The 144,179-nt window shown below is 37.8% G+C and overlaps 9 protein-coding genes across 12 annotated transcripts; 6 read left to right on the plus strand and 3 right to left on the minus strand.

Annotated features, from left to right (window-relative positions):
* Positions 1-25,176: 25,176 nt before the first annotated feature.
* LOC128921959 (protein toll-like) lies at positions 25,177-27,750 on the plus strand. The gene has a single exon (XM_054231039.1). The coding sequence runs from the start codon at positions 25,177-25,179 to the stop codon at positions 27,748-27,750; it is 2,574 nt and encodes an 857-aa protein (XP_054087014.1).
* A 2,883-nt stretch (positions 27,751-30,633) lies between these two features.
* On the plus strand, positions 30,634-33,207 carry LOC114804271 (protein toll-like). The gene has a single exon (XM_054231040.1). It carries the CDS (start codon positions 30,634-30,636, stop codon positions 33,205-33,207), a length of 2,574 nt encoding a protein of 857 aa, XP_054087015.1.
* A 6,862-nt stretch (positions 33,208-40,069) lies between these two features.
* LOC128922045 (platelet glycoprotein V-like) lies at positions 40,070-41,414 on the plus strand. Its single transcript, XM_054231389.1, has one exon. It carries the CDS (start codon positions 40,714-40,716, stop codon positions 41,146-41,148), a length of 435 nt encoding a protein of 144 aa, XP_054087364.1. The 5' UTR covers positions 40,070-40,713; the 3' UTR covers positions 41,149-41,414.
* LOC128921960 (protein toll-like) lies at positions 41,355-42,622 on the plus strand. The gene is made up of 2 exons (XM_054231041.1): positions 41,355-41,454; positions 41,520-42,622. Exons 1-2 carry the CDS (start codon positions 41,355-41,357, stop codon positions 42,620-42,622), a joined length of 1,203 nt encoding a protein of 400 aa, XP_054087016.1.
* Positions 42,623-43,282: 660 nt separating this feature from the next.
* LOC128922043 (protein toll-like) lies at positions 43,283-52,541 on the minus strand. 2 transcript variants are annotated; one of them, XM_054231383.1, is made up of 2 exons: positions 52,401-52,541; positions 43,283-46,128 (listed from the first exon to the last, which is right to left on the minus strand). In XM_054231383.1, exon 2 carries the CDS (start codon positions 46,052-46,054, stop codon positions 43,298-43,300), a length of 2,757 nt encoding a protein of 918 aa, XP_054087358.1. In that variant the 5' UTR covers positions 46,055-46,128; positions 52,401-52,541; the 3' UTR covers positions 43,283-43,297. The 2 variants fall into 2 exon arrangements, with proteins under 2 accessions (XP_054087358.1, XP_054087359.1); XM_054231384.1 differs by having other exon boundaries at positions 52,490-52,507.
* Positions 46,142-52,361, minus strand: LOC128922044 (protein toll-like). Its single transcript, XM_054231385.1, has one exon. It carries the CDS (start codon positions 50,094-50,096, stop codon positions 47,409-47,411), a length of 2,688 nt encoding a protein of 895 aa, XP_054087360.1. The 5' UTR covers positions 50,097-52,361; the 3' UTR covers positions 46,142-47,408.
* Positions 52,542-53,519: 978 nt separating the features above from the next.
* LOC105214646 (protein toll-like) lies at positions 53,520-63,830 on the plus strand. Of its 3 annotated transcripts, XM_054231388.1 has the most exons (3): positions 53,520-53,659; positions 60,949-63,000; positions 63,040-63,815. In XM_054231388.1, exons 2-3 carry the CDS (start codon positions 60,973-60,975, stop codon positions 63,610-63,612), a joined length of 2,601 nt encoding a protein of 866 aa, XP_054087363.1. In that variant the 5' UTR covers positions 53,520-53,659; positions 60,949-60,972; the 3' UTR covers positions 63,613-63,815. The 3 variants fall into 3 exon arrangements, with proteins under 3 accessions (XP_054087363.1, XP_011186496.3, XP_054087362.1); XM_011188194.3 differs by having other exon boundaries at positions 60,949-63,825; XM_054231387.1 differs by having other exon boundaries at positions 53,572-53,659; positions 60,961-63,830.
* Positions 53,694-57,497, plus strand: LOC114804274 (protein toll-like). The gene has a single exon (XM_029041928.2). The coding sequence runs from the start codon at positions 54,723-54,725 to the stop codon at positions 57,495-57,497; it is 2,775 nt and encodes a 924-aa protein (XP_028897761.2). The 5' UTR covers positions 53,694-54,722.
* A 12,215-nt stretch (positions 63,831-76,045) lies between the features above and the next one.
* LOC128922040 (protein GVQW3-like) lies at positions 76,046-77,169 on the minus strand. The gene is made up of 2 exons (XM_054231368.1): positions 76,796-77,169; positions 76,046-76,687 (listed from the first exon to the last, which is right to left on the minus strand). The coding sequence occupies exon 2, from the start codon at positions 76,664-76,666 to the stop codon at positions 76,322-76,324; it is 345 nt and encodes a 114-aa protein (XP_054087343.1). The 5' UTR covers positions 76,667-76,687; positions 76,796-77,169; the 3' UTR covers positions 76,046-76,321.
* Positions 77,170-144,179: the final 67,010 nt, after the last annotated feature.

Below are 144,179 nucleotides of genomic sequence, written 5' to 3' on the forward strand. Positions count from 1 at the left end.
TAGAAGTTAGTGCAAGATCTCGAGATAATAGCCGTAGACTATACTATACTAATAGACATGGACTGAGACTAGTACATTTTGAAACAATAAATCTCCAAATACACTCTAAAAATATTCCTTTGGGATGACCTAATAAAATTAAAGTAATGAAGGTACTAGGTCTACAACTTTGCTTTCGCCGTTTTTTTTTTTTTTGTAAATTTAAGGTGTTTTTTGTATAAAAACGGTTACAAAAATGTTATTCAAAATATTGGCCGTCGCTACTACTTTTTACCATCTTTCTGGCAGCATGCGTATTCAGTGCAAATCTCAGGAATTCAGAATAAGTTTGGGATACAAACAGATCTCTACAAATATTTTGTTGGGTTAATGTTGACATAAATGTCCAAGATCGGTATAAAACGATTTAATTGATTTAATCGACCAGTGCTTGACTCTATAGATATATATTGGAAATCGGCGGAAGCAAAGTAGACCTAATACTTTATTTAATGAGCGCTCCCGCATTCATATAAGGAAATTGGTAATCTAGTACATTTTCTAAAAATACTATTTTGAAAGCTAAATGTTAAATATTTGCTGTAACAGAAATGGAAGAACCTCTATAGTATATGATCAGTGTTGACCGAAAACAAAGTCTATTAGAGTACCTGTAATATCCCCATTCTTTATAATGTATCGAAAACTTATTTGATTTTGTTCGCTGGGCAAAAAGATATAGTCTTTACCAACCGGCAGCCAATAGTTGTTCCCGTTGACACTCAATGATAACCAAGGGCAAGGACTTGACCACAGGTCAATTTCCAAAATACATTGCAAAATATTTTTCTAACTAGCGCAGCACTAGAAATACACCAAAGAAACAATAGAAGAACGAGTAAGCAGCACAGCAGGCGTAAAACTGCACGAAATGAGCAGTCACAGTCGACTAAGAGTAAGTGCGAGTATGTGTGTTGGGACTGCGTAGCTTTGTCTTCTGTTGACATTGTCTTTTGGCATTAAATGTTGCCAATGGTCAATGGTTTTTGTTGAAGAGCACTTCATAAGTATGTTTTTGAGTTGCAGGATTTCCTGTCGCGCAGCAGGAGTTAATTGTAAACAAAAATAAATCATTTATTACCAAATGAAAGGGCCTGAATAACAGTCAAACTTACTTGGCAACTACACTCTTTTCATTTATATATAAATAGTAAATATTTGTTTGAAAATAGTGCTTCTTTTGATAGCTTTTAGTTTTCGAACGCAAAAGTGTTTGACCAATCCCACCGATGCACTATGACCCAGGATCAAATATGTGGTAAGAATTGTACGTATTTCTTCACTGCTCTGTGTTGTTGTTGTTCGGAATTACGTATGCGTTTGGCAGTTGCTAAGTGGACAATTAAAAATTCCATTTGATGAAGATATATTGAAATTCGTTTGGACAAGCAGGACTCTTGCCACGCCTTCACTGTAGTAGAGTAGTACTTTACATTTGAGAAAGTTGAAATCATTAATTTTTACAAACAAAAATAGTTTCTTAATTACTTAGATTTATAAAAAGAAAACATACATAAGCAATTGTCTTCAGCTCGGAACTGACTACTATTTTCGACCACGAACTGCTACCTCGTGAATATTCCCTCATAAAATGTCATTTCTTTGGTGAGTTCAAACGATAACTCAAGAACGGCTCTTATACTTTTGGATTCTTTAAAAATATAATATTAAACATTTTCGTTATCTACATGTTTCGATGAATGAAAAATCTGGTGGATTCTACAAAGTAATAAATGACCCATGCAGTGATGTCTTTAGATGTCGAGACTGCAACAACGCCGTACCTGTGATCGATAAAAGGTAACAGATGTACCCCTCAGCCCGTAAGAAACGAGGGCTGAAAATTAAACATATTCAGGCGAACTCAAGCCTTACAACACGAGTAGGAAGAGACGAATGATCAAATACAGGTATTCTATCCTGAATTTTTTTCTTCGTTATGGTTGTAGCTTGATTTCGTTGTAGAGAACACTATTGTAGCTATTACAACTTAGTCAGTTTTCCGAAGAGCGCTATCTTAACCATTAACTCAGATATAGACATTTTCTATAAAGTTTAGTAAAAAACGCCTCCAGCTACTTTCTGAAATCATTTAGTATCATCAAATTCGGAAACGTAAGATCTTAGTAGTCAGCAGAGGCTAGTTGTAATTTCGTAGAATAAAGACAATTATGAAAGGTGTTAGATTCTGCATATGCAGGAAGATCTCACTTAAACAGTTTCGATCGCTGTCCCTTGTAATACCAATAACCTCTAATAAATCAAAAACCCTTAAGATTCAGTCAATCGCTTGGAATCTGTTACGATTTTCTTTAGACGGCTAATGTCGATTCTACAAAATTCCCTAGGTTCCACGAAGGTGAACCTTCCAAGGTGTTTAAGTCTTAGTCTGGCAAAAGCTGAACAATGGAGGAGGAAATACTTAGATGATCCCACCTCGCTTTCTTCCAAACAACTTATGCAACTTGCATCTGCCAGAATACCAAGTCTCAACGAATGCGTTCTTATGGGACAATGTCCAGTAAGCACACCAATGATCGCGTCGGGATGGACCTTGCTAAGAGAAATCAGTTCAAAGGACCTTTTACGCTCCACAGCGGGCCAAAAGGACCTCGGAACTGCACATGTGCTGGTTGTCTACCAGCGCTTGACAAGCTCATGCGATGTCTGTATGACCAGCGCTCTTATGCAAGTGGACCATGGACTGCCAACCCGCTCCCATTCCGACATCAATGTTGATATCATCGTCTAGTTTTGCTATTAAACGAAGGTACAGCGTTTTGTTTTTTGTTTGACCTTATTATATATTGTGCATATTGAAATACCGAATTTATAGCATTATTTGTATTGAATGGAATCACGGTATTCTGAACAGTGATTAAATTACGAAGCTTCTATTATAATCAGAAGGATTTGTATCTGATCTGAATGAGAAAATGAAACTCGGAACTGTCCGAGCACAGTGGGTGAAGCATGATCCTAATTACTGAGGCTCGGTATACGCTTAGGATTACTGAAATCGAAATTTCCTTCCACAGCATAATACGGGTTTCGTATGTATTAGATTGTTCTTATTTGCCGCTCAGAGTTTAAAGTTTGAAGTTGCAATTTGTATTTATAATAGATGTAGAATTCTTTCTTCATTTTTTCCTGTGAGCAAGCTACTTACAAACTGGTTCTCCCCATTCACTTATTTACAATTATTTGAAAAACTCATATACCCATCGACATATATGTATATGTATTCTGGTAGCTGACACTGATTACAACAGTTGTTACCTGTTGAAAGTATTTGCCGCACGAATCAATATTAAACCGGCGATCGACTAATCAGCCGATCGTTTTGTACTGATCAGCATAAGGCGATTGCAACAACTTACACACTTTATTGCAATCATGTCATCTACTCCACAACACGAATCTTTCTCTCGACAACATGAGTCTCACTTACTATGTTTTCAACTGCAAACTCATTTGATCACACTACCCACGTTGCGCTGATCGTTGATCGCAGATCGCTGCGTCCGCAGTCCGATGTGGAGCTTCGCCTGTCGCATGTCGTTCGCCTTTTGTGTCTTTGATGTTCGATAATTGCAAATTCCGTTTGAGTGCGCGTTCTTTCTCTTCCACACTTTCGCCCGCGCGCCTTGTGTATCCACGAGAGCGAACATTTTTGATTGTTGCACGATCGGATTTAAATCAGTGACGCATTGCAAGTAAATTGATCTTTTATCGCTAAAGTGAGCAGTGAGCTGTGTTCAGTGAGGCAGGCAGCCAGCCAGTCGCAGCTGTTAGCTGTGAGTGGAAGCAAATTTGCAAATCGCATGGCTTGGAAATCACCAGCGTCATTTGAGGTTTTCGCATGACACTTCTTTGACTTAACTGCTGGCGGATTAGTTGGCAAGTTATGCGTTTGTCAGTTACGATTTCAGTGCTCATCTGCGTACCAGCGTGATTTGCGGTTGTTTTTGTTGTAGTGAAATTGCACGCCCTTTAACAGCTCACAGCTTGCCACTGCTGTTTCTGCTTGAGTTGCCGTGGCTTGAATGAAAAGTGGTTCCAAGCGTCGTCGTACAGCTGATGTGTTGCGCACACCGTACTGATGATGTTGAATGGTGATGAAGTAAGAATGTTTAGCGTATCGAATGCGGATTAAAATCAACTCTCCGACAAATATACTAACCGCATAGGCAGGCGAGCCGACAGCCAGCAGTGGCATGAAATCAGCAGCGATCAGAAACGATCAGTGGATGCATTGGAAAAATTGAGAGGCGATAAAGCAGTCAAGTGGCAAAAGCATTAACAATGTAATCGCCTGTATGGAGAATTGTGTGAGAAAAGAGACGCTTTATGCAGCGCAAATACACTGGTGGTAATAAATTTGCACAGTGCGTAAGTCAATTAAGGAGACCTGCGCAGGCGGGTAGACTTGAGTTTGAGTATCCTCAGTAGACAAGATTACTATTTATGCTTAAAACCCTTAAGCTTAAGCCAACGTACTTCATCATAGCCTCAAACTCATGATTTTCTGTTTTCAAAACTTTATTTTAGTCACCTTAGGCTACGAAGCTTGCTCAGATATATTTATTTGAACCTACCGAGTTTAACAACTTCGGAGAATATAAATCTGAGTAGATCTAGTTGATTGGACTCAATTGTAATTAGAACGGAACCTACATTTATGTCAAGTTAATCGTTCGAATAGATTTAATTTTTCTCTCGATAAGCAGCATTTCTCTTCACTAATTCGAAAATATTCTAATTATGACAGCAAAAAATTTGATTCGCACAACAACATATGTTCCCATAACACTTTCTGACAGCAAAGCTCAAACGCGTCGATAAATTCCTGAGACATTACTCAGCTGTCTTTGCGATTCTCACTGCTGCAAGAAGATAAACACCAACCTTTCATACTCTTGTCTTCAGCTTCACACATACATATTTATTGGTTTTTCGCAAGCACTCACACACTCCGACATCAAAGGAGGCCGCTCAAACGATGGACACCAAATCAATTGGCATTCCGCTTCGTCGCTCGCGCGCTTCGTGCCGTTCAATTTCAGTCACCAGTCACATTCGATTGCCACCGTTTTGTTCAATCGATATGTTGCATTGGAATGCAACGCCGCTTGCTGGCAGGGCTACTTGCCCGTTTCCATCGGCGGCATTGCTGCACGTTGCACTTTTAAATTGATTGGAATTTAGTAGTTAATCAGGTGGCCAACACAAATTGAGCCATGAGCTTACACTCAAATGTTCGCTTTGTGAATAAGCGGTTGCGAGTGGGACGAAAGACATCGCTAGAGATTTTTGTGTGCATTTCAGTTGATTGGTTTAATTTGAAGTGATGTCAATTGATTGCTGAGAAAATTTGTAAAAATAATTTCAATATTGGTAAAGCTTAAACTGTTATTTAAAAATTTAGTGAGCCTTTGTATATAGAAAGAAGTCTAAAGTAGAAAGGAAACAATACGATACAATTTCACCAAAAAGTTAGATTTCAGAAGAAGAAGTTCTCTATGTGTGTTAATTCTAAAACTTGTCAGAACACCGCCATTCTTGCCACCTAAGAAGTATCTTGTGTTCTTCCAGGGAACTAGAGATCTAAATCAAAAGAATATTGTTTAAGATAAATGTGAAATGGTTTAGATGGAAATTTTTCTGTTCGAATTTAAACGATAGGGGATTGATTCCTGAATTTTTGAACTGTTAATAGTTTGACATCCAAAGCATCTGCAAACGAACTTATTTTTCTTAACTGGCGCGGACACCGCTTACGCGGTGATATCCGAGTCCACAACAGCGCGCCACGCATCTCTCCTTTTGGCAGGATGCCCCCCTCTTCCTTGGCTTCCACCAGAGGGTACTGCATCGAACACTTTCAGAGCTGGAGCACTTTCGTCCATTCGAACAACATGACCTAGCCAGCGTAGCCGCTGTCTTTCTATCCGCTGGTCAATGTCAATGTTGTCGAATAACACATACAGCTCATCATTTCATATTCTGCGGTATTCGCCATTGCCAATGTTTAGAGGACCATAAATCGTCCGCAAAACCTTTCTCTCGAAAACTACTTGTGCGGTCTCATCGGATGTTGACATCGTCCACGCTTCTGCGGCATAAAGTAGGACGGGAATGATGAGGGACTTGTGGAGTTTGGTTTTTGTTCGTCGAGAGAGGACTTTACTTTTCAATTGCCTACTCAGTCCATAATAGCACCTGTTGGCAAGAGTGATTCTGCGTTGGATTTCCAGGCTAACATTGTTATTGCTGTTAATGCTGATTCCCAGATAGACGAAATTATCTACAACTTCAAAGTTATGACTGCCACCACCAAACCCATACGCTTCGCTTTCTTATCCAGTCTGGAAAAAGCAGAACTGACGGCGCGGTTGTCGGCGGGGGTGATATCGATATCATCGGCGTACGCCAGCATCTGTACACTCTTATAGAAAATTGTATCTTCTCTATTTAGCTCCGCAGCTCGTATTATTTTCTACAGCAATAGGTTAAAGAAATCACACGATAGCGAGTCACCTTGCCTGAAGCCTCGTTTGGTATCGAACGGCTTGGAGAGGTCCTTCCCGATCGTGACGGAGCTTTTGGTGTTGCTCAACGTCAGCTTACACAGCCATATTAGTTTAACAGGGATACCAAATTCAGACATAGCGGCATAGAGACAACTCTCCTGTCGAAAGCAGCTTTAAAATCGACAAAGAGATGGTGTGTGTCGATCCTTTTTCGCGGCTCTTTTCCAATATTTGGCGCATTGTGAAGATCTGGTCAGATGTTGATTTTCCAGGTCCTGGGCTTTAGTCTTTCACACAGTGCGTTCGATAGAACCTTATAAGCGAGGATGGAGTCATATGTACAAGTTCACGTAAGTGAGGAAAGTTTCTGACTGCTATTCAGTTGGGAGTGACCAGGAACGATTCTTGTGCAAGTATCATCTGGGTAGCCAACAGACAACCGTTTGGAGGTGAACTAAAGGGAGAAGGCGAAACCCGCTTATGCGGTTGTGCGTAGGGCTTGGGATCCACCACATAAAAACACCCCCTTCCCCCTCCCCCCAAAGAAAATGAAGTAAAGGCATCGGATGAGAGACCCCAATTTTTTGATCTGCAAAAGAAGTAATCAATAAAAAATTCTGTTGATTTGACATTTTCTCCTCAACGTTTTCTCCCTAATCCAAGTATATACCCGTGCTAAATATAATATTAGCAATATGCTGAATAAACCGCTGAATATCGAAGTGACTGCAATTCGAATGTTAATAATACTTTAAGATACTGTCATATTCGCACATCTCTACAAAAAAGATCGGTTTGCATCGGTAAAAATATAGAGTTAATTGTCAATTTTTAACGATAGAGCACACAACTTCATAATGGTTTTCAACGAAAGTGAGCTTGTGAGACAGTGTTTACGACAAATTGCCCTTCGTTCTCACACCATGCCCACATCAAACCCTTTATAATATTGAACGAGTGGCTAATGAAGATATCTAAGATTTATTCCTTTTTTTTCAAAGAAAAAGAAAGGATATTAATAAAAAAGAAAATAGAAGAAACCGAGGAAGATTCTGTGAGTAGTGAAAATATCATTTGATTTTTAATTATGTTTATTTTCCGAACGATTCTACAAAATGAAAAAAGGACACACTTAGTAGCAATCAACGCCACTCATTTAGCTCATACTCCACACTTTCGCTGGACCCGCGGGGTATTCTTTAGCCTAAGCATTACCTCTTCTATCGCTACCCCTCTCTCACTTCGCTTTTATTTTCACACTAGTAGACTTGCTTGCCTACTTTAGCCACTTTAACAATCCCACCTCCGTGGTGTTTCGTCGATTTTGTGACATTTTTTGCGTACTTCGACTTATCCGTTGCCTCCACCCCCACAATTACTGGCAATCTTTGGTGATTTTTAACGCGAAAAAGGGTTTCAACTTAATTAAACAAGTTTTTTTGTAATTTTGTATTTTTATTTGCTTTCTTCTACTCCATTTTGTTTACTTTCCGCAACTGATAGCCGGGTTTTGTTGTTGACGGGCGCACTGTCAACAATTTTGACCAGCGCTCTCGTTGTAGAAAGGATTGGGTTGGTCTGTGGATAGAAGTAGAAAAGAAATTGACAGCTAAAGTGGCTGGAATTCGCTTTAATTAAGTGTGACGAAATGCTGGCAAATGCGCTGCAGTTAAGGGAATTCTGCAGGCTCAGCTCAGCCGTACGTTGATGGCGGGGTCGGGTGTTGCGGCACTTAAACGCACTTCTCTACTCATTTAAGCGTGTGGGTTGTGGCCATCTTTTTTTTTTGGCATCCAATTTGACATTTTTGATTAATTTGGGCGTAGAATCGTTAATGTTGGCAAATTAAAAGTTGCAATTGTTGCCGTCAAGTCCTCAAGCTACTCAAGTGTGCAACCCTTTTAGTATTGCAAGGCATTTGAATTGCTGGATTACTTGACAGTGACTTCTTATAAAAATTTAAGGGAAAAGTGGATTTCTGTCACATTTTAATTGAAATTCATTGCCAATTAGGCGAAGAATTATAAAAAGAAATATTAAAATTAAAATTAAAATTAAAATTAAAATTAAAATTAAAATTAAAATTAAAATTAAAATTAAAATTAAAATTAAAATTAAAATTAAAATTAAAATTAAAATTAAAATTAAAATTAAAATTAAAATTAAAATTAAAATTAAAATTAAAATTAAAATTAAAATTAAAATTAAAATTAAAATTAAAATTAAAATTAAAATTAAAATTAAAATTAAAATTAAAATTAAAATTAAAATTAAAATTAAAATTAAAATTAAAGTTGCTGATATAATTTAATCACTAAAATCAGATTTTATTACAACAAAACAACACATTTTCTATGTACATACTCAAAATTTCGCCTCTACAGCCCACAATTAACTTCAACAACAATCGCTCTTCACACTTATGTATTTCACGCGTCAATTTCCATAACAAACAGTACACATATACACTATTGCAATATAAACAATCAACACGTAGACCGCAACTAACCGTTCATTTGGTTTCAAGCCTTTGCTCTGCTTTCAATGCATTTCCACTCATCCGCACGTGTGAACGCCTAAAGTTATGCTACAAAATGCACATATGTTTAAATGCCGTGCACTTATATTTGAGTATTATCGAAAAACTTTTCCAATAGCAACTATTGCGAAAATTTCGTGATTGCTCTTGTTGTTGTTACACTTGATTTGAGTGCCACGATGAGTCAACACGTACGCGCTTTAGTTTGTGGCCCATTCGACGGGCGTGCTGATGGCTTATATGACATGAGTAGTCAGTAGATTCTAAATATTATTGAAGAGGTTAAAATGATACTTTGAAGAGCTTTTTCGTGTCATTGTTCTAGGGGTTGTTTAATAAATTGAACTTGATTATAACTGTACTTATATGGGGTGTATAACAGACCATATGATATTAATACTTTTCATACTATACCTAGGGAGGATGGGATCATGTGTAGAAGTTCACGCAAGTGAGGAAAGTTTTTGATTGTCATTCACTTGGGAGTGGCCAGAAACGATTCTTCTCCACATGGTTCAAGCAGCTCACGACTTCCGGTTTTAGATCAAGTATCCTCTGGGTAGCCAACAGACATCCAATGAAAAATCTACGAAAGCCTCGGATGAGACACCCCCCTTTTGATGACGACCCCTGCAAACGTTTTGAGGATAATGATATAAGGGCATGCACCTGGAATGTCCGGACCCTTAATTGGGAAGGTGCCTCTGCCCAGCTGGTTGATGTCCTCATACGACTCAAGGCTGACATCACCGCCATCCAAGAAGTGCGATGGACGGGACAAGGACGGAAGAAGGTGGGTCCTTGTGACATCTACTACAGCGGCCATATAAAGGAGCGCAAATTTGGTGTTGGATTTGTGGTGGGAGAGAGACTCCGTCGCAGAGTCCTGGCATTCACCCCGGTGGATGAACGTCTTGCCACAATCCGCATCAAAGCGAGGTTCTTCAACATATCGCTGATTTGCGCCCACGCCCCAACGGAAGAGAAGGACGATGTGACCAAAGATGCTTTCTATGAGCGCCTAGAACGCACCTATGAGCGCTGCCCCCCGCCACGATGTAAAAGTCGTGCTTGGCGATTTTAACGCCAGGGTGGGTAAAGAAGGTGTCTTTGGCACAACAGTCGGAAAATTCAGCCTCCATGACGAAACATCGCCAAACGGCCTGAGGCTGATCGACTTCGCTGGGGCCCGAAATATGGTCGTCTGTAGTACCAGATTCCAGCATAAGAAAATACATCAAGCTACCTGGCTGTCTCCTGATCGAAACACGCGGAACCAAATCGATCACGTTGTGATAGACGGAAGACATGTCTCCTGTGTTTTAGCCGTGCGTACGCTCCGAGGACCAAATATAGACTCGGACCATTATCTGGTCGCAGCGAAGATACGCACCCGCCTCTGTGCAGCAAAGAATGCACAAGGAAGGTTCGACGTCGAAAAGCTGCAATCGCAACAGACAGCCACGAAATACTCTACTCGACTTGCACTCCTGCTCTCTGAGAGCACTCATCAGCATCTCGGTATAAGGGAACTGTGGAACGGCATCTCAAACTCACTGCGTACCGCTGCAGCCGAAACAATTGGTTTTCGGCAACGACAAAAAAGACAAAAAACAACAAAAACATTGATATACCAAACTGTTTTGTATCCTTAACATACTATATAACGGTAAGAGATTTTCGATAATTTTTTGGGTATGTGTATGTGTGTATCTTCAGATCCACATCTTTGTCTCATTTCAGCATTTTTAGAAGGTCATTTGTTGTCCACTTACCAAGTGACAATGACTGATGTTAAGTTGGTGACGTATTGCTCTCTTCTTATATACTATTATTTTAATAAATGTAATGCCCGAAATTTGTCTTAGAATTTATAGATAGTTGTTTTAAAAAATATTTGAGAAAATGACTTCTATATATAGGAATCTGTTATTATAAAAACTAGTTTAGGAGTCACAGATATCGAATTTTTCGTTTCGCTCAAACACACATACCTGCGAGGTTTAGTATGGTTTGTTCTCATAGCTTAAATTTACTGCTTTAGACCACTTTATCACACAACTGGCATAACATAAATCAACTATGTTGAAAATTGGAACATTTGTCATTAAAATTAGGAAAATATCAAATTATTATTTAAATAATTTTTTCGTTGATTTAAGAAGTTGAAAAGCACTTCATCAAATATTTGTGCGCGTGAAAATGTAAAAATTATGTAAATAACGAATATTTAAAAAAAATTAATAACCGCAGGGGAGCTGCATTTATATATACAAAGTATGTATGTGTGTACATATCTGGATATGTTCAGCTCAAGGGCATATTTGCAATTAAAATGATAAGCAAGAAAGTGGGCCCACTATTGGACAGAGCACAGGTGCACGCTGACAAGCCGCGGAGGGATGGGGTAGTCATTTCGAAATTGATTGCCAACATGGCGAGGCGTTTTATAATTAACCGAAAGTGCACTTAGCGCGACTGACAAACACAATTTTATTCAGCGGCGAAAAGTGGAGGGAATTAACAAGCAGCAGAAAGAGAAAAAACAAAAACAAAAAAACGGTAAATAAAAATTACAAAAAATTTAAGGGAAAATCAGTCGAAAATATGTGTGTATAAAATGCTGAAAAATTCACAAAATCTTCAAAATCAATAGGCAGCAAAATTTAATGGAAATTGTATTTGTATTTGCATAGCGCAAACATGAAAAACAACAACAAAAAGTTTTAAAGTGGTGTGAGCATTATTGTTAAGTAGAAAACATGAAATGGATGAGCAAGAAGTTGTAATGCGTGAAACCACCGCGACCGCCAGCAACTACAATATGAAAAGTAACAGCAATAACAACAGCCTTAACAAGCGCAACGCCTCTACAATCGCGCGCACACCACCAACCTTACAGCGCGTAACGCCCAGCCGCCCACAAAAAATTAAAAAAAAAAAAAATAACAACAACAACATTTTAGAAACTCTCCAACTCAATCCACACTGACAGCCGTGTGACCTAAAGCGGTTTCATCGAAATTAACAACTAAAAAAGCGCAAAAGTGCGCCAAAAAAAGAATTTTAAAGAATTTCTCGCTGCTTAAAAATTCAAATGAAAAATTTAAAAAAAAAAATTTTATTTAGAAAAGGTATACACTTGCGGCTGCTACTTTTGTATATAGCATACCTAAATGCTGCATGAAAACTGAACGCTTTAAGAGGGTTGAAATTCGCTGTGCTTGTATACAGTTCAAGCCAGCTAATTTTACCGTTACAATACTATACGAAGCCAATTTTTATGCTAGCGATATGTAGGTTAAAGAAATGTAAATCAATTTTGCTAAATATTTGAGGAAAATCTTCCACTTAAAATCGGTTTCAAAAAAGTTTGAAGACAAAACACATTTTTTTCAATACATTTATTGAAAACTTCGTTCTAAAAACGGAAAAATAGTATAGACCGATGTATATATATATGTATATTTGCAGTCCATGAATTATGTTGCACTTTTTAAAGCAATAAATTTGAGGGGGAAATAATCAAAGCGCTTAAAGCGAGAAAAAACTATAAAACTTTCACATGGAAAAGCTTTCGCATAAAATAAAGTTCAAAAAAACATAATTTACATATTTCTCTCAAAGCTTGCATCTTACACGTGTAATATTTTGCTCCCCACAGGAAAAGGTCTAACGGTGTGATAGCACACGATCTTGGTGGCCAATCGACCGGCTCAAAACGTGAAAATATCTGCTCACCGCAGTATTCTGTCAATAAATCCGTTGATTGATGCGATGTGTAAGAAGTGGCGCCGTCTTATTGAAACCAAATGTCAAAGATATCACGAACTTTCATTACAGGCATCAAATAGTCGGCTATCCCGGTACGGTATGTTCTCATCGGTATCGTTTTTGAAGAAATGTGGACCAATGATTCCACCGGCCCACAAACTACACCAAACCGTTGTTTTTTCTGGATAAAATGGCAGCTCTTGAATATATTCAGGATGCTCTTCGTCCCAAATGCGATAGTTTTGCATGTTTATATACCTATTAAGCTCGAAATGTGCCTCATCGCAGAAAATAGTTTCGCTCTTCTTGGAACTTTCCAAGAGCCCATGGGTGAAGCTTGGAAAGGTCGAGCGCCTTCAGTTCTTGTACAAGCTGTATTTTGTACGCTTCAAATTTAAGATATTGGTGTAAAATGCGCCAAGTCGTTCCAGACGTCAGTCCGAGTTGTTGCGAACGACGTCGAATCGATTCTCTACGGTCTTCGTGGACACTCTCAGCTATGGCTATTATATTTTCTTCACTGCGAAGAAGCTAAGACCACCAAACTTTGTGGGATAGTTACTTCTTATGGGAGGAGTGCGAATTGTGAAAAGGATTCAAATCGTACCACCGATCGTTTGCATAGAAGATTTTGAACCCAAATTAATTCACAAAATTTGCTTACCATTGCATGAAGTTAGGCATTGGAAATCTACATTTTTATCGACTATAACTTTTGTCTACCCTACAACTAATTGTTCGAAACTCACATATTTTGTAAATGCTGAGGACAATATCCCAAATTTCAATGTATTTTTACGCATCTTCCTACCGTCCTCATTCCATATAAAGTTTTCGCCACCTAAATAGCTCAAAAGTATCTGCGAGTGTATTTTCAGCCAAGCACAACTCGTTTTTCACGCTTATCGTGCTGTCTTCAAAGCTTAAAGTGGCTGCCTACTCGTGCACTACTCACACATCCTTATCCAGCTGCCATAAATTCCTATATGTGCATGTTTATATGTATGTATGTAAAACTCACAGCAAAACATTTATTCAAATCACCACCCTCTGACTACTTTATCAACTACTATTCGATTGTCTTAAGCGGTGCAACCCCTAGCGCCAAATATGCTGCCGCTTTTATCAGAAAATACTGCCAATATGAGTATCATATAAAGACAATAAATTATGCAACAAATACATATATGTATATATACATTTAAACATATATATATACTTAAAAAAATACTTTGGCCTTACATGACTGCTGGGTGAGAGCGTGAGCTATGAAATATTCAAATGCCAAACTGTCGAAGCAATAAAGTGGCAAGCATGCTATGCGCACGGGATATGTAAGGATGCCGAAGGACAACAACAAGAATTGGCTGTTTAGATGACGTCACTACTTTGAATCTTTACTTGCGTCTGGATGTGGCTTTGTTGATGTCGAAAGAGTTTAACGCCTAAAAGCGCACTAACAATATGTATATGGCTTAAAAAAATAGATATAAATACACATACATATATGTATTGGTTTGTGTGGAAATAAAAAAACACTGATATGAATTCATAAGCGTGTCGAATGCCGCAAACGTTTTGGCATTGACGCCTCATCAATAAAATTGTCTGCTTGCTGTGCTAAAGCCACCCTCACACACACACACCAAGATAACATTTGCATATGTTACTTAGCGGCACACACAATTTTCGACTGTCAAATTTTATGACAGTTAGAGATTTCCTCGATTTTTACGCTATGCGCTGTTGTTATTTGTTTTCGTTTTTTTTTAGAAAATTTATTGCCTACTTTAGCGCAACCGGAAAGCCATAAAAATATACTTTATTGAAAGTCGAAGTTATGCTCCGCTGCTTGGCAGTAAAGTATATATATTTACATATATATATGTATATATATTTGTTGTTGTTGGCTGCCAATTCTTTTGTGTATGAACCAAGTCATTGACAGCTTTGAATTTTCACATCATATTTCACAGGAAAAAGGCTTTACGCGAAGCATTGCAAAGACAAGGCATACTCGCAGGCATTTTATCTCTTCTACGCAAGCAACATACATAGATGCATATGTCTGTTGTTGTTGTTGTTTTCTCATATTTTAAAATAACTTTTTCTTGCTGTATATTGAAAATGTTTTGCGACGTTATGAGCCGCAAATGATAAACGACTTCCCCACTTGAGGTTAAAGGAAACGCTATAGATGGGCACTTAAGTGTTTCTCACAGCATAGAAAAAGGGTAAGTTTGTTGTTATTTTATTGTTTCTCTGATTTGTTTACGGCAGACACAATTGTTTGTAAGATACTAAGCTTCGATGGTACACACTTTTCTTTGTTTATAATATTTATATGGGTGATTACACTTTTTTGTTGCCTAAATCTAGGCGCCGTCGTTATGAGTGTAAATATAATATTATTTCAATATTTTACGTAAGTAAGGCAACCTTAATGCACATCACTAAGCTTTAATTTCCCCGCATACGAAATGTCTATAGCTCTAACGTTAACTCTATAAGAAATAGTTTTCTCATCACTAGGTGTTGAACTGGAAATACCCAGAAAATTACTTTTTCTAATAATTCTATGTATACTAAAATATCTAGGAGGTAAAAGACAACATCTAAACATAACTTTTGGAGATTTTGTGCAATACTGGAATCTCCAATAATATACTAATTTTCAGTATTTTTTCAGCCGAGTTCCCAGCTTTTGACAAAAAATGTCATGTTATATTCCTTTCAACGATAGGTTTTAACAACCACCAGGAATTTGTTTCTCCTTAGCAAAAACTTGAAACTTAATACTCTTCTTATAAAGCTGTTGATCCTTTATTTTTTTCTAATATATAGTTTGAACGAATACTCATTCTAATGATAAAGAAAAAATATTGAAGTAGCCATAATTTCGCTAAGCTTTTATTTACTTTCCATGTAAATATTTTGTGTCAATAATAAGATTGGTATTGATTGCGCTCCACTTGTCCACACACGTAAAATCGGTTGCCCACCTCAACTCGGCGATGCGGCATAGCATAACCTAGCTTTTGCCAAAAACGTAGATCCTCCGATTCCAAATAGGTGTTCATACGCAAAAAAGACGACAACCTCGTTATATTTAATAATAATGATACGCGCACGTCGCTCGTTTACAGCAAACTGATGCGCCGTCTTGTATTTCATGCGCGCCCAAAGAGATGCGACAATGATTATTTAATTATTTGATCGTCTCCAAGTCACTTTAGATACAACAGTTGAAACATGCCAAAACGTACAAAATCGTACGATATGTACTATAATTAGAGACAACCCTTGAACATAAAAATCTAAAAAACCAATCCCAAATCATTATTCAAATTCATTTAGATCAATACTATTTTCTGTCCATCTGTATAGTGCTCCATTACAATTATAATATTTTGAAGGTTATCATTGTTGATTTGTTAAAATATTTTTGTTATTGTTCAATTGTATAAGGTTGTGTCGATAGCCCAAAACAATTTGTAACAAATAAGGAAAGGTTTAGTTCGGGTCTAACCGAACATTTTATACTACCGATTTTATTGATGTAATTTTATTAAGATAACATACAATATGACCAATATATTCGGCATAAAGTCCAATAGAAAATCACCATATATAGTTTATGAGGGCTGATGTAATTCCAGAACCAATTTCACTCATTTTCACCAAGGTTCGAAGGTTTCCAAGGTTAACGGGAATAGGCACCTGTTAGTAGGCAAACAAATGGCACATTCCTAAATTGCAATTTAATGAAACACCAGTCGGCAAAATCGCCAAAAATAGGACTATAACGAAAATTTTCCAAATATTCAAGAAGTCGCTGGAGGTACTGCACAGGACTTTAAAAGATCTTGATTGTCGATAATCGTTTTTGGTTTAGCCAGGATTCTGTTAACAGGTGATTTACGCCAGACTCTTCCAATTATTCTTGGATCAACTGTTACTGACGGGCTAATCGCATGCCTAAAGTCATTTAATTTGTGGCGACACATAAAGTATCGCCAATTAACAACTAACATATCAGTGTTTTTGCAACAATATCAAATTGCGATTGTAGAAGCAGTTGGAAATGGTAGGGTCGCAGTTGACACCTCGATGGATTAATAGCATTTCCAACATATTTCTGTCACTTCATTGACTTGAAAGAGAAGTTTTCATGTCAGGAAAGCTCAATATGATAACCATAAATGACTGATTGAATGACCTATATTGGTGGTAAAAAAAAGATATCGATAATCTTAATGCGACAATTTAGAATTTCGGTCCAAGAGAGTTTACAAAGCTACAAACCAGGATGACGTAGTGAATTATCCCAAACTATTTAAAATTGCCTGAACTATCAACACTCACTTTGCAATTAAAAGCTGCTGCGTAACATAAATCGACCTCGAGTAATCAATATCGTCGCCGAAGCCAAGATTGGACCAACTTAATTTAATGTATACCTTAGCCACAACAACGTGTGTCCGGGTCTGCTAGTTACCATATAAAATGTCAAAAAGGAAAATTCTGAGTTCTCCAATGTATTCAAAACTATTTTTATTGGTTCATGTGTAAAATACTCCTAAACTATAAATTTAATTGGAAATGGTATAAATTGGTAAATATATTTCTTTCCGGGTGAATTTAGATTTTAATTTTCTATTTAAATTGTATTCACTTATATTCTTTTAAGTTTAACATACTGTTTTACTAGTTTAACAACAAAAATATAACTGTACGTAATACTTTTGCAGACGTGCCATATTCTTTCTGCTAAGATCAGTGCCCGATTAACCACGTAGGCAGAGTAGCAAATGTTTCGCGACTGGACCAACAGGAAAAATTTCTATCGATCGTAAAAATGGAAGGCTACTCCTAATTCGATTCATTGTATTAATAAAGTTTTTAGTAGAACGAGGTTTTGAGTTTCGGGGTAGTAACGAAACCGTTGGTTACCCACATAATGCCAATTATTTAGGCTTATTAAAATTAATAGTACAATTAGACACTTTTATGGCTCACCATATTCAAAGACTAATAAAGGAAAATGACATACATCATATTTTTCAAAAACAACTTTTGAGGAATTCATTCATCTGATTGCATGAAGCATAATGGATCAAATCATTTCCAAAATTAATAGAAACAAATACTACACATTTTCATTGGGTTGGATTGGATCCAGATATATTGTAGGTAGACCAACTGAATCTGGTAGTGCGCTATGATCTACCATCTGGACCGGTGAAAAGATTCGTTAAGTTCTTAGACATGGAAGGTCGGAGGAAGGTGGTTAGCCCGAAGTAATACTATGAAGGCGCTTTTATATGGTTTTATCACTATTAAGCAAGTTTTAGAAGGCTTTCTCAATAACGTAGAATAAAAAACAGAATGTTATAACAAAGCTTTCGGACTAGTTTCAACCGTGAAAAGTTAGAAATAATGACAATTACATAGAACTGAATACTAAAACACCTGCAAGCAACTATTACTTTGCCGCAGTTATCTCATCAACACCTTAATAAAGGATACACCCTTTATGAAGCAGTACAAGATTATGTCCGAGATATTGAGGCAAAAGACAAAGATGTGACCGTCTGTGCAGATTAACAGCAGCAAACTTCAAGACGACGATTTTGCTAGAATCAAACACCTGGATAACGTTTTTTAAAGCATATCTACTGTCTGCTTTAATTAAACGTATGGAAGCATATCATAAACTTACTGGTACTTTTGGAATATTTCCTTCAAACAGCAGAGATTTTGGAAAACGTTTCAAGGCGACGAAATAGTGAAGTTCGCTGAACTGCTAAAAACAGATATGGCTACTGTTATTGACAACAGATACAAAAGCCTCTGGAATTCCATTTTTATAAACTTGTATGAAGTCATTTCACAAAATAGTGTTCCTCAAACGAAGGAATTGCGTTGCGTATATATGTACTTGTCTTTCATGATCACTAACTGCAGTGGTGAACGTGATTTTTCAACGTTAAAACGTATTGAAAATTAGTTGTAAAACACGACGGACCAAGAACGTCTAAATCATCTCACTTTAATTGACATAGATTATGATTTGCTTAATAACCTTTTTACACAGGAGCTAATTGATCAATTAACCGGCCTCTGCTCGATTAAAACGCTTATAGCCTTTTTACGCAGGAGTCAATTGATCTACTATATTAACCGACCGCTGCTCGATTAATAGCGATATTCTTCTTCTTGACTGGCGTAGACACAGCTTACGCGGTTATAGCCGAGTCCAAAACAGCGCGCCACTTATCCCTCCTTCTGGCAGTTTGGCGCCAGTTGGTTATACCAAGCGAAGCCAGGTCTCTCTCCACCTGGTCCTTCCATCGGAGTGGAGGTCTCCCTCTTCCTCGGCTTCCACCAGCGGGTACTGCATCGAACACTTTCAGAGCTGGATCACTTTCATCCATTCGTACAACATGACCTAGCCAGCGCAGCCGCTGTTTTTTTATTCGCTGGACTCTGTCTATGTCGTCGAATAACACATACAGCTCATCGTTCCATCGTCTGCGGTATTCGCCGTTGCCAATGTTTAAGGGACCATAAATCTTCCGCAAAACCTTTCTCTCGAAAACTCCTAGTGCCGTCTCATCGGATGTTGACACCGTCCACGCTTCTGCACTATAAAGTAGGACGGAAACGATGAGGGACTTGTAGAGTTTGGTTTTTGTTCGTCGAGAGAGGACTTTACTTTTCAATTGCTTACTTAGTGCATAGTAGCACCTGTGTTGGATTTCCAGGCTGACATTGTTATTGCTGTTAATGCTGGTTCCCAAGTAGACGAAATTATCTACAACTTCAAAGTTATGACTGTCAACAGTGACGTGGGAGCCAAGACGCGAATGCGCTGACTGTTTTTTTGATGACAGGAGATATTTCGTCTTGTCCTCGTTCACCACCAGACCCATACGCTTCGCTTCCTTATCCAGTCTGGAAAAAGTAGAACTAACGGCGCGGGTATCGTTTCCAATGATATGGATATCATCGGCGTACGTCAGTAGCTGTACACTCTTGTAGAAGATTGTACCTTCTCTATTTAGCTCTGCAGCTCTTATAATTTTTTCCAGCATCAAGTTAAAGAAGTCGCACGATAGTGAGTCACCTTGTCTGAAACCTCGTTTGGTATCGAACGGCTCGGAGAGGTCCTTCCCGATCCTGACGGAGCTTTTGGTGTTGCTCAACGTCAGCTTACACAGCCGTATTAGTTTTGCGGGGAAACCAAATTCAGACATCGCGGTATAAAGGCAGCTCCTTTTCGTGCTGTCGAAAACAGCTTTAAAATCGAAAAAAAAGTTGATGTGTGTCGATCCTATTTTCACGGGTCTTTTCCAAGATTTGGCGCATGGTGAATATCTGGGCGGTTGTTGATTTTCCAGGTCTAAAGCCACACTGATAAGGTCCAATCAGTTTGTTGACGGAAATTGTGGGGTCTCCCTTTTTGTGTATTGGGCAGAGTACACTGAGATTCCAATCGTCAGACATGCTTTCTTCCGACCATATTCTGCAAAGAAGCTGATACAAGCACCTTATCAGCTCTTCGCCGCCGTATTTGCATAGCTCGGCCGGTAATCCATCGGCCCCCGCCTTATTGTTCTTCAAGCGGGTAATTGCTATTCGAATCTCCACGGCCGGGCAATGGAACGTTCCATCGTCGTCGATTGGGGAATCGGGTTCGCCATCTCCTGTTGTTGTACTTTCACTGCCATTCAGCAGGCTGGAGAAGTGTTCCTTCCACAAACTCAGTATACTCTGGTCATCAATAACTAGATCACCTCTGGGGGTCCTACAGGAGTGTGCTCCAGTCTTGAAACCTTTAGACCGATATTAGACCGCCAAATTAATTGATCAATTAAAATGTTGATTGAGAAACCAATTTTTGTTTTATAAACTGCCGGCTACTCGTTAACCGATCAGCTGTTATACAATTTTGTTTTTGCATTTCGTAAGAAGTTACTAAGTTTCATCAGCTGATTATTAAATACAGCCAATCGCAGACAAAGAACGTATATATAATTAGAAATACGGTCTTTGTCGCAGAGTTGCATTTCATTTTCAAGTCGATTAAAAGTCATTTAAAAATTAATGTAGATTTTTAATTTGTATAGTAAATCGATCTCAATAAGCGTTTTAATCGAGCAGAGACCGGTTAATTGATCAATCAGCTCCTGTGTAAAAACGCTATTAATTTGAACACCTAAAACAAACCAAGGGCCCCTTGACACTATTTGCTACAGGCCACGCGCTGTCTTAATTCCGCATTGGCTGAGATTATAGGCAGCCTTCGCAAAGTATGTATGCAATTTATTGTATTATATTTAATATTCCTATTAATGGAGAAAGTGATAAGAAGCTTATGTTTATGCAGAAATCTAAAATTATGCAATTATGCAAATCACGGCGTGAACTACTACAAGCAATTGCAATTAAAATGAGTTATTATTAAATTGTTTTACTACAGAAATATACACAACAACAATAGTGATAAAATTAAAATTGATTTTTTTTTATGAAATAAGCTGTTAATGTCGCGTGCCTTGACTGCATATATATTTATACCGCCGTCTCAGCTCGATTTGCTTAGGTTTGCTTTCTAGATAAGACTATGTTTAAAGTAACAACAAAGCTTTTCAACTGTACTCAATATCAGAGCATCGTTATAACAGTATAGCCATCTTCCCTTATTATATTATACTAGTCTTACAGTATTCTACCAGTTTTTTGTTCGATTCACCACCACACTAGTACTAATTTGACAAACTAATTCAAATAAATCGTAACTGTAGTTAATTTAAAAGATATTCAACGTAGAACTCTGAAGATAAAATATTCTTCTTCTGGGGATATCCTTCTCTGTTGATACAAGTTTTGTGCTGGTATATAATCAAAATTTAGTTTCATCCTCTTCTTTTACCTTTTTATAGTTAGTTGGGTATTCGCGGGCTGAGGATGGAGTCATATGTAGAAGTTCACGTAAGTGAGAAAAGTTTATGACTGTCACTCACTTGGGAGTGGCCAGGAACGATTCTTTTGCATGTGACCCAAGCAGCTCACGACTTCTAGTCATAGACCAAGTATCCTCTGGGGGACAAGGACTGAAGAAGGTGGTTCCTTGAGACATCTACTACAGCGGTCATATAAAGGAGCGCAAATTCGGTGTGGGATTCGTGGTGGTAGAGAGACTCCGTTGTCGAGTCCTGGCATTCACTCCGGTGGGTGAACGTCTTGCCCCAACCCGCATCAAAGCGAGGTTCTTCAACATATCGCTGATTTGCGCCCACGCCCCAACGGAAGAGAAGGACGAAGATACCTTCTATAAGCGCCTTGAACGTACCTGAAGAAGGTACTTTTGGTAAAGGTAAAGAAGGTGTCTTTGGCACAACGGTCGGAAAATTCAGCCTCCATGACGGAACATCACCAAACGGCTTGAGGCTGATCGACTTCGCTGGGGCTCGAAATAGGGTCGTCTGTAGTATTAGATTCCAGCATAAGAAAATCCATCAAGCTTGGCTGTCCCCCGATCGAATCACTAGTAACCAGATCGATCATGTTGTGATAGATGGACGACATGTCTTCAGTGTTTTTGATGTGCGCACGCTCCGTGGTCTCTGACTCTGACCACTATCTTATTGCAGCTAAGGTACGCACCCGCCCCTATGACGAGAAGCGTGGATGATGAGACGACTATTGGGGTTTTCGAGAGGAATGCTTAGAGGAAGATTTATGGTCCCCTGAACATTTGCAATGGCGAAAACCGCAGACTATGGACCGATTTTAATTTTCCACGACATTGACATTATTTAGCGAATAAAAGCGGCTACTCTGTCTAGGTCAAGTAATTCGAATGGATGAAAACACGCCAGCTTTGAAAGTGTGCGATGGAGGAAGCCACGGAAGAGGACCACCTCCACTCCGTAGGAAAGACGAAGTTGAAAGTGACCTGGCAGCAAATTCTACGTCTTTAATCCTAGAACACTGACGATAATAATGTACGTAAAATGTACATAGTTTTACGTAAAGTATGCGTGGGCTAAATCATTTTTCTACTGGCGCTGCCACTTCAGTAGCACAAAAACCAATTTTATTATTTTCTCCAACACAGAGGGTGTTAATCATTCATTATTATTATTCAATGAATCTATTCATTATTTACTAAACGGGTAACCAAGATTTTACATGGAAATTCCGTAATCACTAAGTAACAGTGCTTCACTCTATGCATAGAAGCAATTAGTACATGTATATATTCAGAAATAGATATGTATGTATGCACTACTAATAGAGAGGCTATGAACTATTGGTAATTTGGAACAGTCGTAAGTTGAGTGTTGAAGTGTGAATGGGTGTGACAAGTGGCTTTATTATAAATTATAGAACATTTTCATTTTAAATAATAAAACATATTTTTTCATAGTGTGTATATACATATGAATATACATTTTGATATACAGTTATTGAACAAAGCAGGTGTCAAATATATGCAAAAATTATTGAAAGAATGAAAATAAGAAATCAATTATTTTAATTCATATAAAAGTGTAAGAAATATATTAAATATTTGGTTATATACTATAACTGTAATGAAGCACTATACAGATGGACAGAAAATTGTCTTGATCTGAATGGAATTGAACAATGATTTGGGATTGGTTTTTTAAAGTTTCATGTTCAAGTGTTGCCTCTTAAAAGTTATTTAAAAACATAGTAATTAAAATATAAATAAAAAATATAAACAAAACAAAAATGGATTCACTAAACTATAACATTCGCCACCGAAAAAAACTTATGTGACATGATTGGCACCTTCTAAATTTTGTTTATACAAAGAATTGGTTTAACAAAGATGTTCAATCAAAATTTTTTAAGATAGTGTTGCCACCTGTTGGGAGTACTTTTTTATTCAATTGCACTTGTCAAATAGATATATAACAATACAGATCAATATAAAATAGTGTGAAAGAGTACTTTTGACAGAACTAAATGCTCTAATATTAATATATATCGATCGATTTGTTTACTCTTGCAACCAAGTTGCTAAAGAGAGTATTATAGTTTTGTTCACATAACGGTTGGTTGTAAGTCCAAAAACAAAACGAGTTAGATATAGGGTTATATATCGAAATGATCAGGGTGACGAGTAACGTTTAATCCGGATGTCCGTCCGTCCGTGCAAGCTGTAACATGAGTAAAAATTGAGATAACTTGATGAAACTTGATAGACGTATTTCTGGGTACCATAAGAAGTTTAAGTTCGAAGATGGGCGTAATCGGACCACTGCCACGCCCACAAAATAGCAATAACCAAAACATATAAAGAGTTATAACTAAGCCATAAATAAGGCTAAAGAAGTAAAATTTGGTATGAAGGACAGTCCAAAAATGGAGGAAATCGGATTATAACCACGCCCACCTACCGTACAAAGGTTATGTTGAATACAAATAAAAATGCTTTAATCCAGTAAGGAAAAACACCAGAAACCTTAAAATTATAAAGAAGGCACAGAAGGGCTGCACTCAGATTGGTATACAAAATTTTAAATGGGCGTGGCTCCGTCCACTTTGGGATCAAAAACCACATCTCCGAAACTGCTCGACCAATTTCAATGAAATTATATATATTTTCCTGCAATTCCAATGATATGTTGTGAAAATATGCTAAATCGGTTCACAACCACGACTACTTCCTATATACCAGAACTTTGAAATCCATCTGAATCGTTTACTTTACAATATATGTTATTGCACTAGTGAAGAAATTCAGAGGGAATATTATTCTATATTCTTGTAATGATATGACTCCGTGCCAAAAATGGGTCAAATAGGCTTATAAGTTCACCTAGCTCCCATATTCCTAATATTATGGTTTCCAACTTTCAATGGACTTTATACCATATATATATATATATGACGAATATGTGGGTCAAATTGTTTGTTACATTAATAAAATTAAATAAATAAATTGCGAGAGTATAAAATGTTCGGTTACACCCGAACTTAGCCTTACTTGTTAAATATTTTTTTCCCGAATTGGCATGTTTAACCCGTAGTATCTAATGTTTATTGCTCTTTTTACTTGACATAGCTCTGAGTGATTTCCACAAAACTGTCTATTAATTGAACTGCGATAGATCTATTGGAATATAATTATTCCACAAAATGATGCGCCATTTCTTGGTACTTATAACTCTCCACGTATTGACAGCGTTAACAGGATTGCCACATATCGGGAGCGTGCTGTCGACTCAGCTACAAATCTGCAATAGCGACATGTGTGAATGCACCTCCAATAGTTTCCAGTGTATCTTAAAGACTAAATTAAGTTTAGTCAACGTAGAAGCCAGTATAAGAAGTTTGGACGAAAACGACACAAAATTCGTCACATATGCGATAAATATAACTTGCGATTACGTACTGGAGGATCTAGATGTAGTGCTAAACCTGATGCCAGCTATAACATTAAGTGATCGCACAGAGTTTTATTTAAAAAATTGCGTGGAGTTCCCAGCTATACTGCAGCAACCACATGTAACATACGAAGGTACTGTGGAATTCATTAAATACTTGGAGACACCGTCCCGATTTTTCAATCAATCGCAAAGTTTGCAGAGGTTGACATTGCCAGTGAAATTATTTTATGTCGACATTACCCCGTTACCGCACCATTTATTTCACAATTTAACGAATTTACAGCATTTGAAATTTAAGATTCTTTGCACGCTTCCGGAAATACGTTATCCGGCCGAACTTTTCCATACACTTTTCAATTTGGAAACACTTTCCATAGAGCTTACAGCACTGAAAACATCTTTACGTGACATTCAGCATTCACATTTTCGCGATCTAAGCGCACTAAAGCAATTGACATTAGAGGGAAATCATATGCTGGCGCTACCCGCTGAACTCTTCACGACCCTACCGGAATTGAGACGGCTAAGCTTGCGCCTAAACAATCTAAGAATGTTGCCGCGCGATTTGCTACGCATTCAGCGTAAACTACTGGTGCTTGACTTATCAGAGAATCAGTTAAGCGCATTACCCAAAGGCATATTTGACAATACGCCGCTACTCTGTGAGCTCGACCTCGCGCTGAATAGATTCAGTGTGCCAACAAATATTATAGAAAACGTACATGCGCTAGGTTATTTGCGCAAATTCAATTTGGGGTACAACAGATTCGAGACAATTTGGGGCGCGGGTATTTACCGCAATCACACGCTATTCACACGCACCAATATAACCGATGCGCAATGGCTGAGCAATTTTCCGGATATGGTTAAATACGTCGCCGGTTGGCGTCACATTGGGCCCAATTATACAGAGGTGGTACTAAGAAATAATAGACTGATAGACTTTTCATTAGACTGGATTGCAGCCTCGGGCGTCAGCTGCCCCTACTACATTGATCTCGCAAACAATCACATAAGCCATGTATATGCGATTTTGTCGCCGTCAAATGCAACTTGCTGGCAAGAAGTGCACTTGATAAATAACCCGCTGGTATGCGATTGTGAATTAGCTTGGATCTACAATACTAATTTGCTTAATCGAGCAGTTACATGGCAATGCGCTTTGCCCGAGCACTTGGCTGACTCCGATTTACAAACTTTGCAACGCGCTGCACTCTGTCCATGGTCACCCGCCTGGTGTCCGTCGAAATGCCGTTGCTCGAAACAAACGAGTGCGCTACTCATCAATTGCACTGCGGCAGATTTGCAAGCACTTAATCAGCTGCCGCGTCCCGAGCAGTTGTCGCTCACAGAGACTGCGCTCGATCTCACGCACAACCAGTTCCGCGAGTTGCCCTCGAATGCTACTTTTGGTTATGCGAATGTCACGCATCTATTTGCGACACACAATCGCTTAAACACCGTGCTGCCTACGCATTTACCACCGGCGCTGCGCAGCCTAGATTTGCGAACGAATCAACTGGAGCGTTTGAGTGAGAGCTTCCTGCGCGCTTATCTCAACGAGAGCGCTATACTAACATCGCTTTATCTCTCCGATAATCCCTGGCTGTGCGATTGCTCCACAGAACTTTTGTTGTACACATTGCGCATACATCGCAGTCGCATACCTGATATTGAGGAATTGTTTTGCGCAAATCTTCCCAACGTAACGCTAGCGAATGTGACGTTCACAGATATTTGTGTGGTATCCAGCAGCAGTTGGACTTTATTGGCGCAAGTAGTGGCTAGTTTTCTTGTAATACTTACGCTCTTGACTTGTATTGCACTGTACTACAAGTATGAATTGGAGCTGAAGATTTGGTTGCATGCACATAACGTGAACATTTCTTGTTGCGGCATTGACGAGCTCGACTGCAACGCAACTTTCGATGCCTTCATCTCATATGCGCACGAGCAGTCGGACTACGTCAACCAGATACTCGTGCCCGGACTCGAGCAAACGGCGCCTCATTTTCGCATCTGCACACACGAACGCAATTGGCTGGCGGGCGCTTATATACCCGAACAAATTGTCGAGTCGGTGGCACAATCGCGTCGCACAATCATTGTGCTCTCGCAAGATTTCGTTGCATCGCTTTGGGCGCGTATGGAATTCAAGACGGCGCATCAATTTGCTGTAAACGAGCGACGTGCGCGTATTATTATTATTAAATATGGCGAGGTTGCCGATATGGCCGGTCTTGACAGCGGGTTACAGGCTTATTTGCGTATGAATACCTATTTGGAGTCGGAGGATCCGCGATTCTGGCAGAAACTACGTTACGCAATGCCGCATCGCAGAGGCGAAGGCCGGAAAGCCGGTATGCTCGAGGTGGGCAATAGAGTTTACGTGTGTGGACAAGTGGAGCGGAATCAAATGGCGAATAAGAATTAAATCTGAAGAAGCAAGTGTATACTAAAATCTTATTATTGTCACAAAATAATTACATAACTCATGGAAAGTAAATAAAAGCTTAGCAGATTTGTTATTACTAGAGTTAGTTTTGTCTTAAAAATTTATAACTATCCTGGGTTTCGCAGAATGATGTCATGTTGATATTTCTTTCGTAGATTCAACTGTCGTGGGAATTGAAGGATGTGTAAGATTGAACGCTTTATTTTTTGGGCGAGGCGTATAATATGTCTAGTGGATTTTTATATTGGCAGATCTACAGAGTGAAATCTCTAACTGATTTCAACGGCTACTGTTTTTAAAGGGGGAGAACCGGGGACTGCAACGTATGCCAAGATACTCAAAACAATTTTTGAAAGACCGATATTGACATCCAAATTACTATCTAGAACAATATATCCAAATGAGCCAGATCAAACCCCTTCAGAGATGTTAACGAATGCACGAGATATTACAAATTGTTCTGTAAATTTCCCCCTGATTTGAAAATAATTATAATTTTTTCGGGGTATTGAACCAAACTATTGTTTTCTGGAAGAATGAGCCATAAGTAAAAAAAACGTGTAGTGTCAAATTTTCGAAGTGAGTCTCCAAAATCGAAATATTTGAAATTTGTAACAACATATTCAAAGCTATAGATAATCAATGTTAAAAATCAACAATAGAAGATCCAAACGATATTCGAATATTTAATGGAAACAAATACATACTGTAGAACTTCTTCTACGGGGTTGTATACGAGCTAAGTTATAGGGGGATGGGGTATATGTAGAAGTTCACGCAAGTGAGGAAAGTTTATGATTGCCATTCACTTGGGAGTGGCCAGGAACACTTCCGGTTTTAGACCAAGTATGCTCTGGGTAGCCAAAAGACATCCGTTTGAAGGACGTTCAGCTGGTTGATGTCCTCATACAACTAAAGACTGACATCACCGCAATCCAAGAAGTGCGATGGACGGGACAATGAAGGAAGAAGGTGGGTCCTTGTGACATCTACTACAGCGGCCATATAAAGGAGCTCAAATTTGGTGTTGCATTTGTGGTGAGAGCGACTCCGTCGCCGAGTCCTGGCATTCACTCCGGTGGATGAGATGATGCTTTCTATGAGCGCCTAGAACGTACCTATGAGCGCTGCACCCGCCACGATGTCAAAATCTTGCCTGGCGATTTTAACGCCAGGGTGGGTAAGGAAGATGCCTTTAGCACAACAGTCGGAAAATTCAGCCTCCATGACGAAACTTCGCCAAACGGCCTGAGGCTGATCGACTTCGCTGTTGCCTCTTAAAAGTTATTTAAAAACATAGTAATTAAAATATAAATAAAAAATATAAACAAAATAAAAATGGATTCACTAAACTATAACATTCGCCACCGAAAAAAACTTATGTGACATGATTGGCACCTTCTAAATTTTGTTTATACAAAGAATTGGTTTAACAAAGATGTTCAATCAAAATTTTTTAAGATAGTGTTGCCACCTGTTGGGAGTACTTTTTTATTCAATTGCACTTGTCAAATAGATATATAACAATACAGATCAATATAAAATAGTGTGAAAGAGTACTTTTGACAGAACTAAATGCTCTAATATTAATATATATCGATCGATTTGTTTACTCTTGCAACCAAGTTGCTAAAGAGAGTATTATAGTTTTGTTCACATAACGGTTGGTTGTAAGTCCAAAAACAAAACGAGTTAGATATAGGGTTATATATCGAAATGATCAGGGTGACGAGTAACGTTTAATCCGGATGTCCGTCCGTCCGTGCAAGCTGTAACATGAGTAAAAATTGAGATAACTTGATGAAACTTGATAGACGTATTTCTGGGTACCATAAGAAGTTTAAGTTCGAAGATGGGCGTAATCGGACCACTGCCACGCCCACAAAATAGCAATAACCAAAACATATAAAGAGTTATAACTAAGCCATAAATAAGGCTAAAGAAGTAAAATTTGGTATGAAGGACAGTCCAAAAATGGAGGAAATCGGATTATAACCACGCCCACCTACCGTACAAAGGTTATGTTGAATACAAATAAAAATGTTTTAATCCAGTAAGGAAAAACACCAGAAACCTTAAAATTATAAAGAAGGCACAGAAGGGCTGCACTCAGATTGGTATACAAAATTTTAAATGGGCGTGGCTCCGTCCACTTTGGGATCAAAAACCACATCTCCGAAACTGCTCGACCAATTTCAATGAAATTATATATATTTTCCTGCAATTCCAATGATATGTTGTGAAAATATGCTAAATCGGTTCACAACCACGACTACTTCCTATATACCAGAACTTTGAAATCCATCTGAATCGTTTACTTTACAATATATGTTATTGCACTAGTGAAGAAATTCAGAGGGAATATTATTCTATATTCTTGTAATGATATGACTCCGTGCCAAAAATGGGTCAAATAGGCTTATAAGTTCACCTAGCTCCCATATTCCTAATATTATGGTTTCCAACTTTCAATGGACTTTATACCATATATATATATATATGACGAATATGTGGGTCAAATTGTTTGTTACATTAATAAAATTAAATAAATAAATTGCGAGAGTATAAAATGTTCGGTTACACCCGAACTTAGCCTTACTTGTTAAATATTTTTTTCCCGAATTGGCATGTTTAACCCGTAGTATCTAATGTTTATTGCTCTTTTTACTTGACATAGCTCTGAGTGATTTCCACAAAACTGTCTATTAATTGAACTGCGATAGATCTATTGGAATATAATTATTCCACAAAATGATGCGCCATTTCTTGGTACTTATAACTCTCCACGTATTGACAGCGTTAACAGGATTGCCACATATCGGGAGCGTGCTGTCGACTCAGCTACAAATCTGCAATAGCGACATGTGTGAATGCACCTCCAATAGTTTCCAGTGTATCTTAAAGACTAAATTAAGTTTAGTCAACGTAGAAGCCAGTATAAGAAGTTTGGACGAAAACGACACAAAATTCGTCACATATGCGATAAATATAACTTGCGATTACGTACTGGAGGATCTAGATGTAGTGCTAAACCTGATGCCAGCTATAACATTAAGTGATCGCACAGAGTTTTATTTAAAAAATTGCGTGGAGTTCCCAGCTATACTGCAGCAACCACATGTAACATACGAAGGTACTGTGGAATTCATTAAATACTTGGAGACACCGTCCCGATTTTTCAATCAATCGCAAAGTTTGCAGAGGTTGACATTGCCAGTGAAATTATTTTATGTCGACATTACCCCGTTACCGCACCATTTATTTCACAATTTAACGAATTTACAGCATTTGAAATTTAAGATTCTTTGCACGCTTCCGGAAATACGTTATCCGGCCGAACTTTTCCATACACTTTTCAATTTGGAAACACTTTCCATAGAGCTTACAGCACTGAAAACATCTTTACGTGACATTCAGCATTCGCATTTTCGCGATCTAAGCGCACTAAAGCAATTGACATTAGAGGGAAATCATATGCTGGCGCTACCCGCTGAACTCTTCACGACCCTACCGGAATTGAGACGGCTAAGCTTGCGCCTAAACAATCTAAGAATGTTGCCGCGCGATTTGCTACGCATTCAGCGTAAACTACTGGTGCTTGACTTATCAGAGAATCAGTTAAGCGCATTACCCAAAGGCATATTTGACAATACGCCGCTACTCTGTGAGCTCGACCTCGCGCTGAATAGATTCAGTGTGCCAACAAATATTATAGAAAACGTACATGCGCTAGGTTATTTGCGCAAATTCAATTTGGGGTACAACAGATTCGAGACAATTTGGGGCGCGGGTATTTACCGCAATCACACGCTATTCACACGCACCAATATAACCGATGCGCAATGGCTGAGCAATTTTCCGGATATGGTTAAATACGTCGCCGGTTGGCGTCACATTGGGCCCAATTATACAGAGGTGGTACTAAGAAATAATAGACTGATAGACTTTTCATTAGACTGGATTGCAGCCTCGGGCGTCAGCTGCCCCTACTACATTGATCTCGCAAACAATCACATAAGCCATGTATATGCGATTTTGTCGCCGTCAAATGCAACTTGCTGGCAAGAAGTGCACTTGATAAATAACCCGCTGGTATGCGATTGTGAATTAGCTTGGATCTACAATACTAATTTGCTTAATCGAGCAGTTACATGGCAATGCGCTTTGCCCGAGCACTTGGCTGACTCCGATTTACAAACTTTGCAACGCGCTGCACTCTGTCCATGGTCACCCGCCTGGTGTCCGTCGAAATGCCGTTGCTCGAAACAAACGAGTGCGCTACTCATCAATTGCACTGCGGCAGATTTGCAAGCACTTAATCAGCTGCCGCGTCCCGAGCAGTTGTCGCTCACAGAGACTGCGCTCGATCTCACGCACAACCAGTTCCGCGAGTTGCCCTCGAATGCTACTTTTGGTTATGCGAATGTCACGCATCTATTTGCGGCACACAATCGCTTAAACACCGTGCTGCCTACGCATTTACCACCGGCGCTGCGCAGCCTAGATTTGCGAACGAATCAACTGGAGCGTTTGAGTGAGAGCTTCCTGCGCGCTTATCTCAACGAGAGCGCTATACTAACATCGCTTTATCTCTCCGATAATCCCTGGCTGTGCGATTGCTCCACAGAACTTTTGTTGTACACATTGCGCATACATCGCAGTCGCATACCTGATATTGAGGAATTGTTTTGCGCAAATCTTCCCAACGTAACGCTAGCGAATGTGACGTTCACAGATATTTGTGTGGTATCCAGCAGCAGTTGGACTTTATTGGCGCAAGTAGTGGCTAGTTTTCTTGTAATACTTACGCTCTTGACGTGTATTGCACTGTACTACAAGTATGAATTGGAGCTGAAGATTTGGTTGCATGCACATAACGTGAACATTTCTTGTTGCGGCATTGACGAGCTCGACTGCAACGCAACTTTCGATGCCTTCATCTCATATGCGCACGAGCAGTCGGACTACGTCAACCAGATACTCGTGCCCGGACTCGAGCAAACGGCGCCTCATTTTCGCATCTGCACACACGAACGCAATTGGCTGGCGGGCGCTTATATACCCGAACAAATTGTCGAGTCGGTGGCACAATCGCGTCGCACAATCATTGTGCTCTCGCAAGATTTCGTTGCATCGCTTTGGGCGCGTATGGAATTCAAGACGGCGCATCAATTTGCTGTAAACGAGCGACGTGCGCGTATTATTATTATTAAATATGGCGAGGTTGCCGATATGGCCGGTCTTGACAGCGGGTTACAGGCTTATTTGCGTATGAATACCTATTTGGAGTCGGAGGATCCGCGATTCTGGCAGAAACTACGTTACGCAATGCCGCATCGCAGAGGCGAAGGCCGGAAAGCCGGTATGCTCGAGGTGGGCAATAGAGTTTACGTGTGTGGACAAGTGGAGCGGAATCAAATGGCGAATAAGAATTAAATCTGAAGAAGCAAGTGTATACTAAAATCTTATTATTGTCACAAAATAATTACATAACTCATGGAAAGTAAATAAAAGCTTAGCAGATTTGTTATTACTAGAGTTAGTTTTGTCTTAAAAATTTATAACTATCCTGGGTTTCGCAGAATGATGTCATGTTGATATTTCTTTCGTAGATTCAACTGTCGTGGGAATTGAAGGATGTGTAAGATTGAACGCTTTATTTTTTGGGCGAGGCGTATAATATGTCTAGTGGATTTTTATATTGGCAGATCTACAGAGTGAAATCTCTAACTGATTTCAACGGCTACTGTTTTTAAAGGGGGAGAACCGGGGACTGCAACGTATGCCAAGATACTCAAAACAATTTTTGAAAGACCGATATTGACATCCAAATTACTATCTAGAACAATATATCCAAATGAGCCAGATCAAACCCCTTCAGAGATGTTAACGAATGCACGAGATATTACAAATTGTTCTGTAAATTTCCCCCTGATTTGAAAATAATTATAATTTTTTCGGGGTATTGAACCAAACTATTGTTTTCTGGAAGAATGAGCCATAAGTAAAAAAAACGTGTAGTGTCAAATTTTCGAAGTGAGTCTCCAAAATCGAAATATTTGAAATTTGTAACAACATATTCAAAGCTATAGATAATCAATGTTAAAAATCAACAATAGAAGATCCAAACGATATTCGAATATTTAATGGAAACAAATACATACTGTAGAACTTCTTCTACGGGGTTGTATACGAGCTAAGTTATAGGGGGATGGGGTATATGTAGAAGTTCACGCAAGTGAGGAAAGTTTATGATTGCCATTCACTTGGGAGTGGCCAGGAACACTTCCGGTTTTAGACCAAGTATGCTCTGGGTAGCCAAAAGACATCCGTTTGAAGGACGTTCAGCTGGTTGATGTCCTCATACAACTAAAGACTGACATCACCGCAATCCAAGAAGTGCGATGGACGGGACAATGAAGGAAGAAGGTGGGTCCTTGTGACATCTACTACAGCGGCCATATAAAGGAGCTCAAATTTGGTGTTGGATTTGTGGTGAGAGCGACTCCGTCGCCGAGTCCTGGCATTCACTCCGGTGGATGAGATGATGCTTTCTATGAGCGCCTAGAACGTACCTATGAGCGCTGCACCCGCCACGATGTCAAAATCTTGCCTGGCGATTTTAACGCCAGCGTGGGTAAGGAAGATGCCTTTAGCACAACAGTCGGAAAATTCAGCCTCCATGACGAAACTTCGCCAAACGGCCTGAGGCTGATCGACTTCGCTGGGGCCCGAAATATGGTTGTCTGTAGCACCAGATTCCAGCCCAAGAAAATTCATCAAGCAACGTGGCTGTCTCCTGATCGAAACGCGCGCAATCAAATCGATCACGTTGTGGGACCAAATATTGACTCGGACCATTATTTTGTAGCAGCAAAGATACGCACTTCGATGGAAGGACCAGGTGGAGAGGGACCTGGCTTCGCTTGGTATAACCAATTGGCGCCAAACTGCCAGAAGGAGGGATGTGTGGCGCGCTGTTTTGGACTCGGCTATAACCGCGTAAGCGGTGTCTACGCCAGTCAAGAAAGATACGCGCTCGCCTCTGTGCAGCAAAGAACGCCCGTCAACAAACACAAGGAAGGTTTGACGTCGAAAAGCAGCAATCACAACCGACAGCCGAACGATTTTCTACTCGACTTGCACTCCTGCTCTCTGAGAGCACTCATCAGCATCTTGATATAAGGTAGTTGTGGAACGGCATCTCACACTCATTGCATACTGCTGCAGCCAAAACAAATGGTGTTCGGCAACGACAAAAAACCAGTTGGTACGATCAGAATTCTCGTTCCGCAGTGGAGAGAAAACAGACTGTCTACCTCGCAACGATGCAATCGATCACAAAACGTTCGGGGTGGGATAGATATGAAGAACTGAAGAGGAGTAAAAAGAAAGAGGCCAAAATGCGTGAGTATGAAAAACTTGAATAGCTGGCCGACATGGGTAACGCTCGAAAATTTTATGAAAAGATGAGGCGATTTACAGAAGATTTCAAGACCGGAGCATTATCATGTATCAGTCGTTACTAACGAAGCTGAAGCCGAAGCCAAACGGGCCTGAAATTGCTTCCAAAAGCTGCTATCAAAATAAATGTCAATGCAAAAAGGAACTAATCAATTGCTACTTGAGTGATCGCAATGGTGCGGTGACACTTACTATTTCCTGAGACGTGGGAAAAGACAAGATTACGCTGAACTGAGAAGGCGCGACCGAAGATATTGATTTGCTGCTGAGTCCAGTGACGCATGAATTTGAATATGCCGATAACTACTACGAGCTGACTGACTGTCAACAATTGCCGGCCATGTTGTGACCTCCGAATATCACTTACATGGGTCATGTGTCATTTACAGCACGAGTTGGACAAGCATAAAACATTCGACGCTTTTATCTCATAGACGCATCAAGACCAAGAACTTGCCAATACCGTGTTGTTACCGAGTTTGGAGCAGGGACGCACCCGCTTTTGTATTTGCACACATGAACGCAATTGGCTGGCCGGCATTTATATACCCGAGCAAATAATGGAATCGGTTGAACAATCATGTCGCACGATTATTGTGCTCTCGCAAAATTTCATCAAATCCGATTGGGGGCGCTTTGAATGAGGGACCTGCGCGCATCATTATCATAAAGTATGGTGAACTTACGGATACGACGCGTCTGGATAATGAATTGTTGGCCTACATGAAGTTGAATACCTATCTGGAATGGGGTGACACGAGATTTTGGCTCAAACTACGCTACTCCCTGCTGCATAAATTTGGTGTGGTTAGGAAATCAGACATGCTAGATGTGAGCATATACGTTTAGAGCTAAGTGAATTGCATATTGTTATATTTATGTACAATAACATATATGAATAAATATACAAACAGTTGATTTATCAATTATGTGGATTAATAATATTTTCTAGTTTAGGTGAAGACAAAGTAGAAAAATGTTAGGGTACTAATAGACAGCTTTCATGATCTTCGCTAGTGATAGCACAATCAACAATCAATATTTATTGATTTGAAACCTCGTTTGTATCCAATGAATCCTTCATAGTTTGTATGCTTTATAAAATTATGGCCTCACTGTAGTCATTTTTTATATTTTGCGATAATATACTCTATACAAAGTCGCTTTTTGTTGAATTGAGGATTTGACCTTCCTAAAATGGATTTTGTGCTCCACATGTTAAGAGATTAGTACTGTCTCGGAGCTAATAACAGCCTGCGAATATTCAACAATAAAAGGGCAAAGTGAGTCTTCAGAATATGATTACACTTATACCAGCACAAATCTTTAATTCGCAGAAAAAAATATTTTATCTTCAGAGTTCTACGTTGAATATCTTTTAAATTAACTACAGTTACCATTTATTTGAATTAGTTTGTCAAATTAGTACTAGTGTGGTGGTCAATCGAACAAATAACTGGTAAAATACTGTAAGACTAGTATAATATAATAAGGGAACTGTTATAACGATGTTCTGATATTGAGTACAGTTGAAAAACTTTGTTGTTACTTTAAACGTAGTCTTATCTAGAAAGTAAACCTAAGCAAATCGAGCTGAGACGGTGGTATAAATATATATGCAGTCAAGCCACGCGACAGCAACAGCTTATTTCATAAGAAAATCTATTTCGATTATATCACAATTGTTGTTGTGTATATTTCTGTAGCAAAACAATATAATAATAACTTATCTTAATTGCATTTGCTTGTAGTGGTTCACGCCGTGAATTGCATAATTGTTTATATTGTAGCTTTCTGCTTAAACATAAGCTTCTTATCACTTTCTCTAATAATGGGATTATTATGTATAATACAATGCATTGCATACATACAGATAATATAGTCGAGGCCACAACTTTGAAATTAATGCTACTCAATGCTATTGAAATGCAATATTTGCTTATTTAAACAAATTCCTATTATGTTTATAATAAGATTTATAAATAAAATTCTAATGATTTATGAGCTAAATTCTAAGAATTTAACCCTAGAATCTTTAAAGATCGTAAATTTTAAAATTCGGCTAAAACTTGTCGTATTATTTTCTCCAACACTGAGGATGTGAACGCATTAATTTTTATTATTCTTTGAATGCATTCATTATTTATTAAATGGCTATACAAGTCTTTACGTTGAAGTTGCGTAGTCACTTAGTAATAGTGCTTTGCTCTATGCATAGAAGCAATTTTTACATATATATTCGCAAGTAGAAATGTATATATGTTCTATTATGAACAATTGGTAATTTGGAACAGTCGTAAGCTGAGTGTTGAAGTGTGAACGAGTGTGACCCAAGCGGCTATTCAGCATAATTTATAGAACATTTTAAATTTAAACAATGAAACATATTTTTACATAGTGTGTATATACTTAGGAATACATATTGAGACAAGGAAAATTGAACAGTTATTGAAGAGAGCAAGTGTCAAATATATGCAAAAATTATTGAAAGAACTAAAAAAATAAATTAATTATTTTAATTCATTAAAAGTGTAAGAAATATATTAAATACTAGCTTTTTATCCGCGGCTTCGCCCGCAGTGGAGGTATTAAATAAGTATGAGAGATAAAGGGTAAGGGTATAATAATAGAAATGAGTCAATATGATAACTAAATTTGATTGTTTGGCTGAGATCAACAATTTTTAAAAATTACTACAGACAGAAGTTTCAACACTTTAATATATGCTTAGTTTCAATTTAAGTTTATGTGACGGTACACCCGATAGTTCAAGTGAATTTAAAAACTCCACAGGATATGAACTACTTAGTTCCGTATCCATAATTGTATCCATTGACAAATATTCCTTCATTTCTCCCTGAACCTCATTTAAAATGTCAGTGTTGATCCTATTAACGATTTCATTTCTTGGTGCTAATATTGCTCTTGCACACAACCACTGATCACTATACAAATGTTGTTGCTAAAAGCTTGCATTCTCGCAGCACTCTACCTCGTGAACTATTTTTACTAAAATTACAAATGGGCGAATCTTCCTATGCCAAATTCAATGGTAATTTTAAAACGGAATGTGCCGAACGACCGCCGTTTAATAGCATCACGGCAATACCTGACGAAGCTACGGCAACTGCTACTTTTTGGTCTTTTCTGACGGACATTAATAATAAGTTAAGTAAAAACGTTTTTCCAGTTACTCCTGGTGCATCGAGAAAGAAGAGTCCACCACTACCGATTGTTCTGGTGTTTCTATCGCTCTTCTAGTTGTCTGCAGTGCAGCTTGTCTTTCTAAACGAACTCGTGCCTGAAGAGGCGTTTCAGCTGCTCTCAAAACTCTTTGTCGCTCTGCTTGTTGTTGTCTTCTCAGCTCTGCGTGAGCCGAAGTTTCTTGATTTGAATGAATTTTTGGATAGACCAGATTTCCGCTTTCGAGGCATTTAAAAAAAAGCAGAGTAAAAATTAACATCAGCGAGTAAGATCTAAAATAATAAAGTAACAGCTAACCACAAAAATTACGGATAACCTCAAAAATTGGAATAGTTTTATACTGCATGTATAAAAAAACTGCTGGTGTTTCTATCGCTCTTCTAGTTGTCTGCAGTGCAGCTTGTCTTTCTAAACGAACTCGTGCCTGAAGAGGCGTTTCAGCTGCTCTCAAAACTCTTTGTCGCTCTGCTTGTTGTTGTCTTCTCAGCTCTGCGTGAGCCGAAGTTTCTTGATTTGAATGAATTTTTGGATAGACCAGATTTCCGCTTTCGAGGCATTTAAAAAAAAGCAGAGTAAAAATTAACATCAGCGATTAAGATCTAAAATAATAAAGTAACAGCTAACCACAAAAATTACGGATAACCTCAAAAATTGGAATAGTTTTATACTGCATGTAACGACAGAAGAAAGTCACAATAAATATAGAAATATTATAAACAGTTGAAACTATATTCAATTAAATTTGATATTTTCGTTACCGCCATACAATGGGACGGTATTACAGTATTCAGGGTTGAAACTTCATGACTGTAAAACTTCATTACTGAAGTAGCTACATTTGACCAAAGTGTATTCAACAAAGTGAACTAAGTATTTGACATTGCTTCCATGAGTTGTTTTGCCTAAGCAGAAAGTATTCGGCATTTTCTTTTATTCATTTAAAAAATATTTTTTTTTGGTTTGAAATTTGTTTACTTTTGAATTTCGAAATTTGAATTTTTGAATAAATGAAATGATATAAATAAATGTATGGGTTAAATCAATGGCAACAAACATGTCACATTCGGGTAAAAAATTGTGATATGTCATATACCTAGTTCACTTTGTTGAATACACTTTGCATTTGACGGTTTTTTGAGAAACAATTGTTTTACCTTTCGTAAATTTTTTTTTTAATATAAAGTACCCTATGTTGCTTCTAGTACCTTCAAGAGTATATGTACAAAGTTTCATGATGATCGGTTTAGTAGTTTTTGCGTGAAAGCGTAACAAACAAACTTACATTCGCATTTATAATATTAGTAGGGATTTGGATATATACTATAATTGTAAAGGAACACTATACAAATGGACAGAAAAAAGTATTGATCTAAATGGATTTGAATAATGAATTGTTATAGATTGAATAAAATAAAATAATTGATAAATTGAAATGAATAATTATAGTATATATCGTACGATTTTGTACTTTTTGGCACGTTTAATCCGTAGTATATCTCGTTTATTGATCTTTTTTCTTTAACATAGCTCTGGGTGATTTCCAAAAAACTGTCGATTAATTGAATTGCGATAGACCTGTTGAAATATACATGTTAGACACAATGAAGCGCCATTTCTTGAGTAGAGATATCAGGGTTGCCACATATCGGGAGCGCGTTGTCGACTCAGCAACAAATCTGTAATAACGATATGTGTGATTGCACCTCCAATAGTTTCCAGTGCCGCTTAAAGACTAAATTTAGTTTAGTAAATGTAGAAGCCAGAATAAAAAGATTGGACAAAAACGAAAAAGAGTTCGCCACCGCGTATGAGTTAAACATAACTTGCGCTTACGTTCTGGAGGATCTAGATGTTGTGCTAACTAAGTGATCGCACAGAGTTTTATTTAAAAAAATGCGTGGAGTACCCCACCATACTGCAGCAACCACATATAACATACGAAGGTACTGTGGAATTCATTAAATACTTCGACACACCGTCTCAATTTTTCAATCAAACGCAAGGTTTGCAGAGGTTGACAGTGCCAGTGAAGCTGACATTACCCCGTTACCGCACCATTTATTTCACAATTTAACGAATTTACAGCATTTGAAATTGAAGATTCTTTGCACGCTTCCGGAAATACGTTATCCGGTCGAGCTTTTCCAAACTCTTTTCAATTTGGAAACGCTTTCCATAGAGCTTATAGCGCTGCAAACATCCTTACGTGACATCCAGCATTCGCATTTTCGCGATCTAAGCGCACTAAAGCAATTGACATTAGAAGGAAATCATATGCTGGCGCTACCCGCCGAAATCTTCACGACCCTACCGGAATTGAGATGGCTAAGCTTGCGAGGGAACAATCTAAGAGTGTTGCCGCGCGGTTTGCTTCGCCTTCAGCGCAAACTACTGGTGCTTGACTTATCAGAGAATCATTTAAGCGCATTACCCCAAGGCATATTTGACAATACGCCCCTACTCTGTGAGCTCGACCTCGCGCAAAATAGATTCAGTGTGCCAACAAATATTATACAAAATGTACATGCGCTAGGATATATGCGCAAACTCTATTTGGGGTACAACGATTTCGGGTCAATTTGGGGCGCGGGTATTTACCGTAATCACACACTTTTCACACGCTCCTATATAACCGATGCGCAATGGCTGAGCAATTTTAAGGAGATGGTTGGCGTCAAATTGGACCCAATTATACGGAGGTGGTACTGAGAAATAATCGATTGGCATACTTTTCGTTAGACTGGATTGCAGCCGCGGGCGTAAGCTGCCCCTACTACATTGATCTCGCAAACAATCACATAAACCATGTAGATGCGATTTTGTCGCCGTCAAATGCAACTTGTTGGCAAGAAGTGCACTTGAAAAATAACCCGCTGGTGTGCGATTGTGAATTGGCTTGGATCTACAATACAAATATGCTTAATCGAGCAGTTATATGGAAATGTGATTTGCCGGTGCGCGTGGCTGGCTCCGATTTACAAACTTTGCAACGCGATGCCCATGGTCACCTGCCTGGTGTCCGTCGAAATGCGGTTGCACGAAACAAACGAGCGCGCTACTCATCAATTGCACTGCGGCAGATTTGCAAGCACTTAATCAGCTGCCGCGTCCCGAGCAGTTGTCGCTCACAGAGACTGTGCTCGATCTCACGCATAACCGATTCCGCGAGCTGCCGTCAAATGCTACTTTTGGTTATGCGAATGTTACGCATCTATTTGCTGCTAACAATCGGTTAAACACCGTGTTGCCCACGCATTTGCCACCTGCGCTGCGGACATTAGATTTGCGAACGAATCAACTGGAGGATTTAAGTGAGAGCTTCCTGCGCGTCTATCTCAACGAGAGCGCTACATTAACAGCGCTTTATCTCTCTGATAATCCCTGGCTGTGCAATTGTTCTGCAGAGCTTTTGTTGTACACACACATACCCGATATCGAGGAATTGTTTTGCGCAAATCTTCCCAACGTAACGCTAGCGAATGTGACGTTCACAGATATTTGTGTGGTATCCAGCAGCAGTTGGACTTTATTGGTACATCTACTGGCTAGTTTTCTTGTAATACTTACGCTCTTGACTTGTATTGCACTGTACTACAAGTATGAATTGGAGCTGAAGATTTGGTTGCATGCACATAACGTGAACATTTCTTGTTGCGGCATTGACCAGCTCGACTGCAACGCAACTTTCGATGCCTTCATCTTATATGCGCACGAGCAGTCGGACTACGTCAACCAGATACTCGTGCCTGGACTCGAGCAAACGGCGCCTCATTTTCGTATCTGCACACACGAACGCAATTGGTTGGCGGGCGCTTATATACCTGAGCAAATTGTCGAGTCGGTTGCAAAATCGCATCGCATGATCATTGTGCTCTCGCCACATTTTGTCGCATCGCTTTGGACGCGTATGGAATACAAGATGGCACATCAGTTTGCTATAAAACGCGTTATTATTATTAAATATGGCGATATTGCCGATGTGTCGAGTTTTGACAGCGAGTTAAAGGCTTATTTGCGTATGAATACCTATTTGGAGTCGGAGGATCCGCGATTCTGGCAGAAACTACGTTACGCAATGCCGCAATGCAGAGGCCAAGGTCGGAAACCCGTTATGCTCGAGGTGGGCAACAGAGTTTACTTGCCTGCACAAGTGGAGCGGAATCAAATGGCGATTAAGAAATAAATGCGAAGAACCAAATATAATTTCAAATTGTATTGTCACAAAATATTTACGTAACTCATGGAATGTGAATAAAAGCTTAGCAGATTTATGATTTATTATTAGAATCAGATTTTTTTTTAATTCTTCTCAATGTCGAACCTTCCTTGTGTTTGTTGGCGTGTGCGCTTTTCTACACAGAGGCGGGTGCGTATCTTAGCTGCTACAAGATTGTGGTCCGTATCGATGTTAGGACCACGAAGCACATCAAAAACACCGGAGACATGTCGTCCATCTATCACAACATGATCGATCTGGTTGCGAGTGATTCGATCGGGGGACAGCCAAGTAGCTTGATGGATTTTCTTATGCAGGAATGTAGTACCTCAGGCTTAACTGCATATACATTTATACCGCCTTCTCAACTTGCTTTGCTTAGCTTGTTTTCTGGAATATGCTGATACATTGTTATAACAGTATAATACCCTGCTATCTTTCCTTATTATATTATACTAGTCTTACAGTATTATACCAGTTATGTGTTCGATTCACCACCACCACGATAGTTGATTGTGCTAAATACAAATAAGACTGATGAATGAAATCCTTATTTGTAATGCCAGTTACCCTCACCAAAAATGCATCATAATTGATAAATCAACTGTTTGTATATTTATTCATATATTTTATTGAACATAACTACATGTGCAATTCACTTAACTCTAGATCTTTCTGCACATAGATTTTTCTGCTCACATCTAGCATGCCTGATTTCCTAACCACACCAAATTTATGCGGCAGAGCGTAGCGTAGTTTGGGCCAAAATCTCGTGTCACCCCATTCTAGATAGGTATTCAACTTCATGTAGGCCAACAATTCATTATCCAGACGCGTCGTATCCGTAAGCTCACCATACTTTATGATAATGATGCGCGCACGTCCCTCATTCAAAGCGCACTGATGCGCGGTACGAAACTCCATGCGCCCCCAATCCGATTCGATGAAGTGTTGCGAGAGCACAATAATCGTGCGACACGATTGTTCAACCGATTCCATTATTTGCTCGGGTATATAGACGCCGGCCAGCCAATTGCGTTCATGTGTGCAAATGCGAAAGCGAGTGCGTCCCTGCTCCAAACCCGGTAACAATACGGTGTTGACAAATTCTTGGTCTTGATGTGCATATGAGATAAAAGCGTCGAATGTTTTATGCTTATCCAACTCGTACTCTTTAATGCAACACAGAAACATATTGTGAGCGAATAACCAAATTTTCACCGATAACTTGTATTTATAGAAGAGCGCCACAAGCGACAGTATAACCACGGATGTGCTAAACATGCCGACAAGTGGCGCAACCAGACTGGTATACAGGAAGGGTGTCTTACAAATCTCCTCAAAGCGTGCGTCCAGTAGCGTCACATTAGCGAAATTTGCGCACATTAATCTGTCGGCATCGGGAATGCGCGCACGTTGCAAGCGCACGGTACGCAAAAGCTCCTCTGAGTCGCAATCGCACAACCACGGATTGTCGCCAAGGTATAATGCTTGCAATGTTGCGCTCTCATTTAGGTATGCGCGCAGAAAACCGACACTCAAACGCTCAAGCTGATTGTCGCGCACATCCAACAGGGTCACATTTCGGGGCAAATGCGTTGGCTGCAAAGCGACTAGCCGATTGTGCGCGGCATAGATGTGTGTCACTTCCGGATAACCCAAGGTAATATTCGTGGGTAGTTCGTAAAAGTTATTGTGTTCAATGTAAAGTGCGCTGCTGTTGAGCGAAAATTGCGCGGGATGTGGCAGTTGCGTAATGCTTTCAAGACGCGCGTTGGTGCAATTCACCACAAGCGCTGGTGTATCATAGCTGCACTCGCAGGCTGCCGGACAAAAGGATGGCGCCCAAGCGCAGATCTGATTGCGTTGCAGCTGTCTGAGTGACTTACGCGCTAAAGGCGCCGGCGTGGCACAACTCCAGTCAACATCTTTGCTCAGAAAATCGCTGCTATACAACCAAGCCAATTTGCAATCGCAATGCAAACGATTATGACTCAATTTCAGTGTATGCTCACACTTGCCTGTAGCGCTTGATGGCCGCCTAGCAGCGTAAATATTTTGTATGTTATTGTGTGATAGATCCACCTCATAAGGGCACGCTAAACCATCAACTCCGCTAATCCAGTCCAAGTTGAAGTGCGTTATGCGATTTCTACTTAGGTTAATAACGGTAATATTAAGTTTACGTTCATTGTGTGTACCTTGCTCAATTGTCACATAGTCAGCGAACGCGGGGACTGTTGCTGGATCTCTTATATCCCTACGTGTTAACAGCGTACGATTGCTGTATATGCCCGTACCACAAATACTCGTGAATGCATTCGTTTCCAAATCGAGTTGGTGAAGATAGTGCAGCGAGCGTACCGCGGCAATGATATTTGTAGGTGTGTGGAAACGATTATTGGATAACTGTAACTTCCACAACAACTGTGTGTGCTCGAATAAACGCGAGGGTAGTGAGGTTAAAGCATTCATACTCAAGTCGAGTATGACCAGTTTGTGTTGCGCAACGAACAAATCTTCGGGTAAAATTTGCAGCCCGTTCAGACTCAAACTCAAATGGTTCAATTCATGTAAAGTGTTGAAAACTGTTGGATTAAGCATACCGAGTTGATTTGCATCCAGCAGAAGACTCCTCAACCCTTGACACTCACGAAAATGTGCGCTCGTTAAATTTCGTAACGAGGTGTGTTGCGAATTCAGCCGTTCGTAGTAACCCGTTGTAGAGTGATACACATAAAGCGAGAGTATTTTTATAGTTTTTAGACTATGAATGAGTTCGAGTGGTAAGGAAACCACCGGCGCGTCACTTACAACGATCAGTTGCAATTCTCTCAGTTCCGTTAGTGGTTGAAAAAGTTGCGTTGGCACTCCAAGCTCCCTATTCGACGTTGTTACATTAAACACTAACCGCAACAAACCGTTTGTATGCGAAAATAGTTGCTCAGGTACCGTTACATCAACCGTAAATGACACATGACCCACGTAAGTGATATTCGGACGTCGCAACATGGCCGGCAATTGTTGACAGTCAGTCAGCTCGTAGTAGGTATCGGCATATTCAAATTCATGCGTCACTGGACTCAGCAACGAATCAATATTTTCGGTCGCTCCTTCACAGTTCAGCGTAATCTTGTCTTTTCCCACGTCCCAAGAAATAGTAAGTGTCACAGCACCATTGCGATCACTCAAGTAGCAATTGATTACTTCCTTTTTGCACTGGCATTTATTTTGATAGCAGCTTTTGAAGGCATTTTCGGGCCCATTTGGCTTCGGCTTCAACTTCATTAGTAACGACTGTTTTGTTGTAGGGAAATTGGTGTATACAAAGTCAGCGTATAGTAAGCATAGCAAGAGTTGCAGTAGCAAGTTTTTCTTCTGCGTTCGTTGGTGAAACATTCTAAAGTGTTCGAATAAATATTTTAAGACATCCGCGTAGCATTCCAATAGTTATCTGCAAAAGCGTGTAAAAGCTGAAAGTAGAACAAGTAAAAAAATAACATATTTTATGACACAATCTAAGGGTTGAGATTCCGTATTGATATCTATGATATCAAAAAAAGCTTCAGCACATGCTCCAGCTCGCATACAACCTGCAGAAGAAGTTCATCAGTCCGTATTTGTTATCATTGAATTTTCTAATACCGTTTGGTTCTTCTTAAAAATGCATTATTTACTGTTTATCTTTCGTTTCGATTTTGGTATTAACTGTTTAATTTTGTTTGAGATGAGTACTATTACAAATTACAATAGATTATAAGGAATTAAAAGGACCTAAGTTGAGGTGGAGAAACTAAGGAACTTCCTAAATTAATTCTTCACAAACCCGGTTTTCTTCCTACGATATGGTCCTACTTATATTCTGAAGAAATTTTAAATCCCTTGTTTCGCTATAACCTTTAAGCAGTTCATATCGATTACAGGGAAATCGATTGGAGAGCTCAAAATACCCAATCGGTTTGATAAATTTTCAAATGTTCTTAAATCGGTCGGTCGGTCTATAAGCACCCGATAATAGGTCATAGCTCCTTAAGAAACCAATGAACAAAATTAAAGAAGATTTTGGAGTACTTTTTGTTTTTATTTCATATAATCAGGGATGGGTTTTTAAATGGTCAAGTCGATTCAATAAAACCAATTGACATACATATAATTTCTATGAGTATTTCTCAGTTGATAACGTTATTAAAACCGCTGACTCTTTACGAGTTGCTGGATAATCATTCAGAAATCGAAAAGAAAGTTATCAGAATAATTTGTAAAATCTTCGTGCATTCGTTAACATCTCTGAAGGGGTTTGCTCATTTGGATATATTTAGATAAATGGTCACTTAGATGTCAATATCGGTCTTTGCAAATCTGTGTTGAGTATATTGGCATACGTTGCAGTCGCCGGTTCTCCCCCCTTAAAAACAGTAGCCGTTGCAATCAGTTAGAAAAGTGTCTGCACTATCTCTATAGATCTGGCAGTATAAAAATCCACTATAAATATTTTACGCCTCGCAAAAAAATAAAGCGTTCAATCTTAAATGTGCTTCGATTTCTACGACAATTGAACCTGCAAAAGAAATATCAATTTGGCATCATTCTCCGATACCCAAGATAATTAAAAATTTTGAAAACAAAACTAACTCTAGTAATAACAAAATTATTGATAAATCATAAATTCGCTAAGCTTTTATTTATTTTCCATGAGTTACGTAAATATTTTGTGACAATAATAAGATTTTAGTATACACTTGCTTCTCCGCATTTAATTCTTAATCGCCATTTGATTCCGCTCCACTTGTCCACATACGTAAACTCTATTGCCCACCTCGAGCATACCGGCTTTCCGGCCTTCGCCTCTGCGATGCGGCATTGCGTAACGTAGTTTCTGCCAGAATCGCGGATCCTCCGACTCCAAATAGGTGTTCATACGCAAATAAGCCTGTAACTCGCTGTCAAGACCGGCCATATCGGCAACCTCGCCATATTTAATAATAATGATACGCGCACGTCGCTCGTTTATAGCAAACTGATGCGCCGTCTTGAATTCCATACGCGCCCAAAGCGATGCAACGAAATCTTGCGAGAGCACAATGATTGTGCGACGCGATTGTGCCACCGACTCGACAATTTGTTCGGGTATATAAGCGCCCGCCAGCCAATTGCGTTCGTGTGTGCAGATGCGAAAATGAGGCGCCGTTTGCTCGAGTCCAGGCACGAGTATCTGGTTGACGTAGTCCGACTGCTCGTGCGCATATGAGATGAAGGCATCGAATGTTGCGTTGCAGTCGAGCTCGTCAATGCCGCAACAAGAAATGTTCACGTTATGTGCATGCAACCAAATCTTCAGCTCCAATTCATACTTGTAGTACAGTGCAATACAAGTCAAGAGCGTAAGTATTACAAGAAAACTAGCCACTAGTTGCGCTAATAAAGTCCAACTGCTGCTGGGTACCACACAAATATCTGTGAACGTCACATTCGCTAGCGTTACGTTGGGAAGATTTGCGCAAAACAATTCCTCAATATCGGGTATGCGACTGCGGTGTACGCGCAATGTGTACAACAAAAGCTCTGCTGAGCAATCGCACAGCCAGGGATTATCGGAGAGATAAAGCGCTGTTAGCCTAGCGCTCTCGTTGAGATAGACGCGCAGGAAGCTCTCACTTAAACGCTCCAGTTGATTCGTTCGCAAATCTAATGTGCGAAGCGCAGGTGGCAAATGCGTGGGCAAGACGGTGTTTAACCGATTGTGTGCCGCAAATAGATGCGTAACATTCGCATAACCAAAAGTAGCATTCGACGGCAGCTCGCCGAATCGGTTGTGCGTGAGATCGAGCGCAGTCTCTGTGAGTGACAACTGCTCGGGGCGCGGCAACTGACTAAGTGCTTGCAAATCTGCCGCAGTGCAATTGATGAGTAGCGCGCTCGTTTGTTTCGAGCAACGGCATTTCGACGGACACCAGGCGGGTGACCATGGGCAGAGTGCATCGCGTTGCAAAGTTTGTAAATCGGAGCCAGCCAAGAGCTCCGGCTTAGCGCACTTCCATATAACGCGGTTCATAAGCAAATTTGTATTGTAGATCCAAGCCAATTCACAATCGCACACGAGTGGGTTATTTATCAAGTGCACTTCTTGCCAGCAAGTTGCATTTGACGGCGACAAAATCGCATCCACATGGCTTATGCGATTGTTTGCGAGATCAATGTAGTAGGGGCAGCTGACGCCCGCGACTGCGATCCAGTCTAACGAAAAGTATGCCAATCGATTATTTCTCAGTACCACCTCCGTATTATTGGGCCCAATTTGACGCCAACCCGCCACATACTTAACCATCTCCTCAAAATTGCTCAGCCATTGCGCATCGGTTATATAGGAGCGTGTGAAAAGTGTGTAATTGCGGTAAATACCTGCACCCCAAATAGACTCGAAATCGTTGTACCCCAAATTGAGTTTGCGCAGATTACTTAGCGCATGCACATTTTCTATAATATTTGTTGGCACACTGAATCTATTGTGCGCGAGGTCGAGCTCACAGAGTAGGGGCGTATTGTCAAATATGCCTTTGGGTAATGCGCTTAACTGATTCTCTGATAAGTCAAGCACCAGTAGTTTACACTGCTGGCGCAGCAAATCGCTTTGCAACTCTTTTAAACTGTTCATGCGCAAGCTAAGTTTTCTTAATTCTGGTAAGGTCGTGAAGAGTTCGGCGGGTAGCGTCAAAAAATGATTTCCTTCTAATGTCAATTGCTTTAGTGCGCTTAGATCGCGAAAGTGCGTATGCTGTATGTCACGTACGTTTGTTTGCAGCGCTATAAGCTCTATGGAAAGCGTTTCCAAATTAAATAGTGTGTGGAAAAGTTCGACCGGATAACGTATTTCCGGATGCGTGCAGAGAATCTTCAATTCCAAATGTTGTAAATTCGTTAAATTGTGAAACAAATGTTGCGGTAACGGGTTCTTGACATAAATAAAATTCACTGGCAATGTCAAACTCTGCAAAACTGGGGTTTGATTGAAAAAATTTGGTGGTGTCTCCAAGTATTTATCGAATTCCACAACACCATCGTATGTTATATGCGGTTGCTGCAGTATATCGGGATATTCCAAGCAGTTTTTCAAATAAAATTTTGTGCGATCACTTAATGTTATAGCTGGCATCAGATTTAGCACTACATTTAGATCTTCAGGTTCGTATACGCACGTTATATTTAATTCATATGCGATAACGTACTCTATTGTTTCGTCTGCGTTCAACGCGTATATTATGCCTTCGACGTTAACTAAACTGAATTTACCCTTTAAGCGGCATGCAAATCTATTGTAGGTGCATTCACACATATCGCTGTTGCAGATTTGTGGCGGCATCAACCGCACACACCCGATATGTGGCAAGCCTGGTAACACCATCAATGTGTAAAGAGTTATGAGGATCAAGTAGTGGCGATTCATTTTGTCGAATTTTTATATATGAGTTGGGTCTACACTAGTCAGCTCAATTAATAGACAGTTTTGTGGAAAAAAAAACCATATGCTATGTCAAGAAAAAACAGATTAGTAATTATGAGGCACTATGGACTAATATTAACAGTTGAATATGTTTTGAGCCGATAGAGAAAGACAGCCGAGACAGGAACTAGGAAACCGAAAGAAATTTTTTTCGACCGAGCTTTCACGTTCGTCAACGTTAAAGTGTATTTCGTGGATGAGTTCGGCCACATACCGACGATCTAGAAATATTCGTGAAAATAATATTTTAACTTCTTTTACAATACAGTTGATCTCCTTTTTGCACAGTTAACTGGGACAGTAAATTACTCGTGTAAAAAAACCGTCAAATTTTTATATAAAATTGTTGGGACCAATTTAAGAAAAAGAAAATCGTGCAAAAAATATAAAATATGTAATAAATACATGAAAATCTATCTATTCATACAGTGAGGATTTACACTGTTGTTGTTGTTATAGACTTTTCAGGTATTATATGTTTGTATATTTACATATTACTGTTAAAAGGAGCAAACAACAACTATTCTGGGAATGGTAAAAAAATAATACATTTCAAATTTCCGGCATTAATCGCTGTTTCTTCTTTTGTCTTATTTCTTCATACAGCTTCATTTCTTTGTTTACGTCTTGAAATTGTTGCAACCTTTTCACCGGCTTTCAAATCTAGAATTTGTATTTTTTAGTTTAAACCTAATTTAGAATTTATTATATTCTATTAACAACAATGGATTTGTGACGTATTGACGTATGGAATTTGGATTTTATTGCAAACAAGTATACAATTCAAATAAAAAATTCGTGTAAAAAAAGTAAAACCGTATAAAAATGGTAACTGGGAAGTGTACAAAAACACCGGGTAAAAATAAAAGAAGAAAAGAACCGTGTAAAAAGGAGATCAACTGTATTTTAAACAATAATTCAGCGAAAGACGTTTGGAATACGTTTATTGAAATAAGCAAACTTCTGGCAACTTTCCTCATAAAATTGTTTAAATATTAGACTTTTAAATATCTTTGAGCTTGCAGTAGAAATGTTACATTTATTTAATAAATTGAATTGTAAAAAATCCCATCAAGAGTGTCTACTTAAGCGATCACAGTTTAAAAAAAATATAGTTTATTAAAGAAATGCATTAATTAAGTAATGTAATATGAAATATGTATTTTAATAAAAAAAAATGTGGGACATACCACAATATTTAATTACATTATATTTATAACATTATATTATATGGCAACATCATGTCAGCAAGTCCTACTTAATTCCAGGACTGCTGAAACAAATACAACACAAAAGGGAACTGCCAATACATACTCAACAGTTAGGTGCAAGTCCGCCTGCTGTTATAAAACATAGCGCGTAAGCTTTGGCAGCTCTATTTGACAGCGACCGCGTGCACATCAAATAAATCATTAGTCTAAATATCTAATGTCTTTGGTGACCATTATCACCACACCAAAAATAGTTTATATGGCAACGCACCTCAAAAAAATTTCAAACTCCCAGGCTTTTGAAACTTATAGCCTTAATAAAAAAACATTTGCTGATTGATTTAATTAAAATGCTTCAAACAAGTGGCAGCTCTTTAAAAAGTTTTGAATTAAGCCGTTTTTTTATTTGTATATTGTAATTTTAATTTATTTCACAAATGATTTAAATTATATAAAAAATCAATCAGCTCATTAATTGTGTTTTTATATTTAAATTTTTATTTGATGAATTTTATTCAAAAAAATTTGGGACCGTGCCAACCCTTGAAACTATAAAATTATTACATTTTTATTCAAATCGTTTCTGTCTGTTGCAGATAAGCATATAAAGCGAACGTGACGGAATTTTGTTGCGTAACACAATTTCGTTGCATATTGTAATTTTGATTTATTTCACAAATAATTTAAATTATATAAAAAATCAATCAGCTTATTAATAGTTTTTTTATATTTTAATTTTTATTTGATGAATTTTATTCAAAACACAAGTGGCAACTCTTGAAACTATAAAATTATTACATTTTTATTCAAATCGATGCAGCCTGCATGATTGTCTGTTGCAGATAAACATATAAAGCGAACGTGACGAAATTTTGTTGCGTAACATAATTTCGTTGCAGTTTCACTTCTAATGTTAATTATTGCTATAAAGTTTCATGGCAGTTGTAAATAACGATAAATACATCCATGTATACATATGTATACACTTATATATGAATTAGTATAAATTCGTAAGTAACTGTTCACGTTTGCTTGCCTCAATATGAATAGATGTATGTATGTATATACATATATTATATCGATTAAATTTAATAAACTTTTCTATAAATTAAATAGAACAGCCACCTGCGGCACACTCGTTCACACTTCAAGGCAATTTTACACTTCAACACTCAACTTACGACTGTTCACAAATTACCCACTGCATTGATTTGCCGGCATAAAATAGTAATAGTCTCTGTATTATTACTATATATGTATGATTTGCATCTGTGCATAGAGCAAAGCACTGTTTCGTAGTGATTACGGAAATTCCACGTAAAAACATGTATACCCATCTAGTAAATAATGAATGCATTCAAAGAAGATGTAACGCACACCCACAGTGTTGGGGAAAATAATACAATTGGTTAGCAGTGACTGTAGAAAAATGCTTTATTTGACGCATACTTTATGTAAGACTATCCTTTTCTGACATTAATTTTGTAAATATAGTACTTGTTTGAAATTTTTGTTTAAAGATGGTAACTCTATTGCGAACTTAATTCTAATTATACTAAGACCAAATTATTTTTCGTGTGAAATTTAGCATATATTTTATATAAAATTTTATTTAGTATTTTTTAAAGGCAGGCAAATTTCTGTTTTAAAATATACGACTTATTTTGCTCAATTAAATTTTTTCGATAGGTGGTAACTCTATATGAAAATATCCCTAAATTAGTCGTAACGACAAATCAAATATTTTTCTTAGGGTTTTCGTAAAAACATTTGTTTTTATTATAATTCATACAATATATGTGACCAGCTTTTTTAGATAGGTGGCAACTCTATATGCTTTTTGCAATGCTCATTATAATTATTTCGATCTATTTGCCCTTGTTTGTTCGCAAATGACAAATAATATTTTTAGCTTTTCTAATTATATTGAGTTTTATTTCTACTCGCATAGCTCAAAAAAGGCACCCTCTACATGCAACATGAGCTTGATTGTTATATCTGCAATACGATTTCCAATAATTATTATTATACAATATGCATGCACGAATGCGCTGAACCGCCGCTGCTCTCGCGAAAATCTTATCTTATTTTTTCTACTGAAATCAACTCAGGAACTTTCGAGCTTTTTCTATATGTTTTATATATCACATCGACCGTCGGTGTGTGGAATTTCATATCAAACAATTACCTACAGTTACAGTCAGTGTGTTCAATTGTGTATTGGAAGAAAGTACTCAGTGTAAGCGGCAGTAAGAAATCTCAAATCTACACGTATCTACGACTTTGTACATATTTGTAAGTGAATAATATATAGAAATAGAGTTATTTTTTGAGTGCGTTCTGTACTTGTATTTCATAAGTCTTACTAAAGTATTCGATTGACAAAAATATATGTTTAAAGTTGTTGAGGATTAGCTACATATGTCGGGTCGATCTCTGGTAGTGTCTATCTCTGAGTGTTTCGATTTTGAGTGATTTGTTTTTTGTAAGAGGACTTATCTTTGTTCTTTAAGAAACACCTATTCGAAAGCGTTTGGCAAACGTTTCCCTAAAAAAATATCCGTATACTTTGATCTTGATATCTCGTAATATATTATATTTATACGACGAGCTCATGAAGTCCTCATGAAGGAGTTCATAATCACGAATTTAGTGAAAACCCGTCTTAAAGGCATGACTGGGATTGTTATAGCCATTAACGGATTCCAAAACGAGAACAGTAAGTACAAAGTAGCAAAGGTTAGATCCATAATGTAGCCATTGCGTAGTCTGAAATTAGAACCCTAACACTATGTTTACATATAACGATATTATCTTCATTTACGAGTTTAACTCGATAATCTGTAATAAAGAAACGAGATTTCTCATACAAAATTCCTCTCTTGATAATCCGAGATTATAAAATTATCTCGTTTTATATAACTAGATTATCGATGTTATTCCTAACGAGAGAAAGATGTGTAATACAACAACAAATACAACAGATTTGACAATTGATAATCTCATTTGGCTATATGTAAACGGTTAGATTATTGAACGAGCTTAGAACGAGATTATTTTCATATGTAAACATACTATAAAGTACCTTTATATTCGGGTTCACATGACACACCCGAATCAATCATATGTGGTTTCATGACAGCGCTGCTTTGTTCAGAGAATTATGTTCAGTTTCAAATTGAAATCACAACAGTAAAGTACTCGATAGACTAAATAATTCAATACCGCGTAACGGCTGAGTGTTTGGCTTTATAAGTAGTACTGGAAGCAAGTGTTACTATTTGCAAAATATGTTTTTTGTAAGCACATATGCCACTCAAATAACAAAGCTAAACACTGTAAAAGATTTGCAGTAAAAATGCACCCGCCAAATCGTCACACCTACCGCCGCCTTGTATGCGCTTTCAAACAATTTGCGCTTATCATAATATTCAGCACGCTGTCACAGGCGTATGTAACACCAAAAATAAGTGCTCCATCACAAATTGCAACAACAATGAAAACAACTGTAAGCGCACAACACCAAGGCCATCACACTTGCTATGACGCGCGCTGTCAATGCAGTGGTTCTGTGCTTAAATGTCTGATGAAAGGCGTTACTATACTAATCGACAGCGGCGCGGCTGTGACAAGCAACGCGCGCTTTACTATAAGCTGTGCGGCGAATACAACTGCTGATGAAATACATCAAGCGCGGTTCCCTTACCGCTTTCAACATAATAAGGCAAAATTTATTTTGGAGAATTGTGTGGAACTGCCGGAAATACTAAGACGCGCACGCATCAACTACACAGGCACCATCAAATTCAACGGCGCATTTCCAGTTCCTGCGCGTTTTTTAAGCAACGCGCTTGGTTTGCAGCGACTCCGCATAGATTTGGCAATTAATAGCAGCGCAGCGGATATTTTGCCGATGCAATTTTTTCATAACCAAAATACATTGAAAGAACTGCGTTTAATACTGCTATGCAAGCCGCAAGCGGTAGCAGTACCGACGCAAATATTCCATACGCTTTATGCGCTGGAATCTTTAATGCTGCGCGTTTATCAAATCGATGTGGATGGCATCACAAACACAGTGCTGCGCAATTTGACAGCGGCACATTTTCGTGATACGTCGAATTTGCGCAAGCTAAGCTTGGATGGTAATTATATGCAAATATTGCCGCGTGATATATTTGCCACGCTCACCGAGTTAAACGAATTGACTTTATGCTTGAACCGTTTGGAGGCGCTGCCAAGTGGTTTACTACGCGCCCAAAGTAAACTGATTAAGCTTGATCTTTCAGGCAATCTATTGCAGATGCTACCACCTGGCATCTTCGATACGACGCCGTACTTGTGGGAGCTTGACTTGGCCGATAACCAATTTAGTGTGCCCACAAATGTTATCGCTGCTGTCCAACCGCTGCGCTATCTCTACCGACTCAACTTGAGTCACAATAGCTTTACGCGCATTGTAGGCGCTGGTGTATTTAACAATCATACACTACTCACGCGTGAGCAAATTAGTGAAATTAGTGAAGCGCCGGCTTATTTTCAACACTATTTGGCGCACCTTCCGAGCAAACGGTATGCACAGCAATATAATATGACTTTAATCAATCTAAGTCATAATCGTATCACAGCATTTCATCTAAACAGCATAAGCGCTGCTAATGTGAGTTGTCCCTATGAGCTCGATTTCACCAATAATCAAATAAAGCACATATACTCGCTCAGCCACCCACACCACAGTCAAGGCAGCTGCATGCGCAAGTTACTATTACAGAACAATCCGCTGCAATGCGACTGCGCTTTAGCATGGATACACAGCGTGAATTTCTCGTTGGCTACCAACTGGGAGTGCGCTGAACACAGTGGCAGCAATCACATCTATTTATTTAGACAAGTAGCTATGTGCGCTTGGACGCCAAAATTTTGCCCCGCCGCTTGCAATTGCCACTATGATGGGCAAGCGTTGTACATCAATTGTACGCACGCGCTGTTGGAGAGCCTAACGCAGCTGCCGCGCCCAATGCAAGTTTCTTTGACGCGTAGCACGCTTGATATTACGCACAATCGCTTTTTTGAATTGCCTTCGAATCTGACTTTCGGTTATGCTAATGTAACGCGCTTGTATGCGGCGCACAATCGACTCGAGAATATACAAAGCGCGCATTTGCCGCCGCAGTTGCAATTGCTGGATGTGCGCTCCAATCGTTTAGCGCGCTTGAGTAACAGTTTTATACTGCACCATCTGAATGAAAGCGCAACTTTGCAACAACTTTATCTCTCTGAGAATCCATGGCTTTGCGACTGTGACGCTGAGCAATTAATGTACGCGGTGCGTGCGCATCGTAAGCGTATACCGGATGTGGCGCTTTTGGCTTGCGCGAATCTACAGAATACCAGCTTGTTGAAAGCGCGCTACGCAGAAGTGTGTGTGCCGGCGTCAGTGCGGCGCTTGCGCTTATTGTGGTTACTATTCAGCTTGTCGTTGGCAGTTATTGTGCTAATTAGCCTACTAGCGCTTTACTATAAATATTATTTGGAACTACATGTGTGGCTGTATGCGCACAATATGTTTCTCTGTTGTATACGTGAATATGAGTTGGATAAGGAAAAAACATTCGATGCATTCATATCGTATGCTCATCAAGACGCGCATTTTGTTAATAACATTCTCTTGCCTGGTCTCGAGCAGTTTGAGCCAAAATTTCGCGTGTGCACGCATGAACGGAATTGGCTGGCTGGTGCTTACATACCCGAACAAATTATTGAGTCGGTCGCTCAATCGCGTCGAACAATCATTGTGCTCTCACAGCATTTTATCGCCTCGGATTGGGCGCGCATGGAATTTCGCACCGCGCATCAGTGCGCTTTGAATGAGCGACGCGCGCGCATAATTATCATTAAATATGGTGAGCTTATCGACTTGACGACGCTCGATAAGGAGTTGCGCGCCTATTTGGATATGAACACCTATTTGGAATGGGTGGAACATCCATGGTTTTGGAGTAAGCTGCGTTATGCAATGCCACATCGCAAGGGAGAGTTACGTAGTGCCGGCATGCTGGAGTTGAATGAACGTCAGAGAGTTTATGTAATTGGTGATGTGGAACTGAATCGATTACGTGGACGAAGTGACTAATGTTGTTTGTGATATCTTCGAGTTGCTGGACGAAGTGACTAATGTTGTTTGTGATATCTTCGAGTTGCTAGTCTCATACAAATTGTCTATTTTGTGCTTTAAGCTTAAAGTTAAATATTCAATAAATGTTTAAATATTTTGAAATTCTCATTGCTCTGAAATTAACTCAAATTTGTTTGCTTCGTAGAATAAAAATTCATGTGAAAGCTAAGGGAAGTAAACTTCTTGTCTAGTGTTATAGGCTGTTCTGTCTCTGATTTCAACGGAATCATCTTCGATTTTGAAAAACGACTGCTAACTAAATTTCGGTGCTTAAAATCCACAATTAAATGTTGACTAACGCCTCTTATATTCCCCTTTTGAGATCTCCGAGAACTAATATGCTCAATATGTGATTATCTTGGGTGACATTCTTGAGTCGTCTTAGTATTAACTGGGGGCTAACGTGGTTAAGATTTCGAGATCACTACCAGAAAAATGTTAGATGCCTATCTATAGCTGTATTACATTTTGTAGGCCTCCGGTATGATTATCAATTGATATGGGGATCTCAGTTCATACTTTTTTTTACCATTTATAACGAATATTCGTAGCTTTGATCTCCATAGTTGAGTTTTTAAAGAATATATCGGGTAGTATTTGGGAACTTGGGAAAAATATAGCTTGTCATGATTTGATTTGAGTCCAAAGTGTATGCAATCAGTATATATTCTCTCCAAACCTCACCCATATACCGTATTAAATTATTTTTCTCAATCAGGCTTACTTTGGAACTCATTTATCGGTCAGTATGTGAGATATATTTATCAAATTATTATGGAACTTGTGGCCTAGAACATTTCGCATCAAATATAAATAAAAATCGGTCAACATTTCTCTTAATCTCCACATAACCCGCCCTTGAAAGGCTGAAGCTTATTTTTCAAGCTATACTCTAAAGCTTTATATACAACTATAAGAAAAAACTTTCCTCTCCGCGCTTTCAATCATTTCCCCGATGTCGTTCGTGTACCCACAAACATCACGTATCAAATCACTTAACTAGCGTCCTGTTATTTTCCCAGCGCCAATTTCCGTAAATTGATAGCAACAAATACAATAGCAGATCACAAAAAGCGCACAGCAGGCAAAACAAAGGTAGCTGAGGCGGTCAATGAATGTATACAAAGGAAAGCGCGCAAAGCGTACACAATAGCCACAAGTGGAGCTAAGCACGTGAGGTTAAAGCGTGATGACCATGCAACATCCCAGTGCGTACAAATCAATTGTCTGCGATTGCCTGATTTGCCAAGCGGCAGCGATAAAAAATGGCTATTGAAAAGTTGTGCAAGCAAAAAATCAAAGAAAATAAATTGAAGGGTGTATAACAAACCACAAAAAAGAGGAGAGGAAGGAGAACACAATGCGACGCACGAACAGCTAATACTGGCGGCATGCTGCGCTGGGCAACAGCGCGCACTTACCCAGACACATACTAACAAGTTTACAATCGCCGAGGTATACTTTCAGGCGGCGACGCGGTTGTTTATTTACGGTTGTTTATTCAATTGCTGTGGTCAATCGCTTGTATTCAATAATGTTGCACGTGCTTCAAATTTTGAATACGCTGATTTTTCTTGGCGCATACACACTTCTAACGGTACATGCTGCTATATTTTATTTTTTTATTTTCATTTTATTTTTGCTTTCTTTGCGCATTTTTCATGTCACAATTGGTTGCTAATAATTTAGTGCTGGCGCGCGCTGTGCTGCGCTGTGCGTGCGTTTCATTATCATATCATTTGTTTTCATTTTTATTCGACGCTAGCCGCACGGTTCAATGTCGAATGTCATTTGTAAATGGCATGTTATCAATTTTCAAGATGATTGAATTGACCTTTTTTACCCAATCCGCCGGGGTAGGCATAAATTGGACGCTTGGTGGTGGAGGTTATTAATAAAAGTGGAAGCATTTAATAGGCGGCAATAAATTTTTCTTATGAAATTTTCCTTAGCAGAGCGCCATAAATATTGAGTTTAGATACTATTTAGCAGCATTTTTAACATTTTTCAAACTTTTTTTTTAAGAATTAATTTTCTGCACAAAATTGATAAATATTCCCGACTTCGGTTGGAAAAATCGATTTATAATGATTTTTGGTTACTTCTAAGAATTGGGAGAATTAATAACCTCTCGAACAGTTATTTTCCGCAAGTTTATTTTCAAAGTTCAGAAAATCTTCATATAACTTGGGTTTAACACAGCAAGGCATTTATCTAAAAAAATCAAATTAAAATATCGCCAATAACTCCAAATTCGAACTCTGTAGGACACTAGGAAGCAGAATACTCTCTATCTTTCCATAATGTTGTAAAGAAGCATTACTGTTGTCAACAACCCGCTCATCGGTTGTAGAGAGAGAGAGACAGATTTATTGAAAAACTTCAACGAATTATACCTAAGTAAGGTAAGGACCTCAAATTTCAACTAAGTATACCCTAATTTCTTTGCAGGTTTATAAAAGGTATTTTATATCCCGACTTTCTCAAAGTAGACCTGATTTAAAATATTTTCACCCCTGCTTAATAAGATTGGATACTAAAAAAGCCAAGTGTTTAGCCAAGTGTTAAGTTTATTGATGTCAATTCAATATCGTTATATCCTACAATAAGTAGTATATTGGACCCGAACGTTTGCTTTTTCACAGAAAAAAGTAGGTCCAACTCTTGACAAAAATATAACAGTGGGACTTTCTATTCAACAAAGAAATTCTTAAACTGTTGAACAACTGTTTAACAAGAGTTAAAGATGGAGTTTGTAGACCCTCAGATTAACTTCAAGTAGGATATAATTCAAAACATTACTCAGCATTTATTATACCATAATTTTATAGCCTACCAGAGACAGCATTTGATTTGACTACCCATTGTACTTTGCCGAAAACATATACTTTTAAAAAAATTTAACTCCTTTGCGATCGCTTCCGGAAGAACTAACTAAGCAAGATTGTTACTATGTAAAAATTCAACAGAATTTTCGGGTTTTATCACAGTTTGTGAAGAAGTCTCATAAGTAGCGCCATCTACCGAATCAATTTTTTTCATTTCAATTACAAAATTTTCGGATTTTATCACAGTTATAAATATTAGTCAAATCGGGTAATATACATATATACTTTTTGGAGAAGTCTCATTAGAAGCGCCATCTACCGAATAATCATTTTCATACCAATTATATCTATTAAAAATATCGAAAGTATTATCATAAAGGATGTCCCTATATGAATCAATATCAAAGTTTCAAGTTTAATGTCAACACTACTCTTAGTTGGGGCACCTAGCTTTAGTATTAAGACACGCAAAAGTTGCAATTTTTTAAATTTACATTTATCATAATAATGATAATCATGGTTTTGAATATTTCGTATATGTATTTTTAATATTCAGATAATAATCCTAATAATTTTTTTAGTTTGTTCTTTAGGCACAAAATAAAATGCGCGTCCTACTCAAATGCACTTTCATATATCAGCTTGTAATCGCGCTCTTCGGGTTTCATCAAACACAATCACTTACCAAAGCAACAAGTACCAAGGACATAAATAGCAGAGACCCCGATACATATTGCGATATTGGAGGGTGTGAGTGCGCTGAAACTGTTGTGAAGTGTCAGCTAAAGGATTGTACTGATGCTGGTCTACAATTTACGGGATTTGTCAGCGTAGACAACGCTACACATCCGAATAACTGTACAATGAAAGCGCGCACGAAATACAACTCACTGTTCGTGCCGCGCTTACGTTTAGAATTTATGACAAGTTATGTTAAACAATCAGAATTTACAATGGAGATTTGTCTACAAACGCCAGAGACGCTGAAGAGGAAAGAAGTTAGTTATAATGGTAAAATATTGTACGAAAAACTTAATGGCGCAGATGCAGATATTGATTTTCAAAATTCGCACCACTTATGGGAACTGAAGCATGTAAGCATGAGCGATAGTGGTGAACTCTCAGCGCAGCTATTACTCGACTTGGACGAACTTAAGGAGTTAGAACTGACAGTTACTTGCATGAGTGGCGCATTCGTAATGTCCTACGATTTACTTCATACACTGAGCACGCTGGAAACGTTGCGGTTTCACATGAGCGGCGCAACGCCTGCGCCGAACTTGAATGCCGCGCATTTTCGAGATTTGCGTAAAGTGAAAACATTACGTTTGGATGACAATCGCTTGCGCATACTTGCTACGGATATTTTCATGCCACTACAAGAGCTACAACATTTAAACTTATCACAGAACGCGTTAGAGACGCTACCCGCTGATCTATTGTTGGCGCAACTTAAGCTAAGAACTTTGGATTTGAGTTACAATAGACTAAAGTCATTGCCGCTTGGCTTATTTAAGAGCACAACGATGTTAGGGGTATTGTTGTTGGCTCATAATCAATTCAGTGTACCCAATAATATTCTAGAGCATGCACAAATATACCATTTGAGCCAACTTGATTTGAGCTACAATTACTTGCGTACACTACACGGCGCGGGTTTGTATGAAAATAAAACAATTTTAATGCAATCGGTTCACAAGTCTTACGACTACTATAATGCTTTAGGCATTTATGTTAATATAAGCCATAATATTATCAGCGAACTAAATTTAGATTGGTTTGAGCACGTTGCGAATTGCTACTACACTTACGATCTTTCACATAACAACATCAAGCGTGTAATGTTTTTGCGGCAACCGCAAATGCCGCGCTGTCTGCGCAAATGGTTATTAGGCAATAATCCATTGCAATGTGATTGCCAGTTGGCTTGGTTAACAAATAACAGTTATCAATTTGATATAAGCGATTGGCGGTGCGCGTTGCCAACACACCTCTCAGAGCGCGCATTAAATACGCTTAGTGGTAGCGCGCTCTGCAACTTTGCGCCTGCTTGGTGTCCACACAAGTGTGCCTGCAGTTATGACTCTACGGCGCTTTCAATTAATTGCACTGACGCACAGCTTTCGGAGGTACCAAGTATACCACGTCCGGAACAGGTGGGCCTCAGCGGTGCAACGTTATATTTAAACAATAATAAACTATATGAATTACCGTTGAATACAAGTTTTGGTTACACACAAGTTACACGCCTATATGCCGCTTATAATCAGCTGACCAGAGTACAGCCAACACGCTTGCCGCCCAACTTGACAGTACTAGATGTGCGCGGTAATAAACTGGAGCACCTGAGTAACGATTTTCTGCTAACCTACATGGAGTCAAATAAAAGACTGCAGGAATTGTATATCTCAGCAAATCCTTGGATTTGCGATTGTGCCGCCGAGTTACTCTTGCGCGTTGTGAGTACGCAACGCAAGCGCTTACCCGACGCAGACGCAGCGCTTTGCGTCAATCTGCCAAATGTTACACTTAGTGATGTCAACTTTACAGATATTTGCGACACCAATAGCTCACGTGGCAAGTATTTGCAGTTAGCGCTTGTGCTCACGATCGCCATCACCATGCTGATTAGCGTCATTGCCCTTTACTATAAATATAAAATACAAATAAAGATCTGGTTGTATTCGCATAACATACTTCAGTGTTGTATTGAAGTAGAGTCGCTGGATAGCGACAAAATATTTGACGCTTTCATTTCATACGCGCATCAGCAACAACACTACGTAAATGACGTATTGCTGCCGGAGTTGGAGCAAGGTGATCCACCATTTCGAATTTGCACGCACGAACGTAACTGGTTGGCTGGCGCTTATATACCCGAGCAAATTATTGAATCTGTCGAGCAGTCGCGACGCACGATCCTTGTGCTCTCAGATGATTTCGTCGCATCAGATTGGGCGCGCATGGAATTTCGCATGGCGCATCAGTGCGCTTTGAATGAGCGACGTGCGCGCATAATTATCATAAAATATGGTGAGCTGACGGATGTGTCGAGTTTGGATAAGGAGCTACAGGCTTACTTGAAAATGAACACATACCTGGAGTTTTATGATCCGCGTTTTTGGCAGAAGCTGCGCTATGCATTGCCGCACAAAAGCGGTGTTGGTAGTAAATCAAACGAGTTGGAAAAACGCAAGCGTGTTAACTTCATTGGGGAAGAAAAGATAATTCTTCGGGGTTCATAATATATATAAACAGTTTAGAAAACATTTTAGAATTCTTGTAGATGTATATAGTTAAACAAATAAATAAAGTTATTTGTCAACTATTTGCCCTTTTGTATTTCTTAACTTGTCTCAAATCGCAAAGCAGTTGATTGTTGAATCGTCCACTATTTTTCGGATACTTGGCTCAAGGATAATATTATCTAGCCCTGTTCTGTATCATAATCCAAATGATCAGATGGTCGTAGTTTACGAGATCTTAAACCCCGATTAACTAAATGAATTTTGTTAAAATGCTTAGTGTAAGGAAAAGCCCCAGATATTCAAAGCACTTTTGATACCGTACTCAGTTGGTCGAATTATTATCTATACCGAAACATGTCCATTGAATGGAAGTTTTTTTGAGCTAGGGATGAGCGATATTTCACTGTGATTGAAAAATCGCATATAGCAACTGTGATCAATTTTTGAAAATATCAGTGATTTACAATCGCAATTGCAGTTCAGTAAATTGACTTCTATCACAGTAGCTATAGAGAAGTTCAGTGCTTTTGTTCGGGCACAATACATATAGGAGTTCAGTGATTCTAATTCGATCACTGTAACAATATCAGTTCGAAAGTAGCAATCACTGTTCAGTACCAATATCAGTTCGAAAGTAGCAATCACTGTTCAGTAACAATATCAGTTCGAAAGTAGCAATCACTACTCAGTACCAATATCAGTTCGAATGTATCAATCACTGTTCAATGATCACAGTAGCAATTTTAGTTGCGATTCCGATAATTTTGGGTACGGTGATTACAAAAGCAGTTAAATGTACCCAAAATTTATTAATTAGTTAATTCAGATTACAAAAGCAGGTAAAATTTGGATATTGTTAAAATTAATAAAAATGTAAATGTAAAAAAATCAAAAAAAAAAAAAGGCGAAGTACAAATTCTCTGATTCAAAAATAGCAATATTGCTCATCACTATTTTGAGCTAGGGAAGATAACACCTGGTTAAACCGGGAACTGGGTATATCTTCTTTAATAAAGACAAGGCGTAAATCTAATAAGGTTAGCAGGTTTCGAAAAACAGTCTTTCTTCGAAGTAACTGATCGAATCATCTTCGAAATCTTGATCGATTCTTCGAAAAGGGGTCTTCCTAACAGGAGAAACAATTGGGTCTTAAGAGAAACTACGAAATGTGGGAAAGACGGGACGTGAAGAAACTTTGGAAAAGCGAATTCCTAAACAGATACTTCATGATAAGCAATTTTCGAAAAGTTTTACTAAATGAAGACGTAATATTTGAAGAATCTTCGAATTTATAATAATAAGTTTCATAAGAGAGGGTATTCTTAAGAGGAGGCGATATGATTTAACGGTATTTGAAAATGGTTTTGATAGAACTCATGATTAGGAGTTTTCAAAATGGCACTTTCCTATGATGAGACATCAAGATAGGAAAGGTGAGTGAGGTTTAATTTCTGCTTTTTGAACAGGCTAATTTGGCTTTTTTTATTTCTTTTATTATTTCTTTGATGTGAAAATAGCCAACAACGTCGTTCAAGTTCGGTTGAAGACAGATCCTCTGATTCCTTTTCCTTCATAATCCGTTGCCTACTATGTGTTTCGAGAGGGCATGTAGAGAAGATCTGTAGCTGGAGACTTAAATGTTATATACAATGCCCAAAAAGAAATACAAAATATTATATTTTCTGCGTACTTGGTAAGACAGTAAATAATCTTAATTGTAACTTAGACTGTAAAATTTATGAAAGATAGAAAAACTTGATCCGGTTTTCTTTAGGCTGCTTCAAATGCAAGTAATACAAAATGTTATGAAAGTTCTAATTACTGATTCCGATCTTCCGAGATTTTTGCACATAGTTTATAACTTTATTTCCTAAACATGTGAGATCCTTCTTATTATGAAGTGCTTCGTTCTTGCTTTGAGATAGTTTGCTTCCAAACCATCCATATTTCGTGGCTAGCACTCATTACCGAGAAACCATAAATTCATATAAAAATATTAAATGGCATTAAATACCGTTATCACATATCATTACCCGAGCGAAAACATAAAATTCCATTTATTTTTGATTACACTTTATTGTACCTATCATACTAATTGCAAACTATTGGCCTCAAATGTGCTTGAGCAGTTACAAACGCCTGCTAGAAGGGAGGGAGGTGTAGCAATAATAATAATAGAAATTATTAGAAATTATGACAATCATATTTACTTTTGGCAATTTGCACTTCCTGCTAGTTTGCCATAAACAACCGAAAGCGAGAGATAGAGAGAGAGAGAGGGAACCCACGAGTATCATGTAACGATGCAGCAAGCATAAACGACGCTGATTGCTAACAAATAAAAATGTTCGCCAAATCCTCGAATTTATAGATTTCTGCAATAGGCTTGTAATGGACAGTGTAAGGGCACGCCACTTACACAAATGCACAGACATACAAATAGCGATAGTGGACCAAGTCAGCGCATAAACAATAATCAAAGGCACGAGAGTTGGTATGTCAGCGGCTAGTTGCGCGGAAGATTGCAAACAAGTAGAGGACAAGTAGGACAAACTTGCGCCTGCATGTATGCTATATAAATTATCGTAATTGAGCGGGAGTGGTTAGTTGTTGAAATAAGTAGGAAAACTATAAAGTTGGGTATGTATTATATAAGTAGAATTAAAGTCAGTCTTACTTTGCAAATATAATTTACGAAAAATTTCTATTGTTGTTGTTGTTGATTGTTCTAATTTTATAAGTGTTCCAATTTCAATCCGTTCCTGGTTTTTATAATTTTATTTTAAAAACAATTCTTTCAACCGTTGTATCAAATTGCGTTTGGCATCAAGTTCAATGTTTCAATTCCAAATCGTTCCTAATTCAAAATAGATATTTTTCAATGTTTCTGTAATGTATTTATAGCATTTTATATTACATAAATTCAATTAAGTTTCACTTCCAATTCGTTTCACATTTCAAATGTTTATACTTATTAGCTAAAATAAATCATTTATTTATAATTTTAAGACTTACAATCATTTTTAGTAAAAACAATCGGCTTCTAGTCGCACCTATTCCATTAATTTCTGGGTTTAGTGTTATTTGGTGCCTTAAATGGGTTTGACAACCTTTATTGTTACATTCTTGTGCAAATGTCTAATTTCTTTTCACATGGTTTCATTTTCAACATGTTCCAGTTGATTACTAAGTTAAATTGAATGTGTTTAGCTGAACTATATTTAATTGTATTCCACGACATTCAAGCTCTTAATACCTAATTAATTATATTTTTGCAATAAATCATTTCATTATAATTCCGGTTAATTTATTTCAATTCCATCCAATTTAAATATTCCATATTTCTTTTATATTCAATTCAATTATAATTATTTTTTTTCGCTCTATTTCCATTTCATTCCATATGTATATTCTACGCCCAGTTCAAATATAATCAGGTTTTGTTTAGTATAGGCGTTTTTCATTTAATTTTACTATTGTTCCATTTCCATTTCGTTTCATATGTTTCATATATGTACATATATTCTTTACTCAGTTGTTATATATTAATTATATGCTCGGTTGAGTTAAATTTTCCTTGCTGTTTAGTTCTGTTTCAATTCCATTTCGTCCCGTTCAATTTTTAATATGCCTAGATTTCTTTACAATTTGTTATTTCAACAAAATTTATAATATTTTACTTTTATTTCATCGCATTCCATTTCGTTCCTCAGTTTTATATTTGCGTCTTTCAAATTATTTAACTCCCACCAAGTTATTGAGCACTTTACTTTCTTGTCTTAACTTTTCTGCATCACTGTTTCACACTTGTCGCTTTTCTGTTCATTTTTATTGCTCTACATCACCACCCTCACCCATACACCGCACACCACATTAGCCGAGTGTACCGCGTCGAAGTCAAATAAAAAAGAAATAAAAGTGTCGAGTGCATTATTGCCGAATTGCTGCGCCACGCACATACTCGTACATACATATACATATAGTACGCATGTTTACAACATCCTCACCACATTGCCGCCTACTGATATTCCTTTGCCCATATTTACCACGAAATACCCATACTTTACCGTTAAAATCTTGCTAGTTTTATTATTGTCACATGTACTCATATTATTTTCGTGCGCCTCCGTTCATTTGCCAAACGTGTCCTTTGTGCCCGACGCTATTATTTTGCACTTACACTAACATGATCATAAATATTTTTCTATGGTATTTTATTGATACTGCGACCGAACAATGTTTGCCCTAACAGCAACACACACGCACACATACATCTCTGCACATATTCAATATAGTCGTATATGTTGTAATTATTTGTTGTTTTTGCGCTTCTTTGGGACATTTAACAGTCGCAGCTGTTGGCAGTTTTATGTAGGCACAGGTCGCTCGAGTTGCCTAACGTCTTCAAATAGTCACACACACATGAACATACTCGTAAACTTCCGTTAATAGCGCCGCTAAAGTCACGCACACAACAACAAACGCGTATATATAAATATAGCTTTTATTGTCCTTCGAGTTTATTGTAAGAACGCACACGCAAGTGTTGGCCGCCATAATTGTCTGTGTGGCCAGTTGTTTCGCCGGCATCTCAGTCTATGCCTTGTTAATTTGTGTAGTTGTTTTTGTTTTTCTTGTTTTGTTTTGCTTACTGGTTTTGTTACGCTGTCAAAAAGCAATAATCATCAATTCTGATTTTTTCTTTCTCTCTTGTATCGTGAATGATTTTCTCTACTTAAGAGCTTTTGAGCTGATGTCCTTTTCCGCCATTCAATGGCCTTGCAGAGAGTTCCATTGTATTTTCCTTGCATTTATTTGATTTCAATTTGATGAGTATTTATTGTGAGTGCAATGTGTTATGAATACCCATAAATGGAAATAATAATGTATATATTATTACTAGGGCCCGAAAACAGTTCGACTGAATAAGCTTAGTATTATTAGCAGAAGTCAGTACTGATCTGCGACCCAAATAAAGGTATTTAGGAGTATCATTTTGGTCGGGATGAGTTATTTTTATTAACCAGAAACAACAAGACACCGGTGTTAGTGCTGTTATCCACTAGTTTCAACTATGCTTTTTGCTTAATTTGGGTCTATGGTAATCGCTTAAACAGCGTCAGTCCCTTTTGTCAATATTTGCTTCAATGGTCTCTTAGCATCCCTGGTGAGCAAGCACTCAGTCCCATGAAACATTTTTTTATGTAAAAGGTGGTGATATATTCATAATAAACTGAAAGCTAACACCCCAAAGTCCTAATTTAGGAGAAGTATCTTAAGACTTTTTTTCTGTATACTTTAAAGACTACTAGTACCAGTCTGGGTCTATCTTGCGCACCCTTCTGAAACTCGTATTAACCATGAAGATATTCTTGTGGTAATAAATATGGATCACAATAAGAAGGAGATAAATCATCATGCCTCTAATCATGGAAGATGGTAGAATGCTTCGAATTGCTTCCCCATCCTCCAAAATTTCCGGATCTGACCCACAGTGTCACTTCCCAGTTCTCAGGCATTAAATAGTATGAGAAGAATCCCCAACACTGAGGCCTATTTTCAAGCAAGAGATATAATAATATATATAATATCAAAAACGTATCGCAAAGTTGGAAATCGGTTAAATATAGTTTTCCGATCTCTTTGGAATCAATACGGACACGGTTTGACCTTTAACCCAATTGTAAATATCCAGGATATGCAATACGAAAACAGAGATTTGTTACATGAAAAAAAGAGAACTGTGGTAACATCCTAGAAGCTTGTTTCTCCTTCTCAACCAGTATTTTGTAGAACGAAAGTGTGAAAAACAGAACAAGATCAAAGTCAAATCGTCATCGATATATCAAAGTCCGAGCAAAGTTTGTAAATGGATAAAGAGAACTCTGAAATTATTAGATATATATCTGATGAGTTTGGCAGACGATGCAAACTCGAAATGGAGACAACAAGGGAGTAAAAAGATCAATTTTGGAGTATTTATGACAAAATTTTAACTTGTCTTAAATTATAAGGCCTTTTTCATGACCTAAATTGAATATTAAAATACGTCGAATAATTGTGAGTTGGGGAGTCGACAGTGAAATAGGAGCAGGTGAAAATTTGTAGAACTTCTGATGAAATGCTTCCTTCTGATAAGTATAATGAATAGTAACAGGCCTTTTAACACATTGGCTCCCAAGCGGTTTTGACGAAATCCTTCACCAGTTGCCAATCACGTTTTTTGGAATAAAGTGGTGTATTATTTAAGTTTGTACCATTCCCGGAAATTTTTGCGGTGTATTTCGGTTTTTTATACTTTTTTTATTTTAAAGTTTTTTTTGTGACTATGTTTTGTTTTTATTTTAAAATGTTATGTATTATTATTAACAAGCATGATATGGCACTCCACGAAGTTTCTTGTGCCGCATAAAAACATGCGACATGGCAGCCAATGTGTTAAGGATCATAAGTGTGTATTCTTTTGAGCATTCGTTCTTTACTTATAGGACTAAGCTATGAAATTGTCATTTCTGAGAAAATGCTAAATACGTATATGTTGAAAGTGGTTATTTCGATTCTTATACTCAACTATGGGTTATTGATTTTAAATGTAGTGATAATCCATATCAGTCCTTAGAGTTTACTTAAAAATAATTGCTTTTATGAGACCAACTTAAATTCATAAAGAAATTTATTAAGTGGTATTCACCAGTTGTTTTGAGGGTTTGTAAAATAAGTCACTCAGTATGTATAGCGTTTAGTTGATGGGTCAATGATATATAATATGAAAATATATATAATATGTATATAATCTCGCTTCTACCGCATCAAGATACATTTTATATGTAGGTTAAATTAAAATTTTCAATCTAACATATCTACAATACTTGAGAAAAACTGTTAAAACAATAATTAAGGTGCCCTACTTCCAAATAACGATTATAAACTATATGCATCTTAATAATACGAACATTCTACTGTACGCCGCCATACGGCAAATGTGAAAGAAATGTTTTAATGACTGTCAATTCAGCTGCTCATTAACATCTGCTCGCTTCTTGAGCGCGCTAATACCATTTTGTAAATATGTATATGCAACGCTTAAACTACCTCACCATCTCGCCCACCTCTTCCAACTTAGCACAGCAACTGCAAAAGTATGTCCGTGTGTGCGTCCTTTTCTAAAATCACCAACGTTGTGAAGAAAGAAAAATCCAACTCGATTGTGTTCATAATCAATTTGCCTGCAGGACAAACAATTTCATTTCGTTGCGCATTAACAAGTTTCATTGAAAAAATGGAAAAAAAAATATTTTTAGATTTTTTCCCCACTTTTAATGGCAGCAAAAATTAAATGAAATAAATGTAAAAATGCTGGAAAATATGACGAAAAATTTTTCATTTCCTCTTGAAAAATTAAGAAAAAAACTACGTAACAACATTTCCGTTACAACAACACAGCACAATGATTTTACATAGGTACTACCGCCTCAGGAAATATTGTGGAAAAAATCCCCAAACAGCGCATAAACGCAATTCCCCATGGACATGTTTTCTTATCGAAAAGGAAAAAGTGGAAAATCACAGAAAAAAGTACATAAATGCCTGCGCAGCGGCTAAGGCCCGCAATGAAGCAGAAAATGAAGCATACTTAGAGGCGACCTTTACTGCACGCTTGTCCCATTGGTATTCATCAATGCGCATTTACATATTTTAGGCGTAAAAATTAATCACTAATTTTGATGTGCACGCACAAAAACACCAACAAACACATGCAAATTTGCGTTTAAGCGTGGGCGCTACAAGAGTGGACCACCCCCACTCGCCTCAGCTAGCTGTTAAGTGCGTAATGCTAATGTAGCAATTTTTAAATTGATGTGCAGAGTGGCAGAGAGTGAGAGTGAAAAGTGTGGAAAAAATTGAAAGAATTGACGTAAATATACAAACAGTCGCTCGAACGCCTCTAAGTATGCAATGTTTTATAGCTGTGTAGCAGCAAATGAAAGGTAAACAAATTGCGCGATGAGGCATTGTCATTTATATTCGGACACAATATTCTACAGCATCTTTTGTTTTTGGTGCGGATAAGGAAAGTAGTTGGGATGAAGATGAGATGAAGTTATTCTGAAGATACTTGTGTACATGCATATATAGACATGTATATATGCTTATTTACAAAAAATCTCCCGCACTGCCGCTTTGCTTGCTGTATATTAATATATCCATTACAATTTGCTTTGCTATTGGTTGACGAGTAAGTTGATAGAAGCTAAAGTTCTAAAGAACCTGCAGGATGTATGTATAAGAAAGTCAGTAAGAGTAAGAGCCTTGAAATTATATTGATATGAAAAAAAAATAATAAAAAATTACATTAATCAATCAAAACAGTGTACAGAAAATTTTCCCGTTTGGAAATATTAAATAGTAGGGTCTCTGTATCGACAGAATAGGTATCAGAGCTACTCTTCCAAAATAAACAAATGCAAAGTTAATTTAGTTTCCTTACTTAGTTTACTACTTGCTCTTCACCATCTCATATAGAGTGAAATAGATGATGTGGAAGTTAGTATCTATCTTTTAGGAAACATCACCAAAAAAGGCAGAAGGCTTCCAAACACAATACACAAACTAAAATTTTTAAAAGCTAAGACAATGCAAAGAAGAAGGTACGTTGGTATGCTCATTCATACATTTTTTAATAACTCTCTCTCTACTCGACACATTTTGCCTGTTTGTTATTTTTTTTATTCAGACTACCTCTTCAAGCCCCATAAAAGTAGCTCAGACAGAAATTGGACGCTTAAGTATAGAGAAGAATTCTCTTATTTCAGCAAATATGTATATTGTAAGAGTATATCCTCTGTATCTATATGTATTAGGTCTAGTAAAAGTAAAACCATTATTTTTCCAATATATCTCTCTTTAAGTAATGGTATGTATACGAGATGCAGAGCTAAGTAGAGAAGGTATAATTTTCTATAAGAGTGTACAGCTGCTGGCGTACGCCGATGATATCGATATCATTGGAAAAAACACCTGAGCCGTTAGTTCTGCTTTTCCAGACTGGATAAGGAAGCGAAGCGTATGGGTCTGGTGGTGAACGAGGACAATACGAAATATCTCCTGTCATCAAACAAATAGTCGGCGCATTCGCGTCTTGGCTCCCACGTCACTGTTGACAGTCATAACTTTGTAATCGTAGATAATTGCGTCTATCTGGGAACCAGCATCAACACCAATAATAATGTCAGCATTGAAATCCAACGCAGAATCACTCTTGCCGACAGGTGCTACTACGTACTGAGTAGGCAATTGAAAAGTAAAGTCCTCTCTCGACGAATAAAAACTAAACTCTACAAGTCCCTTATCGTTTCCGTCCTACTTTATAGTGCAGAAGCGTGGACGATGTCAACATCCGATGAGACGGCACTAGGAGTTTTCGAGAGAAAGGTTTTGCGGAAGATTTATAGTCCCTTAAACATTGGCAACGGCGAATACCGCAGACGATGGAACGATGAGCTGTATGTGTTATTCGACGACATAGACATAGTCCAGCGGATAGAAAGACAGCGGCTACGCAGGCTAGGTCATGTTGTTCGAATGGACGAAAGTACTCCAGCTCTGAAAATGTTCGATGCAGTACCCACTGCTGGAAGCCGAGAAAGAGCGAGGCCTCCACTCCGATGGAAGGACCAGATGGAGAAGGACCTGTCTTCCCTTGGAATTAACAATGGGCGCCAAACTGCCAAAAGGATAGATGCGTGGCGCGCTGTTGTGGACTCGGCTATTCTACGCCAGTCCAGAAGAAGAAGTAAAATTTATTCCATTATTTTTCCATATCGCTCGTGAAGTAACGGTATATGGCGTTATAAGTGACGAGTTCGTACTAAAATACCTTCTCAGACAGTTATGTCAATACTCAGACTCAGTATTGTTTGAGCACGTGTTAAAGATGGACTCCAGCAAAGAGAAAATATCATATATTTTGCAGTATTTCTCAACAAAGGCTCGAGAAGAAGATACAAATTGAATAGTGTTTATAGCCCTGAACAGTCATTCAAGCGTAATATTGGTTCCATCTATTTTATTAAAGATGCATCGCGCTCTAGAAGGCCAATTGAAGAAAATATCGATAAATAATGGTCGTGTTAACACCTCATAGACGCATTTCCATCTGCCAATTGATGCTGATTCGCAAGAAAATCGATATAGCAAGCAAGGAATTATCTACTACTATGAGCTGCTAACCTACGACCAAACTTGTAATACGGATCTATACTGACAACTATTAGACCGTCTGAAAGAAGAAATTTAAAACGATGGGGTTTGTCCAATATGAGCGGTGTTGCATTCCATCAGGACAACGCCAGGTCGCACATATAAATAGTAACTCACCAGAAGACCCGGGAACTTGGTTGAGAAGTTTTTAAGCATTCACCTATTGGTCGGATCTGGCACAAAGTGATTGCTAACTGTTTTGAATGATTTTGCTTGTGAAAAATTTGCCTAAAAAGAAGCTTGTAAATACCAAGTGTGTCAGTTTCTGATTATTTTGTCTGATTATTCTAACTATGCTAAAAAAGGAATTGAATTTGATGCAAAACGAATGGATTTCTATTTACTAGATATGTATCTCAATTCCACACCTTTCATATACCATAAAGCTTACTTCTATAACTTATATCGGCATTTCTCGTAAATATCCTACTCGCATATCAAGCTATATCGCTCTCTCTCTCTCTTCTTCCTTTCCTTTCTATCCCTTTGACACTAAGTATTTATCTCTATTACCCACACATCGTGAACGTGTTGTAATTCAGCGCACAGCACCTAAGCTACTGAAGTCAACGAGTTCGCCACAAATCTATGTCAACAGCAAAATTGCTAAAAATCGCCTGTCGCGAACAAACGACAACCAGTTAACGGCTACGGGCGACAGTGGTCGAGCGGAAAACTGTGTGAAAAATATGAAAAATCACAGCAATCAACTCATAGGTAAGCACGAAGGCGCTGTGACGTGCATGTGTGTGGATATTTTAGTGAAGCGGTGGGTTGGAAAAAAGTATTTTTTTATTTTTTAAGTATGAAATGTGACAAAAGTACAAAGTGGCATTTTTCAACCAACACACAGAGTCGTTTTTTCCCGAATATTTTTTTTTCGCAGAAATAAATTGTTAAATTACGCGGCGGTACGTGTGCGCATTAAAGCGAGTATGCAATTGTGGTGCTGTGTCTCTGATTGTGAGAGAGTGTATATGTGCATGTCTGTATACTGCCAGCTGCTTGATATGGCCGCCGCATATGTGTGCCTGCCTGGCATTCTTATGATTTATGTTAATTTAAATAAGAGTGTGCGCTCGTTTGATTTGTTGTATTCTCGTTGCTTTTTTGCTTTCTGCGCTCCCTTTCGCACTGCGCTGACAACCGCGCTTTGCTTTAGAAATGCCGCGTAAGCTTCTGCTGCCAGCTACAGGCTCAGCAGTAGCACCTTTGCACATTTTTCTTAACCACTTGCTCACTAAGCGACAACAAAAAATAAAACAACAACAAAAAGTATAACATTAAAAAAAATCAACAACAACATACATACAGGGAATTTGAGAACCAACAACAACCACAGTTATACAACAACAAAAAAATTGTTGTAGAAAAACAACAACAACAAAAAGTGTTAGCTTCGGCAGTCACTGCGCTGCCGTTTTTTAAATCTTTTGATAAAGTGCAAATAGTTTGTTTGAAAGCTAGCTAACGGTAAGCGCAAGCAGTGTTGGACGTGTATGCAAAAGAGGTTGGGGCAAAAAAAAATGTTGCAAAGCGGAAATCAGCATTTCGCCATTTTAACAATTCAGCATTTTAAGCGATTCAGCACACAACCAACCGCACTTGCGAGCCAACAACAACACACACACATACATGCATGGCGCACAGTCACAAATAAAAGGCGCACTCAATCTGCTGCAATCAACGGCGCACACTTGCTCAAAGTCATACACGTGACAATGTGTCTCTTATACACATACATGTCTACATATGTATATGCACATACATATAAGTATATATACACACCTTTGTATTTGTGCGCTGAAAAGCTTGAAAAATTACGCCTTTTTAAAAAGTCATTTCTTCTAGCTGTTTTTTCACACATTTTTTGCGCGCACAAAGCTTTTTGTCATCATATATTTTGGCTTAGAAATGCCAACTGCCTGCTCGCAATTTTTATTTCTGCCAATTTCTGCAATTGTCGCCACTTTTTCTTTCACATGCGCCATGCATTTGTATAAATATCTAGAAATTTAGCTCATCCATTACAATTATTATTATTTTCGGTACGTGTTGCTTGTGCAATTTAGTATTTGCAATTATTTAAAATTAGTTTGAGATATGTATATATATGTATATATATGTACATTCCTATATTTATCATACATATTTAAAATATAATGCACACACAAATGTATATACTGTGCCCAAAATATAAGGTGACATTGTATTTATTTTAAAAATTCTTTATTTATTCTTCCAAATCAATTTCATCCCCTCCCGATGAAATGCACTTATGCTTATGCGGATTTTCCAATCTTCGAAACACTGGTTGTAGTCACTTTCCGGGATGACCTTCAGTTCCGTCTTCGCTGCGGTTTGAATCTCCTCTATCGTATAAAAACGGTGTCCCCAGAGCGGTCTTTTGAGCTTGGTGAACAGCCAGAAGTCGCACGGCGCCAGATCAGGTGAATACGGTGGTTGCGGAACGATATGGGTTGAGTTTTTGGCGAAATGACCACGAATTACGAGGGCAGTATGGGTATGTTTTCGGTACCAATCGAGATTTGACGCGCTTGAGGCCCAAAACATCCTTCAAAATGGTATTGGCTGAGGCTTTCGATATGCCAACTTCATCAGCAAGGTCTTTAATTGTTAATCGACGATTTTTCAACACCAAATCTTTGATTTGTTGAACGTGAGCTTCGTCGGTTGTGGTTGATGGTCGCCCTGGACGCTCTTCGTCTTCGACACGTTCATGGCCGGCTTGGAACTCACTATACCACTTGTAAACATTTGTTTTAGACATAGCCTCATCACCAAAGGCTTTCTGCACCATCCTCAACGTATCCGCAGCAGAAAATTGATTCCGTAAACAAAATTTAATGCAAATCATTTGCTCAACAAATTTCGACATCGCAAAAAACGAAAAACTCACTTTTAGCAGCTCACAAAACGACACGTATCTCAAACTCTAATGAATATTTTGACATGAAATTTGACATAAATGTGACTGACAGTACTACCAACCTAAAAAAAAATATAATTCTCAAAATCCTTCGACGCGCGCAATTTAAATTCAAATGTCACCTTATTTTTTGGGCACAGAGTACTCCACATTAAAACGAAACCAGACCTTCCAGACAGCTATTTGTAAACATATCGGTCACAGCGCCATCTAGCGGATTTGATTTTTTTCGAGCGGTTAATGGAAGAAGTTCTTGAAAGATACATATATCTAAGGATGCAACGATCTGACGAGTGACGAAGGTTAATAGAAAAAAGCGAATACTATCATTGCTGCAGTATACTTATTTCATAAAGTGTAATTAATTACGAAGTTCCTTACCCTTTTAAAGAAAAAACACAAAAAGATCACATTTAATGTGGAATATTTATTATTAATCGAAACAACATTCCACGGCAATAAAAATTATCTGATTCTAATGTTGGCCGCGGCTACGTCTCCACTAATGGACCATCTCGTTTAGTCCTATTTTCGATGACTCGCATTTCGACACTGATAACTGGCGAATGACACGCCTGATGTTTTACTCCAAAGCTTGAATCGAAGCAGGATTCATAGACTTTAGACTATACATAACCCCCCAAGAAAAAGTCTAACGATTTGATATCACACGTTCTTGGTGACCAATCGACCGGCCCAAAATGTGAAATTTTTTGTTTTATCAATAAATCCATTAACTGATGCAATATGTAGGATCTCGCCGAGATCACGAGCTTCTATTTCAGGCATCAAATCATCGGTTATCATTGCGCGATAACGGTCACCATTGACGGTTACGTTCGCACCGGCATCATTTTTGACGAAATATGTATCCAGTATTCTACCGGCCCACAAACCACACCAAATCGTTGTTTTCTGGATAAAATGACAGCTGTTGAATCTCTTTAGGTTGCTCTTCGTCCCAAATGCGGCAATTTTGCTTGTTTACATACCCATTCAGCCAGAAATAGACCTCATCACTGAACATAATTTGGCTCGAAAACGTCGGATCTACTTGGAACTTTTCAAGAGTCCATAGAGCAGCAATGTCGTTTGGGAAGGTCGCGCGGGCTACAAAACGTGAATTTTCGTAATAGAGTTGAACAATTTGTAAACGTTGTTCAGGCGTAATTCTTTCCATGTTAAAACGCCAAACAATACTAAACAAAATTAACATGACAGCTTGACATAACTCGCGCGGGATCTGTCAAAAAAATGCCATTAAAAAAGTACCTCAACTTGGATCACCCTTTACATGAACTTCTACACGCGGAACTTCGGTAGTTGCCTTTTATATATGGCTACACATAAATACCAGGCGCTTCAAGTTTACTGATCCACTGCGATATCTATTAAATGTCAAATTTGATAAAGAATAGCAAATGGTGACCTTCTCGTTATTATTGTTTAGGAAATCTTACATTCTTTTTGTTTATATCTGTTTAAATATAGTCAATCCAATTCTAGATCTGTGTCTACAACCAACAGCTGTTACGAATTGAATAATTTCAGAGTAGCACACACCTCACCCAAGCAGATTGCATACGCTTATTATCTTTCTAAAATACGGAGTCTAAAACTCTTGCTGTCTACCAACACTGCATAACATTTGAGCTCATGTAATATAATAGCGATACTTAACGGGTTCGATATTTGAATACAGACCTCAGCAGAGACTGAGTTGAGTTAGAATAACGTTCGTTCTTTTCTGTATATTAGTACGGGCGGTGACTTGATGCGACAAGCTTAAAGTCTGATTTATTTGCTTATTGATTCTTCTTCTGATGGTGGTCTTAAGACACAATGTAGTAATGTATGCCCGAGGCTGATGCTATTATACATAATAGTTCAGAACTCTCCCAGGCTTAAGATCGAAGGTTATTCAAAATACATATTCCTATTCGCTTGTGTATAAGTAATTCAACCTTCTGATGCTGATATAAACTCTTATTTTCTCGAGAATGAATGAATAGACTTTTGAAATATAATTGAATCCAGGTCCAGAATAATTACTAGGATCCATCATTGTATACTTTTTGAAGAACTATTTGGCTTCCTGTTAGCTTCGAACCATGGTTTCTTCACTCCTCAATACATTCTTTCAATTTAACTATTTACACTGGGCACCAGTTACTCCCAACGGTTTTATACATATTATCCGTATTACATTCATCAAATTGCATTTTTCATTTCGCGCATTTCAAACTAATAAAGTAGTGCAATTTCAATTTTTTTTCTCCATTTGGATATTTACTATTTGCTTCCGCACTTTTTACTCAGCAAATATTTATTTTGGCTATCCGCCTAGCAATTTGTTCAATCACCAGTGCTGCCAATGGTCAGACGAAAAGTAATATTTTCTGCGCACAAACATACAACGGGACTTTCTATATACAAGACTAGCCAGCAATTTCGCTTTCAACTCCTTCCGTTACCGCACAGAAACACGTCTCTCACTTTACGCTCTGCTCTTCTCGTCACTTCTCCGCCATTTGGTCGCATTTTCGCTTGGTCCATTCTTGCTGCACCGTTTTGGCAATATCCACTTTTAGTTAAAATTCCATGCATTTTATATGAACTCTCCAACTTCCAAGTGTTCAGCGCCAATTCGAGCGGCCAAACGCAGCCGAAATGCTAGGCGAGGCAAGGCGAGTAAAGCTTAAAACTCCGCCCTTTTTGATGATTGCTCCTTAGTTTTGTTTTACTTTCATTCACTCACAAATGGCAATAAAATTGAATTTATTTTTCTTTTCACCGCTCGTTCAATCTCTCGCACTCCTCATGGCCGTTAGTAGTTTTTGAGCAAACATATGGCGAAAAAGTGCGCAGAAAGAGTGAAAGCAAATACAATTAACGACTGGCTATAGTCAAAGTTTAACTAAGAAGACCGATAATTAAAAATGCACAAAAGTATGCAATTGGGTTGAGCAACCCTGCAGGGATAATGCGGGCTAGTTCCGAAACGGATGGTTTGTGATACGCTTAGTAAACACGACTTTCTCAATGTTTTCAAAATACGAGCTGGCGAATTTAACTATTCGAAGTTCTAAGAAAACCGATCTATCAAGCAAGCATATATTGAGTAGTTCCAAATTAGGACGAAGTGACGAGATAATTCAAAGCAAGAAAGGTTAAAATGGCTCTCAACCTCACGTCATTCAAGTCTAAGTAACCACAACGCACCCAGAAGTGGTCTCTCTGGATTAGCTTTACTACTCTGGAACAGCTATAATACACTTTTTAAGGAAATATTCTCAAACGACTATAACTGGTAATTTGGATGTAATTTTTTTGGGGAGGTAGGCGTGGCCCCGCCCCCAAATAGGTTTTTTGTACATATCTCGGAAACCAATAGAGCTATATAAACTTGCTGTAGTCGTTTTTTTTAGCTACTTCTTAATACAGTCCAAAAATGAAAGAAATCGGATAATAACCGCGCCCACCTCCCCTTTGAATGGGAGGTTAGGTTGAAAATTACTAAAAGTGGGTTAACTCACTAAGAAAAACGTCAGAAACACTAAATTTCACATAAGAAATGGCAGATGGAAGCTGCACTCAGATTTTTTCACAAAATGGAAAATGGGCGTGGCGTTGCCCACTTATGGGTTAAAAACCATATCTCAGGAACTACCCGACCGATTTTAATGAAACTTGGTTTGTAATAGTTTCCTTACATCCCAATGATATGTTGTGAAAATAGGCCAAATCGCTTCACAACCACGGCTACTTCCTATATACCAGAACTTTGAAGACGATCTGAATCGTTTACTTTACAATATATAAAGTAAGCACTAGTGAAGATATCGGTGCAGAATTTTGCACAAATACTATGTTTATAGTGTGGCAGCCCCATTCTAAAAATCGCCGAAATCGGACCATAGGTTTTTAAGGCCCAATATATCGAACACGGGGACCTCGGTGCTTCTAACCTAATATTATGGTTTCCAACTTTCAATGGACGTTATACAATATATATAACGAATATGTGGGTCAAATTGTGTATGATATAATATAAATAAAGTTAAATAAATGAATTGCGAGAGTATAAAATGTTCGGTTACACCCGAACTTAGCTCTCCCTTACTTGTTTTTCTTTTAGATATGTTAGTACGAAATAGCTGTCGTCCTATTAAAATACCTTATAGCGTTTTTAGACAGCCAAATTATTGATCAATTAAAATTTTTATTGAGAAACCTTTTTTTGCCTTTTATACTGGCGGGGTTTGATTTTCAAGGCGATTAAAATACAATTAATAATAAATGTAGATTTTATTTTGTAAAATGGTAAATTGATCTTAATAAGCGTTTTAATCGAGCAGAGGCCTGTTAATTGATCAATTAGCTTCTGTCTAAAAACGCTATTAGGTCCGATTGTTATTTTGAAAATCAAACCTCTTCGCTTTATGAATGTTTTATTCCACTCTCTTTCTCTATATCAGCCTTAGTGCCTTCTATATCTATCCTATCTATACATCTCTGTCTAAGAGAGAGATGAATAAGGTGATAATTCATCTCCCTCTCTCACTCTATATATACATCTTCCACTTTCTATCTCTCGCTATAATTTTAGTTCTTTGTTCCTCTCTCGAGATCGTTGAGAGTTGACGTTAAAGAACAATAGTATAAATTAAGAGGAGCCTGGAGAATTTGTGGATTTCTCTGCTATTAATGAAATTATATAAAATTTAAGTTTTAAGATTGTTCTACTTCTTCTTCAATGGCGATGAATGATGAAATGAGACAATATTATCGGGTATTAAAGTTAAATGAAGGTCAATATTATTTTGTACATATTAAAAGAGGATAAGTGGAATAATATTTTTAAGGATTAACTAAGAAGTCTTTTGGTAGTGGGTGATTAGTCCTCTGTCTATGGCCCAATAATAAAGCTTTATCGGCCTACGTATGCCAGAAACAGTCCCAACTAAGGATTGAAATTAATGCTAAATTTAACTCTTCTATGAAGGTAATAAGGTAAGACGGAATTTATTTGTGGTTTATCAACCAGTCTACAGGTCTTCAGTAACGTCAATTTCGTAATCAACGCCCTGAGAACCCCGAGTAACGAATGTGAAGCAATTCCGATGTATTTTTCAAAAAGGGGTCCGCCGTATTGGAGCCGCCATTTTTAGTTTTGAAAAACCGACACCTGATTTGTAATCAGAGACCCCGAAAACCCCCGAATAATGAGTTTAAAGCGAATCCGATGAATTTTAAAAATCGCTATGCGTCATATTGGTTTACTGGGGTTATATCAAATCCCTGATCTGATGAGATTAAATGGACCTCGGAGCCCCAGATCATAACAAAAATTTTTATGTGCGGCTGTGTAAGTGTATTTTGAAGATTTTTTGAGGCCTGTAGACTCCATTTGGCACTCCTTGCCGGTGAATGTACTAGACTTTCTTTTTCAACAGTAAAACTACTGTTTTTGTGGTGATTATTTCAAATACAAAAGTTCTAAAAAGCATATTCAAAATAGATCAGTGCTAGGAAAACCTAGTTACTAGAAGAATGAACTTTGTACCTTTGAGCATCATCAGTTCAAAAAAGACTCATTCAAAAACACTTCTCTTGCAAAAAAAAAATATTTTTTTTAAAGCTCACACACACATACACAAATGTCAGACAATAATAAACGTGAGCTCATTACTCCAACCGCTGCTTGCGAAAACCGATAAAAAGGCAATAATAGAAATAATTTTCTCTCCCACTCGAATTTGGATAAGTTGATAAGCGAACAAAAAGCCTTACAAACACATGCAAGCACAAATATGTTATTAATACAAAAAAAATTAAACACAAATAAACGCGATGTAAGCAAGACCGACGACAACGCGACACTGCGCAGTGGGTGTAGGGTGAGTGATTGGTGTATGGATTACAAAGAGGTCGTGGCATTGTAAGTGAGATTGAGCTACAAAAACAAGAACAAAATGTTGGCAAATAAAAAATGCGAAAGCAAAAATGCCAAGCAGCTGACAATGAGCCAGAGCGCACGAAGTAAGTAAGGCAGCAGATTTTTAGCGTGCGGCATATGGCAAAGCAGCTGGGGTGGGGGGTTGACTTGACAACACAATTTTGTAAATTTCGCAAATTTCGCGTAACATATGCAAAATACTTTAAACCGCGGCGTAAAACCGCGGAGGCGGGCGCCAACAAACGGAGCGGCAGGCGAGCAAAGAAATGAGCGCACACAAACATACACACACGACATATGGAATACACACACACATGTGATTAAGGAAATATGCAAATTTTCGTTTTCTACTTCAAAGTGGTGTGGGTAAATGCTTCAAGTTGAATTTATAGTGTTGTATGTGTGTGCGTAAGCAGGCGGTGGTTGTTGGCGCTGTAGCGCGCCTCAAAGTATGCTTCAAAAAAGCGCTTCTTCGCTGCCAATTCCCAATGGTGCAGTTTTTGAAGGTGCGTGCGTACTTAGACGTAAACATCTATCAGAAATATACAGAAAAAATTATTTCATTGATACAGAGACGCACACATATAGGCGTGTGTGTCTCATGGCAAATACGTTAATGTGCGCTTTTGTTGTGTCACTTCCGCTTGCCGTCTGTGATGAGCACTTAACATTTCTGGCAGCATTCCTTGCTCCTTTTAAGCTAGCGCTACGACATTATTGATGTATTTTTTATTTCACGTGCCTTCTTTGGCTTGCTTGCGCTTTATGTATGTGGAAATTAGTTAAAAAGGTAATCAAGAATTTTTATAGTAATGTTTAAAATTAAATATAGTAATAAAACCAAAATATACTAGAGGGGCGAAGAGTTTATGGTCTAGTACACCATACTGATAAATATAAATACTTCATGTCAATATTAAGTGTTGAAAAGTATAATTTTTTAATCATGAATCTCTTTAAAGCATTTTTATAACTTTAGTGTAGAATAAAGATAAAATGGAATACAATGAAATATTAAAAAATTGCTTTAACCTCTCTTAACCATCTCAGCTTAGGTCCACTTTGAAAAAACTTTCAAAATTCTATTACAGTAGAAAATTTGATTGGAAAAAGAATACCATGTTTTAGAACCATTATAAAGCTGATTTGGAGAAAAAAAGGTTGCCAGATGTTTTTAATTCAAAGGAAAATTTACAAAATAATGCTATTGATTAATATATCACAATGTAATCATACTTGTGAATGTGTTTTTACAAAAACAATGTAGTTGCCATCTGTTTGCAAATATTTTTTGTTTCATTTAAAAGATACGAAATTTGCAAAACTGCGATAATAAGAAGTTTTAAATATTTATAAAAGCCAAAACGGAACTAAAACTTCCATCAGTGTTGCCATAATTAATAACTTTTTTTAAATAATTCTCAAAAAAATAAAAAAGTTACTCTTACAAAAGTACTTATAATATTAATATAATCCGTCATCGGTCAAAATAAAATATTTGCTTTCATATGAAATTAAGAAGTTAAGTTCCTATGGGACCGTGAGAAGGTTGCTTTTGAATGGGCAAAAACTGACCACTGCAACGCCCACAAAAAGTCGAAAACCGAAACACATAAAGTTTCATAGCTAAGGCATACATAAAATTATATAACTAAAACTTGGTAGAAAGGATTGCCCTAGTCAGGGCCATATTTGGATGTAATTTTTTTGGGGAAGTGGGTGTGATCCCGCTCCAAATAGGTTTTTTGTATATATCTCGCAAACCAATAAAGCTATATAAACCGAACTTTCTCCAGTCGGTTCCCTTACGTGCCCCGCCACACACCATGAAAATTGTTGAAATCGGATAATAACCACGCCCCCCTCCCATACAAAGGTCAGAAATACTAAATTTTACAGAAGAAATGGCAGAATACAGACGTATTTATACAAAAATAATAATTAATTATAATAATTTATATAATATTTTCTTGACACCCTGATGACACATGTAGCGAAATAAAACTTTGCACACACTTTGTACACTAACGTCCATAGAGTATATGATCTGTGGCATCACTTCAATGCCCCGAATATCGAATATTAATATTAATTAAGCTATTAGCTTATTTTGTATGGAAGACTTAGCCAACATAATTATGTTGGCTTGTCATAAGCTATCATAGCTTGTATATTGAACTAGAGGCATTGCCAGTTCATCACTTTTTTTCATTCATAATAGTTTGGTTCTTTCCAAAAAAAGTAGTTGGCAATAGCGAGAAACCCCATTTTGACATATAAAAATGTAAACAAACCAAAATTTTAAAATCCCGGATCGAATAATGTAGATTCCTTAAAAAATCAGAATATTATAGAAAAGCGGTAAACAAAAGGAAATTTGATTTATAAATTCAACTTTTTTTTCAAATAAATTACATTTCAGCTGAGAGTTCGGGACCGCATTGGCAAACACAATTCATTTTAAGCGAAGATATGAAATAAGCTAAATGTGTTTTATTTGTCCATGATTTAGCTATTAGCTTGTGGTGGTCAAATAAAACACGCCTAATATGTGAAATATCTTAACCATATGAAATGAGCATATAATCTTAGATATATATGTTGGTGGTGAAAATGAGTGAAATCGGTATAGGAATTATCTCAGCCTATATACTATGTATAATGATTTTCGGTTTTCTATTGGACTTTATGCCAAATATATGGGTGTTATCTTAATAAAATTAATAAAAATATAGCACTAAATTGCGAGAGTATAAAATGTTCGGTTGCACCCGTTGCACTATTCTAAAATATATTTTCTTGCACATTAAAAAAATTCAACAAACACAAAATTGGCACTTTTTATGATATAATGACTACTAAAACAACAAAACAAATCTTTGGAAAATATACCAAAAGATTAAAAAAAAAGAAATTTAAGTAAAAAATTAGAAAGACGAGGAAAATGTTTATCCAAAAACCAAATGTTTGAATAAACTCTTTTTTCTATAAATATATGATAATAGATAGAATCGAGAAATTGAACTTACATAAACTTATATAGTTTGCTTATTCAGATGGACGCTGAATTAATATACATATGACTAAGGACTGTCAGCTCGACATACACAATAATCTCTGAGAAATATTTTCTGCTTCTATCACAACAACAACAAAACATATATATACTTATGTAAAATGCTTACGTAGACTCGGAAACAGTGAATCTGTTACGACTGACCTTCCCGTTAACGCTTATAAGGCTGAAGTAGTCGACAGCCTTCACAAAGCAAAATTTCTTTATAAGTAACTGCTGACTTCGTCAACTTAAATAAATTTCACAATACTGTTAATAGTTTTAAGAACAAACATACCACCCAGGGCGTTCGACATGGACTGGAACAGGTGGTAATCGCTTGGCGCTATGTCTGGGCAATACGGTGGATGCGATAAAACTTCCCATCCGAGCTCCCGTAGCTTCTGACAAATCATCAACGAAGTGTGTGGTCTCGCGTTGTCCTGCTGGAATACCACACCCTTCCTGTTGACCAATTCTGGATGCTTCTGATGGATCGCCCGCTTCAAGCGGTCCAGTTGTTCGCAGTAGACGGCAGAATTAAGCGTATGGTCATATGGGAATAGCTCATAGTGGATGATTCTCTTCCAAACCCGCCAAACACACTGCAAAACCATCCTGACCGTCAATCCCGGCTTGGTCACTGTTTGATATGATTCACCAGCCTTCGATCACTACCGTTTTCGCTTAATATTGTTGTATGTGATCCATTTTTTGTCGCCAGTCCCCATCCGCTTCAAAAATGGGTCGAATTCGTTCCGTTTCAGTAACATATCGCATGCGTTGATTCGGTCCAGAAGGTTTTTTGCGTCAAATCACTCGGCACCCAAACATCAAGCTTTTTTGTGTATCCAGCCGCAGTCTGCAGATGGTTTTAAATGATTTGGTAAGGAACTCCCATTTCCTGGGCGATGTCACGAGATGCCACATTCCGGTCTAACTCGATGTGTTCCATGATTTGATCGGTATTCGTCGTCACAGGTCTTCCACCGGCTGGCTTATCCATGGTCTTGTTTTCACCCCCTCTGAATCGTCGAAACGATTCCTCCGCAGTTCGAAGTGATAGAGTAGCATCGCCCATAACACCAGTCACCATCCGCTTCTAAAATGGGTCGAGTTCGTTCCGTTTCAGTAACATATCGCATGCGTTGATTCGGTCCAGAAGGTTTTTTGCGTCAAATCACTCGGCACCCAAACATAAAGCTTTTTTGTGTATCCAGCCGCAGTCTGCAGATGGTTTTAAATGATTTGGTGAGGAACTCCCATTTCCTGGGCGATGTCACGAGATGCCACATTCCGGTCTAACTCGATATGTTCCATGATTTGATCTGTATTCGTCGTCACAGGTCTTCAACCGGCTGGCTTATCCATGGTCTTGTTTTCACCCGCTCTGAATCGTCGAAACGATTCCTCCGCAGTTCGAAGTGATAGAGTAGCATCCCAAAAACACCATTAATCTCTCTAGCGAATTTGCCTTTAACGAAGGAAAACTTTAAAATAGCGCGAATATCATCGTTAGTGAACTCCATGTTTACGCGTCTATAACTGTTGAACGCAATATCCAAACTAATCATGCATAGCGTCGTTTTGTAGGTTATGTCAAGACCTTTCAAAGATGTAGCGCTTTATACATAGCCGCGAAATTCAAAAGACAAAAAGACGAAAGGGACATATTGTACATAATATATACATATATTCACTAAGGTTAAAATTAGAAGATATTGGAAAACATCCCCACATAATCCCCCCTAGTGAACTTTTATAATGCAAGACCTACCAAATTTCCCACGAAGAATATCAACACAGCCCCTATTTATACAATTTTTTGATTTTGTCTTTTTCTTCTACTTTGATGAAATGCTTATGCGTATTGCGAAAAGGAAGGATTTTTGGAATACTAGTACTTGATAGTTATTATGTTTATTCAGTATTCTAATGAAACGAAATATATAAAAAAGAAAAATGCTATAAAAAATTATAAAAAAAACATAAAAAGATAAAATAATTCAAACAATAAATATATATTTTTTTCTTTAGCCAACACAACAAGATAATATGCCGCAGGCAAAGTGGCGAGCGTGTGTCCCTTTTACAAATCCACATATATAGTTATTATTCCTTAAAATATGAGCACATTAATAAATACCCACATGCATACATATGTACATATAATACTTCCAAATACTTAACTATCTCCCGACGTACGCTAACAAATTGACCGTATCGCTGAATTAGAGCGGATATCTGATTTGTTTACGGCTGCCAAGCGATTTAAGTAGTCAAGTCAGTCAGTCAGTCAGTCACACGGCAGCTACATATGCAAATATAAATACAAACATACATGTGTGGGCTCAACCACTACAACCCCGCATATGCGTACACACGCATATATGCATACATTTAGGCGCATCCCTTTTCCAAGCATTTTTTCGGACGCGTGAGTGAGGAAAATTCTTTGATTTTTCCTCGAACTCTGTTTGGGTTTTTATTTTGCGGGTTACATGTGTACTTATTTGGTATGCTGTTGAGTGTTAAAATGGATTATGCTTGATTTGTTTGCATAAACAAATTTATGTATCCATCGCACAAGCAAGAAGCGCAGGAAAAAAGGATTTATTTAAATAGTAAACGTATGCATTGATAGCATGTACATTTGCGGAGGGGGTGTATATACATACATGTGTGCAAATATGGCACACACATGTGTATGCTAGACAGATAGATATCCACAGATATCCTCCAATGTGTTTCTATGTATGCGTGCAGTGGCATATTATATACTTTTAGAGTTTTTATAAGCACTTACTTATGTTAAAGGCTGGTCTTTTGTGGTCACACACTCATAGACAACCCTGTTCTTTGCACATTAGCTCAGTTGTTGGACGTGCGTCAAGGCATTACATCAATTTTATTTGCTTACACTGGGCGAAAAAATTTGCTCTACACACTTTTCAAACCCTACTAGAAAGTGCTTTTTAGAAGATTCATATCCCTATAAGGTTTAATCTTATGAAGAACACATAGGAAGCATCTGATAAGTCTTAAAGAAGATTCTGAACTTCTTTACTCTACTTTAAAATCTAAGGTTCTAAGCTTTTAGAAAATTAACATTGATCTCAGGTTCAACGGTGAAAGGAGAACAAGGGTTATGTATACCAAAGTGATCGGGATGATGAGTAGAGAAACTTGGTGGACGTGTTCTTGGCACCATAAGAAGGCTGCTTTCATAAATGAGCGAAATTGTACCACTGACACATAACAAGTTTTAAATAATTTGGCACAACGGATCGCACTAAGTGGGCGTTGAAAACTACTAAACACGTTTTAATTCAGAAAGGGTGGACACAAAATGGTATACAAAACATCTTGACATCCCAATTCTATTATTTGAAAATGGACGAAATCGATTCACAACCACGCCTACTTCCCAAATACCACAATTTTGAAGTCCAACTGATTCGTTCACTTTACAATGTACATATAAGTTAAGCACCAGTGAAGATATCGGAATAAAACTTTGCACAAAATCTTTTCGTGACCTCAGATATCGAACATGAGGACCTCGAAGTTTGGGATAAATTTTGAAAATAATAATGGGTTAATTTTTGAAAGTTTGAAAATATCGGTAAATCTCTTAGATATTCTAAAGAAATACAAAGCAGATGTGTTCCTTATAACAGTGTGCGTCTGTGCCAAAAAGGAACGAAATCAGGTCAATATTTCCCCTAGCCCCTATATAACTCATATTCGGATTTTCATATTTCGGTGGGCTTTATACTGTGTATATCGGCTAGAATGTGATGTATCTTTGCAAAATTATGTAATCGTAAAATCTTGGATATAATTTAACTTGGTGGCAAATATAGTTAAAATAGGTCCAGGAATTATCCCCTCCATTGATTAAAATGATTTTCGTTATTCTAGCGAATGGGTTAAATAACATCTTCTTAATAAAAAAAATAATAAATTGGGAGGGTATAAAATGTTCGGTTACACCCGAACTTAGCCCTTCCTTACTTGTTTTTCTATAGTGTTGTCAGATATTATATACTAAAAAAAGTGGCAGCACTATTTATTTATTTTGTTTTAAGTATGGAGACGTAGATTCTTTATATACATACATATGTCTCGCCTAAAATGGTAAATTTAATAATTTTATTTTCCAAACAATTCCCATTAATATTTTCTCAGTATACATCATCTCCAATAAAGTGTATATTTCCTTTAAGTGCCACTACTGCAAATCTCCGAAGTAGCATATCTTCGAAGCACAATACAAACGCTAATATGTGGTTATCTTCATTGTTGAGTTACCCAGATTTGCATATCACGCACAAAACTTAAGGGTCCCAACATATATAAACATATAAATGTATGCCCTGTGGACCATCAAATAACATTTCGAACTCATTGAAGTGTGTGGCGCAACTAAAAAATATAGAAAAAACAACAACATACACCCAAAAGGAGAATAGTGTCAAAAATGTTACCCGCAGCATTTTCATAGCCTCACGCGTCCCACATACGCGCTTCTAAAGTTTTTTTATTTTTTTAAAAAGTTGCGCCACTTTTTTCGCACACGAAAAAGGAAACATTTTATTGCTTATGTTGCTGCTGTCTTTCTTTACGTTTATTGCCAACAATAATACCCAGCGGGGTATTGCGGCCAATGATTTTTCCCACTTGACAGTCGAGTAGTCAGCGCCGACGGCTCATTGGTTACAGCGTCGGCTATCGATAGGGCACGTATGCGTGCTGCCCACACAACGACAACAATACCACCACCAACAACAGTCGCACTTAAAAAGGATGTGCACATATCCTGTGAGGCTTACGATGCTTTAATGTGTGTGTGCGTGCTTTGCAAGTTTTTTCGGCGCTATTCTTCTATACTTCCTTTTGCATATATGTATATTTAAATTTTTTCCTTTTCATTTTTCAGCGAAAAGGTCGAACGCCGCAGGATGCGCCCGCGCGCTCTCGGTTCCACCGTATTATTTCGCATTTAAAAATAGATTTGCGTATTTTGTGGTGGCTGCGGCCGTTGTTGTGTTGGCGTATCCAATTGATTTATGACTTTTTTAAATAATACAATTTCGCGAGCAAATAATGTAGTTTTCACGCGTTGCAAAAAGGAACGTTTTTCTCCATGTGTGCATATTTTTTTCACTCCTTCGTGGTAAAATATTTTTTCTGCTTCATAAACGTATTGACTTTTGTTAACTAATCCTGTGGGTGTAATTGTAGTTGAATTTGAATTTAAATATGTTTTATCTGTGGGATAAATTGTTGGATTCGCTACCATAAATGTGCAAATACAAATTTACACATATGCTTTGAAACATTTGGTTTCACATGGGGTTAAAAAAATGTACGCGTATATACATACTGTAGTTCTCATGATGTCTTTTCATATAAAAGCTTAAAAGATGGGAGTTAGTCAATAAACCATTTTAAACCATCTGCAGAAGGCTGGATACACAAAAAAGCATGATGTTTGGGTGCCGCAAGTTTTGACGCAAAAAAACCTTCTGGACCGGATCAACACCTTCGATATGCTGCTGAAACGGAACGAAATCGACCCATTTTTAAAGCGGATGGATGGACATACGACAATATCAAACGAAAACGGTCGTGGTCGAAGGCCAATGAATCGTCCCAAACAGTGGCCAAGCCGGGATTGACGGCCAGGATCCATCATCCACTATGAGCTGCTCCCAAATGGTCAGATGCTTAATTCTACCATCTACTGCGAACAACTGAAGCAGGCGATCGATCAGAAACGTCCAGAATTGGCCAACAGGGAGGATATAGTGTTCCATCAGGAAAACGCCAGACCACACACTTCGTTGATGACTCGTCAGAAGCTACGGGAGCTCGGATGGCAGGTTGTATCGCATCCACCATATAGCCCGGACATAGCACCAAATGATTACCACCTGTTCCTGTCCATGGCGAACGCCCTTGGTGGTGTAAAGTAGAACTCAAAAGAGGCTTGTGAAAAGTGGCTATCCGAGTTCTTCGCAAATAAGGAAGAGGCTTCTACAAGCCGGGTATTATGAAGTTGCTGTCTAGATGGAAACAGATTATCGAACGAAACGGCGCATATTTGAACTAAATCCGATCAATGTCACTGGAAGGAAGGTATTTGCCAACCTTATATATTTGCGCAGAGACACATTATTTGAAGAAAAACATTTCTTTCGAAATTCGGCAAAAAATTAACTACATCAAATCACTTAGGTCCTCTTGTACGATATCTGGGGTCATGAATATTTATAATCCGATTTCTGCGATATCAATGGTTCTTGCTTTATAAATTGCGGGGTGAACGAATCAGATGGACTTAAAAATTGTGTTATATGGGAAGTATGCGTGATTTTCAACCGATTTCTCCCATTTTCTATCGGTAACATCAGGGTGTTAAAAAAATAATATGACCCACTTTCAAAAAAATTGGTCGAGGTATGGTTTTTGACCCAAAAGTGGGCGACACGACGTTCATTTTTAATTTAAAAAAATTCTGAATTTAGCTCTTTTCTACCATATCTTCTGATTTAGTGTTTCTGACGTTTTTCGTTGGTGATTTAATGCATTTTTAATAATTTTCAACATATCATCTGTATCTGGGTTATAATCCCATATTATTAATTATTTGAAAGCATTCAGTTGCTAACCCTAAACGTTTTAGAGATGTGCAATGATCCAAAAGCTTAAAAGTTCAAAGCTTGCTTAGTTTTCAAAGTTTTACGTTACCCTATTAACTATTTTAGATAAAATTAGCTATTAATGAACTCTTTGAATATTTATTTTAAAATAAACCATAGTATTAGTTAACCCCAAAAAATTTAATGATTAGCACGGTTACATAACTCATAAGCTTTGCCAAAGCTTTAGTAAAGTATCTAAATATTCCTAAAGAGTATTCTTTTCATGTTAAAAAAGTTTAAAATTATTAATCAGAAATCATTTTTATGGACAAAAAGAATACTTTAAAAAGCATAACAGCATGCAAAAGCTTTCTATAGCTTATTTTACTTATTCCAAATTTTTTTTGAATATATATGAATCTTTAATGCTTTGAATAGAAATAAATACAAAAAGCTTTTAAGATCAATGCTTTTGATAGGTTATGAACTTTCGAAATTCAAAGCTTTAGTATGCGCTTTATCAAAATATAAACTTAGATTGTTTGGCATCAGTAGATACATGCTAGTGTTGTCTTACTGTCTAGTTGACTTATTTAATGAGAATTAGAAAGCTTTGGCCCACGCAATAGGAATCAGAGACATACAAATTAATAGAAAAAGAAAGAGCGTACAAGCTTTCCATTTCCCCAACAATCTATGTATGTCTCACTAAGATCATTTATTATGCGCGTATGCGCGTAAATATCCAGCCAACAAGCTTAAGAGGAAGTTATATAACGATATAATCGCATATATATATATATATCTATATATAATTCTATTGCATCGTTTTTCAATACAAATAAAAATGTAATCCAATAAAAGTCTTATGCAGCTTATACACACCTCAGCGCGAGATGACTAATTGAGCAGCTGTCAAAACTGACATTTCATTGTCAAAATAAAAATGCCAACATAACGACATTTAGGGGATCACCAACTCAGACCAATCAGCGGGAAATGAAAATATAAAAGTAAGCGAACGGAAAGCGTACATGTGAGTACACACATGAGAGGTGGGAGAGCATGTGTGAGGTGAGTTGGAGTGGGGGTGTTCTTAAATGGGTGGGTAACTGTTTTAGTTGAGCAGGAAAGCACCGTTAACATTTATATTATTGCATTAGTGAAAGGCACGCCACATTCAGTCATTTATATACTGAACATTTCTAATGACAATCAGCGCTGTCAGTCTAATGCTCCATTTACCGCCTGCTGCCAGCAGCTGCTGTGGTGAATAGTACAAACAAAGGTATATGTTAGACACAAGCTGTCAAAGTCGGTCATTTTTCAAAACCGGTGTGGAAATATTGAAAAACACTTATGTGCCCCAACCACGAGACTTAGCACGTCCTAACTTAGGTGGATTGTATGTGTCATGCGCTATTATACAATAAATAGTTTCAGCTAGGAAAATGCTTTTATTTGCACCACCTTACAGCGCATGTGACACATATGTGAGTTTGGTTCTAAAAAAATTAAACCTACATACGTGCAAAACGTTGATTGAGGCATCAAAGGCACTAATCTTTCCGGTATACCACAGTTGTCTGCCACAGCAATGTAATCGGCAAACGTGGTCGGCCTCTTTTAAATTCCATATGTGACATTTTGATCATTTGTCATAGAAAATAGTAACAATTTTTAGACAACATTAGTTTCGGGTCAACGCCAACCCTTGCATGCATACAAATTCCAGTCACCAACGTATCAAAATAGACAGTTGGCACAGAAATTAACTACAGTTTCGAAAGCAAAAAACAAAAAGCAGAGAACGAAAAAACAAGTGTTCGCTAAATAATGACCAACAAACCGCCTACTAATGATGCTGCACAACCCTTTCGTTCGTTAAAATGTACTAATACATATGCATTTACACGCCCACTGTCAGCTGGCGTGTCATGCTCTTCAAGTGTACCACTTGTTCAGTGCTAGTTTACCGCACACCTGTATTTATGTATCACACAGTTGTAGTGTTTCACTTGTCCAGTTGTGTGAAATCGTTTATATATAAAAGTAGTTGGTGAGCGCGCCTTTTATAGTTTTTGTTGGTCAGTAGTTCTTCCCTTTACTTATACGGCTTTATAATGCAGTGTGCTGAGGAGTTCCAACAACCAACTAATTTTGTATAGACATCATTTTTTATTTAAAAACTAACAGGAAATTCATGAAAGTTATTCATAATCTTCTTAATTGGAGCTAGACATTCAATTTACTAACACCAAAGTTTATCAAGAAAAATCACAGGTGTTAGGAGTCTTTATAACTCAAAAGTTTTAAGATAAATAAGAAATCATTTTGACGAAAAATCATTACAACAGTTTTCTTGTTCTTACAAAAATTTCTTTACCACTTACTTTTCTCACCTTTCTGGATTCTTTTCGAAATTATTTATCTCCATTAATCATCATAGGTTCCCGAACATAGTAGTACTAATCAGAAAAACGTTTATACTAGTAATGAAGAAGAAAGATTTATTAGTATACTAGATACCGATGAAAGAGTCAAACTAGAGTACTCAAAAGAGCAAGTCAATGCTTCAAAAGTCCAGACTCTCCAAAAAGCAGAATAAAGAACTAATCGGTTTACCATTTAGGTTTTTGTTCAGACACGATCAGTCATAACATCTGATATAATTTTGGATTCTTATTGTGAACGCGACGTATTGTGGTAATAATCTACAACATCCACATTGTGGATTCCACAACAAAGTCTTCAAATAACTAACCGGCAACTTTTTTGGAAAAGAAACTAAACGGTATGTGTAACACGCGATTGTCCAGTAATGAGGTACAAAACAACGGGTATTGGAGGGACGACGACGAGATATTGACAGGAGGGCTCTTGATAGTACAAGGGAACCCTACACTTGCCTTTATACAAATTACTTATAGTATATTGCTTGAAGCCGAATTTCTTCCAAACAAGCACTACACTTTAAATTCTAAATTTTACAGAAGCCGTGTCCTCAAACGACTTATTCATCGATTCCTTATTTCAATTGCCATCACAAAAGCCTTGAGAATAAAATTATGGTAAATAATAAACGCGTACAATAAGTCATCCGATGAGACCAACCAACTCCGCTAATGTTCGAGACTCAAACCCACAGAATCTCTCTTAATGAGATCCCACACTGTCGGGCCGACTTGGTTCGGTTTTTTGACCTCTCCAGTTGGTTAGAGATAGGAAACGATTTTATCTTATAACTTACCAATCGATGGTTTCTTATTCATGGAAAGGGATACTGTTATTCCTGAATACATTTTTATCGGCTCTGTGGAACGTATTTTGATCTGTTAGAACTAGCAAATACTGCAAGCTTGCTCGCGACTTTAAAAAATGCTTTTCCGGAATCAAATTCTAGATGAAAATTATTACAAATAAAAAAGACCTTGCATGAAACATTTCTAGAAGTCTTGGGAATAAATGGTTTTTTGGATTAACTAAGTGGTTTTTAGAGTAACTTTGCCGCTAATGATATCTAACTGAAAGTCATTGAATGTTAGCGAATAAAACTGGCTTATTGTCTTATATCAGACAGAAAATACGTGGCTTTATAATTGTCTTCCTAAGCAGCTTTTCTGCTTTCTTTCTACTCATCATTTTCCAATCATACGCACATCTACAATTCATAAGAATTGCCTACCTCAGGGCCATCCACCAGAAATTAGCATTAGGTACACATATCTATGTATGTATGTATCTTAGAAGGATTTTGAACGGCGCAATTAGATGCTGCTCAGATACACCTATGACAGACCCACGTAAAACACACAATATTTATGCTGAAGCACACTCGTAAGAATTCATGTTTATGCGACGCCAGTAAGCATTGCTTGTTTTTCTTAATGCTTGATGTTGTTGTTGTTTTTTTGTTTTTGTTGTAAGCTATCAAGCATTTCTTTCTGTACATGTCACATGGTATTAGGTGCTCTGATAGAACTGTCAACCCGTCCATCAGCAAAAGTCAGTAGACAAAACGGATCAAGGCATACACACAGCGAAACTTTGCCACCAGCCGATAGGTGGTCCTACGACACCCTATCGTCTTGGTGAGCGGAGAAAAAATCTATACAATCGTGCATATGTATAATTCAAAATATTTGTGTGTTTGTGTGCAAAATATAAGCAACAACAGTCGTAGCAAATCAAGCCAACAGCAGTCCAAAAGCTTCAACCGTTACGGCAACTAGTCGGTTCGTTAGTGAAACAAGTGTTGGTGTGTCTCGGCAGCAGCACCTACTGACGCTCGGCTATCATATGTACAGTTATTGGCGTTGTTGCTGTTACCTTTATTTCATATTTTTCAGCTACTCAGCGTTGCTTGTTGTTATGCACCTTGTTATTTGCTTTTATCCATCTAATTGTAGATTGGCGCTTGTTGTTGCTTTTGTTGCTGTATATGTATATATTTGGCTTTGTTTGCGTATTTTATGGATCTTTCATTTCTTTTTGTCCGACCAATTGGCCTTTTGGCGATAAAGTGTTGACGCTACACTCTACTCTAGGTCAGCTATGGTAAAGCTTTGTGGAATATCCTGATAGGAAGAGGGTTATGACTAGGAAAAGACACAATTACCTTCGATAAGCTTTAGTAGGGTTCATTCTCATAGGCTCTATTTAGAACCTGTTAAAAGTATTGCTATTATCTGAGAGACCTCGGTTTATATAACCCGGCACCCAAGGGATTATAATTTGAATAAAAAACGGATAGAAGCTACGGTTGAAGAAGCGAGGCTCTTCATAAAACTTATTTTATAACCTTCGGATGAGAGTGGAACTCATTGAACAAGAAGCCAGTTTTGGACTTTCTGTGGAATGGATATAAGTTCCGTCCATCATGTCATCTTACAAGAGGGTCCAGAAGGGGTGTTTTTACAACGACGGATAGAGTTGGGAGGTGTTAGATGAATATTTTTGAGATGTTATGCAAAGATAACGAGTATTTAACATGGATTATAGTACCGTTTCGTATATAAGAAATGATCACAGCATACGATCAGCTATATTTTGTTTTCCCTTGAAGGATCGACGATCTTGACTTTCAGAATGAGTTGTCAAATATGGCTGTCTTGCATTTCTTCTTCTTCGAAGATTTGATTTGCGATTTTTATTCAAATTGAATTTTGAAAAGGTGGACTTTTGTGGTTTCCATTAAATCTGAGTTAATATTGAAAAAGTTCTTTTGGTCTAGTTTTCGCCCATAGCCCACTTTTTTAAAAGTTTACAGATGATATTTTCAGCGTGAGCCGGCACAATATAAGACTTGGCAGATTCTTGCCAACATTTTTGTTGAATATGGTCTATGTTTTCCCGCTTTTCTGTCTGATCCACAGCTTGAGAGATATAGATTTCTCCAACGGTTTCTTCCCTTCAATTTTGTTCCATAGCGCACATAAGCTTCGTTGCTACCGTATTCAACCGTTACATTCTTTTTTATTTCGATTTATTTTTCTTTTTTGTTTGATTTTGTTTTCTGCTTTCTTTCAGCTTTCATTCTTCATTCAAATGTTCATTTCTCTTCGGCAATTTCTATTCATTGCAAGTCATCAGCTCGTATTGCATATCTCATTGCTCGACCTCGGTCGCCACGTATCAGCTTATTTGTATATATTCTTACATATACACTTATATGAATACATATTTATATAGTATATGTGTGTCTGTGCTCATCATTTTGCATGGATTTATGCCAGCAGCCGCCATGTTGTTATAGGGACGCTTCAAAACTGTCTTCCACTGTCTATGCACCTACCCTGCCACACACGTTCTCAAACCCTTACTCGTCGATGGTCCAACCTGCAGTTATAAGGAATCATTTCATTCATCGCTCTACCTTCACTAACTTCTGCGCCAATTTGCTTGCAACACACCTTGCAGCAGCCTCTTTAGTCAGTCTCTTATGGCAGCATCAGTAGCCTTGCTTACTTCGGTGTTCGCTGGCTTTGTTATGGCTCGGCGTCGGTATTGGTGCCCAGCTCAAACGCCTGCAAGCGCTCATCTCCTTCATATGCAGCAGCGCTTCGTGCCATACACGCGCTCTTGTTGTTGTTCGTTGCTGGCGTCATCAGCGTCATCATCATCATGCTCTTCGTCATCGTCGTCGTCGTGTTATTTATAATTTTCGTTTATTTGCATTCACATCCAATTTGTTTTCTCTACTGTTTGGCGTATCCATTCCATTTCATACCATGTCGAGCTGTGCGCTGTTATGCCACTTCTCTAGCTTGACTTGACTTATTCTCTAGTAGGTAGAGGTATGTTGTCTTGTTTGTTGTTTATTACGACAATGTTGTTGTTGTTGTTGCTGTTATTGCTATTATTGTGCGCTACTAGTTGGTGTATTGTTGTTGTTTTTGAATTTTTTTCTTACTTTTGTTGTAATTTTTCCTTGTTGTTGGTGTAATTTTTTTTATTGCTATTGTTGTTGTTTTTGTTGAGTTTATCTGTTGTTGTTGTTACTGCTGCTTTTATTGTTGTGCGCTAGTAGTTAGTATACAATTGTTGTTGTTGCATTATTTTTCGTGTTGTTCTTGTTGTTGTTGTTGCACTGCTGACATCTTGCTCCTGTTGTCATCGTGTATTATTGGTGTGCACAAAATGTTGGCATAATTGGAATGTTGACAGTCGTGTACTTTTCCGTTCGTTTCAATTCTCCCTTCGCTCTCCCTCACTTCGCCTTCATGTTGTTATTTATTTATTTTTTCCACGTTATTCGTTTGCGTTTTTTTGTGTTGTTGTTGTTGTTGCTTTTTGGATTTTTCACTACTCAAATATTCTTTTTCTTCCTGCTGCGAGATGTCCTTTGACTGTTTGGTTGGCTATTACGTTGACTAGATTGGAAAATACAGGTGTGTAATACATCACGTGATGGGTGGCAGCGGGTCATAAACCGTAGATTGTATTTCTCTTGTCCAATGCGACAGTTCAGTGGAAATTATTACAAATAAGACGCGTTCTTCTTTTTTTTTTTGGTAGAAACTAGAGCATGGGCACATACAGTTACATGAATAAGTCTGTGTATGTTCAGTTATGCATGGTGTCTCCAATTTCATTGCAAATAAATTAAAAGATATTCTTGAGTGATTTATAGCTTTGGTAATATGAGCGAGTAAGTGACACGTCTTTCTCGTTGTTTGTTTAAAAATCCATCGAGGAAACTGGACTCAGCTGTTTTTTGTAATACCAATGATTAACGGTTAGATACACCAAGCTTAGGTCGCTCCTTCGAGATATTAAGACAGTCGGGTCTCTTTTGAACGGTTATAAACCGATTCTTTCTGATACCAAAAGACTCTGAAGATATTTCAAAACACTCATATATCCACAAAACGATTTAAGTCAATCACCAATCTGTTAAGATCTCATATATCGTTTCTAACTATAGTAGATCAAGATTTTCTGAAATTTCCATATATGTTTGAAAAATGTCCCAGTTTTATCTAAATCTCAAAATACAGTATACATTTTTGAAAACACCGGGGTTTTACTTGCTTAAAAAGTACTGGTATTAGGTGCCAAAGGTGATTGTGGATACGACCATTTTCCGTTTAAAGTACGGTATTTTGAAGGTCTTTTAGTTTTCGACTACCATTTTATCAATATCATCGGCGTACGCCAGGAGCTGTACACTCTTGTAGACGATTGTACCTTCTCTATTTAGCTCTGCAGCTCTTATAATTTTTTCCGGCATCAGGTTAAAGAAGTCGCACGATAGTGAGTCACCTTGTCTGAAACCTCGTTTGGTATCGAACGGCTCGGAGAGGTCCTTCCCAATCATGACGGAGCTTTTGGTATTGCTCAACGTCAATTTACACAGCCGTATTAGTTTTGCGGGGATACCAAATGCAGACATCGCGGCATAAAGGCAACTCCTTTTCGTGCTGTCGAAAACAGCTTTAAAATCGACAAAGAGATGATGTGTTTCGATCCTCTTTTCACGGGTCTTTTCTAGAATTTGGCGCATGGTGAATATCTGGTCAATTGTCGATTTTCCAGGTCTAAAGCCACACTGATAAGGTCCAATCAGTTTGTTGACGTTGGGCTTTAGTCTTTCACACAGTACGCTCGATAGAACCTTGTATGCGATATTTAGAAGGCTGATCCCACGGTAATTGGCGCAGATTGTGGGATCTCCCTTTTTATAGATTGGGCAGAGCACACTGAGATTCCAATCGTCAGGCATGCTTTCTTCCGACCGTATTCTGCTAAGAAGCTGATGCATGCACCTTATCAGTTCTTCGCCGCCGTATTTGAATAGCTCAGCCGGTAATCTATCGGCCCCTGCCGCTTTGTTGTTCTTCAGGCGGGTAATTGCTATTCGAATTTCTTCATGGTCGGGTAATGGAATATCTATTCCATCGTCATCGATTGGGGAATCGGGTTCTCCATCCCCTGGTGTTGTACTTTCACTGCCATTCAGCAGGTCGGAGAAGTGTTCCCTCCATAATCCCAGTATACCTGGACATCGGTTACCAGATTACCATCTTGGTCTCTACATGGGGATGCTCCGGTCTTGAAACCTTCGTTAAGACGCTTCATTTTTTCATAAAATTTTCGAGCATTCCCTCTGTCTGCCAGCTTCTCAAGCTCTTCGTACTCACGCATTTCGGCCTCTTTCTTTTTTTGTCTGCAGATGCGTCTCGCTTCCCTCTTCAGCTTTCGGTATCTATCCCATCCCGCACGTGTTGTGGTCGTTTGCAACGTTGCGAGGTAGGCAGTCTGTTTTCTCTCCGCTGCGAGACGGCAATCATCATCGTACCAGCTTGTTTTTGTCGTTGCCGAAAACCAATTGTTTCGGTTGCAGCGGAACGCAGTGAGTTTGAGATGCCGTTCCACAGTTCCCTTATACCGAGATGCTGATGAGTGCTCTCAGAGAGTAGGAGTGCAAGTTGAGTAGAGTATTTCGTGGCTGTCTGTTGCGATTGCAGCTTTTCGACGTCGAACCTTCCTTGTGTTTGTTGACGGGCGTTCTTTGCTGCACAGAGGCGGGTGCGTATCTTCGCTGCGACCAGATAATGTCTGGAGAGTCTATATTTGGTCCTCGAAGCGTACGCTCGTCTAAAACACAGGAGACATGTCTTCCGTCTATCACAACGTGATCGATTTGGTTCTGCGTGTTTCGATCAGGAGACAGCCAAGTAACTTGATGTATTTTCTTATGCTGGAATCTGGTACTACAGACGACCATATTTCGGGCCCCAGCGAAGTCGATCAGCCTCAGGCCGTTTGGCGATGTTTCGTCATGGAGGTTGAATTTTCCGACTGTTGTGCCAAAGACACCTTCTTTACTCACCCTGGCGTTAAAATCGCCAAGCACGACTTTTACATCGTGGCGGGGGCAGCGCTCATAGGTGCGTTCTAGGCGCTCATAGAAAGCATCTTTGGTCACATCGTCCTTCTCTTCCGTTGGGGCGTGGGCGCAAATCAGCGATATGTTGAAGAACCTCGCTTTGATACGGCTTGTGGCAAAACGTTCATCCACCGGGGTGAATGCCAGGACTCTGCGACGGAGTCTCTCTCCCACCACAAATCCAACACCAAATTTGCGTTCCTTTATATGGCCGCTGTAGTAGATGTCACAAGGACCCACCTTCTTCCGTCCTTGTCCCGTCCATCGCACTTCTTGGACGGCGGTGATGTCAGCCTTTAGTTGTATGAGACATCAACCAGCTGGGCAGAGGCACCTTCCCAATTAAGAGTCCGGACATTCCAGGTGCATGCCCTTATATCATTATCCTTAAAACGTTTGCAGGGGTCATCATCAAAAGGGGGTGTCTCATCCGAGGCTTTCGTAGATTTTTCATTGGTACTTCGGTTTTATGTGGTGGGTCCCAAACCCTACGCACAACCGCATAAGCGAGATTCGCCTTCTCACTTTAGCTCGCCTTCAAACGGATGTCTGTTGGCTACCCAGAGGATACTTGGTCTAAAACCGGAAGTCGTGAGCTGCTTGAACCATGTGGAGAAGAATCGTTTCTGGCCACTCCCAAGTGAATGACAATCAAAAACTTTCCTCGCTTGCGTTAACTTCTACACATGATCCCATCCTCCTTGAGTGATTTTTGATAAAATGTATCTTGGTAGAAGTAGTCTGAGTCAGATAATGCATTATAAGAGCAAATTATTTTTAAAAATAATTATCTTAAGAATTTTAAATTAGATCTGAGTCAGAGCCACAAGCTTACTCATTAAGCTTCATTCGTAGACATTGTATTCCTTTGGAACTAATTTCTCTTGTGAATATAGTGGTAGATCTCCAAATCTCATAACCTTAGATCTTTTTCAGAATCCATTTTTATTCTACGATACTCAATAATCTGTTTGTCTAAGGTGTTTATAATATCAATTCTGCTATTTGCAAGCAGGAGCTCTTTTATTGTGAAATCCAAGCTTTATGATAACTTTATTTTACTATGTATAGCAATACAACTAGATGAGCTCGCTACAGTACAAAGGTGAATGAATGAACGATTTTATAGATTTGCACACATATTTTAGTCAAGGATCGGTCAAAAAGGGTTCAAGATGTCGCGGTGCTCATCACAATCAATTTGGCGGAAGATTGCAAAATTTGCAACGATGGATTCTGATTCGGGGCTTGTAGAAGAACTACATAGGCAACTGTTCTCGTTTGTACTATATTTTTGGAACTCCATATTCCATTTTATAAAGACGATTTAGTACATTATAAATTATAAAAATGTTTTAATTATATAATGACATCTGATCCCTAAGGATTAGATATATGTAGGTTGAGTCGAAAACCAGATGAATAGTCGCTTAAACAGTTTAGTCAGGTCCATAATACAGCGGTATGAATTTATACATTTTGTAAGTTCTTTCTTCACCTTGAACGCCTCCATCTATATCGGGTACTTTATTGCTGCTGATGCTGTCTATGCTGTTACTATAGTTGTCATTGATTCGCCTTTCGATTGCAGGTATATTAAGTGACTTATAAAGCATTATATTGGTAAGTGAGGTGTACTATGGTTAAACTTGCTTCTTGATTCTGGTTCTAACTTACTTTAAAATTTAGTCGAAATTTGATAATGGTATGATGATGTTACGAGGTGAGACGACTTTAATGTTGATACTATATATATATTTTCCATCCTATGTCCTTCTTCTTGCTCTCTATGGTATGGTCAACTTAAGAGTTTGAGTTATGGAGATCTACGAGTTACGAGTTAGAAGTTCAACTGTTTATGATTTTCCCCAGTGAAAAGGTTTGAAATTACAATAGCTGATGTTGTTGAAATCTCTCGTCTTTCTATTTGTTAGTAAATCAAATCAATCTTTTAAAAAGAATCTCAACAACATCTCTTCCCACGCCAACACACAAATACCTTCATGCTCTCCCAGCGAATTCATGAAATGCCGCCAACGGCAATTCACAACAAACAACAAACTTCGTTGTACTTAAAGCATGCTAATACATTTTTAATAAGCTTCACTCTTAACGACGACAAAACATTTTTTAATAAATTGTCGTCGAAATATGTATTTGCAAGCACTAAATATGTACGCGTATACCAATCATGCTGCCAATCACTCAAAAAACTTTTCACCCAAGCCACCAAGCGCAGGCATACTTCAGGAAGGAATATAAAAAAGAGAGAAGTAAAAATAAAAATAAATTCTTAGCGCACCTTCCGAGCAGGAATTGCTTTTTTGACAGTCAAATCGAAGTCAGTGCGGAGGAAGATTGTGGCAGGGGGTCGCGAACTGTCTGACGCAAGTTGCTACGCTTCACCAGCGCTTGTTTTTAATATGTCAAGCATGCAGCTTAATGGCTTCTTTAACAACAATAATAATAATAATGCAACAAACATCGTACAAAGTACCGTTATAGCTAGCTATCTATCCACTTCAACAATAATTCAGTGACAAACAAAGTTGACGCAGTCGGCTGGGCTGGGGCATGTTGACGGATCATATTGTATTGAAAATGCATCAATGATATTGAAATTACTTAAAAGCCTTGAAAAGCCACCTTTCAGCGCGACAACAACCACAACAAAGCGCAAGAAAAAAGCCACCCAAAAGCAAAAACAAAAAGAAAAATTTTTGAACATCAAATCCCAGCGACTAAACTGTAAGCTGAAAAGGAACGTAACTCACCGGCAGCGTACGCAAATATTGACAGTTGAAGTTGTTGCGCTTCGCCGGCGGCTCTGCTACGTCTTTGCAATTCCGTGCGGCAAGCTTGTTCTCGGCAATTGATCAACAACATCTTCGATGGCAACTGTCAGCGGCGTGTCTCAATGTCACTTTGGCAACAAGCGTCGCGTTGTGGAAAAGTCGTTTCGGTAAGGGCTCGGTGCGTGCTTTAATAGATTTCCGCTTTAGTTTGGCATGAGGTTGTCATGATATGGTCTTCTAATGCTGCGCGCTTCTTTGATATTTTATTAATTTAATATTTGTTTCGAGTTGTCATTGAAAGCTTAAAGGTAAAAGTTGGAGATTAACATAACGATATAGGTGAAATGAGTGAGTGTAGACCTATTGAGCGCCTGAACCTGTTGACCTTCTAGTCTTTCGGTGGAAAAAGGATTTATGACCGCATAAGTGCCTACTTCTAACTTACGTCATAACTCTAGATTTTATAAGCAATGAAATCGAGCGTAATCAAGTTTTCCATTTTCCAGCAGATAAAAGCGGTCGGACGGTTTTACCATCATTAAAAGATCGCTAAATAGCTTATGCTTTTAATTTTATAAACACCATTAACTGCATAATGAGGTTCACATAATCGGACACCAGCTCACACTTATAACTTAGCTTATCCATGTGAGCTGCCCCTCCTTTTATTTTCCACAAAGCTTTATACTCTACAACTACCGCATTTAATATGGAAGTCGCATCCTTAAATGTTGGCAAAGTGTTATAAAATGTCCATCTTAAAATCGTATTAAAATCTAACAAATCAACCAACTGGGCAATATTCCTAAACAACGGCTGATTTGTGTCTTCTGAAATCAAAGTTAAAGAGAGAGCTCTGTTCGAATTATAATTTATTTATAGTTTTGGTTTTTTGTTATTCGTTTCGGGGGACATAGTTGAGCAGAAAAGTGATGAGACACGGCAACTAGTAATTAGTGATACATTTCCCTTCATGAAAGTGCTGTAGATTTAGTATTCTAACAAAAGTGTTGTAATCTGTTAGTGCCGGTATAATTTTACCTCCTAGCTTAACAGAACCTGCTAGTATCCATCAGATTTATACTGCCCATTTAAGAGCTCTAAATATACTTATATTAACTAGAACCTGATGAAGATATGAGAATTCAGTCATAAACAAATTTGAACTAGATAAATTTTGACACAGTTCTCTAAAGACGGAAGACATAACTCTTGATATGCTAACAACGTAATATTCAGGTCGACATTTACGAATCCAAATTTATATTCGGATAAAGTTTATAACTCGGCTTAACATTATTGTACAGAAAGAAGAAAGGTCATATCTGAAAGAGAAAAATAATCAACAAAGTGCTTTCTGTAGCCTTAATTCTATACTTTTTTTGAAGTTCATCCGGACCTGACATAGTAACAATTGTGGGAGTAGGTTATATATAAATGGCATCCAATGCGGCATTAGCTGTTTAAATCTACTAAATTTCAATGAGTCCGACTTGATATTATTCTACAAACCTTAAAACGGATGATTTCATAGGAAGAACTTACTTAAGTGAAATATTGATGAAGTTTTAACTTTAGCTGCGGAGAACAGATTTTTGAAGTAGACTTCATTGTGATTGCTTATACCAGGTATTTGACGGAACTCTTTCCTGAGCGAATTGCGCATGAGGTGATGCCACTTCTTGCGAAGATTTGGTAGTTTTTGGAGAGAAATAACCCACTATCTCTCGAAGCTGTCCTAGGGTATTTTCTGAGCTTCTTCTGAAACTTATGAGCGAGTGAGTCTCGAATATATATTTAATTACTTCTGAAAGACCTACCGATTTCTTGAGAAGCTTTTACCAAAACGAAATTTACAAAGTATTTTTCAGAGGAGATCTTCGTCTACAATTGGCAAATTTTATTTCGTCGTTGTTTTAATAGGAATTTCAACTTCTGGTCTGATTTAAATTGGAATTCAACACTCACCATTTCTAAATAGGAACTCACGTAGGTGTAAATTTCGTGATATGCTAGGAACAACAGAGAGTTAATCGACAATTTCTTCCACAATTTATTTTAAATTTTTCTGATAATTTTATACTTCCTTTCACCATTCTTTCTTTCTTTACCTCTGTGATACCCAACCAAGAGTTCAATATTTAAAGAAAATTTTCCGCTCAGCTGACTGATTTAATTTAGTTTCCTGTCTAAATAAATACAAACTGATAGCATTTTAAATTAAAACCTCCAACCAACCTATCAAACCCGAAACCGAGTCGCGCCAACTGGCAATGCCAATGCGAATGTTTGTTATCTTTTTAATGTTTATTGTATTTGTAAAAATCATAAAAATCCCAAAAATAAAATAAAGATCAGCCAAAGTTGAAAAGGACAAAAAAAAAACAACCGAAAGCGAAAAAAACAAATCGAATCAGACAAAAATGACACAAAACAAACGGAAGCGACTGAAAACAAAGGCTGAGAAGGCATGAATGCCAGCAACCGGCCAAGCATGACTTCTGATACCGAACAAGGATAATAGACTCTATGCTGTATTATAGAGCATAGATTACTGATGCCGTTTGCCGACGGACGGACAGCAAAAAAAATATGCAAAAGGTTGCTCGAATGGCTAATGCCACAAAGCCAACAACAATAAATAGCCTGCCAGCTGACTAGTAACAGCCCACGCTGTTGTTGTTGTTGTTGTTATTACAGTCAGTGTCTCGCACACAAGTGCTTATATAATTTAAAATTTAAATTTCAAAAAAATTTTAATCGGATAAAACTCGAATTTCGTAATCGAAGTGAACGAACGAAGCGCAGCAGCAGCAACAAATAGCAACAACAACAGCGGCGCAAGCAGAAAATTGTATGCAAAGTAAGCACAAAAGATGGCCAATCCGTAAAGGGTTAAAGGAAATCGCTTGCCAGACGCGCCAGGATGCGCTCGACGCTATCATTACAACTTTGGAAATTTATTACTGTTGTTGTTGTTGTTGCAGGATTACATACATACATATATAAATATATAAGATTATTTGCGTTTTTATAGCAACAGCGCGGTTTTCCTTTTTTGTTCAGCGCTCTATTTTGTGCCAGTTTTAGTGCTGTTCTTATTGTTGTTGGTGGGTGTTGACACGAGCGCGGCTACAACTTTTAACATACTCCGCCAACGTTGGCATCACCAATTACAATCGCTATGATCTCTTCTCTATGGCGTAAGTCAATATTTCGACGTAGTTAACCCTTTTTATTTTGTATTCTGATTTTGTTCTACTAGTATTATATTGTACAGTGCTAGCAACAGTGGGACCAAGTGCATTAGATAATTTCTTAAATTTCGAAAAAAATGTTAAGCAAAAAATAATAATTTATAGAACCGGTTTGAGTAGTTGATATGCAGATGCATTATATACTTCTGTTAATGTTGTTGTCTCTCATTCATTCTTCGCACGGCTAATATACGTTATAGCTGATCGTCATTAATATTTAACCCCTTTAGCGCAGTTGTCACACATATACTCATAGGAGTACTTCATTTGCATATGTGTGTGTTGACACCTAGCAAGCATCCCTGTATCAGTTTAGAGTGCTCGCATTTTGAATTATGAAAAAAATACCGAAATAGAAAATTATATGTGGGAATGCAAGGCAGTAGAAACACTGAGAGAAAATTTTCTTAAATATTTGTATTATTGTTATTATTATTACTGTTTCCGTAAAAAATAATTATAATATGAAAATATAATTTCTTAATCTTTGCTGTAATTGTATTAACTTCTCTCAAAACTAATTTGAAAATATTTTTCTTTTCATAATTGTAAATGTAAGTTTGCATGTTTTAGTAAATTGTAATTTTTTTTTTTTTGAAATTTGTCAACAATATTGTTAATGTGAAGATTTTTTAAAGTAATTTTTGCCACAAATCTATTTCAACTATTTCTTATTTTAATTATGTAATTAAATGGCAAACCTATATTTTTTTTTTTTATAAAAATAGTGTACTACCAAATTGATTTATGTATTCACTTGGCAACTCTCCTTTGATAAAATATATTTTCCTGATTTCAGTGGCAACCCCCTATATGTTAAATATGAGTTAATCTTTAACTCAAAAATGTTTCTTTATATTTAATTTTAATGTTAATCAAGTTAATTTTTATACTCTCGCAACAAATGCTAGCAACAAAGTTGCTAAGAGAATATAATAGTTTTGTTCACATAACGGTTGCTTGTAATACCCAAAACTAAACGAGTTAGATAAGCGGTTATATATACCAAAGTGATCAGGGTGAAGAGTGGAGTTCAAATCCGGATGTCTGACTGTCCGTCCGTCTGTACAAGCTGTAACTTGAGTAAAAATTTAGATATCTTATTGCAACTTGGCACACTTGTTTCTTGGCACCATAGGAAGGTTGAAGATGAGCAAAATCGGATCACTGCCACGCACACAAAATGGCGAAAACCGAAAACACATAAAGTGCCATAACTAAGCCATAAATAAAACTATGCAAGTAAAATTTGGTACAAAGGATCGCACTATGAATGGGCATATTAGGATGTAATTTTTTTGGAGGAATGGGCGTGGCCCCGCCCCTACAAAGTTTTTTATACATATTTCCTAACTACTTAGCTATATCAACCAAACTTTCTAGAATCGTTCGTTTCGGTACTACCTTATACATTCCAAAAATTGAGGAAATCGGATTATAACCACGCCCACCTCCCATACAAAGGTTATGTTGGAAACTTCTAAAAATCCATTAATTCAGTAAGGGAAAACACCAGAAACCTTGAATTTCATTATAAAGAAGGTACAGAAGGGCTTCACCCAAATTGGTAAACAAAAGTCAAAAACCATATCTCTGAAACTACTCGACCAATATCAATGAAACTTGGTTTGTAATATTTTCCTTGCATCCAAATGATATGTTGTGAAAATAGGCCAAATCTAAAAGTCGCCGAAATCGGAGCATACATTTTCAAGGCCCCATATAGCGCACATGAGGACCTCGATTCTTCTTATATTAGGGTTTTCAACTTTCAGTGGACTTTATACCATATATATGACGAATATGTGGGTCAAATTGTGTATTATATAATATTAATAAAATTAAATTATACCCGAACTTAGCCCTTGCTTATTTAACGTATATATACATACATATACATTATTGGGGATTGGATACACCCAATTCCAACGAACGGCTGATGTTATAACATTCTAGTTAGTTTTTCGATCTCCAACCTCAGAGGATTATTATCGGGATGAATCAATCCTATCCCATTTCCAAACAACTTCCTTCAAAGAGACCCAGTAAAAATTTTGTATAGAAACATTACCTCTAGAAAAAAGCACTTATTTGAGACCAATAGTAGTTCTGTCTTCTGACAGTTCTTGGCTCCATACTTTTAGATCTTTAGTAGTTCCTGTTTTCACAATGTGATCTTGTTTACTGTTATTCGAACTTCTATAACTCGAAGTTCTCCATAACTCGAACTTTTGAAGTGGCATTGAAAGGCAAATTTCCTTCCATAACTCGAACTTTTCGACCATGGCATAATACAAAATTTAAAATTGTACTGTCGAGGCAGAATTTTAAAAGAGTCCCTCTATATCGAACGGAGGCGAACAAAAAATATAATATTACACTTATGGATTGCATAAATTATGTAACAAAGGGATGGTATACAGACGTTGAGAGGAAAACAATAGCAAACTGCAACCAACAAAATTACAGAATACATGTTTTAACGTATGAACATAAAACGCTATGCGATGTAAATAAATAAGACTGGGTATAAACCTATATTTTCCAGCTTTTTAAATTTTTTTTGTTTTAATGAAAATTCTATAACTCGAAGTTTTTTTGTGGATTATGGTGATTCGAGTTAGAGGAGTTCCACTATATAAAGAGAAACAGAATATGTAAGTCTACACGTTGGTACAAGTCTTAAACCATGCCACCTTGCAAACAAGTTTATATTTTAAAGACTCTTAACGCTGCTCACAAAAATTTAAATAACAAGAATTAGAAGCCTGTAAGTACAGTGTTGCCTATAGGTTAAGAAGAAAAGGTCCGGAAGATCTGTGAGTCCCGTACCAATACTAGTTAGTAAGCTTTTGATGAGCTTATGGTTCTCCTTTGTTAGATAACAGAGAATAGCGCTTCGGTCAGAAAGGTGTTATAAACATCGCGGGGATGTTATATATGTACATATGTACAACAAGATTTATAATATACATAATTAAGACATGCAATATTTCTCCCTTAACAATTTATTATTTTTCAGATTTTATTTCTGGTACAGAAGTCAGTGTTAATTGCCACACTTTTGATTTTAGAATGACTGGACGGATTTTGATGACCTCCAATTCGTACAATACTCCTCCGCCCCTAACAAGAGAATATCTAGAGGGTCTTTGTTAGACCGAACAAATTGCACCGATTCTTCCAATTTATTCACATTAAAATTATCACTTGAAAAGTCAGCTGTTAACTCTAAGTTATTACAGTTCTCGTGTAAATTTGTTGAATAAATTCATATCAAGCATCATCAAAAAAATGTTTTCAGTGTATTTATTCATTGCAGCCTCTCATTCAACGTGCAGAGACACAAAGTGAAAGGGGTGTCGAATGCAAATGAAAGGGGTGTGATGCTGTTGATTAGTTCAACGTTTATCGAGTATGCCAAGCGCTGATAACGCCGAGACAAGAACAATACCCACACCAAATCGGCGACGCATAACGACGAATGAAAACAACAAGGATAATTAAAAGCAAGAAAAATGTACGACAACGTGTACGACTGTAGGCGAAAGGGATAAGCGCTCGCGGGCAAGGGTTGAAACAAAAGAGCAAGCATGCAAATACAGGATAAGCCTCCCAAATGGGACGCTTATGGCAGGCGCAGTGGCTATAAGAAACCCAATTTTATTGCTGCGGCGACCGTCTAAACCCATTCCACGAAGCGCTGCGTCGGCTGGCTACAAAAAAAAAGAAACAATCGAATTTTAATCAATTCGCGTCTGTGCGCATTTGCATATATGAAAATTTCTTTGGCGCTTCGCTCTTTACCAACCCGCACTTCTCATTGTTTCAGCGCATTTGCGCGTGGTAAGCTTGCGAGCTCCCGAACTCACAGTGAACTCGTCATAAAAAATGGCTTAAGAGAAGCGTGTGCACGCGAGGCAACACCAGCGGCGGGCGTTCGGTCCGGTTAAAGGGTTAACTGGCTGCCTCCTACCTAGTGGCATTCGCTCCGCTGCGGTGTTGCAGAAGTCCTTGGCTGGTACGCGCGTGTTTATTCCGCAGTTATTCCTTTAAACTTTTTTCTTTTTTCTGCATTTCTTCCTGCTTTTTTGTGTTTGTTACGCTTGACTTCCGTTTGCGGCGTCGGAAGTTAACACGTGAACGGGTTATTATTTCACGCGATGACCCGCAATGCCGTTGCGACGCCTTCGTCATTAAATACAGGATATTTCAGGTTCAGCTGTGACGGCCTTTCGTCTTTTTTTAATTTTTTGTTTAATTGTAAATAGTCGTTAGCATAAATTTATGTCAGAGATATCAGAAATGTACACCAATTGAAAGAAGCAAACAGTGGTTGCGTTGACTCTTGGTGATATAAGCTTGTTTTCAGAATGTTTATGATTGTTGGTAATATTTGAAACTTTGAATAGGATTCGAATCCTTTAGTTTCAGATAAAAGAAGTTGTCAGGTAAAGTCTGTTATATGGATTACACAAAAAGACAACATTTCTTATGGATAACTTATACTCTCGTTTCTCTCGCTCTCTCACATCCATCTTATAAGCTACAAATTCACTATGGATGTTTGTAGATCATTTCTACAGCAAAATTTCTTAAGGATTTCAAAAATAACCCTATCCATCACTCGGATACTATTTTAAACCCTGTCAAAAACTGTGGAATAAAATCCAACAAGATGTTTCTGATAATAAGACTACAGCCCTGAAACTACGATCAATAATTAGCTACTCAATCCAACTCCGAACTCCGGTAGCATAATTTGTATCAGTAGAACTCTTAACTCACGCGCGCAGAACCGACCAGTAAGGGTATTGTCAATGGTTTTTATTGAATAACTTCTATAATCAAGAACCGATCGGGGCTTTTAAGGGCTTGCTGCAGGTACCCACCAATTTTGGGACGCTTACTGCAGGTATCCACCAATTTTTGTCCTGATCTATCCATTTCTTTTCCTCCAAAATTAAATATTTGCACCACGCGCACAGTACCGAGCAGTAGGGGTATTGTCGACGGTTTTTATTGAATAACTTCTATAATCAAGAGAGCTCTATCGAAAGAGGAACGCTTGCTGCAGGTACCCACCAAATTTGGTCTCGATCGAACCATTTCTTCACCTCAAAAATTCCAGATTTGCACCAGGCTGAGGAAAAGCTGGAAATTTCAGAAAACTGAGATCACTAACATAAACGATTTTTTGGAAAATAATTATTCTGCTGAGCCGCATTCAACCAACAAAACTGCTGCAACTGGAGTTCTGAGAACCCAAACTGAATCATCGGGAGCCCAAGGTTGCTCAAAGAGTGAAAAATTGTTTTCGATTTTAGAAGAGTGAAAACTTTGACTCAAGTTACTTTAAGCTTTTGCGGTCGGGTTTCAAATATGTAAGTAACAGCAGTACAATATACAGATAAGTCTCTCGTTCCTCGGCACACTAAGTTCCTCCGAGTATATTTAAGTGCTTCTCATGAAATCAGTTAATGCATTCGAAGAAAATACAGCAATTTGCATGACCGTTAAATATCGGGTTTCAAAAGTAAAATTGGATGCAAAGCGCATAAAATCTCTAAAAACATCAATCCAACATTTTGGGATTGTTTTGCATTTCACATTTATAAAAACTCGAATCCACCATGTTCTCACGACCGACCGACTTTCGAAATAAAGTCAAACACTAGAAAAAAATCGTTAAGGAAGCCGAATGCGCGGAAAGTGGCAAAGATCAAACGCGTCACGTGCGCGTCTGTGTCGGCCACCACAAAGAATCACTTAACGATGCTATGAAAAATTGAGACTTCAATTAAAAAAAGCACACAAAAAAGAAAATCCCACCGAAACGCGCCCACTTCATCGACGCTCCACTTTTTTGCTGCGCTTTTCACGGTTTTTGTTTGATTGAAAAATACAACAATTTTTTAACACCAAAAATGCGCAGCGTTTAATGTAAAAAAATCCAAAAAAAAAATTATATAAAAAAATTGAAAAGTACATTTTTTGTTGTTGCACGTTTTATACGCTTAAGCGAACAATACAAATGTGCGTGTGAACGCCCCTTATTTACGCGTAAGAGGGAGGAAACCCAATGCGTATTTAAATGGAGGTAGTGAAGCGTCAAACGCTTGTTTGGCAGAAATTTAATGCTTCCAGTTGAGGCTTAAGGAATTCACATTTAACTTTTACAAATTGAATCTTTTTTCCTTTATAAGAAGTGGTAAATACTGTTCTTTGTTGCAATAAGAGTCCTTCGACTCATAATATCAAACTCAGGACTTTAACCATATACATATATAGCGTTCCATTTATTCAAAGAATGTTTCTATCTTATATTTACTACAATATTTTCAGTTGAAAAAAGTTAACTTTTCTTAATTTTGCGGTATAGCTTACCGCAAAAGCCGCTTTGAATCTCCGAAACCTTCCCAAATTTAAATCTGTATATAGACTATCCTCCCAACATTGCGATGGAAGACGTTGTATCCCCCTTCAACAACAGCACCATTGGCATATATATTACAAGATCTCTCTAGAACCACTCCACCAAACTCCGTTTTACTAGAAAACTATCGAAGCTTTCTTTCAAAAACCGCTAGGCGAAGTAAAGCCTCCACTCGCAGTGAATTATTGTTGAATAAAATAAATATTTGATGACCTGCCAACATATGCCTACTTGATGAAAGGAAATAATATCTACAAATATTGAGCATCAGATCCCACTATATGCATTTCTATGAAGTGGTTAGAAAAAATTTCCATAAATATGGAAAGTCCTGATAACTTTCAATATATCAGGTGATAGTATATTTTATTTCCAAAGTTTGAAACCTTCAATACATGACAATAAATAATCGTTTAGAACGTAGGCTCTGTAATACGTCCCATAATAATCTATAATGATTTTGACAATTATTAGAATATGAAAAAATTTCTGTTTCTACAGATCAAATATTTGCTTAGTTCTAGCTTTATATCTTTAATATAACGTCAAGTTTTCTCCAAGACTTCTCGCAGCGTATAGTAGGGAGTTGCTGCTTTGCATATGATTGAAGTTAATCGTGATTACTATATTTATCTCTGCGAATATCTTACCATATTTATTTATGGTAAGTCGGACCTCAAGATGTGAATAAATTGTGGTTAACAAATATTATGTCAGAATTGCTCAGTTTCTAATAAATATCTAGGTACAAATTAATTTAAGCACAGAATATTTATTTATCCTATTTCTATATATTTGACGTCCAAAGATATCAGCATACTGTGTCTATTGGTCCCTAATGACTCGATGTATGAGTGACTTTTTGGGTTTATTACGATGAGTTCTGAAGCTACTGAATGGTTCGGGTGGGTATAAAGAGGGCATAGTAGATAATAACTCATTAGAAACATGATTCAATCTTATCTATTAATGGAACGATAAAGACAATAAACTGAAAAAAGTTACTTTTGGACTTTTTTGAGTGACTTGCGAAGGAGTCTTATATTCATTTCAAAGCATTTTCATGACTAATTACGATGCTAGTCTACTGGTACTGGTACTGGTACTTGTGAGGAGTTGTGAGTTAAGGAATCAAAGTAAATACCATTTTCCGTTCGTATAATAACCCAAATTTGAAATATATTTGATATACTAAAGAAGAATAAGAATAAACTGATGAAACTGACTTTCAAATTTTTTGAGTGATCTAATCTGAGATTAGTTTGAAGGCATGCTCTCGACGCTAAAGCCTTCGAACTTTCGAAAGATTCAGGAAGCAATATACATATACATATATTGTTTTGTAGAAAAAAATAAATTCAATAAACAAAAGTAGTAGAAGGTCTTGTGGAAGGATCTGACATTAGTTCATATGTATTTTCACGACAACGGAGTAATTCGAACTGGTTCAAGGAATCAAATAGATAAATTGTTCTTTGAAAAAGTAAGCAGAAACTTCAATTCCATAAAAGCAAATATTTTTTCTTTCAAACTTACCCTCAATTGATGCCAACGACTTCTCAAACTATATCTACAAGCACTTATATAAGTATCTGTAGCTAGTATACAGCAAAAAATTTAGTATATCTGAAAAGATGTACGCAAGCAATAATTTTTGATTAAAGATGAATTTTTAATTTAATGGCGAAAATAATGGCAGAAGATAGCAGAATGAAATGGGCGAGTAAATGGTTGGAAAAAATCGAAAGTAAAACTTATATATAGTATGTATGTAAATGTATGCCTGCGGATGAGCAAACGGCGGAAAAAGATGAAAAAGTCTGTTTTAATCTCTATGGCAAACGTGTGCACGACAAATGAGAGCGCGCGGCCAATGGCGGCGAGGACGTAACGGAAATCAAACGACCAGAACAAGAATCAAACAAAATTTTTAATGTCTTCGTTGCTGACTTTTTGGTTGGAAAACAAGAAAAAAAGCATAAGAAATTAAGCAAGCAAAAAATATTCAAAGAGAAAAATTACAAAAACAAGCAACAACAACACAAAGTGGCACTTTCATTGAAGTGTGAGTTTGGCGGCAGCTGGCGGACAGATACTATCAGCTCACATTAGTGCTCGGTGCGTGTGCGTGGGGGTTAAGCGCGCTTGCTATGGACTGAGCGCTTGCTGTGGACAGCGCGCTTTACGAACGCATAAAGTGGGCGACAAACGTAAACAAACAAGCGCAAATGTTTTCACGCGCGCAACCACCCGCTCCACTATATATCTGTATAGAAGTGTACATCCCGCCCACAGTGTGTGCCGCGCGCACCAGTTTATTGCCCACCAAAGCGGCTTGATAACAAGTTGATGTTGTAATCCTGTTTGCGCACTAGACGCGCCGCCGAGTGCCGCCGTTGACTGCTTGATTTGAATATTGTTGTAACACGCTGATTTTTCTACAACTTTTTTCGTTTGATTTTCACCGAACTTTGGCATTTTTTTCCAGCAATTTATCTTGTATTTTTTTTTTGCGTGTGTCTTAGCTGCCGTCAATCGCTCATTAGCGCGATTCTTGCGCCTGCTTACTTACCCTCAGCCACCCGTGGCTATTTTAATTTTTCGAAAAGCGATAAAAATTTGTAAGTGCCGCCCGCGAAACGTAAAGAAATAGAAAAAAACGTAAGCGCGCTGTCCGTTAGACACGCTCACACCGCCAGCGACAGCAGCGTTGTGTCTATCTCAAGCAAAATGGTGTTTAATGATTTATGAATAATCGCCATTTGCGCCATTTGAATGATGAGCATACGGCGGCGCTAGCCAACACTCGGAAATTGTGGCCTCGGCGGCTCTAATGAGTGAAGGGTGCCTGTTGCTGGTAGTGGACTCTTGCCTTTTGGTGGAAAATCACCTTCTCATTTACACAGTCCCTATGATTTGATTGCCTGGACCAGCTATATGACTTTTTTAAGAGCGACAATAATTAGTTATTTTTTATCAATAAAAAATTGTCTGAAACTTAAAATCGTCTTGCAAGTCATTATCTTCGCATCGCAATCGCATGCCAGAGAGTCGAGTAACGAGAGCTCACAGCTGCTTGCTGAACAAAATTTCAAAACCTCCCAAGTACGCGCTTGTGATTCGAGTACAGAGCGACTAGTTCGCACTAGGACGACGAACTCTGAGCGTTCCCAACGCCTTCATAATTCGAGAGAAAGACAACGGACACCAAAGACTAGAGGTCGTAATCAAGTTTTAGCTCAGTGCATAATTTCTTGTTCGAGTTTTCCTCATTTTAATTTTTTAAAATGAATCCACGCAAGAAACGAAATTTTCATATATATGTATGGGAGAGTGTGTATATGTGTGTGAAAACTATCAACTTTTGAAATGTTTGTTTAAACCCTTGCGAAGCCGGAGCGGTCTGCTAGATTTTTATAATTTCAAATGGACTGTTTTAAAGGGGCTTAAATCGAAAAATAATAGATGAAAGAAGAAATTCAGAAGTTCAGTTCAGGTTTTCAGATCCTCAGAATCATCCATATCGTATTTAGGGACTATGTATGGTACCGAGACGTAGAACAGTCGAGCTTCTCCTACCTTTTTATTCCACATCCGTAAGGTTGATGTTTCCGTTCTAAAGATTTTTCTAGATTAATTTTTGCGCGCGTTTCGATACTTATATAATTAAATATAATTGTTTGAACGCTAAAAAACACTAAAAAACTATTGATATTGCGGCCCGATCGTGTGGTGTACTGGATTCGCAAACTGATTTTGTCTCTCCCTTGGCAATTCATATAACATATAATATTAATTTAATTTATTTAGGACAATAATTACTGACACTGTGATAATAAATAATTACCCAAAAAATAATTCAGTTAATTAAAACAATTACATTTCTCATGAAAACGTCTCTCCCCTGCCGTATTTCCCCTGGCAAAATAACTGCCAGGGGAGAGAGTTAGAGACCAGGGGAGATACTATTCATCATGACACCCGGACAGGAAGTCGTGGGCTGCTTGAGTCTTGATACTTTCTTGCGTGAACTTCTGAACATGACTCCTTCTTCACCTCCAGCCATCACCAGCATCACCAAACCCAAAAATATTAGTCTCGCAATCCAACGCAGAATCGCTCTTACCAACAGATGCTATGCAACAGATGATGGACTGAATGGACATTTGAATATTAAAGTCATCTCTCGTTGAACCAAAACCAAACTCTACAAGTCCCTTATCATCCCCGTTCTGCTTTATGGTGCAGAAGCATGGACGATGTCAACATCCGATGAGGCGCAAGTAGGAGTTTTCGAGAGAAAGGTTTTGCGAAAGATTTATGGTCCCTTAAACATTGGCAACGGCGAATACCGCAGAAGATGGAATGATGAGCTGTATGTGTTATTCGACGACGTAAACATGGACCAGCGGATAGAAAGACAGCGGCTACGCTGGCTAGATCATGTTGTTCGAATGAACGAAAGTGCTCCAGCTCTGAAAGTGTTCGATGCAGTACCCGCTTGTGGAAGCCGAGGAAGAGGGAGGCATCCTGAATAAGATCAGGTTGGCCAGATTATCCCCATGCTAAATCTTCTTTTGACAGCTGAGGATATATTACGTCTTTAAAAAGTCAGTAAATGTTTTTGAAAGATCTTAAGATTTTATATTTAATATTTGTTTCGTTTATTTATGAAGAGAGTGAATTTATTGATTTATTGATTTGTTATTTTAATTTTATGGTTTATTCATATAATTAAATTTTTGCTTTTGGTAAAATAATTATCCACCATAAACATTATCATTGTCTCTCCCCTGGCCGATGTATTTACCCTGGTCGTCGAAAAAGTAATAAAATTTGTATTAAGTTACTTGCCCTTACGTGATTAGATAAATAAAAGGCACAAAAATCATAATACAGAGGTTTCATGAAAAAAATCCAAAGTCTCTCTTAGGCCATTTTCTCTATGCACTTGAAATCTCTTATCGTAGAATAACCCATGTATATATTTACAACGGTCGGATTTCAAACTTACGGAGTTTAAGAGTTAAGGTTTTATAGAACGGAACCCATGATTTAGAAAATAGGTTGTGTAAGTCCCTCTGAGTATTAAGGCAGATGTTTCTATTAGATAAATAGTCGGAAGCACAATGTAGATATGACCTACTTTGAAGCTAACCACTTTTCAGCAATGGTGTCTCAACATCTGAAAGCTGAGTAAGAAAAATGTCAGCTGTTGAATTATTAAACAAGTTCTATAACTGACTTCAATCGGTTTGGTTTCTCAGACAAATTTTCCGCTATATTTTTAGAACTCTTTCATGAAGCGCAATGATTTCCTCTTCCGTTTGGACGTCGGTTCGAAACAACCAGTTGAGCCAAATTATTTTTCCAAATTTAATCATTATTTCCATCTATTGAAGTTGAGTCTACAACAGAGGTAAATAGTGGTCTGCTCAACATGGATAGGACCGACAAGAGAATAACTTAAGCCCTCTTTTTTTATTTGTCTACAAATTGAGAAGCGCAGAAGGTTTAGCGAGCATACTGAAATCGGTCAAAACCGCCAAGACGATTATATCTAGAATCAAAAAGAAGCAGGACATTTCCTTTAAGATTTAGGTAAACTGATATTTTTTATAAGGGATCTATTTTTTGACATTTTTTTTACCTATCTTAAGCTATATAATTATATAGTAGCTATTTTCGACATTTCGGTAGACTAAGAGTTAAAGACTCTGAACTCAAAAACTTTGTATCATTAAGTTTCTGAAGAAAATAAGGATAGAAAGAGAGTGTGTCAATAATCAGCACTTTTTTGAGGAATACTAACGACTTGACAGATCCTGATTAGATTCGTGGGAACAATATAGTTTTGTAGGGATTGGTATTACGGTAGCTTGAAGCATCAATATAATTTCTATAAATATTTTGAGTTGAGAGAGATATATCTCGGGAATATTTTGGTAACACTTAAACTTTTCATCGATTTCCTTCACCCTTTACCTGTTTTCTCCCCCCTCATTGCTTTCAACCTAAGCATCCCATACATAACACAATATCAATTTTCGATTTGCATTTAATTTGATTGCCACCCCTTAAGTTTTATGATTTTTCCCACAAGTATTTACGCTACTGCGTGTGGAACAACATAAAACAGAGAAATTTCTTAAGCAAAGAAAAACAAATTTGAAGTTCGAACAACTCTTGACAACCTCAAAGTAAATGACCTTCAGCGTTGGATGGGCAGACAGACAGTGTTGGCTGGCAAGGAATTCCTCATGCCAAATAAACAGTGTAAACATATGAATACTGATTGTACATATTTGACCGTCCCAAAAAGTGAGCAAAACTACAAAAACAACACTACAAACATTAAAGCGAAGACGAAGGGTCAGACTGACAGCCAGACATATCGAAGTTTGTAATGGTCAGTTTCTTGAGAAAATTATGCCAAACGCTTCCGGTGAAGACAGCTTCCGGTTATTGATATTTACAGTTACTTATACTTAAATGGATAACTTTCTTTTGCCCAAATACTCAACCCACATTGCATTGGGCACTCAAATGCAAAGGATACATTTGGCAGGCTGTGCGTAAACAATATACCGAAGTGTCTATAATTTTTCGTTTAAACTTTTCTGCAACTGTCAGTTGAGCAGTCGAAGTTTCTTGTATTGGCCAGAACCGCCTCATATGCACATACCAATAAGATTTATCCCTTTAACACATCATTGGCAGAGTCTTCCTGCCGCTGGTCGGTCGACCCTTGCTTCCACTAGACGACCCCTGCTGGCTTCGTAAATCGCACGCTCCCAGCTCTTCGTTGCGCTTAACGCATTTTGTTGTTTATTTATCCTTTGTCTTATCTCTTCGAAATCTTTTCATGAGATTTTCAGATTTTCTCGAGCAATCTTCGATACATCTCTGCGTTGTGCTTTGCAAACGAAAGGGTGGGTGCGGAATACTTTGGTCAGTGAACTGAATTGAACAGCAGTTGGCAGTTGATAGTGGTCACGAGAAATCCCACCCATTTGGTATTTTGCATAGTTATTTTTGATTTCTTCGCTTGGTCAGTTAATTTGCTATTGACGTAACGGGAGAAAGATTCGGACTTCATGCTCATGCATTTGAGTTGGGTGCTATGAAGTTGCCGAAAAGTTCATTACTTCTGCATAGTTTTGTGGTTTTTATTGTTATAACAATTGACTGTTTGGGACTTATGGAATCAAAAAGACCAACAAATGGACGAACTGAAAAAAGAACTACCAAATAACGTAGTAATAGTGCTGTCATTGGTATTTAATTAAATGTAAATGATTTGCTTTGTTTTAGAGCCATTTGGTTGAAATAGCATTCGAAAATATTTAATATAAGAAAGGAGTGTGGAAGGCGATCCTAAGGGAGAGTGTATGTGAATGATTTGCTTTTGAATTCCGAAAGAGCTTTAAATGCCAGATGGATATCTGAGATCCATAATAACATAAAATTAACGAAATTAGCCTTCTTTCGTTGTTGAGTTCATCTTCGAAGAGATTAACTCTCGTTTCTACGAAAAGAGGAGACACCCCCCAACACAATAACCCGTTTCTCGGTTTCACTATCAACATCATCAGACATCATCGGATATGGTAATGGACATAACTCAGTCCGTTCGAGCTATTTACTACTTGCCGTGTTGATTTTAGTTCCCAATTCACCAGTTAATTTTCTCAATTTTTACTTTCTATGATATTGGATTAAGTAACTGACTCTAAAATGAGTCGTTTATTCCGAAACACGGTTTATCAAGTATAAAACACAATAGAAGACTCCAAGGTCAATAATGAATATTTGAATTATTCTGGAAAATAGTCTGCCTCAGCTGTTTTCTCTAGTTCCCTCAAATCGAATTCGACGGAAGAAGGGAGCTAAAGATCAAATCTCATTACCTAAGTCTTTGAACTCTGTAGTGCTGTGCAGCCTTCTTGTGTACAGAGAATGAGGAATAAAACTCAGGAAGTGTGCTTTTCATCGAGCAAACCTATCTATATGCATAATTAAGACTCTACGGAAAAGAGCAGAGTATCTAATATCCTCCCTTCGTCACTGAGATCTGCAGTTCGAAGTACATCTTTTTTGTGGAAGTGGGGTTTCTTTCTTGGAAGTGTACTTTTCATCGCTTTCTTTTTGCTTAATTAAGACTCTTTGGTAAGACTTTGTTGTCGACTTTGACTTTTCTGATGGTGGTGATGGTTGTTTTCAAGAATCATTATTTTCATTAAAGGCTTATTAAAATTTTGGCTCAACGTTGAACGCAAATATTCGGAAAAATTTGGCCGCAACTCTTCTTAATTGTATCGGATATAGTTTCAATGAGGTGAGAAAATCTAATCCTTACTTTTTGAACTAATTGTCGTTCTAAGATGAATGATCTCCAGAACATGTGGGGGAATTTTCAAATCGAAAACTTATATGTAGGGAGTTATCTGGTAGAACACAATGTCGCTTGGTTCAATATAGTTGACTTCTCCTTGCAGCATATTTAAGAGGTTCAAGTGAGCTGATATCAATAATATATTGATATAGATATAGCACCGTACTTCACTTTCTCCCCACCAATTGCAAATACAATTTAATTGAACCCACGCTATCTGCGCGGTCATCGTGTAATTACTTCTACTGTATTGCTACCTATTTAATCAACTACTTGCTCGCTGTCTTAGGACGATAACATTTTATTACCACCGCGCCAGCTTCATTCGCTGCTCTTCGTTCATTAATGTAAAGCGTTTGATCGTTATTCAATGCAGTCAGGCGTTCGCACATACATATTTACCTCTAATGGCATGTGTATTGGTGTAGTTGCAATTTCGATTAATGCGCCAAGAAAACATTGAGGCGAATAATGACGAAAAAGCAACAGCAGCGCTGAAGTAATTACAACAAAGTAGAATTGTTGGGGACAAGCGGGCAGACACAGGCGATAAAACGCTTAGGAAAACATATATGTATGTATGTATAACTTGCATCAACGCATCCACAGACTGTGTCCAAGTTCCACAGCGGCGGCTTAATTTTTATGGTCAACCTACTACCCCACCACAAAGTCGTTTACGCCGAACCACAAGCTGTTGCTGTGCCAAGAAGCTCGACTTACTTAGCAACCACCACCAACAACAGGGTGAGTGATAACATTTAAAAGAACAACAGTAGCGCAATTTGCCAATTTCGAACTGACCGACTGATATTAGACTCGATTTTATTGCATGAGGCAGACGCACACAACCCCCTCCGCCGCCTCAACAGCCTCAGTCTTCCCCACTACCGAAACTATCATTTTGAGTTGTTGTACTTACTAGCTATTCACTTTGTTGTACTATAAAAATTTATGACTGTTTTTATAGGCAATACTTGCGAGTTGTGCCTTCGACCTATTAACTCCCCCCACACTCTCACCTATCATCAAGTAATTTTTTCGAGGAATTTTGTTTTTTTGGACACAGACTACTTCATGTTCACAGGTAATTTTGCACAACAACACTAAAATGTTTACACACAATTGAGCAGTCGGCCATCAACTGGCTAAGTAAACGCACCCAATTAGTCTGGTGGTTGGGAGGACATGTGCTGGCACAGTTATGGTGTGTAAAAATGCAACAAACCCACCGTTTAATGGGTTTGGATGAGTTTGGGTTGAGGACTACGGTGCAATTATTAGTTGTGGAAAAGTGTAAATGGAATCTTCATGCAGTTTTTCAGTCAGAACTCAGTCGGCGATTTGATATGGGACAATGGCTTAACAAAATAAGAAATACCGTAGGTGCGAATTTTTAATAAAACCAAACATAAGTTTATTTTACTTCTAAATTAATATTAAAACCTTGGTACAAACCAATATTAAATATTAGGTTGACAAAGATCCTTTCCGCCTTTTTGCCTTTTAAATTTCGCGACTATGTATAAAGCGCAACAGAGTTCGTATCTGGCAATTCTACACATCTTTGAAAGGTCCTGGCGTAACCTACAAAACGACACTATACATGATTAGTTTGGATATAGTGTTCAACAGTTATGGACGTATAAACATGGATTTCACTAACGACGAAATTCACGCTATTTTAAAGTTTTCCTTAGATAAAGGCAAATCCGCTAGAGAAATGTTCCGTGAGATTAATGGTGTTTTAGGAGATGGTACTCTATCACTTAGAACTGCGGATAAATGGTATCGACGATTCAGTGCGGGTGAAAACGACAACATGGATAAGCCAGCCGGTGGAATACCTGTGACGACGAATACCGATCAAATCATGGAAAAATATCGAGTTAGACCGACATGTGGCATCTCGGGACATCGATCAGAAGATAAGAGTTAATCACCAAACCATTTTAAACCATCTGCAGAAGACTGGATACACAAAAATGCTTGAAGTTTGGGTGCCGCATGATTTCACACAAAAAAACCTTTTGGACCGAATCAACGCCTGCGATATGCTGCTGAAACGGAACGAACTCGACCCATTTTTGAAGTGGGTGGTGACTGGCGACGAAAGGAGGATTACATACGACAATATTAAGCGAAAGCTGTCGTGGTCGAAGGCCGGTGAATCGTCCCAAACAGTGACCAAGCCGGGATTGACGGCCAGGAAGATGTGTGTTTGGTGAGATTGGAAGGAAATCATCCACTGTGAGTTGCTCCCATAGGTCCAGACGCTTAATTCTACCATTTACTGCGAACAACTGTTCCGCTTGAAGCATGCGAACGACCAGGAAGGTTGTAGTGTTCAACCAGGACAACAGCAGACCACACACTTCGTTGATGACTCGTCAGAAGGCACGGGAGCTCGGATGACAGGTTTTATCGTATCCACCATATAGCCCGGATATAGCGCCAAGTTATTACCGTCATTGGTGGTGTAAAGTTGAACTCAAAAGAGGTTGTGAAAAGTGGCTATCCGAGTACTTCGAAAATAAGGAGAGAGGCTTCTACGAGGAGGGAGAAGTTGTCGTCTAGATGGAAACAAATTATCGAACGAAATGGCGCATATTTGAACAAAATCCGATCACTGCTTTTTATGAAGCATTTAATAAAGGGCAAATAAGCGGAAGGAAAGAGTATAGGACCTTATGACAAAAAAGTTCCTTGGCAAAGAGTTGAACTATGACGTCGTGGAATATTACAGACTATCGTAAAAAAAAAATATTATCTGAATAAGTAGATAATAAACATTCTCTGAAGTTGGTATAAATCCGCAAGCCAACCTAACCTCTCTCCCTTTAGTCAGTGGCGGTTTGATTGGTCCAAAAGTTCGGCATCCACATTGCATGACTTCAGACTCTGATCAATGAACTTTAAAGAATGAAATACATTTGTATTTTGGTTAGCACTAACCTTCAATGGACAAAACTTTTACGACAACATCCAAGAGCAGCTGTAGCGAAAAAAACTTAAAAAAAATCTAAAACATAATTTTGAATTAATCATATGGCTGAAACCGGTACTAATTGACAGCACTCCGAAGATCAGGTTCACCAAAAATATGTAACATGAATTGAGCTGGGAAAAACTTTCACATTCAGAGAATTCATTCGCATTTTCTGGACCCAAAGGACCTTTTCAGAATTCCAAACCCCAATCAAATTCTCGCTGGGAAGATATTTATGAACACTTAAGATGTTTTCGTCGAGACTGAACTCTATGTCGATATGTCATATGTTCGGCTCAGTCTACCTTATTATATTTCTATAATCAGTATTGAAGTTTTTGTGGACGGAGTAGCGGCGCACTGCTAGTAGTATAAGCTTAAGTAATTGTATACCTTATATTATATAAAGGATCAGATACCGTTAAAAATTTTTAACAATATCCACAGACTTCGAATTTTCGTACTCGAAAATAATTCGAACTGTTAGCTTCAGTTCTTAGTATTTCTTTCATAAAATCAGCAACTAAAAATTTTCAAAACTTAATTTTCCAACTTTGCAGACTTTTTGCAATTCCCACCCCAACAATCGCACATCAAATAATTGCACGTACTTCACACTATTGCCGCCAACGTACGCCCACACATTTTATCGCTTGCTAACAAGCGCAATAACATTTATAGATACACATTAACTTGGACGAGCGGTGAACGCAACAAGTAACGCATCGGGCGAGGCGACATCACAATTTATGATGGCATGGAGTTCTATATAAAAATACAGTTAGACACACAAACACACAAACACACACCCACATGTAACGGAGATGACACGCAAATTTTCCAATAAAAATTAAAATGGCGCAACATAAATCTCACCAAGTATCATTAATTTTTTGCGCGCCCGCTGCAGCGCCCCCTCCTCCATGCGTTTGTCATAGGTTAATGGCTATGCTAAAAGTGTAAACGCCGACTCATGTGTTATTGCGCGCACTTATTCCCGCTATTCTGTGTTATTATTCTTGCCATCGACATATCCTTATTCAACGCGAGCGGCACTTTTCATAACTCAACTACAAGTATTATGATTGCTTTTTTATATTTCTTCAGCTATTGCTTTTATATTACGCGCTTTGTTGTTGCTGTTGCGTATTTTAATGGCATTGCTTCTGCCAGCTTCGAAATTATTGCACGCTCGTTATGATTTACAACAATACTTTTTATTTATTTCTTACTCTATCTTTGCCTCGTTGTCTATGGGGGACTATTGCAGGCATAAACCTAAGATTCTCCACCTCAATTTGTCATGTGTGTAAGTAAAAACATATATTTTTTATATCATTTTCACATTAATGTGGGCTAGGGTGGATCTTAAATTCAGCAAGAAAAAATTTATTGGCACTAGATCGATTAATAATAAAAGTCGATTACAAATAAATTTTTGTTCTGGTTTAAGATGGTTATGGGCATAGACGAGGTCTAAGTTCTGTATGAAGCATTTTCTCTTTTAATTTGTCCAGATCGGAAAATATAAAACTAGTACTATCAATTATAAATTTTGGTTTGACAAAAACAAGAAATATTCCTCTATTATACACAAATAAAGCTTACATTGACGATCGTGGTACAAATTTTAAAGTCCTCCGTATAGTAAAACAATTTCTGGTTATACTGTTTAAGACGATGAGACAGAAGATCCTTCATTCATTTGGTTTTTAAGGAACACCATGATGTGCATATATTTATAAAAATTATTCGTATTTGAGCTCACAAAGTTTAAAGTTCAACTAATTTTAATTATAAAAATTATTTTACCGTTCGACAAGCATAAAAAAACGCAACATAAGGTCAAAATTTTTATGTTATTAGCATAGATTTACCAATTATTTTTGGTTAAACTAGTATAAAAAGTATATTTTACTTTTTAAGTACCACCCTAGTGTACACGAGACTGCAATTCACTTGTTTTTGTGCTCATAATTTCTGAATGTTAAGCCATATGTATAAAATAATTTGTATTAAAATATATTTTTCGCATAAATGTCAAGATCTTTCTGCGATTCCATCGGCTGCTTGAAATGGAAACACAGGTTGGTCGTTATTATAATTTCTTATAAAATGCTTAGGAAGAAATCAAATTATATTTTTTTTATAAAGAACAAATTGGTATTATATATATCTTCTGAAGATACTTAGTCGTTAATAGATTATTAATATTGGATTCACATCTTACATCTAAAAAACGGTTTTATAGTGTTTATAGAGGTTTATAGTCCTTAAGTGACTAAGATTGACATCACCGAGATTTCTAATAGAACGATTACTATTCTCGATTAATAATCTCTCTATCACCAAAGATAGTCAGGAATATGATATTGAAATGAATCTGGAGATATATCTGGTCAAGGACGGTCAACTAGGCAGCATCCAACAAAATGATTTGGAGGATTGTTTTCTACCGTTACAACAATGACCCTGATCTTCAGTACTATATCGAACTGTATGATTTTTATTTCGAGTACTCTTTCCGCTGAATTAAATCGACTATATTTTCTGCAGATCCTCAGATAAAACTTCCAGATCGGTTTGAAGTCGCTAGGGAAGGAAGCAAAGGAACATTTTAAAAGTTGTCTCAAGTGAAATTTTTAAGCTCGTTGGCAAAAGAGCTTTTCAGACGGGGATTGAACTCCTTATTGTTAGTTAAAACTATTAAAAAAAATTGTAAAAAGTAAACTTACAGTTCTAATCGATAAACCATATTAATAAGTAATATGAATAATACGGTGCTGACACTATCTTCGTTGTTAAGCTTTTCACTCAATTTTCGAGGATATGGTTTGAGATTATGTACGAAAAATCTCACAAGCTTTGAAACAACTTTTTCGCAACTTTCAGCCTTTAATAAAAAGCTTTTTGCTGCCAAATATTTCTATAAAAAATTGATATTAATCTACGCATGCGAGTACCCCTGTTTTTTTTCTAAATTCTAACTGTTTTTAAATTGTTTCTTCCGTAACAAATGCAAAGCCATTTAAATAAAAAAATCGCGGACTTTTACAACAAAAATATCAACTTTTTTTTGGAGCTTTACAATGTTTGCAGTAGACCACTCCCTTCAATTCATAATTTTTGGGAAAAAATAAAAAGTTATATGTGAGCTTTATAAAAAATAACAAATTTTCAGCGGCTTTTAAGCTTTTATAAGCTTTTTGTCGTCAAGAAATTTGTTTAGAAGTACAAAACTGCTAACCAAATATGATTGTTCTCCTTCGTTTCGTAGATTTTAGAAGATTTTAAGGTTCACTTTGTTCAGAAGATAATATCGGGTTTGAAGATTTTTCAATAATTTAGAGAGCTTTAAAGCCCATAGCATTGCCTTACGAGCTCCTTGGACTTTTTGGAGTTTTTTAGGAAGCTGGTTTATATCAGAAAAGTTTGGAGATTTCATATTTTTGCCGGAGGCGACACTTCTCTTGAATTTATAAATTTCTAGATTTCTTCTTTAAAGTTTTCTTTGCTTACGGATACAATCGTATATTGAATCGAGCGTATTTTTTAATATGTGAGGAAGATTTTTGTGTTTTTTAAGGAATATTCAATTTTTAAAGTTTTGCGAATTTTTAGGATCTGGCTAATTCAGAAATGCGGATCTATTATTAATTTAGTATTTTTAATGAGTGTGGAAGTCTTTATGAGCTTTTTAAGTAGTATTAGATATACATTTTCTTAAGGTTTTCGTTGTTCAAAATTGCAAAGCTCAAGCTTTAGTGCAATTTTTAGGACTGCCAAAGCACTCTCGGATCTTTCTAAACAATAGTAAACGTTTTTGAAAGCTAGCTGAAAAATAAGAATCTCGTGCTCTCAATCCACAATTAGAATATATTTTTAGTAATGGCGTCGCACAACGCCATTTTGATTGAGCAAGACACACTTCAGCACATACTGCGCCCATTTCTCAGATCTCTTTTTCAATTACTTTTGCGATGTGTTGTTTTAACCCCCTCTTTGGCGTTTTATAAAAATGCAGTAACAATACATGATGAGCATGAATAATTAGAATATGTTAAGTGGGTGCGCCACTTATGCATCCGCAATAGCAAATATACAAACAGATTTACATATACATCCATATGCATTAGGCAACTTATACACATTAATACATATGCATGTAAAAATAACAATAATAATGCATGCATAAAAATATACACATTTAGCTGAGTATGTATGTGTGAATGTGTGTGTAAGCACATCTCATACTGATGAAGTGTATGCAAGTGTTGAAGAGGCACCTACAAAGGTGCTATAAAATCTGCTATCTGCTTATATTTATGTTTTATTGTTGTTGGCGAATTGACTGACTGAGTTGTTGTTTGGTCTGTGCTTAGTGGACTGAATTTTCTTTGGCGCATTTTTAAGTGGTTGTCTTATTATAAATAAACACACACATGTACCCAAACACGCACAGATATACATACAGAGCTGTAACAACACAGCTATCGCCAGCAGTAACAATAAAAAATAACAAACAAATAATTTCTTCGCAACAACATCATAATGAGTATTACAATAAACAGCATTCATTACAAATTTACACAGTACACAGTTGCTGCATGTGGCAACTCGGCTTAACATACAAGTGTTTCTGGGTGTGAAAGCAGTTAGGAGGAGTTCTGCAGAAGGCTTAACTTATGGGTTTGAGTAGTGTTGCGTAATCTTTAATGTGACTCGGCAAGCAGTTACAATATATTTGGAAAATTGTGTTTTGTAAATGTTGGCGAAATAGCAGTGTTGCCAGATTATTTTTTAATGTTTGAATAAAGTGAATTATGTTAGGAATACTAACAGATATTTTACCCAGATGAAGCATTCCAATCTCTAGCTTACTCATAAGCAGAGAAAACAAATTTTTGTTGCCTACTTTCAGGCGTTCCAATATTAAAAATATTTTTTTTAATAGAAATGATTTGGATTAGGCAGAAACTTTAATATTTCCCACAGAGAGAAGTAAACCCAGCTCTAGTTTGTATAGTTAATGGAGATGCATTTTTTTTTTATTTTTAGATTTTATTGCACACTTTCAGGCGATTTGACACTTAAAACGTTTGAAAATGCTATTTCTTGGTTATTTTAATTGATTATTTAATTATAAAATACATGATTTTGGTACCGGTAGTCCAGTACGAGGATGAGAATGATTTCTGTTCTTTTTACTTTAGGAAGTAAATTTATTTTGCGATTTTCCTCTCCCTTGGTATAAAATCTTTAGACCAAATCAAAAGAAATACTGGATTTTTAATAAATTTTTGTAGTAAATATGGTCCTGTCTCTAAGGGATCCTAGCAAGATTACATGTATAAATTAAAATAATATTATATTTCTCCAAGAAAACTCTGAGCTAAACAACAATCACTTTTTTGAATGATCTTCTAAGAGCATTTAAAAGCTTTGTAAACCTATCTACTTTTCGAAAAGCTCAAATTAGTTTTAAGCAAAGCTCCACTTATAATTTAATCCAAGATTTTTTTTTAATTTTTTAAGTTTAATAGGTAGTTGGTTCAGTTAGGATGGATATTTAAAGCAGAAAGCACTAAAAGTTTGCGGACGAGCTTTCATGTGGGACCTTAGAGCGAAAAGGTTTTTTTGTCACTCAAACTATCACATTTTCTCTCAAAAACTTATCTCTCGGTCAAACTTTAAGCTTTTCTCTCGGAAAAAATAGTTTAACACTCAAACTTTCTTTCACATTAAATAGTTTTTTTCAACGAGCTTTTCTCAAAAAATTCCACCCACTCAAACTTAGAGTATTTTCCGTCTTAAAAATGGTCTTTCACTTAAAAGTAAATAATTTTCACATAGAATATATTTAAATCATCTGTTTCAGTTTCAGTTCGAATACAGAAATTTCGGTTTGAAATGTAGATAAGACGTTACAGTTAGTTTTAAGAACATTTGATTTTAACATTATGTGTAATAAGAATATCACAAATAAATGTGGAATGTCGAAGATAGTTTGTCTCAAGTAAGGACTAGCAGATGTCGAATTGAAACTGTAATAAATTAAGCCCATCTATTTGAAGCTTCAAGGATTCCTTATACGCTACATACTAGCAAGAGAAGTCTGCAGAAAAGTTAAAAATATTTTGTAAAATTCAACGCATTCTTCTACATAAAACTAAATGGACAAAAGCGTCAAAGTATTAAAAATTCGTTTTGGCGCAGTGGCAACACTGTTGCTGGTCACAAAACTACCTATATACATTTATAAATATTCATATATACTTGAAGGCATATACAATCTGCATGCAGTGAAATCTTAACAATTATTTTATGTTCGAAACAACGAGACAACAAATTGCTAGCAATAACAACAGCAATCAACTATATAGAGATATATGTATGCATATACTGTTGTATGCAGTTTTTACAATAACAACAAAGGTAGCTGTAATACAAACATAACGGTGAAAACACTTAAGTTTTGTACTCACCTGACTTTTTGTGACAAGCACATGATAACTGTACCTCGAGATTTTCACTATATTTATTTGCAGATGCACAAACAAGCTGGAAATAAAAACAGTAATATTTGTAGAAATATGTTTTGATACCCAACAGGACATTAAAATGGTTAATGTTTAGTTCAAAATGGGAAGTTTGAGAGCTAAAAATTTAGGTTATTATAGAAAAGGAATGGAGGTAGTTGCAAAGACTCTAAATTTGCATTTTTCCTTTTATAAAATAATATTTTCGTAATTTTTATTTCTTTTCCTCAAGCCATAACTTTCCTTTGCTTATATTTAAGTTTAAGACAAGCCATAACTTTCTTATTCTCATGTTAAGTTGTTCACATTAATCTTAACGTAACTTAACTTTTCTAACTCCAACTGTAACTTAAATTAAATTAATGTTATGTAACTAACTTAACGCCACATAACTTAACTTAACGTAACTTAACTTAGTTTGACATAACTTAACTTAACTTAACAAAAGCTGCCCGATTTCGTGCATAATCATATGTGTTCCTTAAACGGGAATCTTCTTACGAACCTTATCCGTACTTCCGAACAGTTTGGCTTTAGACAATTTTAATTATTACAAAACTAGTTACAACCAACAATGTTTCTATTGGGTACCTAGTGCTCTGATTTATACAATTTCATACAAATGCATGCTTGTGCGCCCATACATATGCAACAAAATTGTGAAGATGATGAAATAGAAAAATATGAGTATGCGAAGGAATAAAAACAACAGTAAAGGCAACAATAAGCAAAAGAGAGAATTTACAATGCAATTGAGTATGCAAATATTGCCTACTTCATATACAAAGACATAGATACAGGTGCATGCAGCAACACAGCAGAGTATGTATGTATGTGTATGTATCTATGTATAATCATGCATAGAGATAGGCTTGAAAGAAAAACGCTCATTAACACAATTTTTTAGCATATGAAATATGGAAAAAACAACAAATAATAAAAGAAAACATGAAGATTATATACATTTGTGTGTGTATGGTTGGTATTTGAGTACTCATGCTTGTACACATTACCATATTTGTAGGTTTATGGCTATATTTTTTCGCAGCACACCATTGGACGCTTTGTTATGACAGCCTCGCAACCAATTTTCCTTGCAAGTGGAATTATCTCACGAAACCGTTTAGAATTTTCCTTCCTTTTACTTTTTTGCAAGAATTTGTGCATCTCTTTCTTATGTCTCAAATTTATTTCTTTTAAATTTTTTTTTCAACCTAACTGCGCCGCTCTTTTACACCATATATGTGATTTAGAGCCAACTTTCCATTAGTGTTGCATACATTTAGGGGGTATACCAATGTTGCTGCAATAAAGCGGTGTTTATAAGAAGCATAGTGGTGTAAACGACAGCAGCGCAATTGCAGATGACAACTGTGTGATAGGAATACTTCAGATTTATATAAATATATGTATATATGCATGTAGACGCCGATATCATTCATTGGATATTATCTACATCTGATGTATCTGTATGCCCTCATCTACTTTAGAGGTCTCAACGATTATTATTTTTGTCTTCGAATACTTTACCACAAAAAATATTTTTTTGACCTCCTTTGTTTTTTTACTGTAATTTTGAGTGCGGTGGTTATATTTATTATGATAATAACGTCTTCTTATTCTATAAAGAATTGTAATTATCGACTTACTAGTTGGATGGAGTCATATGTAGAAGTTCACGTAAGTGAGGAAAGTTTCTGACTGCCATTCACTTGGGAGTGGCCAGGAACGATTCTTTTACATGTGGCTCAAGCAGCTCACAACTTCCGGTCTTAGACCAAGTATCCTCTGGGTAGCCAACAGACATCCGTCTGGAAGCGAGCTAAAGTGAGAAGGCGAATCCCGCTTATGCGGTTGTGCGTAGGGCTTGGGACCCACCACATAAAAACGAATAACCAGTGAATAAGAAACACAGGCCTCGGATGAGAAACCCCCCTTTTGATGACGACCACGGCAAACGTATAAAGGACTATGATTTAAGGGCATGCACCTGGAATGTCCGGACCCTTAATTGGGAAGGTGCCTCTGCCCAGCTGGTTGATGTCCTCGTAAGAGTAAAGGCTGACATCACCGCAATCCAAGAAATGCGATGGACGGGACAAGGACGGAGGAAGGTGGGTCCTTGTGACATCTACTACAGCGGCCATATAAAGGAGCGCAAATTCGGTGTGGGATTCGTGGTGGGAGAGAGACTCCGTCGTCGAGTCCTGGCATTCACTCCGGTGGATGAACGTCTAGCCACAATCCGCATCAAAGCGAGGTTCTTCAACATATCGCTGATTTGCGCCCACGCCCCGACGGAAGAGAAGGACGATGTGACCAAAGATACCTTCTATGAGCGCCTAGAACGTACCTATGAGCGCTGCCCCCGCCACGATGTCAAAATCGTGCTTGGCGATTTCAACGCTAGGGTGGGTAAAGAAGGTGTCTTTGGCACAACAGTCGGAAAATTCAGCCTCCATGACGAAACATCACCAAACGGTCTGAGGCTGATCGACTTCGCCGGGGCCCGAAATATGGTCATCTGTAGCACTAGATTCCAGCATAAGAAAATCCATCAAGCTACTTGGCTGTCCCCGGATCGAATCACTCGCAACCAGATCGATCATGTTGTGATAGATGGACGACATGTCTCCAGTGTTTTTGATGTGCGTACGCTTCGTGGTCCCAACATCGACTCGGACCACTATCTTGTAGCAGCTAAGATACGCACCCGCCTCTGTGTAGAAAAGCGCACACGTCAACAAACACAAGGAAGGTTCGACATCGAGAAGCTGCAATCACAACCGACAGCCGAACGATTTTCTACTCGACTTGCACTCCTGCTCTCTGAGAGCACTCATCAGCATCTCGGTATAAGGGAGCTGTGGGACGGCATATCAAACTCCTTACGTACAGCTGCAACCGAAACCATTGGCTTTCGGAAAAGCCAAAAAAACAGCTGGTATGATGAGGATTGTCGTCTCGCAGTGGAGAGAAAACAGACTGCCTACCTCGCAATGTTGCGATCGACCGCAACACGAGCGGGATGGGAAAGATACCGAGAGCTGAAGAGGGAAGCGAGACGCATTTGCAGAAAAAGAAAGAAAGAGGCAGAAATGCGTGAGTATGAAGAGCTTGACAAGCTGGCCGACAGGGGTAATGCTCGAAAATTTTACGAAAAGATCCGGCGACTAACTGAAGGTTTCAAGACCGGAGCACACTCCTGTAGGACCCCCAGCGGTGATCTAGTGGTTGATGACCAGAGTATACTGTGTTTGTGGAGGGAACACTTCTCCAGCCTGCTGAATGGCAGTGAAAGTACAACACCAGGAGATGGCGAACCCGATTCCCCAATCGACGACGATGGAACAGATGTTCCATTGCCCGACCGTGAAGAAATTAGAATAGCAATTACCCGCTTGAAGAACAACAAGGCGGCGGGGGCCGATGGATTGCCGGCCGAGCTATTCAAATACGGCGGCGAAGAGCTGATAAGGTGCATGCATCAGCTTCTTTGCGAAATATGGTCGGAAGAAAGCATGCCCGACGATTGGAATCTCAGTGTACTCTGCCCAATCCACAAAAAGGGAGACCCCACAATCTGCGCCAACTATCGTGGGATAAGCCTCCTTAACATCGCTTATAAGGTTCTATCGAGCGTACTGTGTGAAAGACTAAAGCCCACCGTCAACAAACTGATTGGACCTTATCAGTGTGGCTTTAGACCTGGAAAATCAACAACTGACCAGATATTCACCACGCGCCAAATCTTGGAGAAGACCCGTGAAAAAAGGATCGACACACACCATCTATTTGTCGACTTTAAAGCTGCTTTCGACAGCACGAAAAGGAGCTGCCTTTATGCCGCGATGTCTGAATTTGGTATCCCCGCAAAACTAATACGGCTGTGTAAGTTGACGTTGAGCAACACCAAAAGCTCCGTCAGGATCGGGAAGGACCTCTCCGAGCCGTTCGATACCAAACGAGGTTTCAGACAAGGTGACTCACTATCGTGCGACTTCTTCAATCTATTGCTGGAAAAAATAATACGAGCTGCAGAACTAAATAGAGAGGGTACAATCTTCTACAAGAGTGTACAGCTCCTGGCGTACGCCGATGATATTGATATCATCGGAAACAACACCCGCGCCGTTAGTTCTGCTTTTTCCCGCCTGGATAAGGAAGCGAAGCGAATGGGTCTGGTGGTGAACGAGGACAAGACGAAATATCTCCTGTCATCAAACAAACAGTCAGCGCATTCGCGTCTTGGCTCCCACGTCACTGTTGACAGTCATAACTTTGAAGTTGTAGATAATTTCGTATACCTAGGAACCAACATTAACACCGATAATAATGTCAGCCTTGAAATCCAACGCAGAATCACTCTTGCCAACAGGTGCTACTATGGACTGAGTAGGCAATTGAAAAGTAAAGTCCTCTCTCGACGAACAAAAACTAAACTCTACAAGTCCCTCATCATTCCCGTCCTACTTTATGGTGCAGAAGCGTGGACGGTGTCAACATCCGATGAGACGGCACTAGGAGTTTTCGAGAGAAAGGTTTTGCGGAAGATTTACGGTCCCTTAAACATTGGCAACGGCGAATACCGCAGAAGATGGAATGATGAGCTGTATGTGTTGTTCGACGACATAGACATAGTCCAGCGAATAAAAAGACAGCGGCTACGCTGGCTGGGTCATGTTGTTCGAATGGATGAAAGTGCCCCAGCTCTGAAAGTTTTCGATGCAGTACCCGCTGGTGGAAGCCGAGGAAGAGGGAGACCTCCACTCCGGTGGAAGGACCAGGTGGAGAAGGACCTGTCTTCACTTGGTATTACCAATTGGCGCCAAACCGCCAAAAGCAGAGATGCGTGGCGCACTGTTGTGGACTCGGCTATAACCGCGTAAGCGGTTTCTACGCCAGTTAAGAAGAAGAAGAAGTTGTAAATGTTAATTCTTACGTTACTTTTGGTATACCGCTCTACATTTGTCATGCTTACGCATCCATTAATTCAGACCAATATGAAGGCTTCTTGAAGAATCTGGGGCCATAAGGCATCCCTTTCCAACACCTGTAATAGAAATTTTACGATGACATAGAATTGGTGAAATGCCGAACTCTGTAATATTACATAATTGAAGGCCAAGCACCCTGAACTCTGCTGAGTTTTTCAAATAAGGTCTTTGGCTACTTCCTATCTTAATCTGGACCATAAATCTTCCCCAAACCCTTTCTCTCGAAAACCATCAAGAGTCGTCGTCATCAAAAGTGGGGTTCTCATCCGAAGTTCTGTTTGGTCTTTCATTGACCTCGTCTCCAAACGGACGAACAAATGAACGAATGACCTGTTGGTTACCCAGGGGATAAAACCGGAAGTCGTGAACTGCTTGAGTCATATACAAAAGAATCGTTCCTGGCCACTCCCAAGTGAATGACAATCAGAAACTTTCCTCACTTACTTGAACTTCTACATATGACCCCATCTGTTACCAATAGGAATACTTTCAGAACTGAATGACCTGCATAAAGCAGAGCGTTACGCCACATGAATTCCACCCTAAACGATATTCACTATTTGTAAAGGCCTGTAGAACTTTTGAGCTTTATTATTTAAGCTTTCCCTTAAAAATAATATTTAATATATATTATAATTGTTATGAGATTATACGATAAAAGCTAGCTATTTCATTCGCTCACATGGTAGAGTTCATAAAATGTTACTCGGAAGTCGAGAGTTTAAGCCCTTACGAGCAGACCTCAAAAGCTCATACTTATTCACTCAGTTTCGTAGATATTACTTTGCCTAACCAAAAGGCCAGTTACTGTTGATAAAAAGGTTTTAATTTTCTCCAAACGTGGATTTTTCTCATTTCATCCAACATATTTTTTTGTTGTACCTCTGCGGAACCTTTGAATTGACATCTCGTAGACTTATCTACTGTTGAATCTAACAATTTCCTATCGAAGTTTCAGATGTGACTTTGTTTCCTTGTAGATGATAACATTATCATAATTAGATGATTAGATGGAGTCTCTATCCTTGACGGGTGGGCATAAAACCGCTTTATACACTTACAAAGTATTCCCTTTCTGAAAACATAATTGTAACTTTCATTAAGACTCGTGGTTCTATGATAGAGCCTTCGACGAATCTTGGAATATGAGGAGCAATTCATGTTAATCAAAGGCTTGATTACATTTCTTCGGTTATTACTTGGCAATAGTACAATATCTATAATTCATAAATTGATTTTGCTCTCGTTCTCAAGATTAGCATACCCTTCATTGCAGTCTAACTTAGGTAGGACATATATTTGTAAAATCAAAAACAGTCTCGTAATCCTTTCAACCATTATCTCTACGCTGTGTGCTGTTATAAATGTTTATAAATAAATGTATGTTATTGTAAAATAAACTAAAACAACCCTATAATAAGATCTATTACGAATACGATCCGGCGAACATTTTCAGTAAATTTGAAGTATACGAATAAACTGATCCGCTACTCTAGTAAGTTTATTATGATGCTCTTTCTTCGCTATAACTTTAACTCTCGCCTCTAAATATCTCTATTTCGCGTAGCAAATTTAAGAATGTTGCAAGAGTTTTTTGTAATTTTGAATCCATACTAATCATTTCGTTACTTTTTTTGCTTTTTATTTTTATCCCAAAAAAATATGCCAATAACACTTTCATCCATTAAATAAAGCAATCAAACCTGATCCATAATGTACAGCTCATAAATTTCACAATCACTATGCTTTCATAAAAATTAATAAGTAGAATAATAAAACGCAACAAAATTAAGCCATTCACTATGCCACATCGGCATGAATGAGCGAAATATTTCAAAAAAAGGACAACGCACAATTGCAAGTCAATGTGTGGGAGGAAAAATCACCAAGGATAACAAATAAAAAAATCCATAGTAGCAATAATATAATCAAACAAATTATGCTAACAAATTCAATTTGTGTGCGCACAAAAACACAAACGCATTAACAACAACAGCAACATCGGAGTTAACTGTAAAAAGGGTTAAAAGCAAATATCGACTGGGCAAGGACTATAACCTGTCGTTATTGTTGTACATATGTGTAGTAACGTGTAATTTGCTCAATAGTGCTTGTAATTTGGCTTTGCGAAGGGTCGAGCTAAGCAATAACAACCAAAAAAAACTGGAAGAAAAATGTGAAAAAATACGCAAAATAAACAAGAGGACACGCACGCATGCGACCGCAGGACACAAACGCCGACAAATTCTGGGGTTAAGACAAAGCGCATGTGACTTGCTAAATCGCTTAAGCGGCTGCTAAAGAAAATAGGAAAATAGTAAAGATAATAAAAAAGCAAAAAATCTTGTCTATTGGGGGAGTAAAGCAATGGAAAATTGACAAATATGATGTGTAATGTGTGTAGGTGTGTGCAAGTATAAAAGGAGCGCAGTTAGTTTGATGAACGCAGCAACCCTTTAGATGACACTTTAGTTGCTAGTTTCGGCATGTCATCCCTCCACATATGACGGCATATATAGTATATCTGATGTATCAACCAAATGAACAAAACCATAACAATTTGTGTGTAAATCCTTGAACATACACACTCACTTTCTTCTACCATACTTTACCCTCAATGCACTCTAGTCCGCATGAAGACGCAAAAAGAGACATATACAGCGTCAATATAAAATTATTGCAAATCACCGAGACCAACAACAAGTACAACAAAATAGTGTCGTTAACAAGCAACGCTTGATCCTTTGAAAGCCGGCAATATTCAATTCAATGAAAATTGTTTGGCTCATCAAACATGCAATTACAGGCAATAAATTTGTCAGATTTTGGGTTGTGCTTTTTGTTATTCTTTTCTTAGTTTTTGCTTTGCAAATCGGTAGAAAATCAAATTGTGGCAATCACTGCGACGCGTGCCACGCAAATGAAGCCGTTACATGTGTACTTTGCTGAATATGCATGCATATGATATTTTGATACCCTTTTATGTAAAAAATATTAAATATGAGATCTAGTAATATAACTGTTTTCTTTGTAACTAGTTCATTGGTAACAATATTTTAACTAAAATTGAGTGTGACATTCGCTGTGTGGCTTGTGGCGCCGTCCGGTTGGAACCACTTATTGTCCACATCATCCAATTCGGGCCAAAAATATTCGGCTAGCATTGAGCGGTAGCGATTCCCATTCACAGTAACGTGCCGATCTTGATCAGCACCGAAGAAGTACTGCCCGAAGACGCCGCCGGTCCATAACCGCACCAAACCGTAATATTTTTAGTATGCAGTTAGTGCTTTTCCGGTAATTTTTACAGGTGTCCTTCGAAGGTTAGGACAAACAATAATATTCTACTAGTTTACGCCTTTTATAGAAACTATACTAACTTTCTTCTTCTTCTTGACCGGCGTAGCGAGTCGCGTTATAGCCGAGTCCACAACAGCGCGACACGCATCTCTCCTTTTGGCCAATTGGTAATACCAAGTGAAGACAGGTCCTTCTCCACCTCGTCCCTCCATCGGAGAGAAGGCCTCCCTCTTCCTCGGCTTCCACCAGCGGTACTGAATTGAAAACTTTCAGAGCAGTGGCACTTTCGTCCATTCGAACAACATGACCCAGCCAGCGTAGCCGCTGTCTTTTTATTCGCTGCACTATGTCTATGTCGCCGAACAACACATACAGCTCATAATTCCATCTTCTGCGGTATTCGCCGTTGACAATGTTTAAGGGACCATAAATCTTCCGTAAAACCTTCCTCTCGAAAACTCCTAGTGCCGTCTCATCTGATGTTGACACCGTCCACGCTTCTGCACCATAAAGTAGGACGGGAATGATGAGGGACTTGTAGAGTTTAGTTTTTGTTCGTCGAGAGAGGACTTTACTTTTCAATTGCCTACTCAGTCCAAAGTAGCACTTGTTGGCAAGAGTGATTCTGCGTTGGAAGGCTGACATTGTTAGTGTTGTTAATGCTGGTTCCCAGATAAACGAAATTATCTACAACTTCAGAGTTATGACTGTCAACAGTGACGTGGGAGCCAAGGCGCGAATGCGCTGACTGTTTGTTTGATGATAGGAGATATTTCGTCTTGTCCTCGTTCTCCACCAGACCCATTCGCTTCCTTATCCAGGCGGGAAAAAGCAGAACTAACGGCGCGGTTGTTGTTTCCAATATTTCGTTAGAAGGTAAGGACTAACAATAATATTATACTATTTTACGCTTTTTATAGAAACTATACTAACTTTGGGTAATACTAAACTTGAGTTTCCTACAATCTATGCAAAACCCATTTAAAAAGACTTTGAGAAAGAAATGGTTTTCTTAATGTATAGAGAGACTTCTTCTGGAAATAGGTAAGATCGGTTTTGGAGATTATAGCGAGAATACTCAAGCTTTAGCTTAGAATTGGTAGAATTAGCTGTGAATTGGTAAAATGGTTAAGTAGAGAACGCATATATTGACGAAGCCATTCAGCTAGAAATGAGCCGACCATAAATTAGACGTAGCGCTCTTAAAGTTGGGGCCACTAATTCCGAATTTCGGTAGTAAATTTTAACAATTTCGACTCTCCATGATGAAATAGCAAAGCTTACTGAAAAGAAATGTAAAAAAAGCAGGGAAAAATATGGCATCGTTTGCTGTCCCTATCGGTCTACTTTTTTAGCGTACCTATCGGAAAACCCTTTACCAAAATATTAAAAAAAAGTTTGCCATTTGTAATCACTTTGTTTATCTAATTTGACTATTAAACTAATTTGTTATTCTACAATAAGTTTTCAGCTAGTGCAAATGTAACCAAGGGTGAATCAACAACTCATATTTTCTGGCAACTAGTTTATTAAATTAAGTTCTTAAGATACAAATAAAAACAATATTTTAAGTTCCAAGGCGGGTTGAAAGAAATCTTTAGTTACGAAAAATAGTTTTTGAAATAAAGTCTTACAACTTTTTATGTGTTAATGATAGGCCAATGATACGTTTCATCATCTATTTCACACCAGAAAAATTTTCCACTGGGCTGCGTAAAATTTCTTTACATATGCTTCCAAATTGTAAACCAAATATATTTCCTACTTAAGTGTGTCTGAAGTATGCATAACAACCGCTTGAATGAAATGTGCTTTTCTTCAAATTGTTATGTTTTTTCGATAGGAAGTCATACGTGTTGTTGTATCAATAAAATCAAATTCGAAAAAAATTTTATTAAACAAACCCAGTTTTTAAATTTTGTTCTTTTTTGTTTTTGTTTTGCAGGTAAAGAATTTGGGTTCTTTTGATAGATTTATTAGTATTTGTTTTTATCTCTTTCTTATACAACTTTATAAAAAAACTTGATAAAACAGTGGAATGAAAAGTTTTTTTAAGAATATCAAGAGCAAGAGAAATATTCGTATGTTATTTGAGAGACAACATACTGCAAATACTTCTTAGGATTGTTGATGGTAGAAAGTTCTGAATCGAAATAGAACTATTATAGAATAAAATCATAGTTCCGGTTGGGAACTATTGTGTCTTTTGGTTTTCCAAATTTTACCAGTGTGTTAGTAATCACCATTTACTTTCTCAATGTTAGTATAGTTACCTTATGTGAATGCAAAGAGTTGTAGGAAGACAATACTTTCGTTTCTCCCACAACAAGTATAAGAATAATAGGAGTTCTGTATAGCTGGAAGGTACCAAAACTGCACTAAGCTTGAATTTGATATTAAAGATTTGAAAGATTCTGAATTAATCAAAAAAAAAAAATCTCATCAGAAAATCAATACCTTTGTTTTCCCTATCGAACTAGACTAACATCTTTCAAGAGCAAGTCCTGAGGATTGAAATCCTTAGATAAGTTTTGAGAGAATGAACGAGAATCTACGAAACAGCATTCACTAATCCATAGATAACATGATTACTGAAACCGATTTAGTCGTTCTAGATTACAATAACGCTGTGTTTTCAAAAACGTTGGATTGAAACTGGAAAGAAGGTCTAAAATGACAGTGGATGTCAGTTAACTAAGCGTTGACAACTGTCTCAAGCAGTTAAACTCCAAGCCGAACTCAGCCGAAACTTACGGTTAAAGTAAAGTAGCAAAAGTTTAAAGGAGACATGAAGTTATTGATATACGAAAATTTAAAGGAAATTGTTTAATGATTTAATTTAATTTTGCGTGATAGCCTTTAGCATAGACTTTGGTCGGACATAAATTAAATGCTGTTAGTAGTAGAGTTGACAGCTCTATTACCTCGTTCCTATCGAACGAGATATAATTTTCGAGAGAAAGACTTTAGAGACCTGAAAACTTCAAAAAATCTATCTCTTTTTCAAACTTACTTAATTAAAGACTATTGAAAGCCCATTTAATTTTTTACAGGAGACTCGTTCCAAAGCTTGCAGCAATACAAAGTCAATAAAAGAATTCGAGTCGCAGGGAGACCGTTGGACGTATGCTAATACCGACTGCAAATACTTAAATTGTTTTTAAGCACAACAACTTTAGCAATCTGGTGAGGTGTGAAATTGCCGAACGCATTAAATATCAAACGAGAATAAATATGAAGCGAGGAGGGGAAGTGAAATTCTAGAAGCACCACAGTTACTAAACGAGTTAAAGGTGGGAGGGTGAGAGTGCAAAGTTTGCCAGAGCCAAACACACACACCCCTACAAACAATTCGCAAATTGAAATATACAACACTTTGCACCTCAACACTCGGCGAGTGAGAAAAAATGGCCGCAGGCGCCAAGTTGCAATGAGTACGACAACAACGTTTGGTACGTGCAACTGTGGCAAATACCGCTTATTAAGTAGCGTACGTTAAGCAGCGTATTTATGCATAGCTGGCAACACCATTAATTGCGTAATGAGCCGTAAGCGAGTGGTGAGTGGGAGTGGGAGAGTGAGTGAGACACT

Source organism: Zeugodacus cucurbitae, chromosome 5 (assembly GCF_028554725.1).
Source record: "Zeugodacus cucurbitae isolate PBARC_wt_2022May chromosome 5, idZeuCucr1.2, whole genome shotgun sequence".
Taxonomy (NCBI): domain Eukaryota; kingdom Metazoa; phylum Arthropoda; class Insecta; order Diptera; family Tephritidae; genus Zeugodacus; species Zeugodacus cucurbitae.

What these genes read in the sequence shown, in the direction of transcription:
- LOC114804274 (XM_029041928.2), top strand. Translation starts at nt 54,723, where the DNA reads ATGCACCCGCCAAATCGTCACACCTACCGCCGCCTTGTATGCGCTTTC.
- LOC128922040 (XM_054231368.1), bottom strand. Translation starts at nt 76,666, where the DNA reads ATGTCTAAAACAAATGTTTACAAGTGGTATAGTGAGTTCCAAGCCGGC.
- LOC128922044 (XM_054231385.1), bottom strand. Translation starts at nt 50,096, where the DNA reads ATGAATCGCCACTACTTGATCCTCATAACTCTTTACACATTGATGGTG.
- LOC114804271 (XM_054231040.1), top strand. Translation starts at nt 30,634, where the DNA reads ATGTGTGAATGCACCTCCAATAGTTTCCAGTGTATCTTAAAGACTAAA.
- LOC128922045 (XM_054231389.1), top strand. Translation starts at nt 40,714, where the DNA reads ATGCTGGCGCTACCCGCCGAAATCTTCACGACCCTACCGGAATTGAGA.
- LOC128921959 (XM_054231039.1), top strand. Translation starts at nt 25,177, where the DNA reads ATGTGTGAATGCACCTCCAATAGTTTCCAGTGTATCTTAAAGACTAAA.
- LOC128922043 (XM_054231383.1), bottom strand. Translation starts at nt 46,054, where the DNA reads ATGTTTCACCAACGAACGCAGAAGAAAAACTTGCTACTGCAACTCTTG.
- LOC128921960 (XM_054231041.1), top strand. Translation starts at nt 41,355, where the DNA reads ATGCTTAATCGAGCAGTTATATGGAAATGTGATTTGCCGGTGCGCGTG. An exon ending in TGCCCATGGTCACCTGCCTG is followed by an intron (nt 41,455 to 41,519) that starts GTGTCCGTCGAA and finishes GCACTGCGGCAG; the next exon opens with ATTTGCAAGCACTTAATCAG.
- LOC105214646 (XM_011188194.3), top strand. Translation starts at nt 60,973, where the DNA reads ATGCGCGTCCTACTCAAATGCACTTTCATATATCAGCTTGTAATCGCG.